The sequence below is a fragment of the Amblyraja radiata genome, chromosome 4 (genome assembly GCF_010909765.2).
Source record: "Amblyraja radiata isolate CabotCenter1 chromosome 4, sAmbRad1.1.pri, whole genome shotgun sequence".
Classification (NCBI taxonomy): Eukaryota; Metazoa; Chordata; class Chondrichthyes; order Rajiformes; family Rajidae; genus Amblyraja; species Amblyraja radiata.
The window spans coordinates 53,087,678-53,231,856 of record NC_045959.1 but is presented as its reverse complement, the minus strand read 5'-3'; the positions used below and the strand labels follow the sequence as shown (position 1 = coordinate 53,231,856).

Here is a 144,179-nt window from a genome sequence, read left to right as displayed (position 1 = left end):
CCACTAACCTATAACCAGCATGTCTTTGGGATGTGGGAGGAATCTGGAGGATTGGACGAAACCCAGAAGGTTAAAGTCACGGATTAACCAGTGTTTTGTACAGATTCGTGTAACTAACCTGCTTTTGTATCACATTAGGAACCTCAATATCCGATATGCTTTACCATTCCCTTAACTGGGAATTATACACCTCTCCCACACACACACCATACACTTACTGTACACAAACACACTCACACAAACACACTCACACACACACACCATACACCTCCTACTCACAAACACAAACCTGTGGCACGAAAGACACTTTTGGAAGCACATGGATATGCAGGGAATAGAGGGATATGTTGCACACACAGACAGAGGAAATTAATTAATCTTGGCATCATGGGCGAACGATCACCCCGTACACGAGTTCTATCCTACACACTCGGGACAATTTACAGAAGCCAATTAACCAACAAACCTGCATGTCTTTGGAGTGCGGGAGGAAACCGGAGCAGCCGGAGAAAATCCATGCGGTCACAGGGAGAACGTACAAACTCTGTACAGACAGTACCTGTAGTCAGAATCAAACCCGGGTCTCTGGCGCTGTAAGGCAGCAACTCTACCGCTGTGCCACCGTGCCTCCCTTTATTAGATTTGGTTTAATTTCCGGGATTTATTGAATGAACAACATTTAATTTAAAACCTACACCCTGAGTCTAGGTCACTGGATAAACAGCCAGTGATTTAAACAGCACTCTGTCGCACTGATCTGTTTAGTCATGAAGACCCTTGAAAGGCTTGTGCCGACCAAGCTGAAAAATATCACGAACCCCCTACTGGACACTCTGCAGTTTGCATATTGGGCCAATAGATCTGTGGATGATGCAGTCAACCTGGGCCTGTACTTCAACCTCCAGCACCTCGATCGCCAGGGGACCAATGCGAGGATTTTGTTTGTTGATTTTAGCTCTGCATTCAACACCATTGTGCCAGAGCTATTACACTCCAAACTCTCCAAGTTGACTGTGCCTGAACCCCTCTGTTGGTGGATCACCAGCTTCCTGACAGACAGGAAGCAACATGTGAGGCTGGGAAAGCACATCTCGGACCCGCAGACTCTCAGCATAGGAGCACTGTAAGGCTGCGTACTCTCCCCTCTCCTCTACCTTCTCTACACCAACGACTGCACCTCCACTGACTCCTCTGTCAAGCTTCTCAAGTCTGCGGACGACACAACCTTGATTGGACTGATCCAGGATGGGGAGGAATCTGCCTATAGACAGGAAGTATCACAGCTGGCGTCCTGGTGCCTTCGTAACAACCTGGAGCTCGATGCTCTTAAGACAGTGGAATTGATTGTAGACTTTAGGAGAGCTCCCCCTCCCCTCACCTCACTCACCAGTCACATCTGTGGAGTATTTTAAGTTCCTGCGAACCATCATCTCCAAGGACCTTAAATGGGGGGCTACCATCGACTACACAGTCAAAAAGGCACAACAGAGGATGTACTTCCTGCGGCAGCTGAGGAAACACAATCTGCCACAGGCTATGATGGTCCAATTCTATACGGCGATCGTAGAGTCTGTTCTCACCTTCTCCATTGTGGTCTGGTTTGGCTCAGCCACCAAGCACGACATCCAGAGGCTGCAGCGAATCGTCCGATCAGCTGAGAAGGTTATTGGCTGCAACTCTCCCTCCATTGACAAACTGTACACTACAAGGGCCAGGAAGCGAGTGGGAAAGATCACCTCTGACCCCTCTCATCCTGACCACAAACTCTTTGAATTAATTCTCTCTGGAAGGCGACTCCGGAATGTCAAAGCTGCCACAGCCAAACATAAAAACAGTTTTTTTCCACGAGTAGTACCTCTACTCAATAGCCAAACATCTGTAGCCTCCTTTTGTTCTGGTATTTTATTTAATTCACATGTTTAATCAATAATGTTTTATTATTAATGTTTAATTTTTATGTGTCATTCCTAACTGTCACTGTATGTCATGTTGTCACTTGTGGGGGGAGCACCAAGGCAAATTCCTTGTATGTGAATACTTGCCCAATTAACATATTCATAAACTTATTCATAATTCATAAAACTTCATTCATAATAGCTAAACATCTACAGGGGGTTGCGAAAGGTTCTGCTTGAAAGCAGACCAAATAGTCTACATTGAGATTTGTCACCCATTGGAGGCTTAGTCCCACAGTTCCTTCCATCCCATCCATTTCTTCATGGAGTCTCAGAGTTTATAGTCTGAATGAAAGTATCTGGACTGGAGCCATCTCCTTGTACAGAATATCTTTGTACAAGACTTTGTGCTTGCAGCATTTTTAAACCACTGCCCTTTCACTTGATTAAGCGCCAAACAGAAGAAAAATAGATTTGAAAGAGCCTTCTATGTCTGAAGAGCAGTGAGATGTATTAATGCGGAATAAGAGAGTGCTAGATCCATTCAGTGACCATTGTAAGTTCTCTGAATAAATGAAATTCCTCCTGCCTTGTTTTCCCTATTTCAGTGTGAAACAATACCATGGTTTTCAGGAGGTTAAATGGGAAGAGAGATTAACATTTTCCATTACACATTCTTCATTTCTTCTGACAAGACTTTTTTTAAATTCGGTAAGGATTTAAAATCCAATATACTCACATTTGATGGAAATTAAATTTAATGTTGTTAAAGCCTTGGCGTGTATATTGCTGTCTTATGCACAGATCAATGTACAAATTGGTGATTTCAATGCCTACATTTAATCTGTCTGGTCCTGGGAATTATGCATGGATTTCAAGAGTCAGGGAACTGTGGCGTAATTATATTTGCGCTATGCATGGGTGAGATTCTACAGGGGCTTATGAGATGGATCGAGCGCTGACACCGAGCTGAAAGCATCATCAGGAGAGGCTGGGAGGCTTTTTGTCTGGAAATCAGTGGTCTATATCCATGCCCGAAGAGCCTAGGCTTCTAGCTTAGCTTTCCGCTGTCAATCCTCGCAGTAGTTGAGCATTTAATGTGAGTTTGAAGATCAGGAACTGAACTGCGGACTGAAGCTGCCGACTTCTTGTTTGGATGACCTTGTCGCCGAAGACTAATAGCCTCCGATGCCTTGCGTTCAGTGGGGGCACAGTAGCGCAGATGGTGGAGCTGCTGACTCGTGGCACCAGGGAACCGAGTTCGATCCTGACATCGGCTGCTGGATCTGACCCCTTGCACCTCACAATGTGACTGCGAGGGTGCTCCGGTTTCCTCCCACATCCCAGAGAGGTGCGGATCTGCAGGTTAATTGCCCCTCTGGAAAATTGCACCCAGTGGATGCAATAATGGGATAACATAGAATGAGTATGAACAGTTCTGAAGGGCCTCTTTCCTTACTATATCTTTCAATCAATCAATGGACAGGTTAATGGATGGGAATATTTTGGAGGGATATGGGCAAAATATGGGCAGGTGGGGCTAGTGTAGATGGGGAATTTTTGTTGCCGTGGGCAACTTGGGCCGAAGAGCCCGTTTCCATGCTGTCCATTGCAATCAATTTCTGCCAATCAACTGATCACAATTGAAGGTGTCTTGTTTTTTTATCCAACTTTTACTATAACGTGTCCGCAAAATCATTGACTTAATGAACTACTGTCTAGTCCCTTAGTTCCCACTCCACTTGTAGTCATTAAGTCACACAAGGGAAACAGGCCCTTCGACTCAGATTGCCCACGCCAGTCAACATGTCCCATCTACACTAGTCTCGGCTGCCTGCATTTGGCCCATATCCCTCCAAACCTACCTTATCCATGTATCTGTCCAGATGTTTTTTGTGATAGTGCCTGTCTCAACTACCTCCTCCTGCAGCTCGTTCCATATACCTATCAGCCTTTCTGTAAAAAATTTGCCCCTCAGGGTCCTATTAAATCTTTCCCCCTCACCTTAAACTTATGTTCTATAGTTCTTGATTCCTGTGGTCACGGTCCAATTACCCTATCCATTTCTCTCATAATCTTATACACCTCCATGAGATCACCCTTCATCCTCCTGTGCTCCTCAGTATAAAATCCTAGCTTGCTCAACCCCACCCTATATCTCAGGCCATTGAGTCCTGGCACCATCCTCAAAATCTTATTTGTATTCTTTCCAGCTTAACAGCTTCTGGGTGACTAAAACTGAACACAATATGCCAAATGTTGCCTCACCAATGTCTTGTAGAACTGAAACATAACCTCCCAACTTTAAACTTTAGAGATACTAAGTGGAAACTGGCCCCATCTGCCCACCGAGTCCATGCTGACCAGCGTTCACCCTGTACACTCACCCTATCCTACACACAATTTCACCAAGCCAATTAACCTACAAACCTGTCATCTTTGGAGTGTGGGAGGAAACTGGAGCACCCGGAGAAATCTGATGTGGTCAGAGGTAGAATGTACAAACTCCGTACAGTCAGCACCAGCAGTCAGAATCGAACCTGGGTCTCTGGCGTTGTAAGGCAGCAACTCTATCACTGCGCCATCATGCTGCAATATTTCTATACTCAACTTGAAGTTGCTCTTTTTAAGACCATGTGGCAGTGGGGTGGAAAGGGGAGGGCTGGGAAACTTGCTTTTGAGTTCATTATCTCTAAACAACATCGTCATTAGGGAAAGTTTCCATCTACTTGAAAAGGCTGGATTGTCTTGCTGGTTTATACAGCTGGATCTGGTCACCCAGAGAACATGACATCTGGCTTATTGTGCTGCAAAACCTGACATTAAACAAGTTCCAACCACCCAGTTCTGCCAGAAGAGAAATGGCCGAATAAAGTTCCCATTGTATGCTGACATTTTAGCTTCAGTAATGATGCCAGGAGGCTGAGCTGAGACCGGAACTAGAATGAAGAAGGCATCTTGCAACTATTAGAATGCTTTGCCTAAAAATCACTCACTCTCAACAGGGACTGGAAAGGTTTTGCAGAGATAATGGCAGACATTGCCTTTTGGACTGTGCTTTTAACACAGCAAATTCCCACCCAAGGCAACACAAGATAGACACAAAATGCAGGAGTAACTCAGAGGCATTTAGATAAACACATGGAAGTGCAGGGAATAGAGGGATAGGGATCATGTACAAACAGATGAGATCAGTTTAACTTGGCATCTTGTTCCGCACAAACATTGTGGGCCGAAGGGCTCAATCGTGTACTGTACTGGTTCATGTGAATGGCCTGGATAGAGGGGATGTGGAGAGGATGTTTCCACTAGTGGGAGAGTCCAAGATCAGAGGCCATAGCTTCAGAATAAAAGGGGGTACCTATAGAAAGGAGGTGAGCAGGAATGTCTTTAGTTAGAGGGTGATGAATCTGTGGAATTCATTGCCACAGATGCTGTGGAGGTCAAGTCAATGGATATGTTTAAGATGGAGATTGACAATACAATATACAATACAATACAATACCTTTTATTTGTCATTTGAACCTCACATGAGGTTCAAACGAAATTTGGTTTCTGCAGCCATGCAAAAAAAGAACCAAGACACACACCAACACAATTCAATTCACATAAACATCCATCACAGTGAGTCCTCCTCACTGTGATGGAAGGCAAAACTTAAACATATCTCTCCCCTGCACTCCCCTCTCCCCCCCATGTCAGAGTCAAAGACAGAGTCAAAGACAGAGTCAAAGCCCCCGGCGCGCGATGTTAAATGTCCCGTAGCCATTAAAGCCACGCCGGGTGATGCAAGGCCACGCACCGGGTCTTGGTGTTGGAGCCCCGGTGGGCGCTCACAAAGTCCCGCGGCCATTCCAAGCCGCGCGGGGCGGTGATGTGGGCCCCGCTCCAGGTGCTCTTCAACCCCGCAACTCGGGCGGGAGAAGTCGCCGTTGCGGAAGCCCCGAAAAGCGGTCTCCCACCAGGGACCCGCAGGCTCCCGGTATTACTGTCCACAGACCTGCGGTAGGAGCTTCCGAATCTCCGGGTGTCGGGTCACAGCAGCGCTCCACCACAGCTAGACCCGCTCCGGACTCGGCCAGCTCCGTGATGGTGAGTAAATCCGCAGCTCCGCGACTGGGGACCCAGGTCATTCCTGTCGGAGGCCGCTCCACGTTGCAGCCCCAACGACAACGGAGACCCGACAAAGAAAAGGTCGGGTCTCCCGTGCAGGGGAAAGACCTTAAAGTTCCCCCACCCCACCCCACCCCCACACACATACCCCGACAAAAAAAACCAATAAAAACTACATAGAAACAAGACAGAAAACAATAAAAAGACAGACGGACTGCAGAGGCTGCTGCTGACAAGAGTCGCGCCGCCCACACTTGATTAGTAAAGGTGTTATGGGTTATGGGGAGAAAGCAGGGGAATGGGGTTAGGAGGGAGAGATAGATCAGCCATGATTGAATGGCAGAGAAGACCTGATAGGTTGAATGGCCTAATCCTGCTCCTATCACTTATGACATGAACATGTTCTATGTTCTAAATTAGACGTGCCGAAGAAAAGTATCTTCTTCTCCCTCATCGCATCTCCCGGGTTTCGACAATACTGACGTCAACTTTGTAAGCACCATGTGCGACTATTGCATACCTCGGCAAGATATGCAAGCAAATAATTTCACTGTGACTTGTCACATATGACAATAAAGTTTACATTCATTCATTCATTCATTTCACCCATTAACAATAAACGCCCTTCTGGAACATGCAAAAAAACAGTTCCCAAACCCAAAAGAAGCAAAGATAACAGATTCATGTGGAGAAATAAAGTGGTCCGATTATAAGAGCGTACTCCAAGGGATCCAACTGTGTTGGATATTTTGCTCTGCGATCCTATTTTGTGTGAGACCATTTTAAAAACACACCACTTCAGGCAGAAGTGAATATCACCCAGCCTGCACCAAGACACCAATTTAAATGCATGAGACCCATTCCCATCAGAGACATTTTGGAGATTGCGAAGCTTGCCAAAGTCAACAAGGTGTATCATCTATTCTATTCTTATTTTTCCAATTGTCATGACAGCCCTTCTCTGCCTGTGAAGTCTGCCGTGTTTCCAATGATTTGGCTTATATTCAAACAATTTCAGTGGAGCAATTGGTTCCCAGCCAGAATGGGTCGTGGAGGCAGGTACTTTCAAACCGTTTACTGATCTGATCAAGCACATTTTTAGTCTAGTTTAGTTTAGAGATACAGCACGGAAACACACCCTTCGGCCCATCAAATCCACGCTGTCCTGCGATCCTCATGCACTAATACTATCCTATGCACACTAGGGACAATTTGCAATTTTACCGAGCCAATTAGCCTACAAAACTCTACGTGTTTGGACTGTGGGAAGAAACCAGATCACCTGGAGAAAACCTACGCAGGTCACAGAGAATGTACAAACACCGTATAGACAGCACCCGTAGTCAGGATTGAACCCAGGTCTCTGGTGCTCTAAGGCAGCAACTCAACCGCTGTGCCACCGTGACACTCATGAATCACATGAATCATCAAAATTACGAGAGGCATGGATAGGGTAGACAGTCAGAACCTTTTTCCCAGGATGAAAATATCACGTAAAGATTTAAAAGGAACCTGAGGGGCAACATTTCACTGAGAGGATGATGGTTATATGGAACGAGCTGTCAGAGGAGGTAAATGAGGTAGGTACCATAAGAGCAATTATGAGATATATGAATAGATATAGGAATAGGAGATATTTGAAGAGATATTAGGTTCAAATATTAGGGTGAGCCTCTAGGGGTGTGACGGAGGCAGATGCAATAGTGGCATTTTAGAGACTTTTGAATAGGCATAGGGATATGCAGAGGATGAAGGGATATAGATCATGTGCATGGAAATACTAGTTGGTCTTGGCTTGATATTCGGCACAGACATTGTGGGCTGAAAGGCCTGTTCCTGTGCTTACTGGTCTATGTTCTACATAAAACATTGAATATGGAACATAGAACATTGAACATAGATTAATATAGCACAGGAACGTGCACTTCGGCCCATGATGTTTGTCCTTACATGATGTCAAGTCAAACTGAACTCAGCAGCCTGTACATGATCCATATCCCTCTATTCCATGAACTTCCATGTGCCTATCTAAAAGCTTCTTAAACACCACTATACATGTAAATCTTTACCCTCTCACCTTAAACCCATGAGCCAAACCTTGATTCCCCAACTCTGGGTAAAATAGTATTTATTCCAATCTATTCCTGTAATGATCTTATACATCTGTATAAGATCACTCTTCAGCCTCCTGCTTGCCAAGGAATAAAGTCCTATCCTGCCAACATCTCCCTATATTTCAGGCCCTCAAGACACTCAAGCCCTGGCAACATTCACGTAAGTTTTCTCTGTACACTATTCCAAATGTGGTCTCACCTACAACCTGTACATCTGCAATCCTCCTGTGCTTCTACTCAGCGGCTGTGGAAAGCATCTTGTCCGGAAATATCACAATCTGGTTTGGGAATTGCTCTGCCCAGGACAAGAAGGCTCTGCAGAGAGTAGTCCGTTCGGCCGAACGCACTATGCGAACTTCACTCGCCCCTCTGCAGGAACTATATATCAGGCGGTGCAACTCCAGAGCTAATAAGATCATGGGAGACCCCTTCCACCCCTGCAATGGACTATTCCAGCTGCTACGGTCAGGCAAACGCCTCCGTGACCATGCTGTGAGAATGGAGAGGTTGAGAAGGAGTTTCTTCCCAGAGGCCATTAGGACTGTAAACTCCTATCTCACCAGGGACTAAGTTTACTGTACCACTCTACTGTTTTTTTTTTAATTGCTGTTTTTTTTTCCCTTTTTCCTTCTGCCCACAATATTTAAAAGAATATGTGATTCTGTTCCATTCTGTTTGTAGTTTGTTTGTTTGTTTGTTTGTTTTTTGCACAAAGTCCACGAGCATTGCCACTTTTCATTTCACTGCACATCTCGTATGTGTATGTGACGAATAAACTTGACTTGACTTGACTTGACTTGGTAGAAGGGATCTTGGGCAATCTCAAGGGTGAATACTTCTTCGCTGAGCTGTTCAACAGGTAAAGCTCCCATTCACACTCAAAGTCTGATGCTGATGAACAGGGCGAGTGAGAATGTCCAATAATGCTAATGGCAAGGGAGTCTGCAATCTCCAGTCATACAAGAGAGATTCAATAAAGGTTATTTATTTTTCTCCAGGAACATCGCAATCAACAATTCAACATAGCAATAGATTAACTACACTTATTCATCCGGCACAACCCAATACACACAAACTCATAGAATCATAGAGTCATACATACAGTGTCCCGGCAAGCCGTGCAGGCCCGATCCACTGCCGAACAACCGCGCCGCTGACCGAAACGCACCCCGGTCAGCCCGACTCACTCTACATGCCTCCCAGAGGACTGTGGAGAAGCCGGCGAGACGTGGCTTGTCTGGGCCGAAGGAGCCTCAGCAGCGGCGGCGATGGGAGCCTCAGTAGCAGCAGCAGGAGCCTCAGCGGCAGCGTGAGCCTCGGCAGCAGTGTGAACCTCAGCGATGGTGGGGCCTCGACGGCAACGGGAGGCTCGATAGCAGTGGGGCCTCGCGATCGACCCGCGATCAGTGGTCGATTACGATGACGGGGGGAAGGGAAGACAATGGGGACCCGGCATAGGGGGAACGCTGTGAGGGATGGTGGGAGAACAAAGGGAGACCCGGTGTGGTAGAGGAGGGGAAGCACTCTTGTTTTAGAGACTCTGCCCAGGGGATAAGTCTGTGTTTGTTTGTTTGTTGATTTGTTCCAGTGAAGGCGCTGTGTGCACGGCAGCCAGACAGTGTTGTCCTTTTCTTTTTTTTCACTTTTAATTGAATTTTAATTTCAAGTTTTCATGTGTCCTGTTGCGTGTTGTGACTGTTGGCAGACCAATTTCTTTCCTGGGATGAATAAAGTTCTATTGTATCCAACAGGGGGCGCTGACCTGTGCGCGGCTGCCCAGCCTGCAGCTGTCTGTCTTTTCATCTTTTTTTTATTTTTAGTTAGTTAAAGTGTTTTTGTTTCTGGAGTTCTAGAGTTTTTTATGTGGGGGGTGGGGGGGGGAAGGGGGAAACTACCTTTCAGGGTCCCTACCTGGTCGGAGAGGCAGCTTTTCTCCGGGCTGCAGCTTCGACCCGTCCTCGCGGCCTACCAGCGGGCCTGGAGCGGCGTTTCCTGTCGGGCACTGCCCAGAACCACGGCTTCGGCAGCGGCACAGCGCTGGAGCGCTATCGTGGAGCGGGCGATGCCTTGCCTGGATCGCCGCGCTGGAGCTCCGGTGAGCTGAAGACCGCCGAGTAAAACATCGCGGAGCTGCGGGTTTGAGGAGCGGCCAGCTGCGGGCGGCGGCGCCGAACTGTACACCGAGAGCCTGGGATCTCTAGATGAGATCGCCAGTTGTGGAGCTCCAACCGGCGCGGCCTTGTTGGCTTCGGAAGCCGCGGCCTCCAGTACGGAAGCGGCCGTTCCAGGGTTCCCAGGCCGCTGCAAGGATTCTCCCGACGCCGGAGCAACATCACCCGGCGAGAACGGCCAGGAACATCGGGCCTCCGTAGAGGCAACTGTGGAGGCCTCAATGGGCCCGACTATGGGTGAACTGGGGTTGGGGACTGGACATTATGCCTTCCCTCATGGTGGGAGCCATTGTGGGGGGATGTTCTTTATGTTTAAAACTCTTATTAATGTTATGTCTGTATTCCTTCTTTATGTGCTGCATTGGCAAGAAGCATTTCACTACACCTAGGTGTATGTGACTAATAAATAACCTTTGAACTTTGAGCTTTGAACTATCATATTGCATCGTAGTGTGGATACAGGCCCTTGGAACCAATTTGCCCACACCAACCAACATACTAGTTTGCCCACCCCATCTATACTAGTCCCACCTACCTGAACCAGGAGATATTGGTTTAAGGTGAGGGGGGAAAGATTTAATATGAACCTGGGGTAGAAAGCTTTATCACAGAGAGGGCAGTGGGTGTATGGAACGAGCTGCCAGAGGAGGTAGTTGAGGCAGGCATTATAACAAAATTTAAAAGACATTTGAACAGGTACACAGATAGAAACGGTTTAGATGGAACTGGAACAAACGCGGATATTTGCGATGAGCTTAGATGGGGCATCTTAATCGGCAAAATTTCCCCTGACGCTAAGTCTGAAGAAAGGTCTCGACCCAAAACATCACCTATTCCTTCTCTCCAGAGATGCTGCCTGACCCGCTGAGTTACTTCAGCTTTTTGTGTCCATCTTCAGTTTAAACCAGCATCTGCATTTCCTTCCACTATAACTTCTGCTGAGTTGGATACAAACCTTTAATTTGAGTAAATCACAGTCCTCTGCTGGGTTGATCCCAAGCTGTCAGAGTCAGTAACAAGTTATCATCTCCAAGGTATAGATTATCAGGGAGTAATGCCCACAACACCGTGTGAAGGCAGATTTCAATCAAATGATTTTCCTGGTTATTCTCCTGTGTTTTTTCTTTGCTAACTGTTGTTGCATAACATCTAATTAAATTTGATACACCTAGTGATTTATCTATTTGGGCTAACATGTTCTTCAATTAATAATCTGAAGTTCTTTTGGCATTGTCGGGTAATGCTGGCCTCCCTGCTTAATTCTGACAACACCGACGTACATATTATTGTTGAAAGGTGTTCTAAGGGGTGTTATTAAACAAAATTTGACAGCGTTATATACGGATTTTGTTAGGACAGATGAACAAAGCACTAGTTCGATCCCGACTGTGGGCGTAGTCTGAATAAATGAAGCTTGCATGTTCTCCCTGTGACTGTGAGGGGTTCCTGCAGTTTGTTCTAGTTCCCTGTTATATTGCATTGGCTACTGTAAATTATGGCTGGCGTGGGCAAATGGCAAACAGCACCAGTGCAGAGTTGATTCTTGGTGTGTGTGTGTGAGAAAATAAGTTGCAGGGCTGTAGATTGGTAAAGAGAGGTGGGACAGGACTGATTGGATGATGTTGAAGGGAGTGTTGTAGAGCAGATGGATCTCGAAGTGCAGGTACATAGTTCCTTGAAGGTGGATTCACAGGTAGGTAGGGTGGTCATAAAGGATTTTGCCACCTTGGCCTTCATCAATCAGAGTAATGAGTATAGAAGTTGACCATGTTGCAGTTATATAAGATGTTGGTGAGGCCGCATTGTGTTCAGTTCTGGTGCACTGGGGAAAGATTTCAATGGGACAAGGAGAATTTTTTTTCACGTGGAAGGTAGTGGATATTTTGATGAGCTACAAGATGAAGCTGTAGAAGCAAGTTACATTACAATGTTGAAAGATATTTGGATATCCCTCGAATCCCTTCGATATCCCTCGAAACAATTTCGATCCATGTACCTGTCCAATTATCTTTCAACATTGTATTATATATATTTGACTTATATATATATATATATATATATATATATATATATATATATATATATATATATTCGACTGGTATGTATATATATTCGACTGCATAATTCGACTGTCTATATATATATATATATATATATATATATGAATGTGTGTGTGTGTGTGTGTGTGTGTGTGTGTGTGTGTGTGTATCTATATATAAACAGGCGGAAATTCAAGGAACAATTACATTTCACTCCAAAGTATACATACTTGCTCCTAAGTTCTATGCTGTTTACTGCATTTGTTACCATTACTATTACTTACTGTTGCTGTTATTACTTACCTTCATAGACATGGGAATTGAGTATTGATGGTTACAATTATTTATTGTATCTACACACACGCACACACACACACACACACACACACACACACACACACACACACACACACACACACACACACACACACACACACACACACACATATATTTAGTTTATAAGAATGTAGTTAACATATAAACATAGAAATTAGGTGCAGGAGTAGGCCATTCGGCCCTTCGAGCCTGCACCGCCATTCAATATGATCATGGCTGATCATCCAACTCAGTATCCTGTACCTGCCTTCTCTCCATACCCCCTGATCCCTTTAGCCACAAGGGCCACATCTAACTCCCTCTTAAATATAGCCAATGAACTGGCCTCAACTACCTTCTGCGGGAGAGAATTCCACAGATTCACCACTCTCTGTGTGAAAAAGGTTTTCCTCATCTCGGTCCTAAAAGATTTCCCCTTTATCCTTAAACTGTGACCCCTTGTTCTGGACTTCCCCAACATCGGGAACAATCTTCCTGCATCTAGCCTGTCCAACCCCTTAAGAATTGTGTACGTTTCTATAAGATCCCCCCTCAATCTTCTAAATTCTAGCGAGTACAAACCGAGTCTATCCAGTCTTTCTTCATATGAAAGTCCTGACATCCCAGGAATCAGTCTGGTGAACCTTCTCTGTACTCCCTCTATGGCAAGAATGTCTTTCCTCAGATTAGGAGACCAAAACTGTATGCAATACTCCAGGTGTGGTCTCACCAAGACCCTGTACAACTGCAGTAGAACCTCCCTGCTCCTATACTCAAATCCTTTTGCTATGAATGCTAACATACCATTCGCCTTCTTCACTGCCTGCTGCACCTGCATGCCTACTTTTAATGACTGGTGTACCATGACACCCAGGTCTCGTTGCATCTCCCCCTTTCCTAATCGGCCACCATTCAGATAATAATCTACTTTCCTGTTTTTGCCACCAAAGTGGATAACCTCACATTTATCCACATTATACTGCATCTGCCATGCATTTGTCCACTCACCCAGCCTATCCAAGTCACCTTGCAGCCTCCTAGCATCCTCCTCACAGCTAACACTGCCCCCCAGCTTCGTGTCATCCGCAAACTTGGAGATGTTGCATTCAATTCCCTCGTCCAAATCATTAATATATATTGTAAATAGCTGGGGTCCCAGAACTGAGCCTTGTGGCACCCCACTAGTCACTGCCTGCCATTGTGAAAAGGACCCGTTTACTCCTACTCTTTGCTTCCTGTCTGCCAGCCAGTTCTCTATCCACATCAATACTGAACCCCCAATACCGTATGCTTTAAGTTTGTATAGTAATCTCTTATGTGGGACCTTGTCGAAAGCCTTCTGAAAGTCCAGAGATAGATAGATAGATAGATAGATAGATAGATAGATAGATAGATAGATAGATAGATAGATAGATAGATAGATAGATAGATAGATAGATAGATAGATAGATAGATAGATAGATAGATAGATAGATAGATAGATAGATAGATAGATAGATAGATAGATATAATTTATTGCCACACAACCAGGGTTGGTGGAAATTTGGGTTGTCAGCAGCAGTACAATAATAAAGAACACACAATAAAACTGTAACACAAACATCCACCACAGCATTCATCACTGTGGTGGAAGGCACAAAAATTTGGCCAGTCCTCCTCCATTTCCCCCCCGTGTACAGGACAAGAGTCCAGTCAGTCCAGGATCGGCTCTTCCTCACCGGAGACCGCGGCTTTAGATTGTTGTAGGCCGCAGGCCGGCGGTCGAGATTTAAAGTCCCCGCCGCAGCCAGAAGCACCGTAGACTGCAGGGCCGGCGGTCGAAGCTCCCCTCCAGGGGTGATGGTAAGTCCATGCCGGCCCCGCGGTAGAAGTTGGCCGCGGGCCGGCAGTGATGGCTTCTTCTTCCCCCGGGTCCCCCACGAGGGATGCCGGGCTGTAGACGCCGCACCAGCTGGAGCTCTGCAGACCGCGGCTTCAGGCTGCCGGCAGCCCCGGGCCAGCGAAACGGAGCGCTCCCCTCCAGCGAGCCCCAGCGAGGGCTCGCCCGCTCCACGCCGAGAGTCCACGCTGCGCCCGCCGCTGAAGCCCCAGGCGTGTCTCCGGGAAAGGCCGCGTCGATCCTTGATGTTAGGCCACGGGGGAGGCGACCTGCAAAAAGTCGCCTCTCCATGGAGGAGGCGACCGAAGCGGTTTCCCCCTTACCCCCCCACACCACCAGAGATAACACATCCACTGGTTCTCCCTTATCCACTCTACTAGTTACATCCTCGAAAAATTCTATAAGATTCGTCAGACATGATTTACCCTTCATAAATCCATGCTGACTTTGTCCAATGATTTCACCACTTTCCAAATGTGCTGCTATCCCATCTTTAATAACTGATTCTAGCAGTTTCCCCACTACCGATGTTAGACTATCTGGTCTGTAATTCCCCGTTTTCTCTCTCCCTCCCTTTTTAAAAAGTGGTGTTACATTAGCTACCCTCCAATCCTCAGGAACTACTCCAGAATATAAAGAGTTTTGAAAAATTATCACTAATGCATCCACTATTTCTGGGGCTACTTCCTTAAGTACTCTAGGATGCAGCCTATCTGGCCCTGGGGATTTATCGGCCTTTAATCCATTCAATTTACCCAACACTACTTCCCGGCTAACCTGGATTTCACTCAGTTCCTCCATCTCATTTGACCCCCGGTCCCCTGCTATTTCCGGCAGATTATTTATGTCTTCCTTAGTGAAGACAGAACCAAAGTAGTTATTCAATTGGTCTGCCATGTCCTTGTTCCCCATGATCAATTCACCCGTTTCTGACTGCAAGGGACCTACATTTGTTTTAACTAATTTTTTTCTCTTCACATATCTATAAAAGCTTTTGCAGTCAGTTTTTATGTTCCCTGCCAGTTTTCTTTCATAATCTATTTTCCCTTTCCTAATTAGAAACATAGACATAGAAATTAGGTGCAGGAGTAGGCCATTCGGCCCTTCGAGCCTGCACCGCCATTCAATATGATCATGGCTGATCATCCAACTCAGTATCCCGTACCTGCCTTCTCTCCATGCCCTCTGATCCCCTTAGCCACAAGGGCCACATCTAACTCCCTCTTAAATATAGCCAATGAACTGGCCTCGACTACCCTCTGTGGCAGAGAGTTCCAGAGATTCACCACTCTCTGTGTGAAAAAAAGTTCTTCTCATCTCGGTTTTAAAGGATTTCCCCCTTATCCTTAAGCTGTGACCCCTTGTCCTGGACTTCCCCAACATCGGGAGCAATCTTCCTGCATCTAGCCTGTCCAACCCCTTAAGAATTTTGTAAGTTTCTATAAGATCCCCTCTCAATCTCTTAAATTCTAGAGAGTATAAACCAAGTCTATCCAGTCTTTCTTCATAAGACAGTCCTGACATCCCAGGAATCAGTCTGGTGAACCTTCTCTGCACTCCCTCTATGGCAATAATGTCCTTCCTCAGATTTGGAGACCAAAACTGCACGCAATACTCCAGGTGTGGTCTCACCAAGACCCTGTACAACTGCAGTAGAACCTCCCTGCTCCTATACTCAAATCCTTTTGCTATGAAAGCTAACATAGCATTCGCTTTCTTCACTGCCTGCTGCACATGCATGCCTACTTTTAATGACTGGTGTACCATGACACCCAGGTCTCGCTGCATCTCCCCTTTTCCTAGTCGGCCACCATTTAGATAAAAGTGCCACCTTAGTGTCGAACCCCTCGGCACAGGAGTGGTTCAGTCCGGAGGCGGCCCTTAGCCGGAGTCTTCAAAGGCAGGGGTTTGGGTGCCATCTTCCTCTCGTTTGGTCTTCCCTACAACCGGGAGGAGCTGAATAAAAAGTGTCTCTCAAAACACGACTTCGTGCTTAATTCCGAGACCCACGCACTACAATAGTCTGCTTTCCTGTTTTTGCCACCAAAATGGATAACCTCACATTTATCCACATTATACTGCACCTGCCAAACATTTGCCCACTCACCCAGCCTATCCAAGTCACCTTGCAGTCTCCTAGCATCCTCCTCACAGCTAACACTGCCCCCCAGCTTAGTGTCATCCGCAAACTTGGAGATATTGCCTTCAATTCCCTCATCCAGATCATTAATATATATTGTAAATAGCTGGGGTCCCAGCACTGAGCCTTGCGGTACCCCACTAGTCACTGCCTGCCATTGTGAAAATAACCCATTTACTCCTACTCTTTGCTTCCTGTTTGCCAGCCAGTTCTCTATCCACATCAATACTGAACCCCCAATGCCGTGTGCTTTAAGTTTGTATACTAATCTCTTATGTGGGACCTTGTCGAAAGCCTTCTGGAAGTCCAGATACACCACATCCATTGGTTCTCCCCTATCCACGCTACTAGTTACATCCTCGAAAAATCCTATAAGATTCGTCAGACATGATTTACCTTTTGTAAATCCATGCTGACTTTGTCCAATGATTTCACCACTTTCCAAATGTGCTGCTATCCCATCTTTAATAACTGACTCTAGCAGTTTCCCCACTACCGATGTTAGACTATCTGGTCTGTAATTCCCCGTTTTCTCTCTCCCTCCCTTCTTAAAAAGTGGGGTTACGTTTGCTACCCGCCAATCCTCAGGAACTACTCCAGAATCTAAAGAGTTTTGAAAGATTATTACTAATGCATCCACTATTTCTGGAGCTACTTCCTTAAGTACTCTGGGATGCAGCCTATCTGGCCCTGGGGATTTATCGGCCTTTAATCCATTCAATTTACCCAACACCACTTCCCGGCTAACCTGGATTTCACTCAATTCCTCCAACTCCTTTGACCCGCGGTCCCCTGCTATTTCCGGCAGATTATTTATGTCTTCCTTAGTGAAGACGGAACCAAAGTAGTTATTCAATTGGTCCGCCATATCCTTGTTCCCCATGATCAACTCACCTGTTTCTGACTGCAAGGGACCTGCATTTGTTTTAACTAATCTCTTTCTTTTCACATATCTATAAAAACTTTTGCAGTCAGTTTTTATGTTCCCTGCCAGTTTTCTTTCATAATCTATTTTTCCTTTCCTAATTAAGCCCTTTGTCCTCCTCTGCTGTTCTCTGAATTTCTCCCAGTCCTCCGGTATGCTGCTTTTTCTGGCTAATTTGTACGCATCATCCTTCGCTTTGATACTATCCCTGATTTCTATCCCTGAATTAACAATGTCACTCTCCATCCTAATTAAGCCCTTTGTCCTCCTCTGCTGGTCTCTGAATTTCTCCCAGTCCTCTGGTAGGCTGCTTTTTCTGGCTAATTTGTACGCTTCATCTTTTGTTTTGATACTATCCCTGATTTCCCTTGTTATCCACGGACGCACTACCTTCCCTGATTTATTTTTTTGCCAAACTGGGATGAACAATTGTTGTAGTTCATCCATGCAGTCTTTAAATGCCTTCCATTGCATATCCACCGTCAACCCATTAAGAATCAATCGCCAGTCTATCTTGGCCAATTCACGTCTCATACCCTCAAAGTTACCTTTCTTTAAGTTCAGGACCCTTGTTTCTGAATTAACGATGTCACTCTTCATCCTAATGAAGAACTCAACCATATTATGGTCACTCTTGCCCAAGGGGCCACGCACAACAAGACTGCTAACTAACCCTTCCTCATTACTCAATATCCAGTCTAGAATAGCCTGCTCTCTCGTTGGTTCCTCTACATGTTGGTTTAGAAAACTATCCTGCATACATTCCAAGAAATCCTCTTCCTCAGCACCCTTGCCAATTTGATTCACCCAATCTATATGTAGATTGAAGTCACCCATTATAACTGTTTTACCTTTGTTGCACGCATTTCTAATTTCCTGTTTGATGCCATCCCCAACTCCACTACTACTGTTAGGTGGCCTGTACACAACTCCCACTAGCGTTTTCTGCCCCTTAGTGTTTCGCAGCTCTAGCCATATCGATTCCACATCCTCAAAGCTAATGTCCTTCCTTTCTATTGCGTTAATCTGCTCTCTAACCAGCAACGCTACCCCACCTCCTTTCCCTTTCAGCCTATCCCTCCTGAATATTGAATATCCCTGGATGTTGAGCTCCCAGCCTTGGTCACCCTGGAGCCATGTCTCCGTGATCCTAACTATATCATAGTCGTTAATAGCTATCTGCACATTCAACTCATCCACCTTATTATGAATGCTCCTTGCATTGAGACACAAAGCCTTTAGGCTTGTTTTTACAACACTCTTACCCCTTATACTATTATGCTGAATAGTGGCCCTTTTTGATTTTGCCCTGGATTTGCCGGCCTGCCACTTTTACTTTTCACCTTGCTACCTATTGCTACCTACCCTCATTTTACACCCCTCTGTCTCTACGCTCACACATTTAAGAAACCCTTTCCCTTTAACTCCATCCTCCACTATCCCATTCGACACCCCACCCCCCAGTTGTTCTGTTTCAGGACATATGATAATAAAACACACTTGAATATTGACACATGAAATGGCAAGATGTGTGAATAGGGTAGTGAAAAAAGGCGTTTAACTTGCTTACCTTCATAGATAGGGGTGTTGAGTATAAACATAGAAACATAGAAACATAGAAATTAGGTGCAGGAGTAGGCCATTCGGCCCTTCGAGCCTGCACCGCCATTCAATATGATCATGGCTGATCATCCCACTCAGTATCCTGTACCTGCCTTCTCTCCATACCCCCTGATCCCTTTAGCCACAAGGGCCACATCTAACTCCCTCTTAAATATAGCCAATGAACTGGCCTCAACTACCTTCTGCGGGAGAGAATTCCAGAGATTCACCACTCTCTGTGTGAAAAAAGTTTTCCTCATCTCGGTCCTAAAAGCTTTCCCCCTTATCCTTAAACTGTGACCCCTTGTTCTGGACTTCCCCAACATCGGGAACAATCTTCCTGCATCTAGCCTGTCCAACCCCTTAAGAATTTTGTAAGTTTAAGGTAAGAATTTTGTAAGTTTGTAAGATAAGAGTTGGGACGTCACATTGCAGCTATACAACGCTGAAGAAGGGTCCCGACCTGAAGCATTACCTATCTGTGTTCTCCTGAGATACTTTTATGACCTGCTAGGTTAGTCCAGCACTTTGTGTCCATTTGCAGATGTACAAATCATTGGTTTGGCCACACTGGAAATATTGTGTACAGTTCTGGCAACACATTATAAGAAAGATGTGATAGCACTTGAAAGAGTGTACATGAGATTGACCAGAATCTTTCCAGGAATCTTGCCTGTGTTCCAGGGCGTAAGGTCCCAACCATCCAGCCCCTCTTTACAACTCAATCCATTTAATTGTGATTAGATAGGCTGTGATTGTTCTCATTAGAGTGCAGCAGGCTGAGGGGTGATATTAAAGAGGTTTATGAAGAGTTTATGTAATATTGGGTGTATGCTCCATTAATAATCGTGCCTTGTGGCCAGCTGTCTTCTCTGGGCATGTTGTACGAATGTACAAGCTGAAACATTGTGTTTGTGAAGGTTCTCGTGGTTAACCAAACCTCCGGAAGAAATGCTGCTTTGCATAAAGTACGTTTTCTAAAGTCCCATTATTAGTTTGACTTACTGATCTTCCACTTGAACAAGAGGCATAACAAGTGGTCAGATGCTTGGATGAGGGTAACATAGAGTCATTCAGTGTGGAAACAGGTCCTTCGGCCCAACTTGCCGACACCAGTCACAATGTCCCATTTTACACCAGTCCCACCTGCCTGTGTTTAGCCCATATCCCTATAAACCTGTCCTATCCATGTACCTGTCTCAATGTTTCTTAATCATTGCAATAGTACCTGCCTCAACTACCTCCTCTGATAACTCATTCCATATGCCTGTGTGAAAATGTTGCCCCTCAGGTTCCTATTAAATCTTTCCGCTCTCACCTTAAACCTATGTCCTCTGGTTTTTGATTCCCTTCTCTGGATAAAAGAATGAACATCTACCCTGTCAATTCCCCTCATGATTTTGTACACCCCTATAAAATCACCCCTCATCCTCCTGAGCTCGAAGAAATAAAGCCTTGTCCTGCCCAACTTCTCCCTCTAGCTCAGGCAATTAAGTCCTGGCAAAATCTTCATCAATCTTCTCCGTAATCCATCTTAACAACTTTTCGAGCCAGGTAAGTGGAATGGAGCATTGACTTTGGTTCTTGAATACAGGTAATATAGTTATGTAATATAATTTTGTAATACAGTTGGGGTTGCACAGTGGTAGAGTGGTAGCGGTAGAGTTGCCTTGCAGCGCCAGAGACTCGGGTTCAATCCTGACTATGGATGCTGTGTGTTCGGAGTTTGCACGTTCTCCCTGTGACCACATGGGTTTACCCCGAATGCTCCAGTTCCCTCCCACATTCCAAAGACGTACAGGATTGTAAGTAAATTGGCTTCTGTAAATCGTAAATTGTCCCTCGTGTGTAGGATAGTGTTCGTGTACGTGATGATCGCTGGTCGACATGGTGGGTCAACGTCTAAATCTGTCTATAGTCTAAAGTAAACACTAAAGCTAGCAGTGATGATTCTCACAGATATTTTGTTAGAAATACGGCAAGGAAACAAGCCCTTGGGCCCACTGAACCTAGTAAACTACCACTATCCTACAATTTACAATTGTGCCAAAGCCAAATAACTTACAATCCGAAGAAAGACACAAAATGCTGGAGTAACTCAGTGGGTCAGGCAGCATCTCGGGCGAAAAGGAATAGATGACGTTTAGGGTCAGGGGAGAGGGAAACTAGATGTACGTTTTTGGAGTGTGGGGGGAAACCGTGGAAAACCCACGTGCTCACATGGAAGATGTACAAACGCTGTACAGACAGCGCCCATAAGCAGGATCGAACCCGTACCTCTGGCGCTGTAACGCAGCAACTCTTTTGTTTCAAAGAAATTATATTATATTTCTATATTTTGTGAAGGTTTGTTTTGTTACTTAACCAGAGAAAATACTCATGGGATCCCAAAAGTCTCGTTAACTTCGCTCAGCCTTGTCTGGTGAAAAGATAACGGAAAAAATAATGGCATCTTCCTGGAATTCACAGCCGGGGCAGCTGAAGAGTAACTTGGATGTCTTGCTGCTATTTATTGCTGTGCATTTTTACACAGTTTGATTACTTTAACAGCAAGAATGGGAGCTCCTGCGAAATGAATTACCAGCTTAGATATATTTCCCCTTAAGGGCCTGTCTCACTTAGGCGACTTTTTAGGCTAGTGCAGAAGACTGCACTCGCCTCATGATTGCCACATGCTCGCTGGTGGTCGCTGGTGAGTCTACTTCATGGTCACGAGGAGTTCCCGCATTCTGGGAACTATTCGTGGCCTCAGTAACGTTGAAAATTTTTCTGTGACCAAAATTTGGTCGCAATGGAGAAAATCAATACTTTTATAGTCGTAGGTGCAGTGGTAGTGGGATCGCCATGTAGTTGTAGGTAGTCGAGGTAGCCGTAGGTAGTTTTAGTTCATCTCCTTTCTTACCGGGCATTTTGCCTGAAACTGAAACCGGCCAACATCCGCTTTTTCGGATATGGACGACAGCCCATTCCCATGAAAGGCAAATGCACTGTCGCCGTTTCCTGTAATGGTATGACACAGATGTTGCCGCTGATCGTCGTTGGTAAAGAAGGTACATCCCTGTGCACCATCGACTGGATCGATGCTATCAAGATTGACATGAATGCCTTGATCTACGATGGATCAACTGTGGCATTGTCATCGACCACGGATTTCAACATGGTCAGCAAGAGCATGAACAACCTGCGAAAACAAGACGTCAAATGGCACTGGTCCAAAGAGTGTGACCAGGCATTCACCAGGTTGAAGGAGATGCTCGCCCAGAAGATGCATTTGGTCCACTATGACCCATCGAAGCCGATCTCGCAGGCTGTCGATGCATCGCCGTTTGGTTTTGGAGCAGTAATTTCACAAACGGCGCCGAACGGCAAGGAAGAAACAATCGCGTTCGCATCCAAAACGCTGATGACCGCAGAGAAAAACTATAGTCAAGTGGAAAAAGAACAGCATACAGATAAAGCAAATACTGATATCTCTTCAAAAGAGAACACTGAGGAAAACTCTGTTGATTCTGAGTCTTTAACAAGAGTAGTGAAACGCAAAACAGGCTGGAAAAAAAGAGCGAAGTGAAGTTCAGCTAAATGGAGATGTTCAAACTGGAAAGGGGGAATGTGATGTTTGGTGGACCATGTGGGGTGGGAGGACCCGTTGCTCCTCCTATGCAGCAGGTGGCGCTGCACAGGACAAAGGGAGATGTTTTGTATATAGTTTATCCTGTCTGTGGACAGTGTGTGTGCAGCCATTTTGAGTTGTCTTGCTGCCAGCATTGAGTAATGCATTAAAGACTTCTGTTGTAAATTGAAGACTCTCAAGTTTTGTGCAGACCTAGAAAACGAACACGAAAGTTTGGGTTGGGACCCTTCTTCAGACGACAGTAAACGGGTGATCGATGGAGGGCCATTGGGTCTTTTTTCAGGCTGCGACTCTAAGCTGTAACCTAAAAAAACATCAACAGGAATCTCCAAATGTAATTGAGGTCAATGTAACTACATTATGGGTGCACAAGGAACTGCAGTTGATATAATATTAAGCAAAATGCAAAAAAGTGCTGGAGTAACTCAATGGGTCTGGCAGCATCTTTGGAGGGAATAGCAGATGCAGGGCGGAATTAACATCGCGGAGCGGGGTGATTCCTTGCTGGGGATCACCAGTGTTGGAGCTCCGGAGTGTTGGGCCTGCTGACTTTAATACCGTGGCGCTGTGGTCTTCGGAGCTTCTAGCCGCGGGCATGGCGCTGACTTTAACATCGCATAGTGGAGTGATCCCTTGCCGAGGATCGCCAGTGTTGGAGATCCATCCAACGGGGCCTGTGGTCTTGGAAGCCGCGGTCTTCGGTAAGAAGTGGCCGATTAGGAAATTCCAAGCCGCAAAGTGTGTTCCGATCCGTTCCGACGCCAGATTTTTGATCATCCCGGTGAGAGGGCCTGTACATAGTGGCGACTGCAGAGGGTTCAAAGACCCCCACCACAGGTGAACAAAGAGGAAGATGACTGAACTTTATTGCCTTCCATCACAGTGAGAAACGTTGATTCCACTGTGGTGGATATTTATGATAAACTCTATCGTGTATTGTGTTCTTTTTATTCATATGGCTGTATGGTAATTCAAATTTCACTGTACCAATTGGTGCATGTGACAATAAATGTGAACTTGAACTTGAGGTGACGTTTTGACTCAGGACCCTTCTTCAGTCCTGTCCACCTTTGAATGGAGATAGAATTAGTAGTAGTTAGACACCCTGGGCAGTCTTTTTCCCAGGGAGGAAACTAGAGGTCAGAGTGTTATGGTGAGAAGGGGAAAATTTAAAGGAGGTTTAAAGGATGTTTCCACAAATGGGAGAGTCTAGGATCAGAGGCCATAGCCTCAGAATAAAAAGAGATGAGGAGGAATTTCTTTAGTCAGAGGGTGGTGAATATGTGGAAATCATCACCGCAGAAGGCTGTGGAGGCCGCCATTGGATATTTTTCAGACAGAGACTGGTAGATTCTTGATTAGTATGAGGGTCAAGGATTATGGGAGACGGCAGGAGTATGGGGTTGAGGGAAAGATAGATCAGCCAGGATTGAATGGCGGATTAGATAATGGGCCAAATGGCCTAATTCTGCTGCTTGCTAGAATTGATGAACTTGAGAAACTCTGCTCCAGTAAATTGCTTGTAGAAACAAGGAACTGCAGATGCTGGTTTACAAATGAAGACACAAAGTGTGGAGTAACTCAGGGGGTCAAACAGCATCTGTGGAGAACATGGACAGGTGACATTTTGGGTAGGAAAATCTTATTCGCACTGTTCCAAAGTCCAAGACGCCAGAGATGATACCTGACCCGCCCACCCTCACCCTGTACCTTGGGGCCTCGAGTGCTGGCAAACCTTCCTTGCACTGTTTCCAACAATGGCAACTTTCCTATAGTGTGGTGAACAAAACAGAACATAACACCCCAAATGCCACCTCACCTGTTATAGTACAGAAAGAGGCCATTCAGTCCATCATGTCTGCAGCAGCAGAAACCATTTTTCAGTGCCAGGAGGGTTAGAGTCTATGGGACGCTGCCTTGGGATAATTGGATAAAGTACCAGAAAGAAGATAAAGAGGGGCTTGTGTTGCTTTCTAATGTTGTGGTCTGGATTACACTGGTCAAGACTGAAGGGAATAGGTTTAATAACTGAATGAAAGACGCAGCATAGAATCAGGCCCTTCGGCCCACCACACTCACGCCGACCATCGATCACCCGTTCATACTGGTTCCATGTTACTTCACTTTTGTATTCACCCTGTATACTAACACTATCCTACACACTAGGGACAATTTTACAATTTACAGAAGCCAATTAACTTACAAACCTGTACGTCTTTGGAGTGTGGGAGGAAACCGGAGTGCCCGGAGAAAACTCATGAAGGTGTCGGAGAGAACGTCATTCAACACTCCGTACAAACCGCACCCAATGTCAGGATCAAACCCCAGTCTCTGGTGCCATCGCTGCACCACTGTGCTGCCCCTGTCATTCCATTGATGAAAGCAAAAACCATTCAACCAGCAAATCCTAGCCTTAAACATAATGCAGGAAAGAACACAAACATTTATTTGATCCCGTTCAATCACAGAATTCATAGTTGCCGCTGTCCTCAACCAGACGGACATACCTACTAACCACGTGCGTTTACATTCCAAGTGTGGCCATGAATTTAAATACTGAAACTAGTGTGCTGCTTCTAAAAAGACCCGTGTAAGTGGAGGCTGTATGAAAACAAGCCAGTTCATGGTCAGGCATTCATGGGGCTATGAAGAGGGATTGACGATTATGTGACGGAGGGAAATAATGGTGTGAGTGTTGGAGGAGGAGAGGCAAGGTTTACTGCCGTTTGCTTTTGAAGGCTATACACCCGGTCTCTAAAGTGGTTGCTTGCCTCCCTGACTAATCAGCAAATGAAAGGCACATTCCTGGCACTTGCAAATGCTTCAACACAAAGATGAATTGCCTCCTTGCAGGACCAGCTTGCTTTTTTTTCTCTCCCGATGAGCTCTAGGTTTTTCTCAGAGAGCCCCATTTGCACTGGACTTGGCTTGAGTTGCCTGCATTACAATCAACAGTGGCTGACTCATGCGAGACAAAAGTTCTTCATTGACTGCCAAGTACTTCTCACAGGGCGCAAGAGCTGCTGATCAGAAGAAAAAATAAATTCCACCAGGAATAATTTTGAGATAGGTGTTCAGTCCGGACGTTTTTTGGGAGATCTGGGACTTTTCAGTTGAGTGACTTTCGAAAGCGGAAAGTTCTATACAAAAAATAATTCACAGAGAAGGTTCAAACCAATTCTGCCTGTACGAGTTTCATGTATGGACAGGGACAGAGTGCTGCACTTCCTATTGAAGGTAAACTACTCTTCAGACTTCTTTTTAAACACTTGCTGCAATATTACAATATTACTATTCATAATGTGGAATTGTTGAGATCTCATTAACATGCTGTGTATTGTTTTGTTAAGACCAGTTAACTTTCAAAGAGACACAAAATTAAGCTCTCCAAACACAAGTGGGCGATAGATGATTTAAGTTGAAATATTTGACTGCTTTTCCATGAATTTATGCAGGAATTACAACCAATAAATGTTAATATAATTAGGACAAAGATTCTATTTTGGCAGATATATTGCAGAGATTTGATTTATATTTGATTAGTACCTTCATTGCTAACATGTGGTGTGTGGAAACAGCACTGAAATCTCAGCTTGTCCACTAAATGTACATTTAACAACACATAAAATGAACACCTGATGTGCTATTAACTAATGTGTGAAAATGAGTCAGAGGTACAATACTTCTCCGAGTGTAATCAGAAAATGATATCCAAATTTTTCTTGAAATTGCTTTGGTTAGATCGCTTTAAAAGTTTGAGTGTAACACACGGTGGCGCAGTGGTAGAGTTGCTGCCTTACAGCGCCAGAAACCCGGGTTGCATCCTGATGATGGCTACTGTCTGCACGGAGTTTGTACGTTCTCCTCATAACAATGTGGGTTTTTCTCCGGGTGCTCCGTTTTTCTCCAACACTCCAAAGACATGCAGATTTGTAGGTTAAAAAAGTGTGTAGGACAGTGCTGGTGTAGCAATGGTCGGCGCGGACTCGATGGGTCGAAGGGTACAGTATCTCTAAACAAAACAAAACTAGTCTGAAAAATCGAGTCTGAAGAAGGGTCCCGACCTAAAACATCCGAAGTGTGTCTGAAATTGTCTCTAATGTGTGTAGGATAGTGCTAGTGTGCGGGGCGATCACTGGTCGGCACAGACTCGGTGGGCTGAAAGGCCCGTTTTCCACACTGTACCTATAATGTCTAAAATAAATAAACAATGTAAAATCATTGGCCAAATCAGCAAGTCGAATAATATAAAACTATTAAGTAAAAGGTCTTCCTTGATGTGCTTAAGAGCGGGGACTTGGTGCAGTTTTATTCATCTAACTGAAAATAAGCTTCTCAGAAATCCCACACACTATCTGTCCAGGTGCTCCAACACAGGTGCATTGAAGACAGGCACAAAGTGCTGAAGTAACTCAGCGGGACAGGCAGCATCCCTGGAGAGAAGGAATGGGTGACGTTTTGGGTCGAGACCCTTCTTCAGACTGAGAGTCAGCAGAGAGGGAGACATAGCTATAAAGTCATAGAGATACAGAACTAAACGGCGTGGGAACAGGACCTTCGGCCCAACTTTTCCATGCTAACCAAATTGCCAAGTCAAGCTTTTCCACTTACCAGCACCTCGTCCATATCCCTACAAACCTAAGATAGACACAAAATGCCGGAGCACCTCAGCTGGTCAGACAGAAATTCTGGAGAAAAAGAATAGGTGACATTTCAGGTCGAGACCCTTCTTTGAACTGGATTTCTCAGACATGTTCTCCTCCTCTCTCTGGTGAGAGTTCTGCAGAGTCTGAAGAAGGATCTCAACCCGAAATGTTGCCTTTTCCTGAGATGCTGCCTGACCCACTGAGTTACTCAGCATTTAGTGTCTTCCTTTGGTGTAAACCAGCATCTGCAGTTCCTTCCTACCATTTCCTCTGGCAGCTCATTTCATATATCCACCACCCTATTTGCAAAAATGTTGTCCCTCAGTTCCATTTAAAAAATGTTCTTCTCACCTTAAACCTATACCCACTTTTTTGTAATATAGACTCCTCCACCCTATGGGAAAGGCTGTGGCTATTCATCTTATCTATGCCCCCACATGATTTTATATACTCCAATCAGGTCATTTCTCAGCCTCCAACACAACAGAGAAACAAATCTTCGCCTGACCAAATCTTGGCCTGGCCTCTCCTTTGCACTCAAACATCCAACCCCAATTAGAGCCGGTAAATCTGTTTAACATCCTTTCCAGTTGCAAAAGACTGTCCCCAACCACTGCAATTTATTGACCCTAAATGTAAGCGGGCATTGTGACCCAGTGTCAGAGACGGCAGAAAGCACAAGGACCCAAGACTTTCAGTATGAACTTCTAAACATTTAAAATTGTAGGACTTTATTTCTTGGAGCACAAGAGGCTCAGGGATGAGTAGTTTAGTTTAGTTTATTGTCACATTAACTGAGGCACATTGCAAAGCTTTTCATAAGGTCTTGGAGCAGAATTGGGCCATTTGGTCCATCAAGTCTACTCCAATACAATACAATACAATACAATACCATTTATTGTCCTATTTCCATAGCCATACAAACAAAGACAATTTCCTACAGACATACACACAATTTAATTCACACAAACATCCATCACAGTGAACCCACTGTGATGGAAGGCAAAATCTTTTCTCTCCCCTGTTCTCCATTTCTCTCCCGATGTCCAAGCCCCAGGCGGGCGATGCTAAGTCCCACAGCCATTTTAGGCCGTGCCGGGCCGTGCCGGGCGATTTACGGCATACAATCATTGCCGATCTATCTTTCCCTCTCAACCCAGTTCTCCTGCATTCTCCCCATAAGCCCTGACACCCCTAACTACTTAAGAATCAGTCAATCTGGCGCCTTAAAAATATCCATTGACTTGGCCTCCGCAGCACTCCGTGGCATTTGGTGTATGCTAACCAGTCAGCGGAAAGACTATGCATGATTACAATTGAGCCGTTCACAGTGTTCAGATACAGGATAAATATATACATACTCAACAAACTTCTTATGTATATACAATATATATAAACATACAAACAATAAGAGTGCAAAGACAAGAATAATGTCCCCAAGTCTATATAGTTCAGAGCTTCTTTGGAGGATGTATTGTTTAATAGCCTGATGGCTGAAGGGAAGAAACTGTTCTGGACGTTAGTTTTCAGACTCCTCTATCTTCTTCCTGACAGTGATCCATGCTGATCATGATGCCGTTAAACTAATCTCCTCTTCCTTTCATTGATTCATTACAAGTATAGTATGGTGCACCACAACTTAGGAATTAAACCGATTTACGGACAGGGTGATGGGTGTGGTGAGAAATGAAGCAGGTATATCAACACGTAATGGTCCCTTTTTTTCTTTTCCTTTATTATTTTTTTGTTTTTGTCTTCTTATTCTTCTATGGGCTTTTACTTATTCACTCCTGGACTGTACTATTGGTAGTCTAGGGGTTTACACATTCACTATTTCTTTCACTTTCTCTCTTTCTCGCTCTTTCTCTCTTGTTCTTAATTTTTGTCACATTTAAAATGGAAGATGTACATTAAATGTATTTTGTCAAATGCCGCGGTTTATGCTACTATACACTGCTTCTAATAAAAATATTAATTAAAAAAACAAACTAATCTCCTCTGCCTGAGCGAGATCCATATCCTTCCATTCCCTACATATCCATGTGCCCCACTAATTGTCCCTTGAATGTCACTACTGTATTTGGCTCCACTACCTTCTCAATGCTTCTTATGCAGGCTTTGAAAGGGAAAACAATGACACACCTGCACAAGCCCAACACAGCCCCTGTCGACCCTGTAATCGTAGTCTCTTCGGCCGACGTCAGAGCACCCTGTAAGAATCCATGCGAAACACCCAACCCAGACAGTGTTCCTGGTTAGTGTCAAAGACCCTTGCAGAACAACTGGATGGAGTATTCAAGGATATCTTAACCTAAAGGGCACAAAGTGCTGGAGTAACTCAGCAGGGCAGGCAGCATCTCTGGAGAACATAGATAGGTGACATTTCGACCCTTCTTCAATCCCATCCAGAAACGTCCCGTCCATGCTCTCCAGAGATGCTGCCTGATCCATTGGGTTGGTCTAGTATTTTGTGTCCTTTTTGTAAATCAGCATTTGCATTTCCTTGTTTCTACATATCTTTAATCTCTTATTTTTGCAATCTGAAATTCCCATCTGCTTCAAAAGACCATCCTGTCTGAGGTTCTGATCCGAAAACTGCCTGAAACGCTCAGTTACTTTCCAGCACTTTGTGTCTATCTCCCATCTACCTCATTGAAGACACTCGGGCTATCTTTAATCGGACTTTATTCGCTTTATCATGCACTAAATGTTATTTCCTTTCTCCTGTATCTGTACACGATAGACAGCCTGATTGTAATCATGTTTAGTCTTTTCACTGACTGGATAGCACGCAACTGGATAGCACACTTTCCACTGTACCTCCTCAATGACTTCTGTTTTCCAGGCCCCCATTCCCTCATCTTTACCATGAATGTCAAGTCACTCCACACCTCCATCCCCCACCAGGAAGGTTTTAAAGCCCTCCGTTTCTTCCACGACTGCAGAAGCAGCCAATTTCCGTCTACTAATGCTCTCCTCCACCTAGCAGAGCTGGTCCATACTCTCAACAATTTCTCCTTCGATTCCTCCCACTTCCTCCAAATCCAAGGCGTAGCTGTGGACACTCGCTTGGGCCCCAGCTATGCCTGCCTCTTTGTAGGGTACATCGAACAATCACTGTTCTAGGTGTACACTGGCCCTATCCCCGAACTCTGTCTCCGCCACATTGATGACTGCATCGGTGCTACCTCCTGCACCCATGCAGAACTCACTGACTTCATCAACTTCACAACTAATTTCCATCCTAAACTCAGATTCACTTGGACCATCTCCGACATCTCCCTACCGTTTCTCGATCTCGCCGTCTCCATCACAGGAGACAAACTATTGACCGACATCTACTACAAACCTTCTGACTCCCATTTCTATCTAGACTGCACTTCATCCCACTCTATCCCCTACTCCCAATTCCTCCGTCTACATCGCATCTGAGCCCAGGATGAGGTTTTCCATACTCGATCATCGGAGACGTTCTCATTCTTTAATAAACGGGGGTTCCCCTTTTCCATTATAGATGAGGCTCTCACTAGGGTCTCCTCAATATCCCGCAGCTCCGCTCTTGCTCCCCCTCCCCCCATTCGCAAGAAGGACAGTCCCCCTTATCCTCACCTTCCACCCCATTTGCAGTCGCATACAGCATATAATCCTCCAACACTTTCGCCACCTCCAATGGGATCCCACTACTGGCCACATCTTCCCATCTCCACCCCTTTCTGCTTTTCGCGGAGACCGTTCCCTCCGCAACTTCCTGCTGAACTCGTCCCTTCCCACCCAAACCACCCCCTCCCGAGGTCCTTTCCCCTGCAACCACAGGAGATGCAACACCTGTCCCTTTACCCCCCCCCCCCCCCCCCCCCCTCCTCGACTCCATCCAAGGACCCCAATAGTCTTTTCAGGTGAGGCAGAGGTTCACTTGCACCTCCTCCAACCTCATCTACTGTATCCGCTGTTCCAGGTGTCAACTTTACATCGGCAAGACCAAGCGCAGGCTCGGCCATCATTTCGTTGAACACCTCCGCTCAGTCTGCCTTAACCTACCTGATCTCCCGGTTGCTACGCACTTTAACTTCCCCTCCCATTCCCAATCTGACCTTTCTGTGCTAGGCCTCCTCCATTGTCAGAGTGAGGCCCAGCACAAATTGGAGGAGCAGCACCTCATATTTTGCTTGGGTAGTTTACACCCCAGCGGTATGAACATTGGCTTCTCTAACTTCAATTACCCTTTGCTTTCCCTCTCTCTCCATCCCCTCCCCCTTCCCAGTTCTCCCACCAGTCTTACTGTCTCCGACTACATTCTATCTTTGTCCCGCCCACTCCCCTGACAGGGTCTCGACCCGAAACGTCACCCATTCCTTCCCTCCAGAGATGTTGCCTGTCCCGCTGGATTACTCGAGCATTTTGTGTCTACCTTCGATTTAAACCAGCATCTGCAGTTCTTTTCTACACATTTTGACTCTACCTCGGCAGACGTGACAATAATAAACTAAACTCAAAAGTAATCTATAATACCGTCTGCTTAAGAAGATCATGATGACTTGCCTGAATCACTATATCATCCCACTTACATCCACTGTAATTAAGTGTTTTGTGAAGTTGGTTATGGCGTGAATGATCTCCTGCTTCAGAAATAACCTGGATCTGCTCCAGTTCACCGAACGGCACAACAGGTCAACAGTAGATGCTATTTTGCTGGTTCCCCACTCAGCTCTGCACTATCTAGATAACAGGAACACATACGTCAGGTTGCTGTTCATCAACTACAGCTCGCTATTCAACATAATCACCCCCTCCAATCTTATAAACAAGCTCTAAGACCTGGGCAACTGACCTCAGTCGGAAGAAAGATCCTGGCCCGACACGTCACCTCACCTATCCATATTCTCCAAAGATGCTGCCTGACCTGCTGAGTTTCTGCAGCATATTGTGTCTTTTTGTTTGCCTGGCTTTGCAACTGTATCAATAGACAATAGACAATAGGTGCAGGAGTAGCCATTCAGCCCCTCGAGCCAGCACTGCCATTCAATGTGTTTATGGCTGATCATCTACAATCAGTACCCCGTTCCTGCCTTCTCCCCATATCCCTTGACTCCACAATCTTTAAGAGCTCTGTCTAGCTCTCTCTTGAAAGCATCCAGAGAACCAGCCTCCACCGCCCTCTGAGGCAGAAAATTCCACAGACTCACAACTTTCTGTGTGAAAAGGTTTTTCCTCATCTCTGTTCCCTTATTGTTAAACTGTGGCCCCTGGTTCTGGAATCCCCCAACTTCGGGAACATGTTTCCTGCCTCTAGCGTGTCCAAACCCTTAATAATCTTATATGTTTCAATAAGATTTCCTCTCATCCTTCTAAATTCCAGAGTATTCAAGCCCAGCTGCTCCATTCGATCAATATATGACAGTCCCGCCATCCCGAGAATTAACCTGGTGAACCTAGCTGCACTCCCGCAATAGCAAGGACGTCCTTCCACAAATTGGGAGACCAAAACTACACACAATACTGCAGGTGTAGTCTCACTAGGGCCCTGTACAACTGCAGAAGGACCTCTTTGCTCCTATACTCAACTCCTCTTGTTATGAAGGCCAACATGCCATTTGCTTTCTTCACTGCCTGCTGTACCTGCATGCTTATTTTCATTGACTGATGAACAATGACCCCCAGATCCCATTGTACTTCCCCTTTTTCCAACTTGACTCCATTTAGATAATAATCTGCCTTCCTGTTATTGCCACCAACGTGGATAGCCTCACATTTATCCACATTAAACTGTATCTGCCATGCATCTGCCCACTCACCCAACTTGTCCAAGTCACCCTTTATCCTCATAGCATCCTCTTCACAGTTCACACTGCCACCCAGCTTTGTGTCATCTGTAAATTTGCTAATGTTGTAATCCCTTCATCTAAATCATTAATTTATATTGTAAATAGCTGCGGTCCCAGCACAGAGCCTTGCGGTACCCCACTAGTCACTGCCTGCCATTCTGAAAGGGACCCGTTAACCCCTACTCTTTGTTTCCTGTCTGCCAACCTACTTTTCTATCCATGTCAGCACCCAACCCCCAATACCATGTGCTCTAATTTTGCCCATTAATCTCCTATGTGGGACCTTATTAAATGCTTTCTGAAAGTCCAGGTGCACTACATCTACTGGCTCCCCTTGTCCATTTTCCTAGTTACATCCTTGACGTCCTCATCAGTTTTAGTTTATTGTCACGTGCACCAAGGTACGGTGAAAAGCTTTTGTTGCTTGCTAAACAGTCAGCGGAAAGACAATACATGGTCACAATCGAGCCTTCCACAGTGTACAGTTACATGATAAAGGGAATAATGTTTAGTGCAAGATAAACCAGATAAACATCAGCAGACTACAATCGGTGCAGATTAGTAACAAGGGTAAGGGTTTTTTGTTTTTTTTTAATTGGCCAGATAGCCATGGGAGTCAGTGGGTTTATAGTGGATGTCGGTCAGAAGTCTATCACCTGCGATGGAGATAGTGAGGTCAAGGAATGGTAGGGAAGTGTCGGAAAACATTGCCTATTTCCTTCGCTCCATAGATGCTGCTGCACCCGCTGAGTTTCTCCAGCTTTTTTGTGTACCTCAGATTGGTAACAACATCTTCTCACTCACCATCAACACAGGTTCAGATCCAGGCTGCATGCTTGGAGCCCAGTTTTCGTTACTCTTTTTATATTAATGTCCATGTGCTTAAGCACCACTCTAATGCCATCCAAGCATTCATCCGCAACACCACTCTTGTCAACTGGACCATGGGTGGTGATCAGTCAGAGTATGGAGGAGAGATAGATCTCCTGGTTGAATAATGCTGCAACATAAAGAGTCAGTTTTGTTTAGTTTATTAGTTACGAGTCCTGGATGAGAAGTGAATAGGAAGGACCAATTTTCCTTATCAAGGGAGTCAATAGCCAGGATCATGGATTTCAAGTGATTAGATGAAAGATCAGAAGGGGGATGAGGGAAGTACAAGTTCTCCAAAGAGGGTGGTTAGGGTCGGGATCTCACTGGAGAGGACGATACCTTCACCACATTTAAACCATGGGTCAATTTAGTTTAGTTTAATTTAGTTTAGTTTATTGTTATCACATATACAGAGGTACAGTGAAAAGCTTTTTTGTTGTGTGCTATCCAGTCAGCGAAAAGACTGTACATGATTACAATCAAACCGTCCACAGTGTACAGATACAGGATAAAGGGGATAAAGTTTAATGCAAGATAAAGTCCAGTAAAGTCTGATTAAAGATAGTCCAAGGGTGTCCAGTGATGCAGATGGGAGGTCAGGACCGTTCTCTAATTGGTGATTGGATGGTTTGGTTGCATGATGCCAACTGACCCTGAATCTGGAGGCGGGTGATTTCACACTTCTGTACCTCTTGCCTGATGGGAGAGGGGAGAAGAGGGAGTGGCCGGGGTGAGACTGATCCTTGATTATGCTGGTGGTCTTGCAGAGGCAGCGTGGTGTAGATGGAGTCAGTGAAATTTGCGTGATGGTCTGGGCTACATTCGGCCCATCGAGCCTGCTCCTCCATTCGATCATGGCTGACCTATACTTGAAGATGCATGATCTGCATAGGTACAGACCTGGTGCTGGGATCTAGGGAAGTTTTGGGTAGTTCTTTATTGTGTTTGAACTGCACATCAACAAATAGATGATTGAACTCTTTCCGTGTTGGGAATTCTCTGTGTTTCCATGCTCTAGTTCTGATTCTGCTGTCTTGCGGTGAGATGTTTGGGAGAGGAGCAGTGTTTTGGAGGGGAGAGTGGGATAGTGGGCGGCACAGCAGTGTAGCGTAGAGCTGCTGCCTCACAGCGCCGGAGACCCGGACACGATCCTGACTATGGGTGCTGTCTGTACAGAGTTTGTACGTTCTCTCTGTGACCGCATGAGCTTTTTCTGGGTGCTCTGGTTTGCTCCCACACTCCAAAGACGTATTGATTTGCTTCAATTAAATTGTAAATTGCCCCTGGTGTTCAGGATAGTGCTAGTGTACTTGGTGATCACTGCTCGGTATGGACTCGGTATGGGCCGAAAGGTCTGTTTCCACGCTGTATCTCTAAACTAAACTAAACTGAACTGAACTGAACTAAAGGAACTGTAACAATGCTAGGACTGTGTGGTTGCGCTGGTAACAATAATAACTAAAGCACAGCAGAAGCTGAGAACAAGTGTCAGCACATTATTATTAATTTACAGGAACTGCAGAACATGTTGTACGAACACCATTTATGTACAAGATGAATTCAGAGCATGTTTTGGGAACAGCTCCATGCAAGACCGCAAGAGATTGCAGAGAATTATGGACATAGCCCAGATCATCAAACAAACCTGCCTCCCTTCCTCTCACCAGGGTCTCTTCAATACCCCACAACACTGCTCTCTCTCCCCATCCCCCCACTCGCCACTGGCAGGGAACATAAAAACTGACTTCAAAAGTTTATATAGATATGTGAAGAGGAAAAGATTAGTTAAAACAAATGTAGGTCCCTTGCAGTCAGAAACAGGCGAATTGATATTGGGGAACAAGGACATGGCAGACCAATTGAATAACTACTTTGGTTCTGTCTTCACTAAGGAAGACATAAATAATCTGCCGGAAATAGCAAGGGACCGGGGGTTAAATGAGATGGAGGAACTGAGTGAAACCCAGGTTAGCCGGGAAGTGGTGTTAGGTAAATTAAATGGATTAAAGGCCGATAAATCCTCAAAGCCAGATAGGTTGCATCCCAGAGTACTTAAGGAAGTAGCCGCAGAAATAGTGGATGCATTAGTGATAATTTTTCAAAACTCTTTAAATTCTGGAGTAGTTCCTGAGGACTGGAGGGTAGCTAATGTAACCCCACTTTTTAAAAAGGGAGGGAGAGAGAAAACGGGGAATTACAGACCAGTTAGTCTAACATCGGTGGTGGGGAAAATTCTGGAGTCAGTTATTAAAGATGGGATAGCAGCACGTTTGGAAAGTGGTGAATTAATTGGACAAAGTCAGCATGGATATATGAAAGGTAAATCATGTCTGACGAATCTTATAGAATTTTTCGAGGATGTAACTAGTAGAGTGGATAAGGGAGAACCAGTGGATGTGTTATATCTGGACTTTCAGAAGGCTTTCGACAAGGTCCCACATAAGAGATTAGTATACAAACTTAAAGCACATGGTATTGGGGGTTCAGTATTGATGTGGATAGAGAATGGCTGGCAGACAGGAAGCAAAGAATAGGAGTAAACGGGTCCTTTTCAGAATGGCAGGCAGTGACTAGTGGGGTACCGCAAGGCTCAGTGCTGGGACCCCAGTTATTTACAATATATATTAATGATCTGGATGAGGGAATTGAATGCAACATCTCCAAGTTTGCGGATGACACGAAGCTGGGGGGCAGTGTTAGCTGTGAGGAGGATGCTAGGAGGCTGCAAGGTGACTTGGATAGGTTGGGTGAGTGGGCAAATGCATGGCAGATGCAGTATAATGTGGATAAATGTGAGGTTTTCCACTTTGGTGGCAAAAACAGGAAAGTAGACTATTATCTGAATGGTGGCCGATTAGGAAAAGGGGGAGATGCAACGAGACCTGGGTGTCATGGTACACCAGTCATTGAAAGTAGGAATGCAGGTGCAGCAGGCAGTGAAGAAAGCAAATGGTATGTTAGCATTCATAGCAAAAGGATTTGAGTATAGGAGCAGGGAGGTTCTACTGCAGTTGTACAGGGTCTTGGTGAGACCACACCTGGAGTATTGCGTACAGTTTTGGTCTCCTAATCTGAGGAAAGACATTCTTGCCATAGAGGGAGTACAGAGAAGGTTCACCAGACTAATTCCTGGGTTGGCAGGACTTTCATATGAAGAAAGACTGGATAGACTCGGCTTGTACACGCTGGAATTCAGAAGATTGAGGGGGTTGGACAGGCTAGATGCAGGAAGATTATTCCCCATGTTGGGGAAGTCCAGAACTAGGGGTCACAGTTTAAGGATAAGAGGGAAGTCTTTTAGGACCGAGATGAGAAAATCATTTTTTACACAGAGAGTGGTGAATCTGTGGAATTCTCTGCCACAGAAGGTAGTTGAGGCCAGTTCATTGGCTATATTTAAGAGGGAGTTAGATGTGGCCCTTGTGGCTAAAGAGATCAGAGGGTATGGAGAGAAGGCAGGGATGGGATACTGAGTTGGATGATCTGCCATGATCATATCGAATGGCGGTGCAGGCTCGAAGGGCCGAATGGCCTACTCCTGCACCTATTTTCTATGTTTCTATGTTTCTAACAAGGGCAGAGTCCCCCTAGTCCTCACCTTCCACCCCACTAGCCGTCACATACAACAAATAGTGCCCCGTCATTTTCACCACCTCCAACGTGACCCCACCACTCGCCACATCTTCCCATCTCCCCCCCCCCCCCCTGTCTGCTTTCCGCAAAGACCGCTCCCTTCGTAACTCCCTGGTCAATTCGTCCCTTCCCACCCGCACCACCCCCTCCCTGGGCACTTTCAGTTGCAACCACAAGAGATGCTACACGTGTTGCTTCACCTCCCCCCTCGACTCCATTCAAGGACCCAAGTAGTCATTCCAGGTGCGACAAAGGTTCACCTGCACCTCCTCCAACCTCATCTATTGCATCCGCTGCTCTAGATGCCAGCTAATCTACATCGGTGAGACCAAGCGTAGACTTGGCGAGCACTTCAACTCCCCCTCCCATTCCGAATCCGACTTTTCTGTCACATTCTGTCAATTTTCTGCCACAGAAGGTAGTTGAGGCCAGTTCATTGGCTATATTTAAGAGGGAGTTAGATGTGGCCCTTGTGGCTAAAGGAATCAGGGGGTATGGAGAGAAGGCAGGGATGGGATACTGAGTTGGATGATCAGCCATGATCATATCGAATGGTGGTGCAGGCTCGAAGGGCCGAATGGCCTACTCCTGCACCTATTTTCTATGTTTCTATGTTTCTATGTCCTGGGCCACCTCCATTGCCAGAGTGAGCACCACCGGAAATTGGAGTAGCACCTCGTATTCCGCTTGGGCAGTTTGCACCCCAGCGGCTTGAACATTGACTTCTCCAATTTCCGATAGCCCTTGCTGTCTCCTCCCCTTCTCAGCTTTCCCTCAGTCCTCTGGCTCCTCCTCTCCCTTTCTTCTTTACCCCCCCCCCCCCCCACCCTGCATCAGTCTGAAGAAGGGTTTCGGCCCGAAATGTTGCCTATTTCCTTCGCTCCATAGATGCTGCCTCACCCGCTGAGTTTCTCCAGCATTTTTGTCTCCCTTCCATTGATTTCATCTACACTTCACGCTGCCTCGGCAAGGCCACCAGCATAATCAAGGAAAAGTTTAACCCTTTCCACAGATGTTGATTGACCCGCTACGTTCCTCTGGGACTTTGTGATTTATTTACATATTGTACGTAGAAGATAGAACATAGAGCTATACAGGATAGGGCAGGCCCTTTGGCCCACAATAGCTGTGCTGAACATGATACCAGGACCAACTCTTATCTGCCTGCACATAATCCATATCCCTCCATTCCATGCATATCCAAGTTCCTTAAATGCCATTATCATATCTGCCTCAACCATGACCCCCAGCAACGTGTTCCAGGCACCCACCACCCTTTGCGTAAAAAACTTGCCCCGCACATCTCCGTTACCTTTGCCCTTCTCACCTTAAAGCTATGCATTCAGGTATTTGATGTTTCCATCCTGGAAAAATGTCAGACTACCCTATCTAGTCTGCTCAAAGTTTTAGAAAATCTGTCAGGTCTCCCCATAACCTTTAGTTTCATTTAGTTTAGAGATAGAGCATGGAAACAGGTTATTCAGCCCAATTAGTTCACGGCTGGTATATTCCGGATGGCAGAATGAATAACAACTTACACGCAGGTTGCCTGGATCATGAGAGAGAGGTTTATTACCCAACATTCCCTGCTTATATCGAACACCAACTCATTAACATATACATGAATATGCATAAATACATTACCCTGCTCTCCTTCTTTTAAGTATTAAATCTAAGTACTCAGTTATACTTTTGTTGTTGTGATACTTGATTTAAACCAGTATTTGTGAAATTTTAAATGATAAACATAATATTTATTTTACATATTTACATAATTTTGTTTTACTTATACAGTGAGTTACTTAATTTACAAACCTAATCTGACTACTGGTTTACGGATCCTGCCTGATGGTCTAACAGTAACAGGTGTAACAGGCTTAGGTGTTGACTCAACCTTAGGCTTGTTTGGCTCTGTTTTAATACCCTGATTTGACCAGAGGAATCTGTTTCTTTGGCTTTACTAACTGAACATTGTGTTTCAATCACAGTGGTCCCTTCCAACTCACATTCATAGACAAACTCAGGGATTAGGACTTCATGTTCAGTTTTTGGTTCATCTTTGCTGGAATCATTTGATCAACATGAACACTTTTGATCCTATCTCCAACTTTAACTAAGTATCTTTTTGTTCCACACACTTCCACTATTTTCCCAACATCCCATTTGTCTCGATTGGACTTGTTGGGAAGACTGAGAACACGAACCTGCTCATCTGGCTTGAAGTACCTCTCCTCTTTGTGGGAGTCAAAATGGCGTTTTTGACTTAACTGTTTTTGCTGAACTCTCAAGTCCAAATTGGGTTGAACTAGACTTAGGCATATTCTCACCCTTCTCTTCATCAACAGTTCTGCAGGTGAGTAGCCTATTGTTGTGTGTTGTGTGGTTCTGTACTTCAGCAAGAAACAAGCCAAACGATGTTTCATGCTGAACTTTGAACTACCCTGCAAAACCTGTTTCTTGAGACCATTTTTGACAATTCTAACCAGGGGAAGAAAACCCTGGGGGGCCAGAGGGGACACATCCCCCCCATGTTTTGAGAGGTGGGGGACATCCCCCCCAAGTTTTTGTGATCCCGATTTAAAAATCTCCGCTCTCCGCGAGGAGGTGGGGGTGGGACTGATGATCAAGGGCACGATGATTGGAGGAGGGAGGAGTGGGGGAGGGGGGGGTGGGACTGAGGATAGAGCACGGCGATTGGTGGAGGGAGATGTGGCACAGACCTGTGCCTCATCCGCAGGCAGGATCGATCCCGGCCGAGTCTTCGGCGCTGTCCCAAGCGCCCCTCCCCTCCCCCCCAGGTGGCCAGAGTGATCAGGAGTCAGACACGAGCTGCACCCCCAGGCCCACAGCCAACACAGAGAAACAGCACTAAACACAGCTCAACTCTCCCTGTCCCGCCAAGTGAACGTACAACCCTGGATGGACTTGCGGGAAATATGGCCAGCGTGGAGAAGCAGCGCCGGTATCCCATCAGTCCAGACAGGGCTGTAGTTAACCCAGTGAGACAGGCAGAGTTGAGCTGCATTTAGCGCTGGATTGAGCCTCCGAAGCCTCGCATGTGTGTGTGAGTGTGCGCATGCGCACGTGGCCGCCAGAAAATTGTGTCCCCCTTTCCCCTCCATGTTTTGATAGCGAGTTCCGCTCTTGATTCTAACAGACCTTTCCACCGCCCCCCTGGAGGTGGATGGTATGGGGGAACAAATGTGTGTTTTACACCATTCCGCTGCATTAACTCTTTGAACCGTTCTGAATAAAACTGAGGCCCGTTATCAGAAACAAGTTCTTCCGGTAAACAATGGCATGCAAAAATTGATCTCAACTCATCTATGGTACACTCAGTAGTTGTGCTTGACCCCATATGTTTAACCTCAATCCATTTGGAATGACTATCTACTAGTACCAGAAAGTGATCATTACCCTTTTCACAAAAATCTACATGAACTCTCTGAAAAGGTCTACTTGGCCATGACCAGGGTTGCAGTGGTGTTTTTGGTGGTTTACTCTGGCAATTTTGGCAGACGCTACATTCGCTCACCAGTGACTCGATGTCACTGTCAATACCAGGCCAATAGACAAAACCTCTAGCAATTGACTTCATGCTTGCTATGCCAGGATGTTCGGCATGAAGTTCGTTCATAATTTTGTTTCTCAAAGATTCTGGTACAACCACTCTGTAACCCCACTTAATGCATCCCTGCTCACATGATAATTCATGGCGTCGATTATGGAAAGGCTTCAGCTCTGAGTTCCGAACTGAGTTCAATCCACTATCGATTTCAGTCCAACCATTCAATGTCTGTTCATAGACCCACTTCAGCACATTGTCTTTCTGTTTCTGCTGCAATTTCTGTTGCAGTCACTGGAAAGTCTTCATCTACAACTTGAACTTAAGCGAGAAGCAGGATGGGGGGTTCACTTATGAGCCACAGGTAGCAGACTGCAAACCCCTTCAGTACAACACTAGCAGCATAGGCACACACAGGCAGGTCTCGAGAGTAGATCTTGAATGGGTAACATACTCACTTGGAGTTAAAAGCTCCACTCAGTCAGAAAGTGGTTGACACATTGCTACGGAAACATCTTGTCAGAAAGTTATCGTTTATTTAAGTGTTGAATTTAATCTGAGTTGTATAGGATTCACTTCGTATTAAAGTCTGAAGGATATATTTATCGTTTTATCTAAGTGGCTTTGTGAAACCTGTAAAATCGCACACTTGACGTTGAGTTGCAGATCGACGAACATCAAAATCTCAAAATGCAATTCACTTCACGGTGACTTTCATCCCATTTTGCCTGGATAGGCACTGCTCCATAAAACGTAAGATCTTGACAGAAGCCGGGACCAAGCAGGCTTGTTGATTGACGCCCCTATCATCACATCGAACATTCAATCCCTTTGCCACCAGAGCACTAGGAATGCAGCGTGCAACAGCTACAAATTACGCTGCAGTACACTGCAGTTACTCTGACAGCTTCACTTCCACCACCAAGAACAACACCGAGGCGGTCGGGAACATGGGAACAGCACCTGGCCAAAGATACAGAAGATCCTGACTTACAGGCATAGAGTCATACAGCGTGGAAACAGGCCCTTCAGCCCAGCTTGCCCACGCCGACCAACATGCCCCATTTACACTAGTCCCACCTGCCTGCATTTGGCCCATATCCCTCTAAACCAGCCCTATCCATGTACTTGTCTAAATGTTTCTAAAATGTTGTGATAGTATCTGCCACAACTACCTCCTCCGGCAACTCGTTCCATACACCCACCATTCTTTGTGTAAAAATACGTACTCTTTTGGTTCCTTTTAAATCTTTCGCACCTCACTGAGAGACCAATGAGGACTTGGCCGGGATGGGGGGGGGGGGGGTCCTGGGAGAACATAGAAGAACATGACGGGGGGGGGGGGGGGGGGGGGGGGGGGGCTGTGACTCTTTGCATATCTTGCATACTGTAGACAAAACAAAGAATACCAAGTACATGTGACAATAAAGTAACTGGCCATTCATTGCCATTCCTGTATTGTAGTTGTGGGTTCCGACCCAAGACATCACCCATCCATTTTCTTCAGAGATGCTGTCTGACCCGCTGAGTTACTTGATCTTTTTGTACCTATCTTTGCTATGAATTAGCATCAGCAGTTCTTTTTTATTCCATTCCCTAGGTTTAAGTTTAGGTTTAGATTTATTATTGTACCTTGATGTACAGTGAAAAGCCTTGTTTTGCATGCTATCTAATTAGTTTAGTTTAGTTTAGTTTAGTTTAGCTAGTGACGTTTCGGTTTATGACCCTTCTTCAGACTGCCTTAAAGTGCTGGAGTAAGTCAGGGAGACAGTGAAAGGCCTGGATAGAGGAGATGAGGAGAGGATGTTTCCATTAGTATTTCCACATGGACCAGAGGCCACAGCCTCGGAATGAAAGGATGTACCTTTAGAAAGGAGATGAGAAGGAATTTATTTTGTTAGATGGTGGTGAATTTGTGGAATTCATTGCCACAGACAGTTGTGGAGGTTAAGTCAATGGATATTTTAAGGCAGAGATTGACAGATACTTGATTAGTAAAAGATGTCAGGGGTTATGGGTCGAAGGCAGGAGAATGGATTTGAGAGGGAAAGATAGATCGTCCATGATTGAATGGCATAGACTTGATGGGCCAAATGGACTAATTCTGCTCCAAGAACCTATGAACTTATGACAGGCAGCATCTCTGGAGAACATGGATAGTTTAGTTGTTTAGTTTAGTTTAGAGATACAGCGTGGAAACAGGCCCTTCGGCCCACGGAGTCATGTACTAGTTCTATCCTACACACTAGGGACAATTTACAGAAGCCAATCAACCTTCACCCTGCATTCTCATCAACTCCCCTCAGTTTCAACCCCTCACCAATACATTAGGGACATTACCATGGCCAGTCAATCCGACAACATGCAATTCTTTGGAACCACAAGGAACTGCGGGTACTGGTTTACCAACAACACAAAATCCAAGTCTATCTATAGTTGCCGATACTACCACTTCTATCACAAGCTTAATAAAGCATTTGGACAGGCGCATGGATATAACAGGTTTAGAGGGATATGGGTAAATGAAGGCAGGTGGGGGACTAGCGTTGATGTGGCATGCTGGTCGGCGTGGGCATGTTGGGCTGAAGGGCCTGTTTCCACGCTACATGAGTCTGTAACTCTATGACTTTGTCCCATCTCTCGTTATACCTAATATCCTCCTGACAGGTTACCTTACAGGTAATTCATTACATTACTTAGGGTGGCACGGTGGCACAGCAGTAGAGTTGCTGCCTTACAGCGCCAGAGACCAGGGTTCGATCGTGACTACGGGTGTTGTCTGTGTGGAGTTTGTACGTTCTCCCCATGACCACGTGGGTTTTCCCAGGGGACACTGGTTTCTTCCCACACTCCAAAGACGTATATGTCTGTAAATTGTCCCTAGTGTGCAGGATAGTGTTAGTGTACAGGGATCACTGGTCAGCATGGACTTGGTGTGCCGAAGGGCCTGTTGAGCCAAAGGGCCTGTCCGTGCAGTATATTTAAACTAAACTAAACTACTGGTGACTGTGCCTTTTCAGCACATAAAATGGCGATTTCCCCTTTCCTTGCTCTTCGGAATAAAGTAGAATCGCTCACCATAAACTTCTCATATATTTAACCAAATTGGTTGCATTTACTGAAAGCAATAACTCCTATTCCTCTACATTCTGATGGGTGGATTGAAGCTTTTGTCATTTGCCGAAGATAAACACAAAAAGCTGGAGTAACTCAGTGGTCTCCACCGGTCCCCCTCCTCTTGGACTCCTCAGATTGGCCTAGGACCATCTCTAGACCTCACTGAGTTATTCCAGCTTTTTGTGTCTATCTTCGGTTTAAACCAACATCTGAAGTTCCTTCCTACACATTTTCTCATTTGCCTTTTCTGTCATGCCTGTGAATTGTATTCAACCAGCTGTATCCAACTTTAATATTTGTGTCATTCAAATTCCAAACATACCACTCTGGTTTATTACAGTATCAACTACAGTAAAACAGAGATACAGCCTTCATTATCTATCATTGATTAAAAAGATCATAACCACAACAGTTAAGTCATTCACTTACTCAAATTCCTCAATTCATCATCCATTTCCCATATCCGCCCCTTTCCGCTTTCCGCAGAGACCGTTCTCTCCGAAACTCCCTGGTTAACTCATCCCTGCCCACCCAAACCACTCCCTCCCCAGGTACCTTCTCCTGCAACCGCAGAAGATGCAACACCTGTCCCTATACTTCCTTCCTTAACTCTGTCCAGGGACCACGACAGTCCTTTCAGGTTAGGCAGAGGTTCACTTACATCTCCTCCAACCTCATCTCTTGTATCCGTTGTTCCAGGTGTGGACTCATATGTCGATGAAACCAAGCATTGACTGGTGATTGTTTCGCTGAACACTTTCGCTCAGTCTCCCTTGGCCTATGTGATCTCCCGGTTGCCAAACACTTTAGCTCCCCTTCCCATTTCCACACTGACTATTCTGTCCTGGGCCTCCTCCACTGCCAGGAGTGACGCCAAATGCAAATTGGAGGAACAGCTCCTCGTATTTTGTTTGGCCATTTACAACCTAGCGTTATGAATATTGATTTCTCTAACTTAAAGCAATCGATGCACCCCCCTTTCTCTGTTGTCCTGTTGAATTTCAATGTCTGTATAACTCATAATCACCTAGCCCACGGCCAATAAAGGATCCTTGTGGGCTCCACCTTTCCTTGCTCATTGTTACTTTTTAACTTTTTTGCATATATTTCATTCATTTGTTTTCTATCTCTCTATACCACCATCTATATCCCTTTCCCCTGACTCTCAGTCTGAAGAAGGGTCTCGACCTGAAAGGTCACCTATTCCTTTTCTCCAAAGATGCTGCTTGACCCGCTGAGTTACTCCAGCATTTTGTGTCTATCCTCTACCCATTGTTGGTCAAATTCAGGACATCGTTTATATTTGCCTCACTTCCCTCCCTGTCAGGAGACATGGAGGTTTAAAATAACAACAGAAAATGCTGGAAAACTCAGTCAGCCAGGCCGTATATGCGGCAAGATAATGATTCAGGTCAGAGTTGGGAAGAAGACAAAAGAAGCTCGAGACACAAGGAACTGCAGATGCTGGAAACTTGAGCAAAAACACAGAGTGGTGGAGGAACTCAATGGTTCCAGGAGGGAATTGAGAGGCAATGTTTTGGGTCGGGACCTTTCTTCAGACAAAAGAGGTTTGTTAAACTGCAGGGAGTGGGAGTCTCAGAGAATAAAGATTTTGTTTCGTTTGTGTTTAGTTTAGTTTAGTTTAATTTAGTTTAGTTCAGTTTAGTTTATTATTGTCACTAATACCAAGGTGAAAAGCTTTTTTGTTGCGTGCTATGCAGTCAGCGGAAAGACTATACATGTTTACAATCAAGCCATCCACAGTGTTCAGATACAGGATAAAGGGAATAACGTTTAGATAAAGTCCGGTAAAGCCTGATCAAAGATAGTTCGAGGGTCTCCAATGAGGTAAATGGTAGCTCAGGACCACTCTCTAGTTGGTGATAGGATGGTTGATGATAACAGCTGGGAAGAAACCGTCTCTCAATCTGGAGGTGTGCGTTTTCTGGGAGTCTGAGCTCGACGATCGTTTGCCTGCTTCTGCTGCTGTTGAAGGTGAGATGTTGCATCGCGCCAGGGTCTTGGGCCTGTCCCACCTTGGCCGCCAGTTCCGCGACAGGCCGTTGGCGCGCAAAGATTTCATTCGCTACAATAAATTTCGGAGCCCCACGCGATGTCGTGCACAACTACATACCCCTCCGCGCTTCTCAGTGGGACCGGCCACGTGTGGCCATACGATGCCCATGCACCTCAACGTGACGACGAGGTTGTGTAATTTTCCGTGCCAAGGACTCGTAAGTGGGACAGGCCCTTTAAAATTGTCCCTCCTGTGTAGGATAGAATAAACACACCGGTGATTCGGTGCTGACTCAGTGAACCAAAGAGCCTGTTTCCATGTAGTATCTCTAAAAATAAATATATGATAACATGGGAGGCTTAGACAAGGTGGGCAGAAGTGCCTGTTTCCATGCTGTATGGTCTACTTATTCTGTGGCAGAGCAGGCACTAGGGATTGAATGACCTATTCCTGCTTCTCATTCTGATGTTCTTATAATTGCTTATATATTCACTAAAGATGGAGAAACAAGGAAGTGCAGGTGCAGGTTTACAAAACAAAAATATAAAGTGCTGGAGTAACTCAGGCAGCATTTCCGGAGGACATGGATAAATGACGTTTTCGGTCAAGACCCTTCATAAATTCATAAGTTCGTAAGTTCTCGGAGCAGAATTAGGCGGTTTGGCACATAAAATCTTCTACGCCATTCAATCATGGCTGATCTTTCTTTACCTCTCAATCCCATTTTCCTGCCTTCTCCCCATAACCCTTAACACCCATACCAATCCCCACACTTCGTCAGATTGATTGTCATGGGGGGGGGGAGAAGGAAAGCTGAAAGAATGGAGGGGGCAGGGCAAGGATGCTGGTTTACAAAACAAAAACACAAAGTGATGGAGTAACTCAGCGGTCAAGTAGCATCTCTGGAGGACAAGGATAGGCGACCATTCGGACCGGGACCCTTCTTCCGACATTTCTTCTCAAGGTGCATGTTGGTAGGTAAGCAAAATAATGGTGTTAGAAGATTCTAGTGTGCAAATAATTAGTTGGGAAGATTCTTTCTCTCTGTGAAAATCTTGTTTCAAAGAGGTTCACCTTGATAAATGCCAAGCTAAAATCATATCAAATTTACTTGAAGGAAATAGAATGCTCACAAAAGGAAGATGATTACATTGAAAAGAAGTAGGAGCTGTGAATTGTGAACCCATTATGAACAAGCATAGAAAAATCAAAAACAATTTGATTCTGGGAAAGCAAGTAACTGGGTAATGTCAAACAGATTATTTTGTAATGGCTCCATCTAATACTTTAAAATTATGTTTAAGCATCCATGGGGTAACATCGTGAAGATCAACTAGTCTTAAATAAAAAGTCTTTCATAATGAAATGACAATGCTGGACAGAAGTAATTAGTGCCATTAACATAGCAAATCCATCAAATGCTACGTTCAAATAAACTTAGGACATAATTATTTTCATTAAAACTGTAATTGCAATTTTTTTGCACAGGCAACTCGAAGACTCTACCAGAATTAATAAAATCACATTTTTTGCTTCTGCAATTCTTTCTCTCTGCTGCAAACTGACACATAAAATTAATATATAAGCATGATTTTTTTTGTTTGTGACTTACTGGGTAAACACGTTAATGGTGCTTCTGAGAACACTATATTCCATCCTGTTTGGTCTGTTTGCTGATCTTTGCTGAAGTCATGAACATTCAAATTTACTATTTTCTCTCAAAGTTACTTTGTTCATACTGTAAGTTCATAAGTACTAGCAGAATTAGGTCACTTGGCCCATCAAGTCTATTCCACCATTCAATCATGGCTGATCTATCCTTCCCTCCCAACCCCATTCCTCTGTCTTCTCCACATAACCCCTGACACCCGTACTAATCAGGCACCATCTTGCCCACACATTTACCCTCTCAACATATTTTCAAAACCTTCCCCAACCATCCACACTGTGCCTCCTAACTGGGTGCCATCTGTAAACGTGGATGTATATTCCTCTGTCCTTTCAACAAAGCCACTGAAGTTGTCAAGAGCTGGAAAGGATGCAGAGAAGATTTACGAGGATGTTGCCAGGACTCGACCGTCTGAGCTATAAGGAGAGGTTGAGCAGGATAGAATTATATTCCTTGGAGTGCAGGAGGATGAGGGGTGATCTTATATACAAAATCATGAGAGGAATAGGTCGGGTAAATGCACAAAGTCTCCTGCCAGGAGTAGGGGAATCGAGAACATAGATTTAAGGTGAAGGGGGAAAGATTTAATAGGAATCTGAGGGGTAACCTTTTCACGCAAAGGGTGTTGGATCTATGGAACAAGGTAGTTTGAGGCAGGGACTATTGCAACATTCCAGAAATATTTAGACAGGTACATAGATAAGGCAGGTTTAGAGGGATATGGGCCAAATGCAGGCAGGTGGGACTAGTGTAGATGGGACATGTTGGTCGGTATGGGCAAGTTGGGCTGAAGGGCCTGTTTCCATGCTGTATCACTCTTTGACACTGATAAATGTCGCGGGTTAAAACTTCGAAAATTCCCTAAAGACACAGCAAGTCTCATCCTGACAGCTTGAGTAAATACCCATTATCCATACTCTTTGCTTCCTCGCTTCTAACCATTGCTTTCTGGAGGCATTTAAAAGAGTCTTCTCTCTTAGAATCAATAAAACCATTCTAAAATGGAAGACGCATTGCAACGAATCATTGCGGAAGCTAAAAATGGGATGCAGCGATTACTTTCATTATTCTGCATCAGGTTCTTTTAAAGAAAGCCTTAAATCTTTCCTGCAGGTTTGGGCCAGTGGGTCTATAAATCGAAACATTTTTGGTTTAAAAAAAGAACAAGACCAACTAATCATCAGAAAATTAGCAGCAGATCAGGAGATGAATCAGCAACTGAGGATTAGCGAAGGAAAAAAAAGCCTTTATCAGACTTTAGTTTAGTTTAGTTTGGAGATACAGCACAGAAACAGGCCCTTCGGCCCACTGTGTCCATGCCGACCAGCAGTCACCCTGGACACTAACACTGTCCATCATACTAGGGACAATTGCCAATTTTACAAAACCAATTAACATACAAACCTATACATCTCCGTGCCTTCACTTCCTTGCTCCCTCTCCCCCTTTTATCCCTTCTTTTCTCTTCTTTTACCTCTTTCAGGATCAGTTCGACTTTAACCCAGTCACTTCATTTACAGTGTGAATCTTTTTTTTGCATTGAAGGTTGGGGAGGAACGAAAGGATAATAATAAGGCATATTCTTCAGCGCTGCCTAATGCTGATGTTATTTGCAGTGAAGAAATTGGAATAAACATTTTTTTAGTGCAGATTTACACATGGGCCATTAAAGAGTGCTCTGAATTCTAACTGTTCCCCATCAGTGAGCCTACAGTTGTTACCGATCACCTTAAGTGCCTCTGTCAAGCCAAACCATTTGCATTCTGAAAAGGTTATTTCGAATCAGTTAGATTGGAGTTCGTGTCTGTTTACCTTGAGAGGGCTCCTATGTTCTCACGACTTTAGTCCATGAGGTGTTTGTTCCATCAATTTTGCTAATTAAAAGACTTTTCAATCTATCATTTAATGGCTACAATACCATTTCTCCCTCTTCCCATCCCTCCCTCCCTCCCTCCCTCCCTCCCTCCCTCCCTCCCTCCCTCCCTCCCTCCGGCTTTACATTTCACTGAAGATAGACACAAAAAAACTGGAGTAACTCAGCGGGTCAGGCATCATCTCTGGAGAAAAATAATAGGTGACGTTTCAGGTCAAGAAGGGTCTTTTCCTTTTCTCCGGTGATGCTGCCTATCAATCTCCGCCTTACAAATACCCGAAGGGAGACAAAAATGCTGGAGAAACTCAGCGGGTGAGGCAGCATCTATGGAGCGAAGGAAATAGGCAAAGTTTTGAGCCAAAACCCTTCTTCAGACTGATGTGAGGGTGGGGGGGGGGGGGGGGGGGTAAGAAGAAAGGAAGAGGCGGAGACAGTGGGCTGAGGGAGAGCTAAGAAGGGGAGGAGAAAGTAAGTACTACCTGAAATTAGAGAAGTCAATGTTCATACTACTGGGGTGCAAACTGCCCAAACGAAATATGAGGTGCTGCTCCTCCAATTTATGGTGATCCTCACTCTGGCCATGGAGGAGGCCGAGGACAGAAAGTTCGGATTTGGAATGGGAGGGGGAGTTGAAGTGCTGAGCCACCGGGAGATCAGGTTGGTTATTGCGAACCGAGCAGAGGTGTTCGGCGAAGCCATCACCAAGCCTACGCTTGGTCTCACTGATGTTGAGCAGCTGACATCTAGAGCAGCAGATGCAATAGATGAGGTTGGAGGAGGTGCAGGTGAACCTAGAAAGACTGCTTGGGTCCTTGAATGGAGTCAAGAGGGGAGGTAAAGCGACAAGTGTAGCATTTCTTGTGGTTGCAAGGGAAAGTGCCCGGAGAGGGGGTGTTTCGGGTGGGAAGGAATGAGTTGACCAGGGATACCCAATGTCTTCATCTCTACAGCCATCTGTGGCAAGAAATTCCAAAGTTTCACCACCCTCTGACTAAAGAAATTCGTCCTCAACTCCATTCTGAAGGTAAGCCCATGTGTTCAGAGTCTCTCTCTCTTATGCTATACAGCGTCCAAAAGCTGTTTTATATCGAAGTCACGTGAGTGACTATGTGAAGAAGCCCGCCAGCCCGCATGCGCGTCAATACACCTAATGCATGGCGCGCGTGCCGGAGCAGTTCGAACTGCTCCAGCAGGTAAGTCCATTTTATTTCCAGCGGGCCGCTCCGATAGCGGGCCCGAAGTAGTTTGTTCCCACTGATGGAGGCGGCCGGGGTTTGGGCCGCCTTGGAAGCTCCATAAGGAGCTAGAGTATAATTTTGTGGTTTCCGCCGTTCGAGCTCCGCACGCGAACAGGCGGCTGAATTTGGAGACCGCCGTGGCCATAGAAGCTGGGATTGCGGCGGCTGCCGCTCTAGCTCCGAATGGGAGCAGGCGGCCAAAATTGCAGGCCACTGTGGGGCTCCATAGGAGCTGCAATGACGGCTGCCAGCATCAGCTCCGATCGGGAGCAGGCAGCCAGATTTGCAGGCAGCTGTGGGGCTCTGTAAGGAGCCAGAATTTCATTATTTGCGGCAGGAGGTTTTAGGAGCTACCGCTCAGGTAAGCTCAGCTGCCGCAGCACCTAGCAATTTTAACATAGTTGCTGCTAACTGAGTGGTTCAGCTATGCTACAGTAGCATATAGTGTATGTTTATTTTGGGCAGCTATAAATAGAGTTGGCATCAATAGCGGTTGCCACTCGGTCTATTGTAGTCGATAGCATTCAAAGGTCATGTTTCATTCTTTGGCAGTATAAAGATATATCTTATCATGCCAATAAAGTTTATAGTAAATGATAATTACAAAGGACATTTTTTATCACATACACCAATGGTTTAGTGAAATTGGTCTTGCCATTGCAGTCCAGAGCTCCTGGCTTAGGAAGCCTTTTTTGAGCTGTGCCTATCAGAGAACTGTGGGAGCTACACCTGGTAGCGTCATGGTAATTTCTGCTCACTAGAGGGGACTGTTGTAGATTCTTTTATAAGAGATTCCAACTATCTGCATATCGATAAAGTAGTCGAATCTCTGATTTTATGGGGATATGCTTCTTTTAATCATATGAACGTAATTGCCTATGACAACACCCGGCAGGGTTGCAGTATTTATCCCACTCTGTCTAGCGGACTATCAGGAAGAGGTGACTCCGATTATAACGCCGGCTCATCCAATAGTCACATGGGGGCCAGAGGTGCTCCAGTCCTTCCCTGTAATACTCCTTTGGGGCTCCAGAAGGGAGTAAGGATTCGGATCACTAGCAGGTGCAACCTGTCTGGTAAGTATAAAGATGATACCAACAGAGCACTGATCTGCACAGCTAGTCCCGGTCGGCTGTTGAAGGGAGCAGCCTGACAACCCCGAGTCGGGGCAAAGTCAAAGCCAAGTCTGTGGGACAAGTCTTATCGGATGATTTGGGACATCTATGGCAGATATGATTGGGCATTTGTCTCAATTAGAACATCTGATGTATCAGATGGTGGCACAAGAAATGCTCCATGTTACGAAGGCATGTCAGGCAGCAGCTCCTAGCTCAGGGTTGTAATATTCCTCCCACTCGGATGTAAGGAGTGGCGGAGATGGTGCCAAAGTATATGCACATGTGCCTGAAGCAACTCCTGGCTCAGGGTTGCAATATTCCTCCCACTCGGAAGAACGGAGTGATGGAGATGGTGCTAAAGTATATGCACACATGCCAGAGGCAGCTCCTGGGTCAGGGTTGCATAAGTCCTCCCACTAGGATGAATGAAGTGATGGCACCCGAAAGACTATCAGAGATGGTGTCACAAAATATGCTCTGGGTTATGGAAGCATGCACAGGTAGTCCGAGGTATATGCTTGTGGCAACGCCTGGTTCGGGGTGCAATATTTTTCCCACTCTACGTGAGTGTCAGAGATCAGTATGGATCTGACTCCGAACATGACCCCGAAGGGGTTGGACAGGCTAGATGCAGGAAGATTATTCCCGATGTTGGGGAAGTCCAGAACTAGGGGTCACAGTTTAAGGATAAGAGGGAAGTCTTTTAGGACCGAGATGAGAAAATAATTTTTTACACAGAGAGTGGTGAATCTGTGGAATTCTCTGCCACAGAAGGTAGTTGAGGCCAGTTCATTGGCTATATTTAAGAGGGAGTTAGATGTGGCCCTTGTGGCTAAAGGGATCAGGGGGTATGGAGAGAAGGCAGGGATGGGATACTGAGTTGGATGATCAGCCATGATCATATCGAATGGCGATGCAGGCTCGAAGGGCCGAATGGCCTACTCCTGCACCTATTTTCTATGTTTCTATGTTTCTATGAACATGACCATGTGCCTGAATCCCATGCTTTAATGCATGATGTGCGAGAATCGCATCAGGAAGAGCTGCCTCCTCTTGCCTCTAAATTTGCTGTTCCCTCGGGGACAGACAAACCACAACAAGAGGAGTTGGCCAGCGACATCAGCTATCTAACAGATATGACAAGCATGACAGACAAGGTCTGCAAATGGAACCTCGCTGAAGTTCCAACGAGCAAATCAACCCGTGGTCAGAGACGATGGGAAGTAATGTCTCGTTATTAACCTCCGTAAACTCCGCAATGGAGCAGTCTGTCGGCCCAGGTTGGGTTTACTGGCAGCATGGGCTGCCTAGTGGTTTCAATATCTCTGGGATAGATTAGGTTGATGTAGAGACATTGGCAGAGTGACTTGCATAGTACCCTCTGTAAGTTTCAAGTAGGAACAGTTTGGTTACCCTGGTCAGGGTAGACCATCACTGAACTGGCTGGCCATAGGGGTCATAGTGACCAGGGAAGCACTGCCTCATCATTTGTGATTGAGGTTATCAGACTGCTCAGTAGAATGAAGTAGCTGTAGTCTTCCTCAACATATGGTTTATTTCTCCTCAGTTAGTAGAGTTGCTGGTTCTTTGGAATCATCATTACCATCCTTTCTGGGATAGGTAGTTACCAGCAGGAAGCTGGTCTGGCATATAATATATTTTTTATCTAACCTATAGGTTCATGTTGTGAGTCAACAATGTATTGATAATAATCCACAGGCTCTCATAGATACCAGTATTCCTGATTGAGTGGCGGATCGAAGAGATTGTGTTGTGCACTCTGGCGACTTGGACATGTGGTTTCAGTCAAAGGACTGCGAGGTAATTCCTGATTCAACCTTGCATTATACTAATTTCCACTCTGATGGAAAACGCTGAGTATTCGTGGTGATTTAGTCAAGAGTTGACAGGGAACTCATATTCCCATTTCAAAGGGAGACAGTGGTTTCAGCTCTAGTCGTTAGGTTCTGCTTATATGTTATCAGTGAAATGTATGAATAACTAGATAATGCATCTTCCGCGGTTAGAAAAGCCAAAGGATTTCCGTCCGTAGGATCAATAGAGGAACAGGGGTTCCGAGTGCAATCAGTGACAGCTCATCCGAGGACGAGTGGACTGGCCAAGGACTAGAAGGGTATATTTCTGATACTTCTCAAGATTACAGGAATATGGTACAGGCCGAATCGGGTTAGTATTTGGCTAATCGGATTATGGGTTTACTTACCCAGTTTTAGATGGATGACTGGGTTTCTGCAATTTAACTGATTCAGAGAATCGATCTTGTAGTTGCATACTCTGCCATATCTATACACATGAGGCACAGATTTGGATGTTTTGATAACAAAGCTAGCGGTGAAAGCCTATGCTGCCCTACTCAGATTAAAGGGCATTGTGTCATCGAGTTTTAGGTAATATGCAAATTTGCAGCTGATACAACTTACGGGTTATCGGTAGATACCTTTTTGCGATATTGCAAATGAGGCAACAGGAAATTTAACAGTGCCAATTTGCCTATTCATTCACGCCATGGTGGGCGGCTGAAGCAACTCTTATTTACTCAGTTACGAGTGATGGCTGGGGCAGCCTGTCTTCTCGGGCAGCTAGCTCTGCATGATTGTATAAGAAGCTTGTGAACAACATATGTGAGTTAATTTTAAACGTAAGTAACAGAGGTTTGTGTGGCCTCCAGTTTGAGCCTAGAGAAGCGTTTATGTGATAACACAATTGACATTGCTTGTGCTGCTTTGTCATTTTCTGTAGTACCATGTGGGACAATAAATGATTGGCTATTCACCCACTTTCACTAACGTTATGCAGGGTGTCCTTTATTTGACCACTCCAATAGCCTACACTCATTGTAATTTGCAATGTATATCAGTAAATTATTATGCAAATATTCTTCCATTTTTCTTCCTAATGGGACCAGTTATTTAAGATGATTATGCTTTCAGCAACTGATCTCAGCATAAAGAACACAGCCTTTACTCAATCTCTGGCTTGGTCTCTACGTCATAACTGACATTAGGGTAGCTTGTTATGGGAATGATCTCATAAGCAAATGAGCAGGATTGCGTACATTTGAAGTTGACAACATACCCACCAGGGAAGAGATTGGGGATGTCATTAGGTATACAAGTGCACTCAGTTTGCTAGTACCTATGAATTGGAAGATAGTTCTTTGGTTATTCAATAGTCTCAAGATTGCTAATGGCTCAATGGCAGCCAATAGAATGGTTTCCCTTTCATCATACAGCATGAGGTTTACATAGTGCAGGTTAATAAATTGTAAAATTTTGTTAAATATGTCTGGGTATTTGCAGATAGAATTCTGCACAGTGTTGCATGAGTTATTGTCTAAACTCTACAGTTATTGGGACTACGGTCTGGTTAAGAACAATGGCCATGTATGCAAGTTAAGCATCATGATATTAATAACTCATGTTTTGTCCTACCATTAATGGTTTATCTGTTTAAGTGTTCCCACACAGATTGGGTCACTGCATGAAACCACAGAGCTTTGAAGTCTTCATGTAGTCACTCACGTGACTTCGATATAAAATAGAAAGAAAACGAGAACTAACCGTTTGAAATTTGATCTTTATTTTATGAGAAGTTAAAGTGAGGGATTACGTGCCCTCCACTCCCAACCCTACTTCTCACAAAGATCATTCGGTAGTTCTAATCTCGTTAATCTTCCTATAGCTTAGGTCAGCAACTATTCTGTGGTTTCATACAGCTGCTTTGAAGATTGACACGCATGCGGGCTGGCAGGCTTCTTCACGTAATCCCTCACTTTAACTTCTCATAAAATAAAGATCAAACTTCAAACAATAAGCTTGTTTAATCTTTCTATTAAATGCATCCTGCTAACTAGAAAGGGTTGTGATGAGTGCTATAGACAGGTAATTAGTTGTCCCGTCGAGTTTATTGTCATGTGCACAAGTACAGAGAGATTCAGGTACAGTAGAAATCTTGCTTGTAGCAGCATCACAGGCATGGACAACACACAGACACAAACAACACACAGAAATATAAATTATACATAAATTACTCGTTAAATTCTGCATGACAGTGAAAAGAAAAAACAACTTTGTGCAAAATAAACAAGTCTTCAAAAGAACAGTCATGAGTTATTGTCAATAAAACACTTCCACATTCATGCCTCTCACTCATCATCACTCCAGGTGCACTCAAAACTTCCTGTCACCTATTCCAGATTCGTCCACGAGGCACTTCCATAGGAGTCTGTTAAATATTTCTTCTGGATACAAGATACAAGATACATTTATTTGTCACGTGTGCCAGTTGGCACAGTGAAATGTGATCACCATACAGCCATACAATAAAAATAAAGAACATAACATAGAGTTGATAGAGTTCAACATAAAACATCGCCACACAGCAGAATCAGTTTCCCACTGTGAGTGAAGGCACCAAAATCAGTCCTCTTCCTCTAATGTCCTCTTCAAAGTCAGTCCTCTTCCTCTTCCTCTCCGCAGTCCCGATGTTCAGGCCCGATCGCCGGGGTGATGTAAGTCCGATGTCGGGGCTGGGGGGACCTCCTCAGCAGCCTGGACATCCGAGTCGGCCACCGCCTACCGGAGTCTGCGGCTCCCAAAGTCCGCTAGCCGAGCTGGGTGGAGATGCAATGCTGGCGGCCCTTGGCAAAGGGCCCCAGGACTCCACGATGACGGTCAGTGCAGCCCGCATTGGAAGCTCTCCCAAACCGCAGCTCCACGATGTTGGAGCAACGGCCCAACGCTCCGTAGCTTCAAACGGCGATCCAGGTAGGCCTCGCCCGCTCCGTGGTGAATTCAGCGCTGCGCCGCCACTGTTGTAGTTCTGGTCCGGTTCCGGGCCCCTGGCAGGAAAGGCCACTCCGATCCAGGTGGTAGGCCGCGAGGAGGGGGGCGAGGATGCGACTCGGAGAAATAGTCGCGTCCCCGCCAGGAAGCGACTGGGAAACAGTTTCCCCCTCACCCTGCTCCCCTCCCCCACATTTAAAAGTCAAAGATTCCCCCCAAAACAGGCTTTAAACTGACTAAATTTTTTTTTTAATTGATAAACAAACGGGCTGTAGGCAGAGGCTGACGTCAATGCAGCACCCCTAGTGACACTAGGGATAAATTAGGTCGAGTCATACAGCACAGAAACAGGCCCTTCGGCCTGACTTTCACATGCTGACCAAGGTGCCCCATCTACATTGGACTCACCTCCCTGCATTTGGCCCATATTCCTCCAAACCTTTAGAGCCGCTGCCTCACAGTGCCAAAGACTTGGGTTTGGTCTTGACCTCGGGTGCTGTCTGTGTGGAATTTGCATGTTCTCCCTCTGACTGTCTGGGATTCCTTTGGGTGCTCTGGTTTCCTCCCACATCCCAAAGTCATGTGGGTTTGAAGATTAATTGGCCCTCTGTAAATTGCACTGAGTGTGTAGGGAGTGGATGAGAAATTAGGATAACATAAAACTAGCCTGAACAGGTGATTGATGGTTGGATCGAAGCACATGTTTCCATGCTGTATCTTTTAATCTTTTAATCAGTAAAACAATTGCTTCAAAGACATCTCTGACAACATTTGCAAATGAATATTTTGTTTATAGTCAGAGAGTCATACAGCTTGGAAACAGGCCTTTCAGCACAACCTGCCCATGCCGATCAACGTGCCCCATTGACACTATACTTAGAATCTGTTTGGTTCGGCCATAGCTGTGGTACCACACACAGTTCTGGTCAGCGCAATATTGGTAGGACATGATTAGGCTTGTGTAAGAAGGAACTGCAGATACAGTTCCACCAGGGATGCCAAACGATTGGCAGCCCCGCCAACAGTCTGTCTGTTTTCGTCTTTTTTAAATTTTTGATGTGTGTTACATGTCTGTGTAAATGTTCTCCAGTTTGTTTTATGTGGGTGAAGGGGGAGGGGGCAGGGGGAAACGTTTTTTCAGTTTCTTACCTTGCCGGACATGTGGTTATTTTCCTGGTCGCATCTCCGGCTGATTTGCGGCCTACCATTGATGGACCTGGAGGCCTCCTCGGACTGACTTCGGGTGTGGACTTAACATCAGAGCTGATCCCTTGCCTGGGATCACCAACTGTGGCCTGCAGATTTTACATCTGGAGCTTGCTGTCTTGGGAGAGACTAGTCGGCAGCTCCAATGACCCAGTGGGTCGACCAACCCCGACCCGGGGTCCGATCGCCGGCGCACAGAGCTGACATCCCCCTGATGCAGGAGCTGATCACCTCGATGTGGAGGGCCCGTCAATGGAGGGTTCGAGGCCCGCGACCGCGGAAGAGCAAAGAAGGGAAGAGATTTGAACTTTCTTTCGCCTTCCATCACAGTGAGGAATGTGGAGGAGTCACTGTGGTGGATGTTTATGTTAAAATGTATTTTGTTTGTTCCGTTGCTTTTTATTGTATGACTGACTTGGCAAATGAAATTCCTCGTATGTTGCAAAACATACTTCGCTAATAAGTATTATTGTGATTGTGATTGTGATAGTTTAAACTGAAGATAGACACAAAAAGATGGACTAACTCAGCGGGACAGGCAACATCTCTGGAGAGAAGGAATGGGTGATGTTTCGGGCCGAGACCCTTCCTCAGTCTGAAGAGATGCTGCCTGTCCTGCTGAGTTACTCCAGCTTTTTGTGTCTATCTGGATAGGGTTTGTTCATAAGTTTATGTTGTAAGAGCAGAATGAGGCCATTCAGCCCATTAAGTGTACATGCCATTCAATCATGGCTGATCTATCTTTCCCTCTCAACCCCATTCCCCTACCTTCCCCCATAACCTCAAAATGAAATTCCTCCTCATATTTCTAAAGTCACGTAATTTTATTCTGAGGCTATGTCCTCTGGTCCTAGACTCTCCCATGAGGAAAAACATCCTCCACATCCACTCTATGCAGGCCTATGGCCAGAGAAGGTGAATCTGTGGAATTCATTGCCACAGACGGCTGTGGAGACCAAATCAATGGATATTTTTAAGGCTGCAATTGACAGATTCCTAATTAGTACGGATGTCAGGGATTATGGGGAGAAGGTAGGAGAATAGGATTGAAAGATAGATCAGCCATGATTGGTGGAGTAGACTTGATTGGCCAAATGGCCTCATTCTGCTCCTATGATTTATGAATATGAATTTATTTACAACAGTTAGCATGAGCAAGGTGGCCCGAAGGAACTGTTTCTGAGCTGTATGACTCCAAGACCCTGGTGGGATAGGGGGAGGGGAGGGGGAAAGGGTAGGGGTGGGGGTGGGGGGACCAAGCCATGTAAAAGGGGCTGTGGTAAGTAGTGGGGTGCTGTGGAAGGGGTGTGGGACGGGGGCAATGGGAAGACCACGTTAAACAATGTCTAAGCTGCAAGGTACTGCAGATACTGGAATCTTGAAATAAATTGAAATAATTTGAAATAATTGAAATAATTTAATTGCCACACAACCAAGGTCGGTGGTATTTGGGTTGCCAGCAGCGATACAGTAATAAAGAACACAACCACAATAAAAATTTTACACAAACATCCACCACAGCATTCATCACTGTGGTGGAAGGCACAGAGCTTGGCCAGTCCTCCTCCATTTTCCCCCGTGGTCGGGACCACCACCCTCCACAGCCGTTGCTGCGGGCGTCCAGATGGTAAGGGACAAAGTCAAAGTCAAGGTGAGTCCAGGATCGGCTCTTCCCAACCAGAGACCGCGGCTTCAGGCTGGTGTAGGCCGCAGGCCGGCGGTCGAAGCTTTAAAGTACCTGCCGTGCCGCAGCCGGAAGCACCGCAGTCTGCAGGGCCGGCGGTCGAAGCTCCCCTCCAGGGAAGATGATAAGTCCATGCCGCACCCGCGGTAGAAGACGGCCGTGGGCCGGCGGTGGAAGCTTCTTCCCCGGGTCCCCAACGTGAGATCCCGGGCTGTAGACGCCGCACCAGCTGGAGTTCTGCAGACCGCGGCTTCAGGCTGCCGGCTGCCGCGGGCCAGCGTAACGGAGCGCTCCCCTCCAGCGAGGTCTCACCCGCTCCGCGCCGAGAGTCCACGCTGTGCCCGCCGCTGAGGCTCCGGGCGCGTCTCCGGGAAAGTCCGCGCCGATCCTTGCTGTTAGGCCACGGGGGAGGCGACCTGAAAAATCGCCTCTCCATGGAAGAGGCGGCCAAAACGGTTTCCCCCTTACCCCCCCACACCACCCCCCACACATAACACACAAAGAAACATTAAAAACAGACTTTTAAACATACTAAAAAAATAAAAAAGTTGAAAAAAGACGGACACGCTGCCGACAGGCTGCTGCCAGTGCAGCGCCCCCTACCGAAAATGAGTTATTGAGCAAAAACGTAAAGTGCTGGAGTAACTCAGCAGGTCAGTTAGCATCTGTGGTGGGAACAAAGTTGGATCCCGACCCAAAACGTCACCTTTCCATTCCTTCCGCAGAGGCTGCTTGACTCGTTGCGTTACCTCAGTACTTTGTGCTGTGTGTAGGTCGGAGCTAAACTGGTTTAAGTCAGATGGACAGCGTATTGATTGCATCAATAGAGAAGTCACTCACCACCAAAGATATTACGTTCAAATCCTCTAAAAAGCTCTGTTCACAACAGGACAGCTTGCACCATCAATTAAACTGACAGACAGAGGAGCAACTTCGCGGGATGTGTTTTTTCTCCCTGTCTATTATAAAAATCATTGACTAACGTCTGGCACAGAACGAGATGAGCCTGTTAATTCTGACTGACTCGAATGCAGCCAAGTACAGCTGGTGCGTAGCAAGGAACTGCAGATGCCGGGTTACACCGAAGATAACCACAAATGGTCGTACGGTGGCGCAGCGGTAGAGTTGCTGCCTTACAGCGCCAGGGACCCGGGTTCAATCCTGACCACGGGTGCTGTCTGTATGGAGTTTGCACGTTCTTCCCGTGACCTGCGTGGGTTTTCTCTGGGTGCAATGCTTATCTTCCACATTCTAAAGATGTGCAGGTTTACAGGTTAATTGGCTTTGGTAACATTGTAATTTGTCCCTGGTGTGTGTCGAATCGTAGAGGTGTGTGGGAATCACTGTTCGGTGGGCCGAAGGGCCTGTTTCCACATTGTATCGCTAAACTAAACTAATCAAAACTAAAATAAAATGCTGGAGTAACTCAGAAGGCCAGGCAGCATTTCTGGAGAAAAAGAATTGGTGACGTTTCAGGTCAGGTCGCAGGGAGTGCCCCCCGCCTTGTAATCCCGTGCTACCTGCTCCATGGTCAGATAGCCGGTGACTAAACCATCTCCCCCACCCAGTCTGCCAGGTGAGGAGGAGGCTGTGGACTCCCAGCAGGACCAAAAAACAAGACCTGTCAAAGGGCGGATGAGCTTCTAGCGAGCCAACGGGCATCCACACTTCAGTAGAAGTTGCGATCATTGTTGTACATAGCATTGTAAGGAATGATGATAAAGCAGACACACCAAAATCCTATACTTCCAGCGGCTTAAGTCCGCAGGAACTGGAGGACAGAGATGTGTGGTGCGTCCGTCACCGTTCCCGTTGGAAACCAGCACCATTGCGTCGCTAATGTTTTCAACAATGATGATGATGATGATGATGATGATTCATGTCAAGACACTTCTTCCGACCAAGAATCAGGGATAGTTACAAAGAACAAATGAATAACAGATATGCAAAGGACAAATCAAAGTCAGCCAGATGATAACGGAAAAGTGAGCTCATAATGATCCATTGATCGCTGTGGAGAAGCTGATAATGTATGCATAAAGACAGCGAACCTCAACAGGATGACAGTGAAATTAGTACAATGACTCGGTAGGGGAGGGAACGAGAGAAAGGGAATGCAAGGGTTACTTGAAGTTAGAGAAATCAAGATTCATTTTTCATCCCATCCTAGTCCAGCTGTTCCACAGGATTAATTTCTTTCACTGCCTTTACTTGCGCTCCTGATTTTTGAAGTCAGCCGTGCTGGGAATGCTCAGTAAATGGACGAGAAAATTGTGTTCAGTTTTGAGCACCATGTTATAGGAAAGATGTTGTCAAGCTGGAAAAGGTGCAGAGAAGATTTACCAGGATGTTGCAGGAATCGAGGGCCTGAGCTATAGTGAGTGGTTGAGCAGGCTAGAACTCTATTCCTTGGAGCACAGTAAAATGAGAGGGGTAATCTCATAGAGGTGTACAAGATCACGAGAGTAATAGATTGGGTAAAGCACAGTCTCTTGCTCAGATTAGGGGAATCGAGAACCAGAAGACATAGGTTTATTTAAGCTGAGGGGAAAAATATTTTTTTACACAAAGGGCATGGTGGTTGTATGGAACGAGATGCCGGAGGAGGTAGTTGAGGCACATACTATCGTAATGATTAAGAAACATGTAGACAGGTATATGGATAGGACTGGTTTAGAGGAAGATGGGCCAAACACAGGCAGGTGGGACGAGTGTAGATGGGACATGTAGGTTGGTGTGGGCAAGTTTGGATGAAGGGCCTGTTTCCACGCTGTACACCAACTGCAACTGCTCAGACAGGAAGGCTCTGCAGAGAGTAGTGAGGGGAGCAGAGAGGATCATTGGCGTCTCCCTACCCTCTGTACAAGAACTGTTCCAGAGCCACTGCCTGATAAAAAGCACTGAGCATAGCAAAGGACACACCGCACCCCCTGCACACACATCTGGATCTCCTGCCATCGGGCAAGAGATACCGCAGCATCAAAGTCTGGACAACCAGAATGCTAAACAGCTTCCTTCCACAGGCTGTGAGGCTGCTAAACAGTCACTCCACCTGATTCTGCTGCTTTTTTGCACTGACAATTTAATAACAACTCTGGCACTGGCCACTTAAATCAGCTGCCCTGGACAATTTATGAGTGTTTTTACTTGTATTTTAATGTTGCTGTTTTTTACCAGCACTTTTTAACTATTCGTACAGTTTTTATCAGGGACTGGATTGTTTTTATTGTTTTTATTTATGTGTGAAATGTTTACGTTTTATGTGCGATGCTCTGGTATTCCTGGGGAAACGTCTTCTCATTTTGCACTGTACAACTGTTGCTTTGCAAGATGACAATAAAGGTTGCTGCTGATGATGATGATATGTTCTGCACCTACTGAGATACAACAGGTCCAACTGGCAAGCCCCTCTTCCATGGATGCATCACATATTCAAACCACTGACCCGAGACCTGGATTCGATCCTGACTACGGGTGCTGTCTGTACAGAGTTTGTACGTTCTTCCTATGTCCTGCATGGGTTTTCTCTGGGTGCTCTGGGTTCCACCCATACTCCAAAAACGTACAGGTTTGTAGGTTAATTGGCTTGGTAGAATTGTAAATTGTCCCTAGGGTGTGTAGGATAGTGTTAATGTGCAGTAATCGTTGGTCGGGGCGGACTTGATGGGCCGAAGGGCATGTTTCCATCCTGCATCGCTAAATTAAACTAAAATGATGGTGGAGCTTGCTGTGATGGCCACGGAAGACATGAAACTGATGGACATTAGCGTCATTATGATTAATTTTGTGGAAGATGCCATTAAAAACATCCATTAACATTTAGTCTTGGCCTATCTATAGCAAAGTGACCACAAGACCATGACCCATTTCTATCCTATTTGAAATGTAAAACAAAACACAGCCTGTGGAGAAGCTAATGTAACCTTAATGTAAGTTTTGTATTCTGAATATCGATTGCATTCTGACTGCAAGATAATATTTAATCCCTGTGAAAAGATTTACAGCTGAGCTACTGCCTTGATCGGCTTTGCTTCTGGTATCTCATTGCTCCGTGTTATATTGAGGAGCACGAATTATAAGTGGGTGGAAGGAACCAGCCCTTGGAATAATCATGTTATTGCAGTCACAGAAACATGGTCGCTGAAAGGGGAGGACCGGCAGCTTAATTAGTTTAGTTGAGTTGAGTTTAGAGATACAGCATGAAAACAGGCCTTTCGGCCCTAAATCCTTGCCCACCGATGATCCCCGTACCCTGACACGATCCTACACACTGGGGACAATTTATCATTTTAACCAAAACCAATTGACCTACAAACCTGTACGTCTTTGGCGTGTGGAAGGAAACGTCCGGAGAAAACCCACGCGGGTCGCGGAGAGAATGCACAGACAGCACCTGTGGTCAGGATCAAACCCAGATCTCTGGCACTGTAAGGCAGCAACTCTACCGCTGCGCCACCGTGCCGCCCTGATTTTGTGCCTATCCTGACTGTGTAACTCCATGTGTACCGTTTAATACACCAGTACAAGCAATAATGAGATGAAAACCCGTGTGTGATCAATGGTCAGTGCAGGCTCGATGGGCCGAAGGACCTATTTATGCCCTGATGACTCAATGACTATGACTTCATCAATTAGCTTGTTCTTTGTTTCCAGAAATAAAAGGCGTCAAACTGACTTTCAGTCGGCGACAGAAGAAAAAGACCATCTGCGTTCTATCAGAGTTGTGCAGCTTGCTGTTTCGATATAGAGCGACTGGCCTTCACAGGTCTGCCCCAGCTGTTCCATACGTGCAAAGCATTCCTCCCTCGATGGGGATGTTAAACCACTGCAGCTGGTGGACCTGTCTAATGGGATGTGCTCTGGTGGATTGCTGGCTGATCACCCTTGTCTATTCAGAGCAACATCGAGCCGAGACTCAACATCCCCGAATCCATCGTGTGAAGCGCAACTGGGTGTGGAACCAGTTCTTTGTGGTTGAAGAGAACAACGAAGATGAACCACTCCGCATCGGGAAGGTAAGCCGTTAACTTTAGAGCCATTGTCATAGTTTACAGCAAGTAAACAGGCCCTCCCTCCATGTCGACCAAGATGCCTCATACTAACTAGTCAGATTAGATAGAAACTTCAGAAGATGTGTCTCGATCTGAGACATCACCCTCTCCTTCTCTCCAGAGATGGTGTCTGTCCTGCTGTTAATCTAGCATATTGTGTCTAACCTGTAATATGTTTACAGAGTTCGCTCAGTTTATATCTAATCTGACTAATCTAATCTGACTCAGTTTATATTTATTCTAACCTTTAGTTGAGGCATCCTGGTCGGCATGGACAAAGGGCCTGTTATAGGAAAGAGGTTGTCAAACTGGAAAGGTTTCATAGAGGATTTACGAGGATATCACCAGGGTTCAAGGGCCTCAAGTTCAAGTGAGTTTATTGCCATGTGCCATAGGACAATTAAATTCTTGCTTTGCTTCAGCACAATAGAACATAGTACGCATTGACTACAAAACAGATCAGTGTATCCATATACCATTAATAAACACATGAATAAATAAACTGATAAAGTGCAAATCACTGATAATAGGCTATTAATGTTCAGAGTTTTGTCCAAGCCAAGTTTATTAGCCTGATGGCTGTGGGGAAGTAGCTATACCTGTACCTGGTCATTGCAGTCTTCAGGCTCCTGTACCTTCTACCTGATGGTAGCAGGGAGATGAGTGTGTGGCCAGGATGGTGTGGGTCCTTGATGATATTGCCGGCCTTTTTGAGGCAGCAACTGCGATAGATCCCCTCGATGGAAGGAAGGTCAGAGCCGATGATGGACTGGGCAGTGTTTACTACTTTTTGTAGTCTTTTTCTCTCCAGGGCGCTCAAATTGCCGAACCAAGCCATGATGCAACCGGTCAGCATGCTCTCTACTGTGCACCTGTAGAAGTTAGAGAGAGTCCTCCTTGACAAACCGAATCCCCGTAATCCTCTCAAGAAGTAGAGGCGCTGATGTACTTTCTTAATAATTGCATCAGTGTTCTCGGACCAGGAAAGATCTTCAGAGATGTGCACGCCCAGGAATTTGAAGCTCTTGACCCTTTCAACCATCGACCCGTTGATATAAATGGGACTGTGGGTCCCCATCCTACTCCTTCCAAAGTCCACAATCAGTTCCTTGGTTTTACTGGTGTTGAGAGCCAGGTTATTATGCTGGCACCATTTGGTCAGTTGCTCGATCTCTCTTCTATACTCTGATATGTGATATGTCCCACAACAGTGGTGTCGTCAGCGAACTTGATGATGGAGTTTGCACTATGACCGGCTACGCAGTCATGAGTATAGAGTGAGTACAGCATGGCGCTGAGCACGCAGCCTTGAGGTGCTCCCATGCTGATTGTTATCGAGTCTGACACATTTCCACCAATACGAACAGAATGTGGTCTGAGAATGAGGAAGTCGAGGATCCAATTGCAGAGGGATGCGCAGAGACCTAGTTCTGCTAGTTTGGTAACCAGCTTGGAGGGGATGATTGTATTAAATGCCGAGCTGTAATCAATGAATAACAGCCTAACATATAAGATTTTAGTTGTCCAAGTAGTCCAGAGCGGAGTGGAGGGCCAGCGAGATCGCATCCACGGTTGATCTGTTGTGGTGGTAAGTGAACTGCAGTGGGTCCAGGTTTTTGTCGAGGTAGGAGTTGATTTGCACCATGACCAACCTCTCAAATCAACTTCATCACCACAGGCGTTAGTGCCACAGGTCGATAGTCAGTGAGGCATGTCACCTTACTCCCTGTAACCTGAGCTACAGGGAGAGGTTGAGCACACTAGGACACTAAACCTTGGAGCGCAAGAGGATGAGGGTTGATCTTAAAGAGGTTGGTCTGTCATCTGCTGGAGGACAAAAGCAAAGCAGAGATTGTAGGAAGGAACTGCAGATGCTGGTTTGCACCGAAGATAGACAGAAAATGCTGGTGTAATGCAGCAGGTCAGGCAGCATCTCTGGAGAAAAGGAATAGGTGCTGTTTTGGGTCGAGACCCTTCTTCAGGTTGAGACTCAGGGAAAAGGGAAACTAGAGATATGAAAAAATTCAGAATAAATCAGATGACCGATGACCAAGGAAAGTTGGAGCCCACAATGGTCCTAGTGTGTGGAATAGTGCTAGTGTATGGGGATCATTGGTCGGCGATGACTCGGTGGGCCAAAGGGCCTGTTTCCGTACTGCATCTCTAAACTAAACTAATCTCAATTTTAAAAGTCTATGCTCCAGTTCTTATGAGCGGTGCCTTTTCCAGGCAAGCTGGGTGGGATCACCCTGATGCCGCGATCCACCGGGTCAACCATGGGGGACCAGCTCGCTTACCATGGAAATGGCATTACATTAATCACATGGATCAATTAACACCCACAGATACACTCCGACTCGGATATGGGCAATGGGACGTTGAGGTACACGTTGAGCGGTGAGGGAGCTGGCACCATATTCACCATCAATGAGGATAAGGGAGACATCTACGTCATGAAGAAGCTAGACCGAGAGGAGAAGCCGTCCTACACACTCCGTGCACAAGTGGTGAACAGAGCTACCAAGCAGTACGCTGAGCCCGAGTCAGAGTTCAACATTAAGGTCCAAGACATCAACGACAATGAACCCATGTTTCTAGACGGGCCGTATGTCGCCACCGTCCCTGAGATGTCGCCTGATGGTAAGCGTGGAAAACAATATTAGAATAAAGAGAAAGAGTAAGCCAGTCATCTCTCTCCTGTTCGAAATGCTGGAGAAACTCAGCGGGTCAGGTAACATCTCCAGAGAAAAGGAATAGGTGACGTTTCGGGTCGAGATCCTTCTTCATACTGAGGGCCTGGGGAGACGGGAACTAGATCTCTGAAAAGGTACAAAAAACAAATGAATGAAAGGTATGAAAAGAACAAATCAAAGCCAGCATCAATGTTCTTTTCATATCTTTCATTCATCCTTTGTACATTTTTATATCTCTAATTTTCCTTTCTCCAAATTCTCAGTCTGAAGAAGGGTCTCCACCTGAAACGTCACCCATTCCTTTTCCCCAGAGATGCTGCCTGACCCACTGAGTTACTCCAGCATTTTGTGTCTATCTTTGATGTAAACCAGCATCTGCAGTTCCTTCCTACACATTCTCTCCTGCTTGATGCTGACCTACAAACCTGTACGCCTTTGGAGTGTGGGAGGAAAACGGAGCACCCGGGGAAATCCCACGCGGTCACGGGGAGAACATGCAAACTACATTCAGACAACACCCGTAGTCATGATGGAACATGGGTCTCTGGCGCTGTGAGGCAGAAACTCTACCACTGAGCCTCTGCATCGCCCATAAGAATGATGAAAGCAGAGCTTTCAATCCCTTTAATGCCTAACAAGATAGACTCCAGCTACTCAGGGAGAAGCAGATGAATCTCCCAAGACAAATTCAGAATTACAAAAATATACCACCCTCTGAATGAGAAAACCTCTCCTTGTCTGAGGGCCTGAGCTATAAGGAGAGGTTAGGACTCTACTCATTGCAGTGACAGAAATTGCTATCAAAATATGGAGGGGACCGGGGGACAGGGGTGACACAATTTCTTGGTGGCCGAACGGTAATTTCAGCTCAATCCAGCGCTAAATGCAGCTCAACTCTGCCTGTCTCACCGGATTAACCTATAGCCCTACCTGGACTGATGGAATACCAGTCTGGAGTCGTGGAGCTAGTGCTGCTTCTCCGCGTTGGCTGTTAACCTGGGCCATATTTCCCTTAAGTCCAGGCAGGGCTGCAGGTTAACCTGGCAGGACAGGCAGCGTTGAGTTTGGTTTAGCGCTGCTTCTCTGCGCTGGTTGTGGGCCTGGTGGCACCGTGCAATCGTCCAATCAGCGCCCTTGATCAGCAGTCCCACCCCCACTGGCTCGCGGAAAGCGGAGATTTCACCGGGTATTAAAATGCGGATTACAAAAAAAGGGGGGGGGGGTGGGATTGTCCCCCACCTCTCAAAACAGAGGGGGGACGTGTCCCCACTGGCCCCACCGGGATTTCCGCCACTGATTCCTTGGAGTGCAGGATGTTGAGCGGTTAGAGTTCAGTTTAGTTTAGTTTAATTTAGTTTAATTTAGCTTAGTTTAGAGATTCAGTGCAGAAACCGACCCTTCGGCCCACCAAGTCCGCACCGACCAGCAATCCTCAAACACTAGCACAAACCTACACACTCGAGACAATTTGCAATTTCTGTCTTTGTACCCAGAGAAATCTCACGTGGTCACAGGGAGAATGTACAAACTTCACACAGACAGCAGCCAGAGTCAGGATCAAAGTCTGACTTGAAAGAATGGGTCAACTGGGGTTGTATTCACTGGAATTTAAGAAGGATGCAAGGGGATCTTATAGAAACATTTTAAATTCTTAAAGGATTGGACAGGCTGGATGCAAGAAAAATGTTTCTGATGTTGGGAGGGTGTAGAACCACGGGTCACATTTTAAGAATAAGGGGAGGCCATTTAGGACCAAAATAAGGAAAAACATCTTCACCCAGAGAGTTGTGAATCTGTGGAATTCTCTGCCACAGAAGGCAGTGGAGGCCAATTCAGTGGATGTTTTCAAGAGAGAGTTGAATTTTGCACTTGGGGCTAAAGGAATCAAGGGATATGAGGAAAAAGCAGGAACAGGGTACTGATTTTAGATGATCAGCCATGATCATATTGAATGGTGGTGCTGGCTCGAAGGGCCAAATGGCCTATTCCTGCAACTATTTTTCTATGTTTCTATGTTTCTAAGCCGGGTCTCTGGTGCTGTAAGGCAACAATTCTACCGCTGTGCCACCGTGCCGCCCTTAAGTGGAGATCTTGTAAAGAAGACTGGAGGTTAGATTAGTTTAGTTTAGGCTTTCGTTACCTCAATAGTGATTGAGGTCTCTAAGATAGAGAGTTCCACAGATGTGATGTTTGACGTTGTATATTGGTTTTAACAGAAAAGAGTTTGAAGACAAAAGAGTGTGCAATAAATGTTTATTGAACATGTTCCCTGAACTCTGCGCAGGGACCTCCGTTACCCAAGTAACAGCTACAGATGCTGACGACCCCTCATATGGGAGCCATGCCAGGATTGTGTACCGCATCCTTCAAGGACAACCATACTTTCTGGTCGAACCAACTACAGGTGAGAGATCGAATACAAGAGACAGCAGATACAGAGACCACAATGGTTCAGTGGTTCGATGGGGCTTTTATTCTCACATGTTCATTCATTCATAAGCTCCAGGAGCAGAATTGCACCATTCGGCCCATCAAGTCTACTCCGCCATTCAATCATGGCTGATTTATCTTTTCCTCTCAACCCCATTCTCCTGCCTTCTCACCATAAGCCCTGACACCCTTACCAATCAAGAATCTTTCAATCTACGCCTTATAATATCCAATGACTTGGCCTCCTAAGCTGTCTGTGGCAATGAATTCCACAGATTCACCCGCCCTCTGACGAAAGGAATTCCTCCTCATCTCCTTTCTATAGGTACGTGACCATGCAAACACACAGTGAAATTATTTTCTTACAAACAATCCGGTAAAATGTTGCCATACAGCGCATCCCCGATTAGAAAAGTGTACAGAAATACTGAGCCCGTATGAAAGAACGGTCCTCTCATCAATAGACAATAGACAATAGGTGCAGGAGTAGGCCATTTGGCCCTTCGAGCCAGCACCGCCATTCAATGTGATCATGGCTAATCATCCCCAATCAGTACCCCGTTCCTGCCTTCTCCCCATATCCCCTGACTCCGCTATCTTTAAGAGCCCTATCTAGCTCTCTCTTGAAAGTATCCAGAGAACCTGCCTCCACCTCCCTCTGAGGCAGAGAATTCCACAGACTTACCACTCTCTGTGTGAAAAAGATTCCTCATCGTCGTTCTAAATGGCTTACTCCTTATTCTTAAACTGTGGCCCCTGGTTCTAGAGTCCCCCAACATTGGGAACATGTTTCCTGCCTCTAGCGTGTCCAAACCCTGAACAATCTTATATGTTTCAATAAGATTCCCTCTCATCCTTCTAAACTCCAGAGTATACAAAGCCCAGCCACTCTATTCTCTCAGCATAAGACAGTCCCGCCATCCCGGGAATTAACCTTGTAAACCTACACTGCACTCCCTCAATAGCAAACTAAAATTAACCAAATATGTCACTTTATGTGCTTTTATGTATTAACCAGCATCCACAGATCTTTGTTTCTACCTAGTTCAAATTAGATTGCATTAAGGATCTAACATTTGATTAAGGAAGAGAGGAATGAGTGTAAAAATAACTGTGGAAGGGTCCCGACCCGAAATGTCACCTGTCCATGTTCTCCAGAGATGCTGCCTGACCTGCTGAGTTACTCCAGCATTTTGTGTCTTTCTTTCGTGTAAGCCACCATCTGCAGTTCCCGATTAATGGATATTGTGTAAATTATTATTGGACGAGTTGGGCCTAAGGGCCATTTCTCTGCTGAATGACTCTATGACTCCATGGTCATGCTGTGCTTCGTAAGGTCTGTTGTACTCTTATATCAGGCTGGATTTGACTAATGGCAGGGCAAATCACTGGTCTCTATGTGCTACAAGTGCTTTATTTTCACATGTGCAAATGCACAGTGAAATTATTTTCGTACAAACAGTCCAGTAGAGTATTGCCAAACCGAAGCACAATCCCCAATTAGTAAAGTGTACAGAAAAAGTCCATTGAGACTTTGTATTGGCGCCATTTTCAAAATCCAGTCCATGGTCTAGGTCTTATGGAGCGGTGCCCAATCTAGGTGAGCCCCAGGCTGCTGCAGGGCCTCCAGCCTTCATCGTCCTTGGACGTCTGGATCGTCCAGCGAACTGACGTCCCTCTCCTTGCGCATTCACCTTTGTGGCACAGGGGCGTCTCCTGAGACGCCCCTGAGCCACAAGCTGGCTCAAGCTGAGCTTGAGAGCGCGGAAGGTAAGACCCCAGTTCACTCTCCTTGTTCCTCATGTTCATCATCACCGGCTCCCTCCTCTCCAGTCCCCCTGCCTTCAGGGAACGAGCAGGGACCATCTTGATGGCTTTCTCCCCTGCAGACCTTGCGGGGCTTTGTCATATTCAGGATCCCTTTCCAACCTTGTTTCCCTGATGCAGCGAATTAAATGAGCTGTTCCTCTTCATTTTGGAAGATATGGACATGTATAGCCATGCACATCCAAAGGATATGAGATATAGCCAGGCTTGAATCAGAAGAGTAAAAAATAAACTTGATTGGAATATATGAAATCCTGAAGTTGTTTGAAGGCTGATGTGGGGTGGACACTAGCTCTGGCAACAACAACAAAAGCTCGGGGATGAAGTCATAGAGTCATTCAACAGAAATGGCCCTTTGGCCGAACTCCAGCCCAACAGTAATTTACACTCTATGTATAATAACCAGGAGCTGCAGATGGTGGTTTATACCAAAGAAAGACACAAAGTACTGAGTAACTCAGCGGGTCAGGCAGCATCTCTGGAGAACACGGAGAGATGATGTTTCGGCTCTGGACCCTTCTTCAGGCATTTTTACACTAATTCCTCTCTTCCTTAATCAAAATGTGGGTTGTTGATGCAATATAACATGAACTAGGTAGATGCTGTATAAAAATAAGGAATCAAGCAACATTTCATTCCCTCAGAAGCTTGTCAGCCTATAGAACTCTATTCCTCAAAGGGCGGTAGAAGTAGTCTTTGAATATTTTTATGCCAGAGGTAGATAAATTCGATAAGCAGGGCAGGGCAGGGAAAGGTCAGCAGAGATAGATGAGGTTGCATGGTCCAGATTGCAATCAGTTCTTATTAGAAAGTGGAGCAGGTTCCACAAGACACCTGGTCTCTCTCTGCCTCTAACCCATCAGTTCATTGCATGCTGCCACAACATGGCCACCAGTTTAATCAAAGGCCAGTCTCACCCCGGACACTCCCTCTTCTCCCCTCTCCCATCAGGCAAGATTGTGAAAACGCACACCTCCAGATTCAAGGACGGTTTCTTCCCAACTGTTCTCAGGCAACTGAACCATCCTATCAACAACTAAAGAGCAGTCCTCATTGCTGCCTCATTGGAGACCATCAGATATCTTTGATCGGGCTTTACTGGATTTTTGTTGCACTAATGCTATTCACGTTATTCCCTTTATCATGTGTCCGTGCACTGTGGTTGGCTCGATTGTAATCATGTATAGTCTTTCCACTGACTCGTTAGCATGCAATAAAAAGCTTTTCACTGCACTAAACTAAACTCAAATTCAAACTCTCTATTTAAGAACATTTCCTCTCTAATCACCTTTACAGCTCCTTCCTCTCACCGAGAGTTTATGCCTTGTTTATGATACTCCTGGCATGGAAAAAGATTATGATTATCTACCCTATCTCTATACCTTATAATTTGATACCCCTCTATCAGGTCATACCTCAGTCTCCATCACTCCCGGTAACATAAGCCTGGCCTATCCAATCTCTCCTCACAGCCTCAGAATAAAAGGTTGTACTGTACCTTAAGAAAGGAGATGAGGATGAATTTCTTTAGTTTAGTTTAGTTTAGTTTAGTTTAGTTTAGTTTAGTTTAGTTTAGTTTAGTTTAGTTTAGTTTAGAGATACAGCATGGAAACAGGCCCTTCGGCCCACCGGGTCCGCGCCGACCATCGATCCCCGCAGATTAATACTATCCTACACCCACTAGGGACAATTTTTACATTTACAAAACCAAGTAACCTACAAACCTGTAAGTCTTTGAAATGTGGGAGGAAGCCGAAGGTCTCGGAGAAAACCCATGCAGATCGCATACAAACCCCGTACAGACAAGCACCCGTAGTCAGGATCGAACCCAGGTCTCCGGCGCTGCATTCGCTGTAAAGCAGCAACTCCACTGCTGTGCCACTGTGACTGCCCCCAGTCAGAGGGTCAGAGGGTGGTGAATTCTGTGGAATTCATTGCCAGAGATGGTTGTGGAGGCCATGTCATTGGGTATTTTTAAGGCAGAGATTGACAGATTCTTGATAGTACGGGTATCAGGGGTTATGTAGAGAAGGCAGGGGAATGGGGTTGAGAGGGAAAGATAGATCAGCCATGATTGAATGGCTGAATAGACTCGCTGGGCGGAATGGCCTAATTCTATTCCTATGATTTATGAATTTATGAGTTTATAATTTATACCCTCCAATCTAGTCAACATCCAGGTGAAATGCAGACACAAGGAAGTGCAGATGCTGTTTTAGCAACAAAAAAAGATACAAAGTGCTGGAGTAACTCAGTGGGTTAGGCAGCATAGTCATATAGCGTGGATACATGCTTTAGCCCAACTTGCCCACACCGACCAACATGTCCCATCTACATCAGTCCCACCCACTTACCTCCAAACCTGTCCTATTCGTGCTTAGAAACATAGAAACATAGAAAATAGGTGCCTGAGGAGGTCATTCGGTCTTTCGAGCCAGCACCACTATTCATTGTGATCATGGCTGATCGTCCCCAATCAATAACCCGCTTCTCTGGAAAACAGGGATAGGTGACCCTACTTCAGGTTGCGACCCTTCTTCAGACTGGTTGTGGTGGAGTGGGGTGGTGTGGGGTGGGTGGTGGGGGGGAAGAAAGCTGAGAGAGATGAAGGCCAGGACAATGCCTGGTGAGTGATAGGTGGTTACAGGTGAAGAGGGAAGAGTTGATAGGCAGATGATTGGACAAAGTTAGAGATGAAAAGATAAAAGGTATGAGATTAGGATAAAAGAGCAGAGAATTGTGAAGCCAGAGGAGGGAATGTAGGTGGAGGGGGAGGGGGTGGGAGAAGAGGAGAAAATGCTGCGAGTCCAGGTAGGGCATGACGACCTATGGTGTGGTGACGAGAACTGCACACAATAACCCAAGTGTGATCTAACCAGTGGAGTTAAAACTATTTGAAATAATAAAAAATACAAGTCTTTCTTTTCTCTGCAGCAATCCCTCAGGGAAAGGAAAAGTGGTTTTCTTTAAATAGTTTCTTACCATTTTCAAACTTGCAGTGGGAAGCACAGCAGGGGAATATGAATTGTTACAGTGTATTTCAAAGGAAGGTGCTGAATACAAATGACAGCAGCATCTGCACACATTCCAAAGACATGAATTTTTTCATCTAATTTAGAATGCTAATTTTACTTCAGAAGTCATAAACGCCATGGGTATTTCATTTATTGATTTAACCTGTAGTAATCCATCCCTGAGCAGCTTCCACTATAAGGTACCTTACAATTATCTTTTTGCTCCCCAATAGTTATAGTCATGGAGCGATGCAGCTTAAAAACAGGCCCTTCAGCCCAACTTGTCCATGCCGACCAAGAAGCCCCATCTACACTAGTTAAATTTTTCCACGTTTGGTCGATTTCCCTCTCAAACTTGAATTGCTCCGGTCTCCACGCGAACCGCAACTAACTCCAGAGATGTTGCCTGACACTCTAAGGCATTCCAGCATTTTGTGTCTATTACCAGAATGCTATCTGGATTAGAGGATTTCAGCTACAGGGAGATGTTGGATGGACTTGGATTGTTTTCTCTGGAACATCGGAGCTTGAGGGGAGACTTGATAGATGTATATACAATTATGAAAGGCAAAGATACGGCAGACAGTCAGAACCTTTTTCCCAGGGGGGAAATGTCCAACACTAGAGGGCGTAGTTATAAGGTGAGAGGCGGAAAGTTTAATGGAGTTGTGAAGGGCAGGTTTTTTGCACTGAGAGTGGTGGAAGTCTGGAACGAATGGACTGGGGTGGTGGTGGAGGCAGATATGATAGTGGTGTTTAAGAGGCTTTTAGATAGGCACATGGAAGTGCAGGAAGTAGATGGATGTGGATCATGTGCAGGCAGATGAGAGCAGTTTAACTTGGCATCATGTTGAGCAGAAACATCGTGGGCCAAAGGGGCTGTTCCCATGCTGTACTGTTCTATTTCCTATCTAGTTGCTTGTTTACCTAAACAAGGTTTGCTCCCTAAACCTGAGAAGGATTTGCTCTTGAACGTCACAAAAGGCTGCAGACGCTGGTGAAAGGTCATGATCCGAAACATAGACTGTCCAATTCCCTCCACAGATTCCCCCTGACCAACAGAGTTCCTCCAGTGTCTCATTTAATTTCTTTAACACAATGACGTGGCTTCGAGGGATATGGGCCAAACGCAGGCAGGTGGGACTGGTGTTAATGAGACATGTTGGTCGGTGTGGGCAAGTTGGGCTGAAGAGCCTGTTTCCACTCTGTGTGACTCTATGACTTTTCCTTTGCCCAAATGGTTGGGCATAGATAGGGTAGACAGTCAGAACCTTTTTTTTTTAGGGTGGAAATGTCCAACACTAGTGGAAATAGCTGCAAGGTGAGAGGGGGAAAGTTTAATGGAGATGTGCGGGGCAAGTGTTTTACACTGTGAGTGGTCGGGGCCTGGAACGCATTGCGAGGTGATGGAGGCAGAAACAATAGTGACATTTAAGAGGTTTTTAGATAGGCACATGGAAGTGCAGGGAATAGAGGGATATGGATCGCGTGCAGGCAGATGAGACCAGTTTGACTTTGTATCAAGTTCGGCACAAACATTGTGGGTGAAGGCCCCTTTCCTACTGTACTGTCCTATATTCTGTGTCCTATTCCCTGCCCTAACAACCGACAAACCAGGTGGAGATGTAAAGCATGATTGCGGCCAAAATAATTGGAGAAGGTTGCTTCACAGTGGCCTGTTCCCATTACTGTAACATGCCTGAATCTGTTGCCTTTTTCACATCCATCACCAACATCCCAGTCACTAACATCCCAGTCTCAGAACTGCCCTAAAGGTCCTCCCACTCTTTCTATTTCCCAGTAATGGATATACCTGCCGCAGATGGACTGCGGCAAAGGTTCACTAGATCACGAGGGGCATTGATACGGTAAATGCCAAAAGCCTTTTTTGCTCGAGGTATCAAAAACAATAGGGCATAGATTCAAGTTGTGAGGAAGTTTTAACAGGGATTTTATTTTAAAAACAGAGAGCATTTTACGTGCCCAAAACTCTATGACGTACCTTTAGAATGTTCATGTTCATAAATTACAGTAGATTTAAGCCAGTCAGCTCATCAAGTCTACTCTGCCGTTCAATCATGGCTGATCTATCTTTCAGCCCCATTCTCCTGCCTTCTCCTCATAATCCCTGACACCCATACTAATCAAGAATTGGACAATCTCTGCCTTAAAAAATATCCATTGATTTGGCCTCCACAGCCAACTGGAATGGAAAGTAGGAGGAACTTCTTTATTCAGAGGGAGGTGAATCTGTGGAATTCGTTGCCAATACAATACAATACAAAACAATTTATTTGTTGTCATTTGAACCTCATTGAGGTTTCTGCAGTCATACACACAAGGAAAAGATCCAAGACACAACACAATTTACACAAACATCCATCACAGTGCATCTCCTCCTCGCTGTGATGGAAGGCAAAGACTTATCTCTCCCCTGCACTCCCCCTTCTCCTCCCAATGTCAGTCAAAGCCCCCGGCGGGCGATGGTAAGTGTCCCGCGGTTATTAACGCCGCGCCGGGCGATGCAAGGCCACGCTCCGGGTCTTGGTGTTGGAGACCCCGGCGGGCGCTAGCAAGTCCCGCAGCCATTCAAAGCCATGCGGGGCGATGATGTAAGGCCCCGCTCCAGGTACTCTTCAACCCCGCAACTCGGGCGGGAGAACTCGGCCAGCTCCACGATGGTAAGTAGGTCCGCAGCTCCGTGACTGGAGCCCCAGGTCATTCCGGTTGGAGGCCGCTCCACGGTGTTCGGCCCCAACGACAACGGAGACCCGACAGAGAAAAGGTCGGGTTCTCCTTACAGGGAAAAGATTATAATAGTTTCCCCACCCCCCGCCCCCCACACACATACCCAGTTAAAAAAAAAAAAAAACTACATTGAAAGGAGAGAAAAAATAATAAAAAGACAGACGGACTGCAGAGGCCGCTGCGACGTGAGTCGCGCCGCCCACCCAAAGTTATTGGGTATTTTTAAAGCGGAAATTGACAGGTTCTTGATTAATAAGGGTGTCAAAGGTTATGGGGCGAAGGCAGGAGAATGGGGTTGAAAGGGAAAGAATGGCCAAATTATACTCTTAGGTCTTATGGTCTTTTGGTTCACACCCCTCAGGTTTGTAACGCTGCAGGGAAACTACGAGGCAAAGGTCTCAATCACTTCCACTGATGAGCCCAGTTCCATGAGCGACAGAGAGATGTTTGCCCAAGGAAGAAATTAGGGAATTCTAGTTTGATTACGGCACTCCGATTTCATGGATTTGACCCAACTCCAATAAGTCCCACAAGTGAAAATGGATAGGAAGGAACTGCAGATGCTGGTTTGCACTGAAGACAGACACAAAATGCTGGAGTAACTCATCGGGTCAGGCCGCATCTCGGGAGAAAAGGAATAGATGGCGTTTTAGGTCTAGACCTTCTTCAAACTGAAAGTCAGGGGAGAGGGAAACTAGAGATATGAAGAATATGGGCTGAAGGGTCTGTTTCCACGTTGTATCTCAAAACGAAACTAAACTAAAAATCTAAAAGAGGTACAAAGAGCAAATGAATGGTGTGCAATAGGTTGCTTTGATTTATCCCTTTTCATACCTTTCATTCATTTATTCTGTGTACCTCTTCATAGATCTAGATTCCTTCTCCCCTGACTCTCAGTCTGAGGAAAGGTCCTGACCCGAAACATCACCTTTACCTTTTCTCCAGGGATGCTGCCTGACACGCTGACTTACTCCAGCATTTTGTGTCTATCTCCGGTGCAAATGGATACAAGGCCCTCCCCAACCCTTCCACTCTGATATTAAAAAGACGGTGATAGTCAATCTGTTGGAGATGACACACATTTTTCCCACGCTTTAAGTGTCCCAGATAGAAACATTCAACAAAGTAGGTTTGCCCTGATTAAGCGAGCTGAAATGTCATTTTTTTGGAATTGAAAGAACCTTAAATTACTTACACCAACAGAAATTACCTTTCTGTGCCTCTCACATATTATCCCATGGGAAAATCCCTCAGAAATGCCTTACAGCAGATAATAGAACCAATTGCAAATTGTGCTACTGTATTTTTGGTTAAGAGATTCATCGAGTCATTCAGCATGGAAACAGGCCCTTCAGTTTAACTTATCCATGCGCCTGCATGTGTAATATATGCAAACAGAATTTCACTCTGGGGTAGCATTAGTGACAAATAAAGCACTATTGCCGACCTACATGCTCCGCATTAGCTAGTCCCATTTGCCTGTGTTTGTTCCATATTCATCTAAACCTATCCTATCCATGTGCCTGTCCAAGAGTCCTTTAAATACTGCAACAGTATCTGGCTCAACTAGCGTCTCGTTCCATATACCTACTGCCTTCTGAATTAAAATAGTGCCCCTCAGGTTCATTGGTTCATAGGTTATCGTAGTTACAAAAATTACAGTAGGTCATTTGACCCATCAAGTCTACTCTGCTGTTCAATCATGGCTGATCTATCTTTCCCTCTCAACCCCATTTTCCGCATAACCCCTGACACCTGTACTGTTCAAGAGTCTGTCAATCTCTGCCTTAAAAATACCGGTTGACGGCCTCCACAGCTGTCTGTAGCAATGAATTCCACAGATTCACCACCTTCTGGCTAAAGATATTCCATTTCATCTCGTTTCTAAAGGTACATCCTTTTATTCTGAGGCTATGCCCTCTGGTCCTTGCCTCTCTCACTAGTGGAAACATCCTCTCCACATCCACCCTATCCAGGCCTTTCACTATTCGGTAAGTATCAATTATGTCCCCCCCCCCCCCCCATCCTTCTAAACTCCAGCGAGTACAGGTCCAGTGCCGTCAAATCCTCATTATATGTTAACCCAATCATTCCAGGGATCATTCTCGTAAACCTCCTCTCGACCCCCACCAATGCTCTCCACATCCTTCCTCAGATATGGAGCCCAAAAATGCTCACAATACTCCAAATGCAGTGTCCAGCGAGTTCCTATCAAATATTGCCTTTCTCACCTTAAACCCATGTCCACTTTATTCTTTATTCTTTATTCTCCCTGGGTCGCTGATCCAATGTGTTGTACAAGAAGGTTTGTTTCCTTTTTAATCAACAGAGGAATATTTTCCACAGGAATTATTCGAGTAGCTATGCCGAATATGGACAGATTAGTCAAAGAGCATCACCTGGTTATTGTTGAAGCAAAGGACATGGCTGGACTGACAGGTGGTTTCTCAGGGACAACTACGGTGACCATCACCTTGTCTGACGTGAATGACAATGGGCCAAAGTTTCAACACAGTAAGTACACTCCAACGGTACACAAAATTGCTGGAGGAACTCAGCGGGTGCAGCAGCATCTATGGAGCGAAGGAAATAGGCGACGTTTCGGGCCGAAACCCTTCTTCAGACTGATGGGGGGTGGGGGCCACTCCAACCTCAGAAAAAACTTGAATTTAAATTCCCCAGTTGTGATAGTGGGATTTAAACTCTTGTCTTTGGATCAATGTTCCAAAAGCCAGGTTGTCAGTGCCTTAACGAGGTATTCTAGCAAAACTAATTGTCTGCTGTGTTGGAAACAATGAACATCAGATGCTGGATTGCAAAACAATGACGCAAAGTGCTGGAGTATCTCAGCAGGCCAGGCAACATCTCTGGAGAACATGGATGGGTGACAGTATTGTATTGGTATTGTTAGTATTATTGATCTTGTTATTGGTATTGGCATTGGTATTCGTATTGGTATTGATGTTGGTTTTGGTATTGGTATTGATATTGATATTGGTATTGGTATTGATATTGGTATTGGTATTGGTATTGGTATTTCCTATATAAACTTTTTCCAATCAAATCATACTACAGATACACAAGGAACACCAAATGCTGGAATCTTGAGCAAGAAATGTCCTACCCAAAACATCGTCATTTTAGTTTTGTTTGGTTGGACCTCTCCATATCATGAGGTATAAATGTTGAAGACGAGATAAGTTCATAAATTCATAGTACTGATTGGGGATGATCAGCCATGATCACATTGAATGGCGGTGCTGGCTTGAAGGGCCGAATGGCCTACTCCAACACTTATTGTCCATTGTCTATTGTTTCCACAATACATCTCTAAGCTAAACTAAACTAAGCTAAACCGCTGGGAAGAAACTGTCCCTGTATCTGGAGGTATGTATGCATTTTCAAACTCTTGCACCTCATACTGCCCAACCCACGGAGTTCCTCCACCAATTTGTGCTTTGCTAAATTATACCAGAGATTAATGTAATCAAGCCATACTCTGGCACCGGAGGTAGTGCAAAAATAAAAACACCAGAGTGCAGTAAACAGTGTTACAGTTATGTAGAAAGTAAGTCAGAAACATCCATTTTCTATTTGCATCCATATTGTATCTATCGTTGTACATACACCTACTGTAAATCTTTACTGTTTAGTTGATTAATCACCCAAACATTACCCATGATAAAACTCATGGAATATACACTGCATCCAGTTATTGATGAACACCACAATTAAAGCATTTTATTGCTAGTATTATTGCTATCTTGAACACAACTGTAAAAATGTATAACAAACATTTGCATCAAATTAGGTTTCTGTACGTGAAATTATTCATAGACCAGGAAGCCCCTGCATTTTAATTTATATTTTAACAAGTCCTTTATTCAGCTGATATTTTCTCCTTATTGCTTAATACACAGGGTCCAGATTAATTACTTGCTTTCCTTTCAATTCACTGGTACTGCTTTATCTGCTCACAATATGGTCTCCACACGTCAAGTGTAGGTGACCACTTTACGAAACACCTTTATTTAGTATAATTTAGAGATATAGCATGGAAACAGGCCCTTCGGCCCACCGTGTCAGCGCCGACTGGCGATCCCTGCATACTAACACAATCCTACACACTGGGGACAATTTTTAATTTTACCAAACCAATTAACCTACAAACCTGTGTGTCTGGGGCGTGGGAGGAAAGTGGAACTCCCGGAGAAAACCCACGCGGAGAACGTACAAACTCCATACAGAGAGCACCCATAGTCAGGATCGAACCTGGGTCTCTGGCGCTGTAAGGCAGCAACCCTACTGCTGCGCGACCATGCCACCTCTGTGAGCAGTAGATGTAGCCCAGTCCATAATACAAACCAGACTGCCCACCTTCGACTCCATCTACAATTAGTGCTGACTTGGGAAAGCAGTCGACATAATCAAGGATCATTTTCACCCACATCATTACCTCTTCTCCCCTCTCCTGTTGGGCAGAAGGTACAAAAGCTTAAAAGCATGTAACACCAGATTAAGGAACAGTGACGCAGTGGTAAAGCTGCAGCCATACAGCTCCGGAAAACTGGGTTTGATCCTGGGTTTGGTGCTCGTCTGTATGGAGTTTGTACGGACTCGCTGTAACCACGTGGGTTTTCTCAGGCCATCCAGTTTCCTCCCACAATCCAAAAAGGTGCAGGTTTGTACGCTACTTGGCTTCTGTAAATTGTCCCTAGTGTATAGAATAGTGTTAGTGTTTGGCTGGTCGATGTCGCTGGTCGATGTTGACTCGGTGGGCCGATGGGCCTGTTTCCAGAAGTCTAAAGTAAAGTTTGACATTTCTTTCCCCTCTGTTATCAGATTTCTGAAGGTTCTTACATCAGCTAGGATGTTGTCCCAATCCTCCAACCTACCTCATTACCTCTTTTTACTACCTGCTGTACTTGAGTTTGACTTGAATGTACGCTTGCGTAGTATTATCTGATTTAATTGGAGGGCATTCAAACAAAAACTGTTCACGGTCTCCAGATGCTGCCTGACCTGTTGGGTTTGTGTTTTTTTTGCTCGATATTCCAGCATCTACAGTCCCATGTGTCGGCAAAATATTATTGATTGATTTTATGTTTAAGAAAGAACTACAGATGCTGGAAAAATCAAAGGTAGACAAAAAGCTGGAGAAACTCAGCGAGTGAGGCAGCATCTATGGAGTGAAGGAATGGGTGACGTTCCAGGTCGAGACCCTTCTTCAGTATGATTGATGTCAGATTTCCAGCAGCTGCAGCATTTTGCCTTAATTCAACCCCAGCTGTCATGAATGGACTTATTCTATTATAGTTTAGTTTACTTTAGTTTAGATTAGTTTAGTTTAGTTTACTTTACCAAGGTACAGTGAAAAGCTTTTTGTTGAGTGCTTCCAGTCAGCGGAAAGACTATACATGATTACAATCGAGATATCGACAGTACACAGATACAAGATAAAGGGAATAACATTTAGTGCAAGATAAAGTCCAGTAAAGTCTGATTAAAGATGACCTGAGGGTCTCCAATAAGGTAGATGGGAGGTCAGGATTGCTCTCTAGATGGGGATAGGATGGTTCAGTTACCTGATAACAGCTGGGAAGAAACTGTCCCTGAATCTTGAGGTGTGCATTTTCAAACTTCTGTACCTTTTGCCTGATGGGAGTGGGGGAGCTGAGGGAGTGACCAGGATGAGATTTGTCTTTGATTATGCTGCTGGCCTTGCCGAGGTAGCGTGAAGTGTAGATGGAGTCAGTGGAAGGGAGGTTTGTTTGTGTGATGGGTCTGGACTGTGTCCACAATCCTCTGTAATTTCATGCAGTCTTAGCTGGAACTGTTGCCACACCATGTTGAGATGCATATAGATAAATGTGCAGTGTACATCTGTGTCCTCAACGGTAGTTGCCTCGCAATTAGCTCGACAAATTATGCTGATTACAAAAAAGATTATTTGGTCATTTTCTCATCCCCGTCTTTGGGAGGTTTTTGTGTGTGAATTGGCTGCTAATATCTTTCCAATCAATTGTGATGACACTTCAGAAACCTTTAATTACCTCCAAAACACACTCTAATAACCAAAAAGTCACTATTTAAATGCAGATCTCTTTAATCAAATACGCATGCAATTAGGAACATTAAATTATGAGGACACAAAGTGCTGGAGTAACTCAGCAGGTCGGGCAGCTTCTCTGGAGATAAAGGCTCGGTGACAATTTGGGTCGGGATCTTCCTTCAGACTGATTGGAGTGGGGAGGGGTGGGGGGGAGCACAGTGGCAAAACGGCTGAGTTTAACGCTATTAACACTATCCTACATACACTGGAGACCATTTACAATTATACCAAAGCCAATTAACCGATGAACCTGTACGTCTTTGGAATGAGGAAACCGGAAATCCCGGGGAAAACACATGCAGGTCACAGGGAGAATGTACCCACTCCGTCCAGACAAGCACCCATCGTCAGAATCGAACCCGGGTCTCTGAGGCTGTAAGGCAGCAACTCGACCGCAGCATCACCATGCCGCACTTACTCCCGGCACAAGTTAGCTAATTAGAGTCACGGTCTAAAAATGCCTGCCCTGAGGATCAGTCCACTTGCAATACAATGCACCCGGCTTGCTTTCATCCGGCCAGTGACAGCTTGTTATCACCGTCTGAACTCACTGTTATATTTTCCCTTGAGTTTGCAGCAGATGGCACTCCACAGCAAGTGAAAATATAATGTCAAGTGAATACCATGATGGATTGAGAGAAGCAGTGATGATCCACAAGGAACACTAGAAACCCATCGCTTAAAGAGAATGTAAACATGTATTCATCGGTGAAGTGTTCAGGGCATTGCACATCCAAATACCTAATCACCCAATTGATCGTGAAGGCACTTTTCCACATCAATATACACATATCCACTTATTACTGAGAGGATGTTATGCCTTGCACTCTCAGAGGTTAACAGTCCTGGAGCCAAAAAAGGACACAAAGTGCTGGATTAACTCAGTGGGTCAGGCAGAATCTGGAGAACATGGATAGGTGACTTTTCGGGTCAGGATTCTTCATCAGACTGATTTTAAGGGGGGGTGGGGGGGGGGGGGGGGGGGAAGGGTGAGAGATGGCGATAAGAAATTTCGAAGAGAGGAGGCGCAAGACAAAGCAGGAAAAAGCGTGGCAGGTAATGGGTGAACACAGGTGAGGAGGTGGGTGTTTGATAGGCAGATAGATGGAGAAAGGCCAGAGATGGAAAAAACAGAAGGTGTGAGACAAAACGATTAGAGTGTTGCAAATTATGAAGCCAGAGGAAGGGGGGTGGGGGTGGGGGTGGGGGTTTGGTTTGTCTATGTGGGGAACCAGGGAGGGTGGATTCATTCTTTCTTTTCTTTCTTTGATCGTTAAAAGCTGAGAGTGGACTTCTGACCCTATTGTTGCTTTTCTCTCGCCTTTCCAGAGTTGTACCACTTTACGTTGCTGGAATCCACCGACATAGGGACCACAGTGGGGAGAGTGCTGGCCACAGATGCCGACACTGGACAAAATGCAGAAATGGCCTTCAGTGTAGAAGGCAGTGATGGCTCAGATTCATTCAACATAGTTGCAGATGGCCAGACCCAGGAAGGTGTCATCATTCTGAAGAAGGTTTGGCTTGCATGCTTATTTTCTGAATTTTTGTTTTCAATTCATTCACAGATGTGGATATTGTTAATAGTTATTGTCCATAAGACCATAAGATATTGTGCTGCATGGTGGCACGGCAATAGATTTGCAGCCTCACAGCGCCAGAGACCAGGGTTCGATCCTGACTACGGGTGTTTGGTCTGTACGGAGTTTGTACATTCTCACCCTGACCTACGTGAATTTTCTCCGGCATCTCCAGTTCCCTCCTGCACTCTAAAGACATACAGGTTTGTAGGTTAATTGGCTTGGTAAAAATATTCCCTAGTTTGTGTGTGCTGGGATCGCTTCCAGGCGCGGACTCGGTGGGCTGAAGGGCCAGTTTCCGCGGCGTATCTCTAAACTAAACTAAACTAAACTAAACACAGGAGAAAAATCAGGCCATTCGGCCCATCGTGTCCACTTCGCCATTCATGATGGCTGATCTGTCTTTTCATCACAACTTTCTCCCTGTAACCTTTGATGCCCTGACTAATCTAGAATCTATCAATCTCTGCTTTAAAATTACCATCATCAACTGTGACAATGAATTCCACAGATTCTCCACCCTCTGGTTTATATAAATTCCACGTAATTTCCTTTCTAAAGGTACGTCAATTTATTCTGAGGCTGCGCCCTCTGGTCCTGGACTCTCCCGCTAGTGGAAACATCCTCTCCACATCCACTTTATCTTCACCTATCATTGTTCAATAGGTTTCGATTAGATCCCCCTTCATCATTCTTAAATGCCCCAAACAGAAAGCAGTTGAGTCAACCATAATTGGTAGGTTTGGGGCTACATATAGACCAGATTAGGAGTGTTATGGTCCTTGTTTGGACATCTGGCTGCTTGGCATATATTGTGTTCAATTTTGGTCACCCCGAAGCAGGTAACTTCTCGGACAGGAGGCCTGTGACTAGTGGTGTGCCTCAGGGTTTGCTGTTGGGCCCACTACTGTTTGTTATCAATGATTTGGATGAGAATGTACATGGCAAGATTTGCAAGTTTGCAGATGATACAAAAGTGGGTGGTATTGCAGATAACCATATAACCATATAACAATTACAGCACGGAAACAGGCCAACTCGGCCCTTCTAGTCTGTGCCGAACACTTATTCTCCCCTAGTCCCATCTACCTACACTCAGACCATAACCCTCCATTCCTTTCCCGTCTATATACCTATCCAATTTATTTTTAAATGATAAAATCGAACCTGCCTCCACCACTTCCACTGGAAGCTCATTCCACACAGCTACCACTCTCTGAGTAAAGAAGTTCCCCCTCATGTTACCCCTAAACTTCTGTCCCTTAATTCTCAAGTCATGTCCCCTTGTTTGAATCTTCCCTACTCTCAGTGGGAAAAGCTTATCCATGTCAACTCTGTCTATCCCTCTCATCATTTTAAAGACCTATATCAAGTCCCCCCTTAAACTTCTGCGCTCCAAAGAATAAAGCCCTAACTTGTTCAACCTTTCTCTGTAACTTAGTTGCTGAAACCCAGGCAACATTCTAGTAAATCTCCTCTGTACTCTCTCTATTTTGTTGACATCCTTCCTATAATTAGGCGACCAAAATTGTACACCATACTCCAGAATTGGCCTCACCAATGCCTTGTACAATTTTAACATTACATCCCAACTTCTATACTCAATGCTCTGATTTATAAAGGCCAGCACAACAAAAGCTTTCTTTACCACCCTATCTACATGAGATTCCACCTTCAGAGAACTGTGCACAGTTATTCCTAGATCCCTCTGTTCAACTGCATTCCTCAATTCACTACCATTTACCATGTACGTCCTATTTTGATAGTGAAGATGGTTATCAAAAATTGCAGCAGGATCATAATCGGTTGGCCAGGAGGGCTGAGGAAAAGGATTAGTGTAGATGAGATGTTGGTCGGTGTGGACAAGTTGGGCAGAAGGACCTGTTTCCATGCTGTTTGACTCTATGACTCTATGTGGGAAAGATGCCCGTGTGCCTGAAAGGAGACAGATGAACCTACCAGAAGGAGTCTCCCAAACCGTAACCACCTATCCATGTTCTCCAGAGGTGCTCCCTGACCCGCTGAGTTACTCCAGCAACTTGTGTCTTTTTGTGTAAACCAGTGTCTGTAGTTCCTTGTCTCTACTTCCAGTTTAGCGCCATGTGCTCAATGGTTAACTGTTCCAGAGGGGCTCCATCGTCTATCCATTCCCTTCCCTGGTGCTACCTAGTCACAAAGATATACAACGTGGAAACAGGCCTTCGGCCCAACTTGCCCATAATGACAAGCCTGTCCCATCTACACTAGTCCCACCTGCTTGCATTTGGCCCATATCCCAATACACCTGTCCTATCCATATACATTCTAAATGTTTCTTAAACGTTTTGATTGTCTCTGCCTCATCTACCTCCTCCGGCAGCTCGTTCCATACAACCATCACTCTTTGCGTAAATAGGTTACCTCTCAGGTTCTTATTAAATCTTTGCCCCCTCACCTTAAACCTGTATCTTCTAGTTCTCGATTCTATTCTGGTCAAGAGACTCCGTGCTTCTACCCGATCTATTCTTCCCATGATTTTGTATACCTCTATAAGATCACCCCTCAGCTCTCAAAGGAATAGAGTCTCAGCCTGCTCAACCTCTCCCTATAGCTCAGGCCCTCGAGTCTTGGCAACGTAAATCTTTTTCTGCGCCCTTTTCAGCTTGAAACCTGACCTGTTGAATTGCTCCAGCACCTTGTATTATGCTTATGGTTAAAGTAGTTGGTTCCTAACTGCTTCCACCATTCAAAATCAATTAAGGTATGACAGTAAATGTGACCCTTGCCAGTAACAGTCTTTCAAATCAGTAAAATAAATATTCCTGCTTCAAGATTGATACTGCCATATTTATTTAATCCACTGAATTGACTTCCATTGTTGCTGTAGTGGGAATTGAACTCATATCTCCCGATCAATAGCTCAAACTTCCAAAAACCAGTGCAGCAATTTTACTTATTGATGGAATTTCCTAATAGCACAATTGAAATGAAGCATTGCACAGACTGCAACTGTTAAACGATTGGCCATAGACTTTTGCCTCTCATTGGAAATGGTTCAACTACAGAATGGCATGGTGGCGCAGCGGTAGAGTTAAATTAAATTAAATGTCTTTATTTATATAGCACATTTTTAGTCAACTTGCATTGACCCCAAAGTGCTTCACATAATTACATTCACACACACAGGCAAAGGTGGGGGAAGTGTCTTGCCCAAGGACACAACGACAGTATGCACTCCAAGCGGGATTCGAACCAGCTACCTTCCGGTTGCCAGCCGAACACTTAGCCCATTGTGCCATCTGTCGTCCACAGACCCGGGTTGCGCCAGAGACCCGGGTTCAATCCCGACTCCGGGTACTGTCTGTATGGATTGTGTACGTTCTCCCCTGTGACCGCGTGAGTTTTCTCTGGGTGACCATATTGGAGCAGAATTAGGCCATTCAGTTTACTCCGCCATTCAATCATGGCTGATCTATATTTCCTTCTCAGCCCCATTTTCCTGCCTCCTCCCCTTTACCTTTGACACCTTTACTAATCAAGAATCTATCAATTGCTGCTTCGGTTTCCTCCCAGACTCTGACGACATGGAGGTTTGCTGCTTAATTTGCTTCTGTGCTGCCGGATAGAATGCTGGAGAGAGCAGAGAGAAGATTTACGAGGATGTTGACTTGATTCGAGGTCCTGAGTTTTACGGAGAGGTTGGGCTGGTTGGGCCTTTGTTCTTTAGAGTGCAGGAGGCTGATGAGTAATCTTACAGATATGTGTCAATTGCCGGTTCTGTTAGTGTGTCCCTCATCCTGCAAAATGAAAAAAAAGATAAGGAAAAGATATTTATCAATTATGACCTGGAGTCTGTGAGACCTTTAGACTTATCGACTTAGAGATGCAGCATTGATAACAGGCCTCTCGACCCCGGAGTCCAAGCCAACCAGCGATCACCGTTCACCATCGCTATTCTACACACGAGGGACAATTTACAATTTTACAGAAGCCAGATAACCGATAAACCTGTACGAATTTGGAAAGTGGGAGGAAACCGGAGCACCCAGTGAAAACTCATGTGGTCACAGGGAGAATTTACAAACTCTGTAAAGACAGCAGCCATGGTCAGGATCAAACATGTGCCTCTGGGTCTGTAAGGCAGCAACTCTACCGCTGCGCCACCATGTTGCCCTTACCTGTCAAGTTAAGGCTTAACTTCCTGTTAACTCCCTGTTGATGATCCTTTCCTATCACCCTTCTCTGAGATATGAAGCCCTGCACTTATTTATGAGGATGTTACCGGGACTCAAGGGCCTGAGCTATAGAGAGAGGTCGGGCAGGCTTGTACTCTATTCCTTGGAGCGCAAGAGGCTGTGGGGTGATCTTATAGAGTTGTATAAAGTCATGAGGGGAATAGATAGGGTGAATAGCCTTCTTACGCAGAAATAGGAGAATCAAGAACCAGAACCGGAGGACATGGGTTTAAGATGAGTGGGGAAAGATTTAGGGGAAAGACCTGAGGGCCAACCTTTTTACACAGATGATGGTAGGTATATGGAACAAGCTGCCAGAGCAGGTAGTTGAGGCAGATGAGGCAATATATAGATACAGAACTTTCTTTGTTGTTTATTATGGGTTATACGGAGTATGTTTACATATCTGTTGTGCTGCTACAAGTAAGAATTTCATTGTTCTGTTTTGGGACATAAGATGATAAAACACTCTTCAGTCTTAACTCTTGACTACTATAACAACATTTAAAAGACATTTGGACAGGTACAAGGATAGGAAAGGTTTAGAGGGATGAGGACCAAAAGCAGGCAGTTGGGACTAACGTAGAAGGAGCGTGTTGGCCGGTGTGGGCAAGTTAGGCTGAAGGGCCTGTTCCTGTGCTGTATGGCTCTATGACTCAGGTGATTAACTGCTAACCAACCTCACCAATCACTGAGTTATTCCAGCAGCTGTGTAGGACAGAATGGCAGATGCTGTTTTACACTGAAGATAGACACAAAATGCTGGAGTAACTCAGCACGACAGGCAGCAACTCTGAGGAGAAGGAATGGGTGACCTTTCAGGTCGAGACCCTTCTTCAGACTGCTGAAGAAGTCTCAACACGAAACATCACCCATTCCTCCTCTCCAGAGATGCCGCCTGTCCCGCTGAGTTACTCCAGCATGTTGTGCCAATTCCAGGAGCTGGTTGACTAATGAGACTGATGCCCAGGGCCTCAGTGTTAATTAAACCAGTGAAAAGACACTACTTAAAGGAACAAACATGGGATTAATCAGATACTGTGCGTGATCCATCTCAGAGCTTGCGTACGATCAATATCCTGACGTTTCTGGAATCGGTAATGATCAGTGGCTGATCGAACCCTGTCTGTATTTCCCTCAGGCTCTGGACTACGAGAGCAAAAGGTGGTTTAGCCTCAGGGTGCAGGCAATCAACAAACACATCGATCCGAGGTTTCTGCAGCTGGGGCCGTTTAAAGATGGGACCAACGTGAAGATCAGTGTGCTGGATGTGGACGAGCCACCGCTATTTCTCTCTCCCACCTACACCTTCAGGATTCAGGAGAATCGAGAGCCCGGAGCCCCTGTGGGAAAGGTCTCTGCCAGGGACCCTGATGCAGCAAGCAATTCAATCAGGTCGGTGATGCTTGAAACTGTGCATCTGATTGCCAATTCCATCAAGCAGTGCGGAAACTCCCCTATCAGTACTGATTACAAGAGTTTCTGCTGTCTCTCTGACAACAGAGAGGAAATTGCACACTTAAACCTTGCTATCTCCTTTCTTATAAAAAGTCAACACAATGTAAATGGTAGGACAGAATAGATGAGGAGCTAAGCCAACGACTATTATTAGTTTCCATTATCCTTTCACTTAATTCTTAACAGAATTCAAAAGTTTACACTGGAAGTGTTTTGACTTGCAAAGTGTAGAAACAAGGAACTGCAGATGCTGGTTAACAGCATGTTAACAAAGTGCTGGAGTAACTCGGTGGTTCAGGCAGCTTCCCCGTACCACTGTGCTGCCCTTACTAAAAAGATTAAACGAGAACTTACCGTTTGAAGTTTGATCTTTATTTTATGAGAAGCTGCAGGTACAATCAGCATCATACTGCTGGCAGATCAAACAGCCTCTATCGGGGAAGCACATTGTCAACAAATTCCATACAGACAGCACCCATAGTCACAATCGAACACGGGTCTCAGGCACTGTAATGCAGCAACTCTACCGCTGCACCACCCTGCCACCCTAAACTAAGTTGTAGCCTTCATCCAAACGAAGAGGTTTGCTGAGCTTGTATGCTCAGCAAATTACTTTTGGAGAGTTTGTGTATTCATTTGTAGGTGAATTCACACTGCAAAGTTCAAACGGTTTCAGATGATGTAGTTTGCTTCTTTATAAATTGTGCAGGTATTCCATCGATCGTGGGACAGGCATGGACAGTACTTTCCTCATTGATACCTTCAATGGCACCATCACAACCTCCCAATCCCTGGACCGAGAGGAGGTCGCCTGGTACAATTTATCCATCTTGGCTGCAGAAGTAGGTAAGTCCATACAAAACAACACCAGACACTTGCTGGGGAAAGTCAGCAGGTCAGGTACATTAGTACTTTACAGATACGGAGAACAATCTCCAAACATCTGATACAATTGTGCAGCATGGTGGCGCAGCAGTAGAGTTGCTGCCTTACAGAGCCAGAGACCCGGGTTCAATCCTGAACTACGGGTGCTGTCTTTGTGGAGTTTGTACGTTCTCCCTGTGTCACATGGGTTTTCTCCGGTAAGCTAGAGGTGTCCTCCCACATTCCAAACATGTAGAGGTTTGTGGGTTAATTCACTTCAGTAAAATTGTAAATTGTCCCGAGTGAGGATAGTGTGAAGTCATTTACGCGACAGGCCGTTAGTGACTGACGCGCGACAGTCGTGCGCGTCATCACCCGTCATCATGCGCCTTCAAATATTTTATCTGCTCTGCAAGTAGAATTAGTCAGTGTATTAACATCATTTGTTAAGTGAAACATTGATAAAATTATTGTTTGCTGGGAAAATTCATTTACTTTTAAACTTTCTGAAATACTCCCAACAAACACAAAATTGTATTCCATTATAGCAGTTTGAGGGTTTGAACCCAGCTTAAGAATTAGTTTGCAATTTTTTTTTAAATGGTGTAAGTAAAATTGTTGGTGGTTATTTAAAAAAAAACTAATTTGGTTACTAGTGTTCTTTTAGGATATAAAATCTGCAATCCTGACCTGGATATTAACTTTTGAAACATCCTTAACTAAGGATTTTTCAAAAATACTTATTAAGGTGTTACTCTGAAGGCATTACTCTGAGAGCATTGATGATTACGGCGTAATTATTTTCTCATTGCGGCCGACTGCATATGGGCGGCGCACGACGGCGCATGGTCACGCACGGTGACGTAATCATGTGTCACCATGCACTACACGTGCGAGGTCAGGACGTCAGCGTGCAACCGCAGTACGTCCGCGTGCGTAAGCGAAACGCCACGCCGGTGGTGCACGAAGATTTCGTGCAGCACAAAATCCTGGAGCATCGCGCGATACCACGCTCAACTCCGTACTCCTCCACGCCTCTCCATGCGCCTGCCCCACGCTACCCACACGCTACCCATGCGTCACAACGTGCCAACCACATTTTTGGAAGTCGCGTAAATGGCATGCAAATGACGGCCAAGTTGGACAGGCCCTTTAGTGTGCGTGTATCGCTGGTCGGCACTAAACAAAATTGCCCGACTTAAAAAAATTAGGGCGATTGTATCTGATGATAGAGATCCTTTTTTTTATACCTTTAAACTTTAGAGTGGAAACAGGCCCTTTGACTTACAGAGTACATGCCAACCAGTGATCCCCGCCCACCAACACTATCCTACACACACCAAGGACAATTTACAATTCTACCAAGCCAATTAACCTACAAATCTGTATGTTCTTGAAATGTGTGAGGAAGCCGGAGCTCCCGGTGAAAACTCATGCAAATCACAGGTAAAATGTACAGACTCTGTACAGACAACACCTGCAGTGAGGATTGAACCCGGGTCTCTGGTGCTGTAAGGCAGCAACTCTACCTCTGTGCCACCGTGCCTCCCTAAAAGCTTTTCTACAAAAGTTCTACAAATAGCTTTTTCAAATGATCATAATCGTAATTTATTAGCCAATTATGTTTTGCAATATACGAGGAATTTGGTTTGCCAAACAGTCATGCTTAAAAAGCAACAAGCCACACAACGACATAAAAATTAGACATAAACATCCACCACAGCGGCTCCTCCACGTCCCCCACTGTGATAGAAGGCAATAAAGTCTTATCTTCTTTCCTCCTCTCCTCCCGGGGTCGGGGGAGTCGAACCATCAGCAACCAGCGATCAAGCTCCCACATCGGGGCAGTCTAAACTCCCGCATCGGGGCGGTCAAAACTCCTGCGGCTTGGAGTTTCCGAAGTCGGCCGCTAACCAGAGACCGCGAGTTTCACGATGTTAAGGTTCACAGGTCCCGCAGGTTGGAGCACCAAAGGCCGACCCCTGGCAAAGGGATCGCCCACTCCAAAATGTTTAAGTCTGCATGCTCCGCGGTTTTGGAGCACTGGAAGCCCCAAACAAGAGGCCGCCAGCTCCACGATGTTAGGTCGCAGTGCGGACGGAGATGCGACAGGGAAAAAGTCGCATCTCTGTCAAGGTAAGAGATAAGAAAAGTTTCCCCCACCACCCCCCACAAATACAAAACTAAAGGTAAACTAAAATATACATTTTACAACAAACTAAACTCACAAAGAAGGAAAAGACAAAGGCAGATCATTGGCGAGGCAGCCATTGTGCGGCGCCCCCTGATGGTATGAATTTGAATAAGTTTATTGGCCAAGTATTCACATACAATGAATTTGCCTTGGTGCTCCGCCCGCAAGTGACAACATGACATACGGTGACTGTTAAGAATGATACATAAAACATTACACATTAGTATCATTTAGCAATTGCTTCTTTAATAAACGTCAGCAAATGGCAGACTGGGTAATATAGTCAAATTGAATGGTTATACTTTGACAAAGATACACAGGTATTAGTAAACACCTTCTACATTATCTGTTGTTTTATTTTATTTATTTATTTATTTATTTTTATTTATCAAGGTGATTCAGAGAAGGTTACATCCGTCTTGGTGCAAATCGGCGTCCTGGATAAGAATGATCACCCTCCCGTGTTTCCCATTCCCTACGAAACGTTTGTATGTGAAAATGCAAAGTACGGACAGGTAGGCGGTGCCAAGAATTGTGAGGCTGTACCTGTTGCAATGAAGTTGATGCAAGCGTCAGATTGTGAGGTTTTTTGTACTTGGTCATGATATAAGTTCATGTCAAAGGAACAGAATTAGGCCATTCAGCCATCGAGTTTAGTCCGCCATTCGATCATGGCTGATCTATCTTTCCATCTCAACCCCATACTGCTGCCTTCTCCCCATAACCCTTGTCACCCTTACTAATCAAGAATCTGTCAATATCTGCCTTTAAAATACCCATTGACTTGGTCTCCGCAGCCGTCTGAGGCAATGAATTCCACAGGTTTACAACGCTCCGGCTAAAGAATTTCCTCCTCATCTCCTTTCTAAAGGTACGTGCTCTCTGGTCGTAGACACTCCCACTAGTGGAAACATGCTCTCTGCATTCACTCTATCCAGACCTTTCACTATTTGGTAAGTTTCAATGAGATTTCCCCCTCATCCTTCTAAACTCCAGCAAATAGAGGCCCGGTGCCGTCAAATGATCATCGTGCATTAACCCAATCATCCCCTGGACATCAGTGCCCATCATTAATTGTTCCATGGCCGGTGAAATCGGTTTGGCCTTTGTGTATTTTGGGCATAGAGTCACACTAAACTAAGAGATACAGCATAGAAACAGGCCATTCAGCCCACGACAACCATCAATCATCCCTTCCCATCAGTTCTATGCTATCCCACTTTCGCATCCACTCCCTACTCACTAGTTTAGTTTAGTTTATTATTGTCACATGTATCGAGGTGCAGTGAAAAGCTTTTTGTAGCATGCTCTCCAGTCAACACAACAACTACACATTATTACAAACGAGCCGTCCACAGTGTACAGTTACAGGATAAAAAGAATAACATTCAGTGCAAGAAGACGTCCAATAAAATCCAATTAAAGATAATCCAAGGGTCTCCAATGAGGTAGATAGTTACTCAGGGCTGCTCTCTAGTCGGTGATAGGATTGTTCAGTTGCCTGGTAGCAAGAAGTAAGAGGTATAGAAGTGTGAAAAGCTCACCTCCAGATTCAGTTTCTTCCAAGCTGTTATCAGGCAACTGAACCATCCAACCAACAACTAGAGAGCAGTCCTGAGCTACTATCTATCGCATTGGAGACCCTCGGACTACCTTTGATTGGACTTCACTGGACTTTACCTTGCACTAAACACTATTCACGTTATTCCCTCTATCATGTATATGTACACTGTGGATGGCTCGACTGTCTTTCGGCTGACTAGTTAGCACACAACTAAAGCTGTTCACTGTACCTCGGTACACATGACAATAAACTAAACTAAACTTTCCACTTATCACCATTGGCTTCTGTTCCTCACCACTTCACCATCTGCCCTTTCCCCTCTTGCCCTCTGCTCCTTCCAATCACACCACAGACCACCACGCTCCCCCTGACCAAAGGGATCGATCGTCTGTTTGAACATTTTGCAAGCCGTGCATTTTATTCTTAAAGCAAATGGAAGAAAATTCTAACATTTTCCAAGGTTAATGTTTTAATACAGGCAAGCAGATTTATCGTTTTTTTAAAAATACTTGTCCAGTTCGGTCCCCTGAGCCGTTTTTCTTGATCACTTTTTATTGGTTAAAGCTGAAAAATTTCATCACGAGTTATCACGTATCATTTGTTGAAAAGAATCCTATAAATGATCTAGGGCAATAAAATAAGCCCAGAAACTGCAGCGTTTTGTGTCTATCTTCCGTGTAAATCAGCATCTGCCGTTCCTTCCTACACTAAAAGGGAGCAACAGGAATGAAGTGAGGCTCCACTGTGATTAGTTTGTGTTGAGTTTATTGTCACGTGTACCGAGGAATGATAAAGGGAATAATGTTTAGTGCAATAAGCAAGGTAAAGTGCAAGTCCAGTAAAGGCTGATTACAGACTGTCTGAGGGTCTCCAGTGAGGTAGATAGTAGCTCAGGTAGTGAGTTCCACCCCTCATGGAGCGACATAATTTTGTGATTTGAAATGAAGAACCAGAGGACATGGGTTTAAGGTGAGAGGAGAAACATTTAATACGTACCTGAGGAGAACGTTTTTCACACAAAGGGTGGTGTGTTTATGAAACGAGCTGCCAGAGGAGATAGTTGATGCAGATACTATAACCAACATTCAAAAGACATTTGGACAGGTACATGGGTAGGACAGGGTTAGAGGGATATGAGCCAAATGCAGGCACATGCGACAAGTGTAGATAGGGCATGTTTGTCAGCGTGGGCAAATTGGGCCTATTTCCAATATTTCCAGATTATGACTATGACTATAAGATATAGGCAGCTACTACAAGGAGTGTAGGAAGGAACTGCACAGAAGATGGACACAAAGTGCTGAAGTAGCTCAGCGGGTCAGGCAGCATCTCTGGAGACAAGGGGTAGGTGATGTTTCGAGTTGGAACCCTTCATCAGATGCATGGTTACGTGTAAGAGGTGTAGGTGTACACTTAAGAGAGTAATAAGGATGGAATAAAGACAAGATGAGGTAGTTTTGGTAGATTAGGTAAAGGAAAGTTGGGCCGAAAGGCCTGTTTTCAAGCAATATGACTCCTTGACTATTTTCCTCCTCCCACCTCCTCCGCCAACCCTTCTACCCTCTTCTCATGGGAATCTGTTCTTGTTGTTGACCTTGTTTCAGGCCGCTGACCTTATTGTCCTTGATCCCAGCCACTCATGACTTTACACGACGAGAATAAACCTCCCCCCCTCCCACCCACCCCCGTCTCCACAGACTGCGCTTTTTTTCCTCTTTTTTTCTTCCATCCTTCGGGGCACAAAACAGTAACATCTGCCGATCTGCAAACATCTGCCAATCTCCCCAAACCTTTTCAGTTTAATTTAGTTTAGAGATACAGCGTGCAAACAGTCCCTTCAGTCCACCAAGTCCGCACCGGCAAACAATCACCCCTACAGTAGTTCTATCCTACACTTTAGATTTTAGAGTTGCTGTGTTTAGAGTTTGGCCCACCGAGTCCATGCTGACCAGCAATCACCCCGTACACTAGCATTATCCAGAACACTAGGGAAAATTTACAACCTTTATTGAAGACAATTAATCGATGGAGTGTGGGAGGAAACCAGAGCACCCAAAGAAAACCCACGTGGTCACAGGGAGATCATACAAACTCCATATAGACAGCACCTGAGGTCAGGATCGAACCCGGGTCTCTGGTGCTGTGAGGCAGCAATTCTACTGCTGCGCCACTGTGCTGCCCCTAAATTTGAATTCTGGTAACTGGAACGATCTACCAGAGAAAGCTATATAAGCCGATACGACTTTTAAAAGACATATGGGAGGGCAGTTATATGGACAGGAGGTATTTAAACAACTATAGGGAAAATGCAGGCAAATGGGACTAGCCCAGAATGCCAACTTTGCCAGCATGAACAAAGTGGGCTGAAGGCCCTGTTCCCGTGTTTAACAGCTTCATGACTCGATGTTCCAGGCTACTTCCTCATGGCATGTAAAGAGCAAAAAGAAGACCCAAGGAATTGCAGATGCAAGGTGCTGGAGTAACTCAACAGGTTAGGAAGCCTCTCTGGGGAACATGGATAGGCGGTTTCAAGTCGGGACCATTCTTTGGGATGCCCCATTACAGGAAAGATGTGGAGGCTTTGGAAGAGTGCAGGGGAGGCGTAACAAAATGCTGCCTGGTTTGGGGGAAATTGTCTATTGTCTATTGTTTCAGCTACAGGGAGATGGATAGACTTCAAAGGTTCAAAGGTCAGTTTGTCACGTGTACCAATTAAGGTACAGTGAAATTCGACGGTTTGTTTTCTCTGAAACGTCGGAGGTTGAGGGCAGACCTGATAGAAGTACTTAAATGAGTATGTGAGGCATAGATAGGGTAGACAGTCGTAAACCTTTTTCTCAGGGTGGAAATGACTAATATGAGAGGGCATCGTTATAAGGTGAGAGGGAGAACATTTAATGGAGATATGTGGGATATGTTTTTTACACAGAAAGCAGTGGGTCCTGGAACGCATTGCCAAGGGTGGTGGTGGCTACAATAGTGCCGTTTAAGAGGCTTTTAGACAGGCACATAGAAATGGAGGCATATGGAGCATGTATAGGCAGATTTGTTTTGATCTTGTCTTCTCTATCTTTCAGTCTGAAGAAGTGTTCCGACACGAAACATCACCTGTTCCTTTTCTCCAGAGATGCTGCCTGAGCCGCTGAGTTACTCCAGCATTTTTTGGCTAGCTAGGCATCATGTTCGGCACAAACATTGTGGGCCGAAGGGCCTGTTTCTGTGCTGTACTGTTCTGTTCAGACCCTTGTTCTCCAGAGGAGTCTGAAGAAGGCTCCTAACCTGAAACGTCACCTATCCATGTCCTCCAGAGATGGTACCTGACCTGTTGAGTTACTCCTGCACTTTGTGTTCTAGAGGGGAAGGATGAGCGTACCGAATAGTGAAAGGCCTGGGTAGAATGGATGTGGAGAGGATGTTTCCACTAATGGGAAGATGTAGCACCTGAGGCCACAGCCTCAGAATAAAAGAACATACTTTTAGAAAGATGATGAGTAATTTCTTCAGAGTGTGGTGAATTTGTGGAATTCATTGCCACAGATGGCTGTGGAGGCCAAGTAAATTAATATTTTTTATGCCAGAGATTGTAAATTCTTGATTAGCATGGATGTCAGGGGTTATGGGGAGAAGGCAGGAAAATGGGGTTGAGAGGAAAAGATAGACCAGTTATGATTGAATGGAGTAGACTCGATGGGCTGAATGGCTTAATTCTGCTCCAAGAATTTATAAACATGAACTTGTGAGGCCTCTTGATTTTGATTCTCAGCTGATCCTGAATCTTTCTCACTTCAGCTCATTCAGACCATCAGTGCGGTGGACAAAGATGACCCACTGGAGGGACAATATTTCCACTTCACACTGGCGGCAGATGTAGGCAGTAATCCCAATTTCACCATTAGCGATAATCAAGGTAGGATCTTGCAACGTTCAATGGTTCAATGGCTTCTTTTGATCATGTGTACCAAGGGACAGTGAAATACTTTTTTGCATAAAGATCAGCAAGACTATCATCATGTATAAGAACAATCCCCCAGTTTGAACGGAATGTATAGAACAGCCCACTGTGGCATTTGAGACAATCGGACTACGTTTAGAGACCCTCAGATATCTTGGATCAGATTTTACTGGACATTATCTTGCACGAAACGTTACTCACATTATTCCCTTCATCACGTGTCTGTACACTGTGAATGGCTCGATTGTAATCATGTACTGTCTTTCTGCTGACTGGTTAGCACGTAACACAAGCTTTTCACTGTACAGGTGACAATAAACTATATTCGAACTAAACTCAAACTGAGTTTTTATGCAAGATATGCAAAGAGGTAGAAGGAGAAGTGCAATAAGCGTTTATTTTAAATCTAAAAGGGCGGCATGGTGGTGTAATGGTACAGTCACTGCCTTACAAACCTGGGTTTGACCCTGACTACGGGTGCTGTCTGTACGGAATTTGTACGTTCTCCCTGTGACCACGTGGGTTTTCTCCAGATGCTCCGGTTTCCTCCCACACTCCAAAGATGTGCAGGCTTGTAGTTAATTGGTTTCTGGAAATTGTAAAGTGTCCCTCATGTGTAGGATAGCTAGTGTCTGAGGTGAACGCTGGCCGGCATGGACTCGGTGGGCCATAGGGGCTGTTTCCACACTGTACATCTAAAGTCTAAAGTCTACAGGTGCCAATTTGGTGCATTTTCACAGTCCCAGCTGCAGCCGGCTGTGAGGGCCCGTTGCAGCCGTCGCCTCCATTCCGGTTGTCCCCTGAACGTTCGTCCCTCTTCTTGCACGGCCCGGCATTGCAACGTGATCAGGTTTGCTTACGTCGCAGGTTTTCCGTGCAACTCCCCACCATTAGTGCGAAATTGCACTTTGAATGCTGCTGCATACTAGTGACCTGTATTCCACCATGTGATGGAGAATAATTGTGACATGTGTACCCACCATGACGTTCAGCTGCTGGCGATGCCAAACAATTCAGAAGCTGCAACCTCAGTGGGCCGGAAGTGTATGTATTCCATGTGTACATGGCGTGTGTGAGGTTGCAGCCTCTGTTCAAGTATTTGAAGTAGCTGCTCCTTGCTATCTGGCTATACTTTAGTCCCACCATCTTCATCTTTGGGCACCCAGTATGTAGGGGAATGGGTAGATCAGACGATGCCCTGGTTGGTTTGCTCCTGGGCCCGGCCAAGCTGGCCATTCGTGGGTCATAGCGCCAGGGTGATAAGGAAGGGATGCCAGGATGCCAACAATGGAGGGAGGAGTTGGCGATGGTCCAAGAGGATTTGAGTGGAGGATGGAAATTTGTAGTGAAGTTAATTAAGTCCATAAGTTCTGCAAGGGTGCAGGAGGTTTCACTGTCTGTATAACGGATCATCACCTACCCTACAGCCAACAATGGACCATTGTGGGCTCCACCTTTCCTTGATCATCATTGCTTTTTGCATTTCTTTCATTCATTTGTTCTATGTACCTTCTATATCTCTCATTTCCCTTTCCCATGACTCTCAGTTGCTGCCTTACAACGCCAGAAACCCGGGTTTGATCCTGACTATGGGTGCTGCCTGTACTGAGTTTTTATGTTCTCCCCATGAGCGCGTGGGTTTTCTCTGGGTGCTCCGGCTTCCTCCACACATTCCAAAGACACAGGTTTGTGGGTTAATTGGCTTCTGTAAATTGTCCCTGGCATGTAGTATAGAACTAGTGGTACAGGTGATAGGAAGGAACTGCAGATGCTAGTTTACACTGAAGATAGACTCAAATGCTGGAGTAACTCAGCAGGTCAAACAGCATCTCTGGAGAAAAGGAATAGGTGACATTTCAGGTCGGGATCCCTCTTCAGACTGCTCTGGGTAGTGTACGGGTGATTGTTAGTTGATTCGGACTCGATGGACCAAGGGGCCTGTTTCCGAGCTGTGTCTGTAAAGTGTAAAGTCTTCTCTAATTAATAAATAATTTGTTTTTGTCTTAGATAACAGCGCCTCTATCCTGACACGGACTGTTGGATTTAATCGTCGAGAGCAGGCGGTTCACTTGCTGCCCATCGTGATAGAGGACAGTGGGGATCCATCCCTCAGCAGCACCAACACGCTGACTGTCCTCGTGTGTAAATGCAGCAACAATGGGGTTGGGCAACTGTGCAACACCGATGCATTCCTGCTGCCCGCTGGCCTCAGCACGGGGGCCCTCATCGCGGTGGTCGTCTGCATTCTGATGATACTAGGTGAGCGATCCCACTGCCTCCCCGTGAAACCAAGGACGTGTCGGGGCAGCACAGTGGTGGAGCAGTAGAGTTGCTACCTCACTGTGCCAGAGACCCAGGTTCAATCCTGACTACGAGTGCTGTCTGTACAAAGTTTGTACGTTCTCCCTGTGTCTGCATGGGTTTCCTCCAGATGCTCCATCAGGTTCCTTCCCACAGTCCAAAGATGTACAGGTTTGCAGGTTAATTGGCTTCTGTAAATGTCCCTTGGGTGTAGGATAGAACTAGTGTACGGGGTGATTACTGGTCGGCACAGATTCAGTAGGCTGAAGGACGGGTTTCTTCGCTGTATCTCTAAAGTGTAAAGTATAAAATTGAAAGCAGTAGGTAATGCTCTTGAAGCTGGTAGGAATGGATAAACAATTTATCTCTCAGTGAATTAACCAAAAGACACAGCAGTAACAAAGAAATGCAGATGCTCATTTACCAATGAAAGACACATTCATAGCAAAAGGATTTGAGTATAGGAGCAGGGAGGTTCTACTGCAGTTGTACAGGGTCTTGGTGAGACCACACCTGGAGTATTGCGTACAGTTTTGGTCTCCTAATCTGAGGAAAGACATTCTTGCCAAAGTACAGAGAAGGTTCACCAGACTGATTCCTGGGATGTCAGGATTTTCATATGAAGAAAGACTGGATAGACTCGGTTTGTACTCGCTAGAATTTAGAAGATTGAGGGGGGATCTTATAGAAACTTACAAAATTCTTAAGGGGTTGGACAGGCTAGATGCAGGAAGATTGTTCCCGATGTTGGGGAAGTCCAGAACAAGGGGTCACAGTTTAAGGATAAGGGGGAAATCTTTTAGGACCGAGATGAGGAAAACTTTTTTCACACAGAGAGTGGTGAATCTCTGGAATTCTCTCCTGCAGAAGGTAGTTGAGGCCAGTTCATTGGCTATATTTAAGAGGGAGTTAGATGTGGCCCTTGTGGCTAAAGGGATCAGGGGGTATGGAGAGAAGGCAGGTACAGGATACTGAGTTGGATGATCAGCCATGATCATATTGAATGGCGGTGCAGGCTCGAAGGGCCGAATGGCCTACTCCTGCACCTATTTTCTATGTTTCTATGTTTCTATGTTTCTATGACACAAAATGCTGGTGTAACTCAGACACAAAATGTCACCTATTGCTTTTTTCCAGAGATGCTGCCTGACCCACTGGGTTTCTCCAGCGTTTTGTGTCTATCTTTCCTCTCCATGTACAGTACCTGTGCAACATTCTTTGAAACGTTGCTGTATGTAAAGTCCGTGAAATGTTGCTATATAGTAAAGTGAGTGCACACTGTTGTTTCCTGGATCTTGCACCAAGTTATTATCAGACTGAGTCTCTTCTCTTGGTTTCCTCCCTCCCTCCCTCCCCTCACAGCCATTGTCCTCCTCCTTCTCATCCTGCGACAGCACAGGAAGGAGCCCGACTGCACGGATGATGTGGATGACGTGCGTGAGAACATCGTCAGGTATGACGACGAAGGGGGCGGCGAGGAGGACACCCGGGCCTTCAACATGGCTGCCCTGAGGGGGCCTGACGCCAGGGGCGGGCCCAAGGTACGCGTGGATGTCGCGGCGGGAGTCCGGTCGGCATACAGGCGGTCGCTCGGGACGGGCCCGGACGCGGCCATCTTCCGAGAGTTCATCAGGGACAGGTTGCGGGAAACCGACACAGATCCCTCCGCCCTCCCCTTCGACTCCCTGCAGACCTACGCCTTTGAGGGCAGCGGCTCCGTGGCAAGCTCCCTGAGCTCCATGTCCTCTCTAGCCTCCATTTCACACCTATCTTACGATCATCTCAGAGACTGGGGACCACACTTCTACAAGCTGGCAGAACTGTACGGGAATTGTGAGCCAGTTTCATGAGTGGGGCGACAAGTATTAAATATCTCGGTGAAAGTCCTCCTGATACCCTGGTGCCTCTGAAATCATCACGTCCACCTACAAAGCCCCTAGGAATCCTCAGCCAATCCCCACATTCTCCAAGGACAAAACACAATTCTGCTCCATTCTATAATCAGAAGATTACTCCATCTTAAAACATTTTGAACCTGTAATACTTGGTGTAATCCAGAAGGCAAAGGAAAAATCATCGCGACCACCAACTAGGCTAATGTGCCCTGCAGTTGGATCTACATAGAACATAGAACAGTACAGCACAGGAGCAGGCCCACAATGTCCGTGCTGAACACGATGCCAAGATCGCACCCAAGAACTAATCTCATCTGCCTGTAAGCAATCCATATCCCTCCATTACCTGCATATCCACAGGACCCATGGAGAATGTGGATCTGGTGACTCATGCTCTCACCTGACAAAGACTTGGGACATTGCAAACTAAAGACAGAATGAAGCGATTCATTTCACATTCTGTTCCATTATTGAATTTGTTGGCATAAAGTCTTGACCATCAATATGATTTGAATCACAAACTTCCTCAAAGGCATTCCATTCCATTAAGCTCAAGAGTTAGAAGTCGCCATGGCTGGCTGGAGACACATCTATCTTTTGTCAGAAGGCTGTGGGTTCCAGTAGCCTCCTGTGTTATGTATACATGAACTACCTTGACACACTCGGTGAGGATATTGTTAGATACAATATTCAACAGAAGCATTGTCCATTCACTCACTGGAACAAACATCACCAATGGGCGTTACACCATCATTGAAAACATCACTGTGTGTGATGTTCATGAATGACTGTAAGGAAGACACATTGAGGAGATTTCGAGTTGCGTGGAGAGATATTCATTCTTTAATTTAGCAAAGGCAGACACAAAGTTCTGGAGTAACTCAGAGAGTCAGGCATCATCTCTGGGGAATATGGAGGGGTGATGCTTCGGATCGGGACCCTTCTTCAGACTGATTGTAGTTGGTTAACCAATTCCACAGTTCACAAAGATGTATCCCTCTTGGCATCACACCATCCTTAGCCAATAATTGGCCAAACGGAACCACCTTGCTTGAGGTATCTGTTGCCGGCCTTGATTAGTCCTGGCATTTTCTTGCTGCCAGCATCCCCTACAATCAGTCTGAAGAAGGGTCCAGACCCGAAACGTCACCTATCAATGTTCTCCAGAGATGCGGCCTGACCTGTTGAGTTACTCCAGCATTCTGTGTATCAATCAATCAATCAATCAATCAATCAAGCACTTTATTCATCCCCGAGGGGCAATTTAAAGGGCGCATTACAGTAGCTTTTAAAAAAAAGAAAGGGACACAATCAAGAAGAGACAAACATTCAAAGCTACTCTCTGCACCAACCGGTCGACCGCACGAGCAGTGACCCGGCAAGGATTGGGTTGTCAGCAGCGATACAATAATAAAGAACACATAAATGTAACACAAACATCCACCACAGCATTCATCACTGTGGTGGAAGGCACAAAAATTTGGCCAGTCCTCCTCCATTTCCCCCCCGTGGACAGGACCAGAGTCCAGAGTCAGTCCAGGATCGGCTCTTCCTCACCAGAGACCGCGGCTTTAAGTTGTTGTAGGCCGCAGGCCGGCGATCAAGATTTAAAGTACCTGCCGCAGCCAGAAGCACCGTAGACTGCAGGGCCGGCGGTCGAAGCTCCCCTCCAGGGGTGATGGTAAGTCCATGCCGGACCCGCGGTAGAAGTTGGCCGCGGGCCGGCAGTGATGGCTTCTTCTTCCCCCGGGTCCCCCACGAGGGATTCCGGGCTGTAGACGCCGCACCAGCTGGAGCTCTGCAGACCGCGGCTTCAGGCTGCGACTTCAGGCTGCCGGCTGCCCCGGGCCAGCGAAACGGAGCGCTCCCCTCCAGCGAGCCCCAGCGAGGGTTCACCCGCTCCACACCGAGAGTCCACGCTGCGCCCGCCGCTGAAGCCCCGGACGCGTCTCCGGGAAAGGCCGCGCCGATCCTTGATGTTAGGCCACGGGGGAGGCGACCTGGAAAAAGTCGCCTCTCCATGGAGGAGGCGACCGAAGCGGTTTCCCCCTCACCCCCCCACACCACCCCCCATACAAAACACATGAAGGAACATTAAATACATACTTTAAAACAAACTAAAAAATAAAAAAGGTTGAAAAAACTGACTATTCTTACTAAATTAAATTAATCTCTTCTGCCTGCATGTGATCCGTATCTCTCCATTCCTTGCATAAACAATAAGCTCATAGGAGCAGAATTAGAGCATTTGGCCCATCAAGTCTACTCCGCCATTCAATCATGGCTGATCAATCTTACCCTCTCAACCCCATTCTCTTGCCTTCTCCCTGTAACCTTTGACACCCTTACTAATCATGAATTTGTCAATCTGTGCTTTAAAAATACTCAATGACAGCCTCCTCAGCAGTCTTTGGCAATGATTTCCACAGATTCACTACCCTCGAGCTCAATAAATTCCACCTCATTGTCGCTCTAAAGGTATGTCCTGTTATTCTTATGCTGTGCCCTCTGATCCTAGACTCTCCCACTAGTGGAAACATATCCATGTCCATGTACCCAACTAAAAGTATCTTAAACGGCACTGTAGCATCTGCCTCCACCACCACCCTTTGTAGCGTGTTACAGGCACCCATCACACACCGTGTTAAAAACAAACCTGCCCTGCACATCTCATTTAAACACTTTCAAGCTATGACCTCTAGTCTTTGAAATTTCTACCCTGGGAGAACAGGTTCAGTCTGAATACCCTATGTATGCCTCTCATCATTTTATGCTCCGATCAGTTCTCCCCTCAAAATAACAGAGTGAGTAACAGACCCATATGACCCTGTCCCACTTAGAAAACCTGAACGGAAACCTCTGGAGACTTTGTTCCCCACCCAAGGTTTCTGTGCAGTTCCTGGAGGTTCCCGGAGGTTTTTGTCAGTCTCCCTACCTGCTTCCACTACCTGCAACCTCCAGCAACCACCTGCAACCTCCGGGAACTGCACGGAAACCTTGGGTGGGGTGCAAAGTCTACAGAGGTTTCTGTTCAGGTTTCCTAAGTGGGACTGGGGCATTACAATTTCTAAAACGACCTACACTCTTCTGGCATTGTTCACTACATCAGAACAAGTACATTCAGGACTACATCAGAATGTCCTGAAGCACTTTACAGTCTTTTAGTTTAGTTTTGAGATACAGCGCGGAAACAGGCCCTTCAACCCAACGAGACCACACCGACCAGCGATCCCTTTACACCAGCAGTATCCTACACAATGGGTATAATTTACAATCTTTAGCAAAGCCAATTAACCTACAAAGCCATAAGTCTTTGGAGTCAGGGGTGAACATAAACTTCCGGACTAACAGAACCCGCGATCCAGATCGAACCTGTGTCTCTGGCGCTGTAAGGCAGCGACTCTGCTGCTGTGCCACTGTGCCGTCCCTATAGTCAGCGAGATATTTTTGTATAAAGGGCTATAAAGTGCTGGAATAACTCAGCAGGTCAGGCGGTTTCTCTGGAGAACATGTATAGGTGACCCTTCTTCAGATTTATTTTTGTGCCGTAAGCCACTGTTGTAATGTAGGAACTGCAAAGGCCAACTTGCACACATAGGGGAAACATCTGGAAACAACAAGGTGAAAACAACCAGGTATGATTGCAGCTGTGGGATAGATATTAACCAACAGACATTGCTGAACTGCCCTTTTCTGCTTTAGAGTAGTACCATGAGATATTTTAGATCCATCTGAGAGAGAAGTCTGGCTTTGTGTTAGCCATTCTTCTGAAAAGCAACAGCTCCAACAAGGCCAGCATATTGGCACAGCGGCAGAGTTGTTGCCTTAGAGTGCCAGAGGCCCGGATTCGATCCTGACCAAGGGTGCTGTCCGAATGTGCTCCACACTTCCTGAGGTCATCTGTTGCCAGCCCTGATTTGTTCTGGCCTTTTTTCACCTCTACTCCTTTGCCAACATCTTCTCTCAGCCTGAGCAAGGGTTCCAACCCGAAATGTCATCTATTCTTTTCCCCCAGAGATGCTGCCTGACCCGCTGAGATACTGTAGATGTCCCATCTACATTAGTCCCCCTGCCTGCGTTTGGCCCATATCCCACTAAACCTGTCCTATCCATGTACCTGTCTAAATGTTTCTTAACCGTTGCGATAGTACCTGCCTAATTACCTCCTCCGGCAGCTCGTTCCATACACCCACAGTCCTTTGCATAAAACAGTTACCCTTCAGATTCTTATTAAATCTTTTCTCCCCTCACCTTAAATCTTTGTCCTCTTGTTCTCCATTCCCCTCCTTTGGGCAAGAGATTCTGTGCATTTACCCAATCTATTCCTCTCATAATTTTGCAAAACTCTATAAGATCACCGTTCATCCTCCTGCGCTCGAGGGAATAGAGTCCTAGCTTGTCCATTCTCTCCCTCTAGCTGAGGCCCTCGAGTCCTGGTAACATCCTCGTAAATCTTCTTTGCACCCTTTTCAGCTTGACAACATCTTTCCTATAACATGATGAACAGGACTGAATACTCTAAATGTGGCCTCGCCAATGTATTATACAACTGTAACATGACCTCCCAGCTTATACACTCAATACTCTTGCTGATGAAGGCCAGTGTGCCAAAAGCCTTTTTGGTCACCTTACGGCACCCTTGGTGAGAGTTTTGTTAATAGAAAACTCAACAGAAGCATTATCCATTCTCTCACTGGAACAAAAGGCAACCAATTATTTTCCTCCAGAGATGCTGCCTGACCTGCTGAGTTACTCCAGCAGTCTGTGTCTATTAACCAGCATCTGCAGTTCCTTCCTACACAATTTTGCTGTACCTGTAAACCCTGGCATGAGAATCAAATCCTTAACCGACTGATTAGCGAGGCAAGGGTCTTACCAGCTTAGCCGCAGAGTTTCTCAATCACCCTGCCTTTTGTTGTGTTTGCTTTGTTGCTTTTGCGCAGAGGTTTTGTGCATGTTCAGCAGAACTGGAGGCTTTGCATTTCAAGCACGAAGCACCTGTCTCATGCATTGCTGGGCCTCGCCTCGCGTAGACTGCAGCAGAACCTGCTCAGCACCAAACCAATCTCCGAACGCCACTCCTGACTGCACCGTTGTGACAGTGTCAATTTAGTAGTGATTAGAACCCTATTAGAGATGCTTATGACTTATCAATGTCCGAGCCAGGAAATAACACTGATATTGAACAAACTCACGTTGTAAGCAGCCCTCACAGTTAACAAGAAAAGACTGTTCATCTCACAGCTCTTCTGATCAAAATCTTTTACTGCTCTCTTGTTGCTGTCCATCCAACCAATGGTAACACGCTCTCGCCGTTTATTAAAGAAAACTTGGCGATAAGCAGTAGGGTGGCATGGCAGCGCAGTGGTAGAGTCGCTGCCTTACAGCCCCAGAGACACGGGTTCGATGCTGACTATGGGTGTGGTCTGTATGGAGTCTGGATCTTCTCCCCGTAACCTGCATCGATTTCTCCAAGATCTCCTCCTCCAGGATTTCCTCCCACACTCCAAAGATGTACAGATTTGTAGGGAAATTGGCTCGGTAAAATTGTAAATTGCCCCTATTGTGTGTAGGACAGTGTAAGCATGCGGGGATCGTTGCTCAGCGCGGACTCGATGGGTAAAAAGGGCCTGTTTGTCCAATGTTTCTCTATACTAAACTAAATTCTTGGCATAAGCAGGGTAGCACGTTAGTGCAGCCGGGTAAAGTTGCTGCCTCAGTGCTAGAGGCCAGAGTTCGATCCAAACCGGATGCTATCTGTGTCGAGTTTGCACAAATCACCCACGTGGGCTTCCTCAGCAGTTGAGAACTACCTAAGATTAAGCAAAGTACCATATTTGAGGAAGGATGTGCTGGCATTGGAGAAGGTCCAGAGGATGTTTACGAGGATGATCCCAGGAATGATTGGGTTAACATACAATGAGCGTTTGAAGGCACTGGGCCTGTACTCGCTGGAGTTTAGAAGGATGAGGGGAAATCTGATTGAAACTTACCGAAGTGAAATGCCTGGATAGAATGAATATGGAGAGGATGTTACCACTTGTGGGAGAGCCTAGGACCAGGGGCCTCAGAATAAAAGGATGCACCTTTAGAAAGGTGATGTCAGAAGGTGGTGAATCTGTGGAATTCATTGTCACAGACGGCTGTGGAGACCAAGTCAATGGATATTTTTAAAGTGGAGATTGACAGATTCTTGATTAGTATGGGTGTCAGGGGTTATGGGGAAAAGGCAGGAGTATAGGGCTGAGAGGGAAAGATCAATCAGCCATAATTGAATGGCGGAGTAGACTTGATGAGCCGAATGGCCTAATTCTGCTTCTAGAACTTATGAACACTTATAAAGTGTTGAATCTGCTTTACACGTTCCATTTGAGATGAAGGTTTTATTAAGTTGTCGTTTTAACGGAGTTATATTCATTGAGAAAGCCACTGGGCAAAAATCCATAAACTGACATTTATAAGTACTGCCAGTGGAAATATTTCCAACAATCATTTCAATATCTGCAGAAATTGAACTAATGGATGAATAGAAAGAAAATTGTGCAACCATTGCTGTTATTGCACAGTTCCAGGCAGGCACTTTGCATACAATCAGACTTCACTATGTGAAATGTTTAAGGATATGCTATGAAAGGACTTCAGTCAGTTTGTACACAGCTTATCCAATTCTAACAATATTAGGCCGCCACAGAGGCGCAACAGCAGAGTTGTTGCCTTACAGCACCAGAGACCCCGGTTCAATCCTGATTATGGATGCTGTCTGTACGGAGTTTGTACGTCCTCCCCGTGAACTGTGTGGGTTTTCTCCGTGTGCTCCGGTTTCCTCCCACTTTCCAAAATCGTACAGGTTTGTAGATTGATTAACTTTGGTAAAAATTGTAAATTGTCCCAAGTGTGTTGCATAGTGCTAATGTACGTGATGATTGCTGATCGGCATGGATAAGTTCAAATGGTTTATAATTAAGAGGTGATTGTGTGTTTATTTAGAATATACAGACAGAGCAATGAAATCTGATGCTCTCACGTCACCCAGCATAATTCTGCAGGGTTGCCAACTGCACTGAGGTGAACCCTCTTCAATTTAGTTTTTACTCAAGTTGGTTTTTAATTCAAGTTATAATCTAAAATACAAACCAAAAATTTGTGGTATGAAGTTTGGATCCTTGGTGTGGAAAGGGGGACATTAATATCCCAACTCATCAGTTTAAATTTAATTAAAAGTGGATCATTGCAAATAGTTTCCAGAATAATGTGCAATACACAAATTATCATTACCAGAGTGATTTAAAGAGTTTAGATCTGAAACGTCACCCACCCGTCCAAGTTTTCCAGAGATGCTGCCTGATCTGCTGAGTTACTCCAACACTGTGGTCAGTCTGAAGTAGGGTCCTGACCCAAAATGTCACCTGTCCATGTTCTCTAGAAATGCTGCCTGACCCGCTGAGTTACTTCAGCACTCTGTGTCTTTTTTTGGTAAGCCAGCATCTTCAATTCTTTGTTACTGGCTTGGCTTATCTTTTGGTTAGTTCTCAGGGAAAGAAATAGTTCTTCCATTAACAGCGGCTTCAAGAGCGTTACCTACTGCTTGAACTCATCTCTTGTCCAGGATATCATCCATGTGGTCTATCATCAGCGATCAAAGATAAATACTCCAGCACTGTGTCGGTATGAATTTGGGTCCCGACCAGAATCATCACATCCATGTTCTCTAGAAATGGTGCCTGACTCGCAGAGTTACTCCAACACTTTGTGTCTTTTTTTTGTAAACCAGCATCTGCAGTTCCTGTGTGTCTATTAAAAACATATTCACTATTTAACACATTATTATATGGTTTAGAACATCTATGTTTATATTTTAGATTTTGTTAGCTTCTGATTATCAATGATAACATATATGGTTACATATGAAATACTTGTTGCCTTTAAATCTGAAAAGTTTATAACTTTTTTATTTATATATCTATTTATATATGTGTACAAAATAAAATAGTTTATCTCCAATAACTGGGAATTATCTACTTGCTAAATGATCTGGTGGCAATGTAATAATGGGAAATAATCAATTTCACAACAGGACACTCATTTGCTCACTGTGCCTAAACCTACGTGATCTACCGTTTCCAAACACTTTTATTCTCCCTCCCATTCCCACACTGAACTTTCTGTCCTGGGCCTCCTCCACTGTCAGAGTGAAGCCCAGTACAAATTGGAGGAGTGTAAAGCAGCTTCAAGTTATTCCCCCCAACCTTCCCTCCTCCACCTCTATCTTTCAGTCTGAAGAAGGGTTCCAACCCAAAACGTCACCTATTCCTTTTTTCAAGAGATGCTGCTGGACACGCTGAGTTACTCCAGCATTTTGTGTCTGTCTTCAGTATAAATCTGTATCTGCAGTTCCATCCTACACATCTAGGTCCCTTCTGGTGATCTATTTTGCATAGTCGTCTCTCCACAGGCAGTAAGGAACCATGGTTGTTCTAGAGAATCATCGAGTCGCACAGCATAGAAACAGGCCCCTCGACCTAACTTACCCATGCCGACCAAAGTGAGGTGGGAAAGATTTAATAGGAACCTGAGGGATAACTTTTTCACACAAAGTGTGGTGTGTGTATGGAAGGAACTTCTAGAGGAGGTAGTTGAGTCAGGGACTATTGCAACATTTAAGAAATATTTAGACAGGCACATGGATTCATAGAAACATAGAAATATAGAAAAAAGGTGCAGGAGGAGACCATTTGGCCCTTCGAGCCAGTACCACCATTCATTGTGATCATGGCTGATCGCCCCCTATCAATAACCCATGCCTGCCTTCTCCCCATATCCCTTGACTCCACTAGCCCCTAGAGCTCTATCTAACTCTCTCTTAAATCCATCCAGTGACTTGGCCTCCACTGCCCTCTGTGGCAGAGAATCCCATAAATTCAATTTAACTCTCTGGGTGAAAAAGTTTTTTCTCACCTCAGTCTTAAATGACCTCCCCTTTATTCTAAGACTGTGGCCCCCTAGTTCTGGACTCGCCCAACATTGGGAACATTTTTCCTGCATCTAGTTTGTCCAGTCCTTTTATAATTTTATATGTTTCTATAAGATACCCCATCATCCTTCTGAAGTCCAGTGAATACAAGTCTAGTCTTTTGAATCTTTCGTCATATGACAGTCCCGCCATCCCAGGGATCAATCTTGTGAACCTACGCTGAACTGCCTCAATCACAAGGATGTCCTTCCTCAAATTAGGAGACCAAAACTGTACACAATACTCCAGATGTGGTCTCACCAGAGCCCTATACAACTGCAGAAGAACCTCTTTACTCCTATACTGAAATCCTCTTGTTATGAAGGCCAACATTCCATTAGCTTTCTTCACTGCCTGCTGTACCTGCACGCCAACTTTCAGTGACCGATGTACAAGGACGCCCAGGTCTCGCTGCACCTCCCCCTTACCTAACCTAACCCCCATTGAGACAATAATCTGCCCCCTTGTTTTTGCCGCCAAAGTGGATAACCTCACATTTATCTATATTATACTGCATCTGCCACGCATCTGCCCACTCACTCAACCTGTCCAGGTCACCTTGCAACCTCCTAACATCCTCTTCACCGTTCACACTGCCACCCAGCTTTGTGTCATCCGCAAACCTGCTAGTGTTGCTCCTAATTCCCTCTTCCAAATCATTAATATATATGGTAAACCATTGCGGCCCCAACACCTAGCCTTGCGGCACTCCACTCGCCACTGCCTGCCATTCTGAAAAGGACCCGTTCACTCCTACACTTTGCTTCCGGTCTGCCAACCAGTTTTCTATCCCATGTCAACACCCTACCCCCAATGCCATGTGCTCTAATTTTAGTCACCAGTCTCCCGTGCGGGACCTTATCAATGGCTTTTTGAAAGTCTAGATACACTACGTCCACTGGCACCCCTTCATCCATTTTACTTGTCACATCCTCAAAAAATTCCAGAAGATTAGTCAAGCATGATTTCCCTTTCATAAATCCATGTTGACTTGGACTAATCCTTTTACTGCTCTCCAAATGTCCCATTATTACCTCTTTAATAATTGACTCCAGCATCTTTCCCACCACCGAAGTCAGGCTAACTGGTCTGTAATTCCCCGTTTTCCCTCTCGCTCGTTTCTTGAAAAGTGGGATAACATTAGCTATCCTCCAATCCACAGGAACTGATCCTGAATCTAATGAACATTGGAAAATGATCACCAATGCGTCCACTATTTCTAAAGCCACCTCCCTGAGGACCCTGGGATGTGTTCGATAGGTTAGGTGGGATATGGGCCAAATGCAGGCAGGTGGGACCAGTGTTGAAGGGACATGTTGGTCTGTGTGGGCAAGTTGTGCTGAATGACCTGTTTCCACACTATATGACTCTCAGACTCTATGACTCTAAGACATTAGTACAAAACACAATTAGAAAACAAGTCCATGGTAGTGCAAGAGGTGGTCCATAGTATTTCCTTGCTGAGGTAGGATAGGTTGGTTCAAGAAGCTGATGGTTGTAGGAAAGTCGCCGTTACTGAACTTGGTGGTGTGGGAGTTTAGGCTTCTGTACCTCCTGCCCGATGATAGCAGCGAGAAGAGGCATGGTCCGGATGGTGGGGTTGCTTAATGATAGATGCTGCCTTCTCGAAGATCCTCATGTGGATGCTTTCAATTGAGGGGCGGGCTATGCCCGTGATGGAACAGGCTGAGTTCAATGGTTCTTTATTTGTCACATGCTCTTCTGCACAGGTAACATCATTTTTGCATATTAACACATGCAGGCGCCATTATTTTAGGCGCCATTTCCAAAGTCCGGTCCCCCATTCACTCGGTCTACTGGAGCAGTTCCCGATCCATGTAAGCCCCTTCTTCCATCACTTTCGACCGGATCAGCCCACGAACAGACGACCCTCTGCTCGCCCGACCAACTTTATGCCCCGGGGTTGACTCCTGCAGCCAACCTTGAAGGCGTTGGAGACATGAACCTGGTTCACCCTCCTACCAGCCCTTGCTCATCACGTATGTTGTCTCCAGCGGCATCCTCCTGGTACTGTGGGGAAACATCCCAGAGGATTTTTAACTGCGCTCTCGTCATTTTGTCCAGAATAAAGGAGGTGCCGGACCACCAGTTGCCAGAAAATCGGCGGCGGACCCGCACCTTCAAATGTCATCCAAGAGTGTGGACATTGAGCCCAGAATACAAAGCCACTCGTGACCCGGACCTGCACATTGATAATTCAGCTTGAATTTTTCAACAAAAAATTAAACCACCGGCCTGGAGTCAGAACCAAGAATGTTACTCGCAGAACATGACTGATGAATATAATCCCCATTTATGATTGGAGATTTACAAAGAGGCTTCTTTGACCCTCTCCATTTCTTCCTTGTTGTACATTTTCTAAGCCGCTCTGCTGCGTATGCACTTAATTGGAATCTCTGCTCTTTAATACTTTAATACCTTCCTTACCCCATGCAAATTTCAGCTGCTAAGGAGGCTCTTTGGTGACATGAAAAAATACCCAAAGGATTATCTCGGCAGATGTGCTATCATTGGTTAAGCTTCTCCTTCCTATTCCCTTGAACAAATTGCATTCTTTGGTCACAAGTTTAAAGCTGTCTGTGACTGAGAAATCGTTAATAAGCCATAAAAGTTGATGAAAACAGTTGTTCTTCTCAAATGATCTGGAGACCTGCATTTAAGCCGTGGTGCCATAATATTGGCTGAATTCTAAAGGTGGCTGCAAAGAGTCATCGCTCAGGAGCATAATCCCATTTATATTTAAAGCAATTAAAATGGGATTAACCATCATATCCTTTCTTCCCTTTATTCTAATGATTTGTTGGAGCTGTTAGGAGAGTTCGTGATCTGATCATTCTTGCGTTAACCTTTGGAATTGAAGCAAAAAACATTCTGTAACTCAGTGCCATCCCCTCATTCGATTAGATTTTAATTCAGTGTCACATGTAACTTCCTCCAGAAAAACCATGCTGATCGCAGTTGTTGATTGACCTCCAGATAACCACAAACCTTTGGAGACAAAAGAGACTCCAGAGACAAAAGAGCCATGGAGTTATACAGCATGGAAACAGGCCCTTCAGCCTAACTTGCTTACACTGGCCAACATGCCCCATCTATGCCCCATCTATGCTAATCCTGTCTGCCTGCGTTTGGCCCATATCCCTCAAAACCTGTCCTAGAATAGAATAGAATGCCTTTTATTGTCATTCAAACAGCTTGGTTTGAACAAAATTGCATTTTCTACAGTTTTTACATTACAAAACCCCCAAGACCCACACTTAACACAGTTTACATAAACATCCATCACAGTGGATCTCCAACACCTCCTCACTGTGATGGAAGGCAAAAGTCTTATCTCTTCCCTTTGTTCTTCTCCTGCGGTCCAGCAGTCCAACTGCAGCGTTGAGGCGAACTGGGACTCCCGATGTTAAAGCCCCCGGCGGATGATAGTAAGTCCTGTGACGGTCAAAATGTTTCTTAAATGTTTCAATTGTCCCTGTGTCAACTACCTCCTCTGGCAACTACCTCCTCGATCCATACACCCACCAGTTTTTGTTTTAGTTTAGAGATACAGCGCGGAAACAGGCCCCTTGGCACATTGAGTCCTCACTGACCAGCGTTCCCTATACTCTAGCACTATCCTGCACACTAGGGATAATTTACAATTTACAGAAGCCAATTAACCTACAACTCTGCACGTCTTTGCGGTGAGAGAGGAAACCAGAGCAGGGAGAAGGTACGGACTCTGTGCAGACAGCACCCATAATCAGGATTAAACCTGGGTTTCTGGTGCCATAAGGCAGCAACTCTACCGCTGCACCACTGTGTCACCCTTGCTGTGACTGGTCCCCTCTGCAAACTATTGATACCAAAGGGCTGCACAGTGGTGCAGAGGTAGAGTTACTGCCTCCCTTTCCCAGAGACCTCGGTTCAATCCTGACCTCGTGTATTGTCTGTGTGTGGAGTTTACACGTTCTCCATGACCATGTGGGTTTCCTCTGAGTGCTCCGGTTTGCTCCCATATCCTGAACTCGGGTGGGTTTGTTACCTAATTGGCTTCTGTAAAATTGGTTGGGAGAGGTTGCAAAAGTGGAATAACATAGAACCAGTGTGAATGGGTGATCGATGGGTGGTGTGGACTCAGTGGCCCAAAGGGCCTGGTTCAATGTGTAGGAAAGAACTGCAGATACAGGCTTAAATCGACAAAAGTCACAAAATGCTGGAGTAACTCAGCAGGACAGGCAGCATATCTGGAGAGAAGGAATCATATAGAAAACTTAAATGGATGGGTAAAAATAATATGGTTCATCTGAATGCTGTAGTTCAGAAGTCATTGGAGCAGATTTGCTCCACAGGCTTTTGGTGACTTGGCCCTTCCAGACCTCCCATTTCGAACTCAACCCGAATTCCACGTACCAAGAGTCAAACCACCGCTTTTCACTGTCCTAATCCCTTCGTTTTTGCCTCTTCCACAGCCAACAATGGACCATTGTGGGCTCCACCTTTCCTTGGTCATAGGTGCCAGCTCTGATTTGTTCTGAACCTTTTCATACCTCTAGTTTCCCTCCCCCTGACTCTCAACCTGAAGAAGGGTCTCGTGCCGAAACATCTATTTATTTTCTCCAGAGTTTCTCTAGCAGTTTTGTGTCCATCGAAACATGGATGCAGATAGTTTTGGTTTAGTATTTTAAGAAAAAAAAACAATTGTGTGGCCTCCCAGTCATTCAAAGGAGAATCATTTGCCATGGGCATGTTTCAGTCCACGATGAATACATTTTCCTTCAGAAGATAAATGTTTCAGATAACATCGACCTAAAATTAATGGTGATATTACTGGAGTAACACTACCTTCTTTTTACTGAATATAATTAAAAACTTTGATTCTATATTACAATAAAATAAAATAAAATAGTAACCTACTCTGTGTAGAAAGGAACTGCAGATCCTGGTTTACACCGAAGATAGACACAAAAAAGTGTCCTGAGCCTCCACTGTCAGTGAGACCACATGGAAACTGGAGGAGCAGCACCTCATATTCCTCTTGGGAAGCTGGGCCTTAGCTACTGGGAGAGATTGAGCAAGCTAGGACTTTATTTCTTGGAGCCGGAGGCTGAGAGATGATCTTATAGAGATAAGATCATGAGCAGAATAAATAGGGTAAATGCACAAGGACTTTTTCCCAAGGTACAGGAATCAAGAACCAGAGGGTTTCACAAACATGGTAATGGCTCCATGGATTAAGCAGCCAGAGGGTTGGCAAATGTACAATAACAGCATTTAAATTATGTTTGGACAAGTATGTGAATGGGAAAGGTTGAGAAAGTTATGGGACAGGAAGGGAAAATGGAAAGATTCAAAATGCTGGAGTAACTCAGTGTTCCAGGCAGCATCCCTGGAGACAAAAGACAGGTGACATTTTGGGTCAGGACCCTTCTTCAGACCCAAAACGTCACCTGTCCATGTTCTCCGGGAATGCTGTTTGACCTGTTGAGTTACTCCAGCATTTTGTGCCTTTTCTTGGTAAACCAGCATCTGCAGTTCCTAGTTTCTACAGGGAAATGGGACTACCTTTGATGGGCATCTTGGTCGGCATGGACAAGTTCAGTTTAATTTAGAGGTACAGCGTGGTAACATAGAAACATAGAAACATAGAAATTAGGTGCAGGAGTAGGCCATTCGGCCCTTCGAGCCTGCACCGCCATTCAATATGATCATGGCTGATCATCCAACTCAGTATCCCGTACCTGCCTTCTCTCCATACCCTCTGATCCCCTTAGCCACAAGGGCCACATCTAACTCCCTCTTAAATATAGCCAATGAACTGGCCTCGACTACCCTCTGTGGCAGAGAGTTCCAGAGATTCACCACTCTCTGTGTGAAAAAAGTTCTTCTCATCTCGGTTTTAAAGGATTTCCCCCTTATCCTTAAGCTGTGACCCCTTGTCCTGGACTTCCCCAACATCGGGAGCAATCTTCCTGCATCTAGCCTGTCCAACCCCTTAAGAATTTTGTAAGTTTCTATAAGATCCCCTCTCAATCTCCTAAATTCTAGAGAGTATAAACCAAGTCTATCCAGTCTTTCTTCATAAGACAGTCCTGACATCCCAGGAATCAGTCTGGTGAACCTTCTCTGCACTCCCTCTATGGCAATAATGTCCTTCCTCAGATTTGGAGACCAAAACTGTACGCAATACTCCAGGTGTGGTCTCACCAAGACCCTGTGCAACTGCAGTAGAACCTCCCTGCTCCTATACTCAAATCCTTTTGCTATGAAAGCTAACATACCATTCGCTTTCTTCACTGCCTGCTGCACCTGCATGCCTACTTTCAATGACTGGTGTACCATGACACCCAGGTCTCGCTGCATCTCCCCTTTTCCTAGTCGGCCACCATTTAGATAATAGTCTGCTTTCCTGTTTTTGCCACCAAAATGGATAACCTCACATTTATCCACATTATACTGCATCTGCCAAACATTTGGCCACTCACCCAGCCTATCCAAGTCACCTTGCAGTTTCCTAGCATCCTCCTCACAGCTAACACTGCCCCCCAGCTTAGTGTCATCCGCAAACTTGGAGATATTGCCTTCAATTCCCTCATCCAGATCATTAACATATATTGTAAATAGCTGGGGTCCCAGCACTGAGCCTTGCGGTACCCCAGTAGTCACTGCCTGCCATTGTGAAAAGGACCCGTTTACTCCTACTCTTTGCTTCCTGTTTGCCAGCCAGTTCTCTATCCACATCAATACTGAACCCTCAATGCCGTGTGCTTTAAGTTTGTATACTAATCTCTTATGTGGGACCTTGTCGAAAGCCTTCTGGAAGTCCAGATACACCACATCCACTGGTTCTCCCCTATCCACGCTACTAGTTACATCCTCGAAAAATTCTATAAGATTCGTCAGACATGATTTACCTTTTGTAAATCCATGCTGACTTTGTCCAATGATTTCACCACTTTCCAAATGTGCTGACTCTAGCAGTTTCCCCACTACCGATGTTAGACTAACTGGTCTGTAATTCCCCGTTTTCTCTCTCCCTCCCTTCTTAAAAAGTGGGGTTACATTTGCTACCCGCCAATCCTCAGGAACTACTCCAGAATCTAAAGAGTTTTGAAAGATTATTACTAATGCATCCACTATTTCTGGAGCTACTTCCTTAAGTACTCTGGGATGCAGCCTATCTGGCCCTGGGGATTTATCGGCCTTTAATCCATTCAATTTACCCAACACCACTTCCCGGCTAACCTGGATTTCACTCAATTCCTCCAACTCCTTTGACCCGCGGTCCCCTGCTATTTCCAGCAGATTATTTATATCTTCCTTAGTGAAGACGGAACCAAAGTAGTTATTCAATTGGTCCGCCATATCCTTGTTCCCCATGATCAACTCACCTGTTTCTGAATGCAAGGGACCTACATTTGTTTTAACTAATCTCTTTCTTTTCACAAATCTATAAAAACTTTTGCAGTCAGTTTTTATGTTCCCTGCCAGTTTTCTTTCATAATCTATTTTTCCTTTCCTAATTAAGCCCTTTGTCCTCCTCTGCTGGTCTCTGAATTTCTCCCAGTCCTCCGGTATGCTGCTTTTTCTGGCTAATTTGTATGCATCTTCCTTCGCTTTGATACTATCCCTGATTTCCCTTGTTATCCACGGATGCACTACCTTCCCCGATTTATTCTTTTGCCAAACTGGGATGAACAATTTTTGTAGTTCATCCATGCAGTCTTTAAATGTTTTCCATTGCATATCCACCGTCAACCCTTTAAGAATTAATTGCCAGTCAATCTTGGCCAATTCACATCTCATACCCTCAAAGTTACCTTTCTTTATGTTCAGAACCATTGTTTCTGAATTAACAATGTCACTCTCCATCCTAATGAAGAACTCAACCATATTATGGTCACTCTTGCCCAAGGGGGCACGTACAACTAACCCTTCCTCATTACTCAATACCCAGTCTAAAATAGCCTGCTCTCTCGTTGGTTCCTCTACATGTTGATTTAGATAACTATCCCACATACATTCCAAGAAATCCTCTTCCTCAGCACCCCTGCCAATTTGATTCACCCAATCTATATGTAGATTGAAGTCACCCATTATAACTGTTTTGCCTTTGTCGCACGCATTTCTAATTTCCTGTTTGATACCATCTCCAACTTCACTACTACTGTTAGGTGGCCTGTACACAACACCCACCAGCGTTTTCTGCCCCTTAGTGTTTCGCAGCTCTACCCATACCGATTCCACATCCTCCAAGCTAATGTCCTTCCTTTCCATTGCGTTAATCTCCTCTCTAATCAGCAACGCTACCCCACCTCCTTTTCCTTTCTCTCTATTCCTCCTGAATATTGAATATCCCTGGATGTTCAGCTTCCAGCCTTGGTCACCCTGGAGCCATGTCTCCGTGATCCCAACTATATCATAGTCATTAATAGCTATCTGCACATTCAACTCATCCACCTTATTACGAATGCTCCTTGCATTGAGTCACAAAGCCTTCAGGCTTGTTTTTACAACACTCTTACCCCTTATACAATTATGTTGAAAAGTGGCCCTTTTTGATTTTTGCCCTGGTTTTGTCTGCCTGCCACTTTTACATTTCACCTTGCTACCTATTGCTTCTACCCTCATTTTACACCCCTCTGTCTCTACGCTCACACATTTAAGAAACCCTTTCCCTTTAACTCCATCCTCCACTATCCCATTCGACACCCCACCCCCCTTATTCAGTTTAAAACCACCCGTGTAGCAGTGGCAAACTTGCCTGCCAGAATGCTGGTCCCACACCTGTTAAGATGCAATCCGTCCCTTTTGTACAGTTCCCCCTTACCCCAAAACAGATCCCAGTGATCTAAGAATCTAAATCCCTGCCCCGTGCACCAGTTCCTCAGCCACACGTTCAGTTCCCGTATCTCCCTGTTCCTGCTCTCGCCAGCACGAGGAACTGGAAGCAAACCGGAGATAAAAACCCTGGAGGTCCTGCTTTTCAGCATTTTTCCGTGCTCTCTAAAGTCACGCTGCAGAATATTCATCCCCTTCTTTCCGACATCGTTTGTGCTGACATGCACTACCACTTCCGGATGTTCACCTTCGCCTTTGAGGATTTTCTGCACTCTGTCCGTGACATCCTGGATCCTGGCACCAGGAAGGCAGCACACCATCCTCGCAGCTCCTGCTGCTGTTGCTCCCAAAACTACAGCAGTTCTGAGTAAAGTCTGCCTGTCCTTGGCCTCTACTTTTCAACTTTTTTCACCCCTATGACTCACTTCTCTCCTCTCACGGGCTAGAGCCAATCAGTCGTATCTCTTGCTAAACTCCTGCTGCTGATGCTCCCAAAACTACAGCAGTTCTGAGTAAAGTCTGCCTGTCCTTGGCCTCTACTTTTCAACTCTGCTGTCCTTGGCCTCTACTAACAGGTCCTTTGGCCCACCGGGTCAGCACCAACCAGCAATCCACGCATATTAACACTATCCTACACACACTAGGGCCAATTCATACATTTACCAAGCCAATTTACCTACACACCTGTACGTCTTTGGAGTGTGGGAGAAAACCGAAGATCTCGGGGAAAACCCACGCGGTCATGGGGAGAACGTACAGACAGCACCCGTAGTCGGGATCGAACCCAGGTCTCCAGCGCTTCAAGCGCTGTAAGGCAGCAACTCTACCGCTGCACCACCGTGATTGCCCTACGAATTGGGGCTGAGGACCTGTTTCCATGCTGCATGTAAGGGCGGCACAGTGGTGCAGCAGTAGAGCTGCTGCCTTACAGCGCCAGATACCCGGGTTCGATCCTGTCTACGGGTGCTGTCTGTACGGAGTTTGTTCGTGACTGCATGGGTTTTCTCCGGGTGCTCCGTTTCCTCCCACACTCCAAATATATACAGGTTTGTAGGTTAATTGGCTTTGGTAAAATTGTAAATTTTTCCTAGTGTGTAGGATAATGTTAGTGTACGGGTTGATCGCTGGTCAGCGTGGACTCGGTGAGCCGATGGGCCTATTTCCGCATTGCATCTCTAAAGTTTAAAGTCTAAAGTCCAAAGATGCCATGAAGCAATAACAATGAGTCACAACATGACATACAACATGAAAACAGGCCCTTTGGCCTAACTCGTCTACGCCAAAAGTGGTTGAGGATTTGATGTTCAATTCGGTTAGTAATGTTCATGTCATATGGCCTCCTAGTTCCCTTTAAGGGAAATAATCAGTCTTATACATGACTCTATCCAGTTAACGTCATCCAATTCCAAACCAAGACCTATAAATCTTAATCTTTTAATGATCACATTGGTAAAAAATGAAATATTCTTTCCCTTCATAATTTTATCTCCAGGTTAAGTGCAAATTCTAATTAAACTGCTCCAAACTGGTTACACAAGCAAGTCATGAATATTTTGATGAGTTCAAGGTGTATTTAATGACTGTAAATTAAGGCTGAGCAATTGCTGTGGTCGACTTTAAAAGTCTCAGTTGATTTTCATGGCGATAATGATAAACTGTGAGAAAGGATCAAAATGCAAGTGACAGAATAAGGAGTGCTGGAAGCAACTAAATTACGTTATCTCTCAGTAACATCACAATAGGTGAGGCACAGCTACATTAACACCTTAATTATAAAGCAGATGCAGCCCAGACTGTGTTAATAGGTTTGATTAAAGATCAAGAGGTTTCTTCATTCTTAGAGTCATGCAGTTTGGAAACAGGCCCTTCAGCCCAACTTGCCCACACCGGCCAACATGTCCCATCTACACTAGTCCCAACTGCCACCATTTTGCCCGTATCCCTCTAAACCTGTCCTATCCATGTACCTGTCTAATTGTTTCTTACGTCGTGCAATAGTCCATGCCTTAAGATTCTGCAATGGGTTTCTCCATTTGTTATGCCGGCACATCCTTTCAAGAGTGCAGACACAAGAGACTGCATTTGGGGTCATTTGGAGCAAAAAGCAAACTGCTGGAGGAAGTCAATGGGACAGGCAGCATCTGTGGAGGCAGAGGGATGGTCACCATTTCAGGTCGAGATCCTGCAGCATCAGGACTGAGATGGCAGAGGGGAAGTGGACGTGATAGAGAGGAGGGAGTGAGGGTTGAGACAGGAGCTGGCAGGTGATAGGTGGAACCAATTGATGAGGAGGGTAGACACAAAATGTTGGAGTAACTCAGCGGGTCAGGCAGCATTTCTGGAGGAACGGAATATGTGGTGTTTCAGGACGATACCTTTTGTCAGACTGAGAGTCAGGGGAGAGGGAAACTAGAGGTCTGAAAAGGTTCAGAACAAATGGAAGGGATGATGGCCTTATGGAGCTGGAGGGAGGTGGGAGGTGGATTTGGGAGACATATGGGTGATAGGTAGAGACAGAAAAGCAGAAGAAAAAAAGGGGCAACTGAGCCAAGTTAGGTGGAAAGAGAGAGCAGCTTATGGTGTGTGGAGCTTACCCTTGGGCTGTGGACTACCCAGTCAGAATATGAGGTGCTGTTCTGCCCTGTTGCAACAGTTCAGTTTTTAGTTTACAGATACAGCATGGAAACAAGCTGTTCGGCTCAATCATGCTAGTTTTATGTTATCCCATCCTACGCACTAGGGGCAATTTACAGAAGCCAATTAACCTACAACCTGTATGTCTTTGCAACATGGGAGGAAACAGGAGCACCCGAGGAAAACCCATGAGGTCATAAAAAGAACGTACAAACTCTGTACTGACAGCACCCGTAGTCAGGATAGAACCTGGGTCTCTGGCACTGGAAGGCAGCAGCTCTGTGGCTGCACTGTTGTGCCATCCTTGTGAAAGAACCCCATAAGTGAGGAATAATGGGCAGATGGAACAGGGAACAGGAGGGACAGGGAATAACGCATTGAGGAAAATTGCCATTGCTAAGCAGGGGGTTTGGACCAGGTGCTCCTGCTCCTGCTCCAGCTCCAGTTTCCTCCCACATCCTAAAGACGAGCGAGTTTGTATTTAAATGGCCTCTGTAAAATTGCCAATCATTTGTAGGGAATTGTTGAGAAAGTGGGATAACATAGAACTAGAGAGAGAATTTGTGATCAATGGTTGGCGTGGGCTTGGTGGGCCGAAGTGCCTGTTTCCATGCTGTTAATCTAAACTAAGCTGAACTGAGTATCTCAAGGGATTGTCCTTTCCACCATCACCACCAACAAATCCTGCAAAACTAAATTAAAAAAAATATCAGGTGTGTTTCCACTTTTGAGCCCAATACCTCAAAGATCATTTCAGCTTTGTCTCATTTTTGGAGACACAGGAAACCACAAATGACAGATCCCAACCTGAAACGCTGGCAATCCATTCCTTCCCCAGATGTTTAGTGTGGTTTAATTTAGTTTAGTTTTGTTTAGTTTAGTTTATTGCCACATGTACCGAGCTACAATGAAAAGTTTGTTTTGTGCTATCTATTCAGTGGAAAGTGTACATATGATTATAATCAAGCCACTCACAGTGTACAGATACATGATAAAGTGAATAATGTTTAGTGCAAAATAAAATCCAGAAAGTCCAATTAAAGATAGTATGAGGGCCTTCATTGAGGTAGATAATAATGCAGGACTGGGCGGAAAACCCGGGGGCAGAGGGGACACGTCCCCCCCATGTTTTGAGATGTGGGGGACATCCCCCCCAAGTTTTTGTCATCCGGATATTAAAATCTCCACTTTCCGCGAGACAGTGGAGGTGGGACTGCTGATCAAGGGCGCCGATTGGATGAGAGAGACGTCGTTCAGCAGGTAATGGGGGCGGGACATGATGATTCAGCGTGATGATTGGAGGAGGGAGGAGTGGGGGGGGGGACTGAGGATAGAGTGCGGTGATTGGAGGAGGCAGACGTGGCACAGACCTTCGCCTCATCCGCAGCCAGGATCGATCCCGGCCGGCTCTCCGGCGCTGTCCTGTCCCCACCCGAGGGTGGCCAGAGAGGTCGGGAGTCAGACGCGAGCTGTACCCCCAGGTCCACAGCCAGCGCAGAGAAGCAGCGCAAAACCCAGCTCAACTCTGCCTGTCCCGCCAGGTTAACCTGCCTGGGCTTGCGGGAAATATGGCCAGCGAGGAGAAGCAGCGCTGGTATCCCGTCAGTCCAGTCAGGGCTTGTAGGTTAACCCGGCAAGACAGGCAGAGTTGATCTGCATTTAACGCTGTATTGAGCCTCCGAAGCCTCGCGAATGTGTGTGTGAGCGTGCGCATGCGCGCGCGGCCACCAAAAAATTGTGTCCCCCCCTGTCCCCCGGTCCCCTCCATAATTTGATAGCGAATTCTGTGACTGCCTGAATCTAGAGGTGTGCGTTTTCACACTTCTGTACCTCTTGGCTGATGGGAGAGGGGAGAAGAGGGAGTCACCGGGGTGCGACTCGTCCTTGATTATGCTGGTGGCCTTGCCGAGGCAGCGAGAAGTGTAGATGGAGTCAATGGATACTGCCTGACCCTCTGAATTCCTACAGCACTTTGTGTTTTGCTTTTGTCATGGAGTCATAAATAGAAACATAGAAACATAGAACATAGAAATCACATATACCGGCCCTTCAGTCTATGCTGACAAAGATGCCCCATCTAAGCAAGCCTTATTTGCCCGCATTTGGTCCATATCCCTCTGAACCTTTCCAATTACTCCTTGATTTTACTTCGGAGTCACGTGAGTGACTACGTGAAGAACCCCGCCAGGACGCATGCGTGACATATCGCTACACGCATTGCAACGAGTCACAGCAGGGGGAACGACGTTCCCTTAGCAGCAGAATTTGAAAGCCGGGAACAGCAGGTAAGGAGACTCTGCGTTCCTTCCACTTACCTTACAGGTGGAGACATGGACCAGATCCACGAAGGCTGCGAAAAAGCAGGCGGGGGAGAACCGTAAACAGCGGGCAGCCAGCAGCAGCAGCCAACGGCACGCCAATCTCCCGTAATGGGAACAGCTGTGCCCGACTTCGCTCCCGCACCGGCCACGGCCGGGCGGTAAAGTGAAGCAAAAAACTAACAGAGTCGTTGACTCCGATGAGTCCGACTCTGAATAGCCGCGAGCGGCCAGTGCCCATGAGCATTGGAACTGGTTGGAGCGGCTGGGAGCGGGGAACAAGAGCAGCTGCGAGAGCGGCCAGTGCCTGTGAGCATTGGAAAGCCGTTTGGAGCGGCCCTGCAGGAACTGGAGCAGGATCGGCTTCATGAGCAGCCGGCGACGGCCATGCCCGTGAGCATTGGGAGCCGGTTGGAGCGGCTGCAGGAACTGGAGCAGGGAGCGCTTCAGGAGCCAGCGCCGACGGCCAGTGCCCGTGAGCATTGGAGCCGGTTGGAGCGGCTGCAGGAACTGGAGCAGCCGTGAGTGGCCAGTGCCCGAGAGCATTGGAGCCAGTTGGAGCGGCTGTTGGAGCAAATACTCCAAAGTGACAGGCTCCGGGAGATGGAGACTAGTCACAGTGGGCAGCTAGTAAAGTCCTACAGCAGTACCTCTTGTAGGGCTGCACAGTGGTTTCCCTCATCAGAGGGGAGTACAGGGGGCAATTCTGGGCTGACCCTGAAGAGGGGTGCAGAACATACCCCTATGTGCACATGGGGTGCAAGAAAATCCTATTGGATATGGTGTCCCAGTTTATTCAACCCGACCAAACTGGCCTAAACCTGGAACCTAAAATAGCTGCAAGTATCAACTACTTGTCATTCAACCAGCTATAAGAGCAGGCATTATTGGACACCACAGCAAGACACTTACCACCAGGGAACTGCAAATCACTGAATGTTCCCAGTGTCAACCAGTGTATTTGAAAACATGTCGGAGCATCAATCAGAGCCAGGGACTTGAAACTACAGAAAGTTCTGAAAGTCCTAACAGCGGGAATTACGGTTTTCGCCCGCACAATAAACGAAAAAGACATGACATAAGATCACCAGGATGCACTGGCTTTATTTTGCAACTACCAATACGAGTAAACAGCATTAGGAAGAGTGCCATCCAACCGGCTTTAGACCCTAATTTGCAGGCCTATGCAAACCTGGAACCTCCAAACCACCAATATTACTATTTGGAGGCAACTTATCAAAACAGATAAAAGAACTTGACGAAGAGGGTAAAACCCTGGGGCTCATTAAAGCAACGTCTAAAAACTACTTCGGCCAGAAAAAGCACCCCTACGCACCACCAGTCGGCCAAGACAAACTGGTGAGAGCTCAAAGGCCAGGAACACTCAACATCGGTCTTTTTTAGGCCATGGCCCAGACCGGCCTTCCTGGGGAATGCGCTAACCCTCAACACCGACCCAACTACAGATCCAGACACCGGCGCTTCAACGTCCACGGAGGATGCCGAAAAAGTAACAAACCTACCAATAGTAACCATGGAGGTAGGTGGGTCTGGTTCCTTACGAGGTTGGTGGGAGATTACAATTCTACCTGGATGCATGGAATAAATTAACTACCGACACTTATATTTTCAGAAGTATAGGGTTATACCATAGAATTTATACAAAAACATAATCCTCCAGTTCAGCATGTACCGAACCGAATGTTCGTGCTTACAGGCAAAGAAAAATCAAAAGCGCATGCTGAACTACAGTGGCCATATTAAAAAGGAGTAATGGAGGAAACCCAACACGAATCACAGGAATTCGTGTCCAAAATCTTTATCGTAAACAAGATGGTGGTTGCCGCATCATCATAGATTTGACTAATTTAATGTACTCTTTAAAAATGCCATCTCCTTCTTACCACCTCTAAACCCATGTTCTGCTGATGATCTTGTAGATAACTTTAACTCCAAAATTGTGAAAGTTATAGATGTCATTGCACCTGTTACGGTTAAAACGATTTCTGGTAAGCAAAAGGCACCCTGGAGAAAAGCTGCTTTTGTAACAGCCCAGAAAAGAGAATGCCGGAAAGCTGAGCGCATCTGGCGGAAAACAAAACTTCATACTCACCATGACATCTATAAAGAGAGCCTCCGTGCCGGGAGGAGGCGGAGCAACAAGCTGGAGTAGTCGCACTTTTTCCAAGCTCCCAATCTGTTAACCTTCAACTGTTATTACAGCTCAGCCTAAGTTTTAAAACTACCATAAATATTTAACACCATCGACAGCACTCCTCCACATCGTAAAGATGGCAGGCAGAAGAAAGAAAGAGGAGCAAAATATTGAAGACTCGTCGACCAGCACCATCATGGCTACGCTAGCAGCCTTGTTAACAGAGCACAAGGCATCGCTACTGGCAGAATTTAACGCAGCGTTCACCAAGCTGGAAACAAAGCTGGACAATATCCAGACCACTATTCTAGATCAACAACAGCGTCTTTCGTCATTAGAGACATTTGCCGATACCACCAGCCAAGACATGCTAGCTATGGAGACAATGCTAACTACGGTCATCGAAGAGAACGCCAAGTTTAAGTCTAAGCTTATCGACCTGGAAGGCAGGAGTCGCCGAAATAACGTAAGGATAGTCGGCCTCCCCAAGAACATCGAAGGCCCCCAAACAACAGCTTTTTTCTCTCAACTCCTGCTCGAGACACTTGGCGAACACATACTGGAATCAGCCCCGGAGCTAGACCGAGCCCATCGCACGCTAGCAGCCAAACCAAGCCCTGGTGGGAAACCCAGAGCAGTTGTGGTTTGCTTCCATAGATTCCAGACCCGTGAGTTGGTGGTGCGTGAGGCTCGGAGGCAGAGGGGTAAGCTGAAGTACAAAGATATCCCGATTCACATTTTTGAAGATTACTGTCCCGAGATAGTTGAACAACGTTCTGCATATCGAGACGTCATGAAGGAGCTGTACAACCTGGGTCTCAAACCCTCCCTTCATTATCCGGCCAAGCTGTTCATCATGGCCGGGGAGGGCAAGAGGCGACGGTTAACATCTCCCGAGGATGCTCAGGCTTTCATTTCATCTTACCGTTGATGCAGACCGGGACCCACAGATGACTGACTCTGCTCGGTACGTTTACATCCGAGTGGCACAGGGATCCAGTTAATCTACGGTTACATTATGGGTTACATTATGGGCTAACTTTAGCTTGACTGCCCTTAGCAATTAGCCACTGCTAGCGCTCGGCCTTGCTGTTATATCAATGACTATGTCTTACCAACTTTTCCTTTTAATGTTTATGTGTAATCATACTTGAAAGGCTCTTCCCCTGTACATGCTATAAAATAGGGCTAAAGGGACCCACATTGTGGTTCGTGATTTGATCTCTGCCTTCTTGCTTTTAGCAGCTGGCCAGCATTTGAATGGTTTGTTTACACTAGTCTTAATAGCGGACTGTCTGGGGCTGATAAGAACTCATTATAGTCAAGGCTGCGTTACACCAATTAGCTCTTACAGCGTTTTTGTTTAACAAAACTTAATTGATGTTCTTCTGCCCTGCGCCTTAATCCAAGAATCCAGTTTGCCACTTGTTAATCTCTCTAATGCTAACTCTTTCTTTATACCTTACCAACTTTAAGTTATACTATGTTATACGAAAGGAAGCTATTCCTGTTTCACTTATACGTTGGCTTACTTATTTAGTATCACTATTTTGTTAATTTTGTTAATTTGTCTTGTTGTATTATTACTATCATCACTACTATTATTACCATTAGTGTTAGCAATGTCATTGGTAGTACAACTACCAAGGCTATTATTTTAACTTTGTATCTATTCATTTAGGTTTACTTCACTTTATTTCTATTTCTATTTCTATTTTCTATTGTCCATTTCTCAAATTATTATTATCATTGTTATCATTATTATAGTTATATTCATTTTATGTTACTTTACTGATATTGAGCGACTTTGCTGCTTTGGGATGTGGAAATATTGGGAGTTAAGATCGGACTACTCCATGCGGATGCGAGGACGACGTACCTTGGTGCAATGGGCACTCAAGGTTCGGTTGGGACATTGGGGACCTCAGGTCCGGGGACTCAGGTTTGAAAGATGGTTAAGTGATATGTGTCATGACCGTTTGTTGTGTGTATACGTATGTATGTATTTTTTTTTGTTTTGTTTTTTTTCTTTTCCCCTTTTACCACCCACACCCCCACTCTCAGCAGCTGGCTTCGATGCGCTTTTCCATTTCAATCTGCAGTATTACAGCGCTCTGCCCACTCGTTTGGATATAGCTAAATATGGCCAACACAAACGGCACTCTTAGATTTGTCTCGTGGAACGTGAGGGGAGTCCTACTAAGACTGATAAGATCTTGGCCCACTTGCAATACCTTAAGGGCGATATATTTTTTATTCAAGAGACACACCTTTGCAACAGAGAGGTAACACGGCTTAAGAGAGGCTGGATTAGCCACTTATTTCATTCAAAATTTAATTATAGGGCTAGGAGTACTGCTATCCTGATTCGTAAAAACGTTATGTTCGAACCACAGAAAACGGTGGAAGACCCTGCTGGCCGCTTTGTCATGGTCTCTGGCAAACTGCAAGACACACCTGTCATATTGGCCAGTATTTACGGTCCCAACTGGGATGACAGCTCATTTGTAACCAAATTTTTTACATCTCTCCCAAACATTGAAAATTACCACATCATTGTGGGTGGAGATTTTAATCTGGTCCAAGACCCTATACTGGACAGATCTTCGAACAAAGCCTCCACTTTAACTAAATCAGGTAGGACTTTGCATGCTTTTACCAAACAACTTGGGCTCACTGACCCATGGAGACATACATTTCCCACGACTAAATTATTTTCATTTTTTTCCCACGTGCACCGTACCTATACCCATATAGACTTCTTCCTCTTAGATAACAGACTGCTCTCCAAAATCAAATCCAGCGAGTATCATAGTATCGTGATATCAGATCACGCTGCGACTTCTCTCGATCTTCACTTTCGTAAACGAACTAACCCCTTTAAACAGTGAAGGTTCAACTCCTCATTACTAGCAGAGGCTCACTACAAGCAATTCCTGCACTCCCAAATCACCTAATATTTTGAGCTGAATGACTCGCCGGACATAGCAAGAGGTATACTCTGGGAAGCTTCAAAAGCTTATATTAGGGGCCAACTTATCTCTTTTGTCTCCAACCTGAAAAGAGCCGAGACGTCCCAAATGGCAGACCTGTTACGAAAAATAAAGGACATTGATGATAAATACGCATCTGACCCAGACCCTAATTTTTATAAAGAACGCTTTAGGTTACAAATAGACTTTGACCTCATGTCTACCAATAAAGCCGAGTTACGACTGCTTAAATCTAGGCAACACTTTTTTGAATCTGGGGATAAAGCTGGGAAGCTTTTGGCCCATCAGGCCAGAACCGAGGCGACTTCACGGCTAATTCCAGCCATTAGATCCAGCTTAGGGGAGATTCATACCGATCCTCTTATAATTAATGAAGCATTTGCTAAATTTTACGCTGAGCTATACGCTTCCGATTGTCCTCCCACTGCAGATGACATGTTCCGTAGTATGACGTTTCCCCGAATTGACGATGAAGCCACGAAAGTCTTGGGTGGTCCCATAACTGTCACTGAGGTCCAAGCAGCCATCACATCGCTGCAAAGCGGAAAGTCGCCCGGCCCTGACGGCTTCACTGTAGAATATTACAAAGCTTTCTCTGCTCTCCTCGCACCAGTCCTGAGAGATATGTACAATGAGGCGTTTTTACATCGTCGCCTACCGCCCACCTTGTCGTTGGCTACTATCTCCCTAATTCTTAAAAAGGAGAAAGATCCTCTGCTTTGTAGTAGCTATAGACCAATTTCACTCTTGAATGTGGACCTCAAAATCCTCTCTAAAGTTCTTGCGCTCCGTCTTCAACAAGTGATGCCCTTTATTATCTCATTAGATCAAACAGGGTTTATGCCAGGCCGACAGTCCTCCCACAATACTAGGCGTCTCCTTAACATCATCGATTCACCAAGTAGTGAGACCCCGGAGATAGTGATCTCCCTCGATGCCGAAAAAGCTTTCGACAGGGTCGAGTGGAAGTACCTATACGAGGCGATGGACAGGTTTGGCCTCGGCAATAGTTTCATTCATTGGGTCAGTCTATTATACTCGTCCCCGGTGGCCTCAGTACAAACAAACGACACACTGTCGCCCCACTTCCCCCTTCGGAGAGGTACCAGACAGGGTTGCCCATTATCACCACTTCTGTTTGCTGTCGCGATAGAACCCTTGGCGGTCTGGTTACGCTCAGAGAAGGGCTTTAAAGGTATTACACGGTTGACACAATTCATAAAGTCTCATTGTATGCGGATGACGTGCTCCTGTACATCTCGAATCCAGTCAGCTCTCTCCCTGTGATTATGAATATTTTAGAACGGTTTGGGGTGTACTCTGGTTATAAACTTAACTACCAAAAAAGTGAATTATTACCGATTAACTCATTGGCTAAGCAGCTCCCTCGCTCTTTAACCTCATTCAAATGGGCGGAGGACGGATTTCGCTACCTCGGCGTTTTTATCACAATACCTATATTTGATATGTTCCGCACAAACTTCCTGCCTCTGGTTGAGAAAGCTGAAAGAGACTTTGACCGCTGGTCAGTCTTACCGTTATCCCTCGCGGCCCGGATAAATCTGGTCAAGATGGTCGTCCTACCCAAATTCCTGTACCTTTTCCAGCATGTTCCTATATTTATCACTAAATCTTTTTTTGATAAATTAGAAAGGAGAATATCTAAATTTTTATGGGGTAGCAAACCGGCCAGAATTCGAAAGACGCTACTACAGTCTCCTAAGAGTGACGGCGGTTTGGCACTTCCTGACTTTAGGCGATACTACTGGGCTGCTAACTTGCAAAAAATCCTGTACTGGATGAATGATGATTGCGACCACCTACCGACCTGGGTACACATGGAAAAGGCGAGTTCACATCTCCCGTTGCGGTCTGTCCTATGCTCTCAACTCCCCCTTTCTATAACATCTGCGGGTGCAGGCCCAATTGCGTCCCTCTCGCTCAAGATATGGAGTCAATTTAGGAAAAACTTTGGTTTACAAGGCCCTTCCATCTTGACCCCACTGCTTAAAAATCACATCTTTAATCCTTCAAGTACAGACTCCGCATTCAAAACGTAGGCATAGTAATGGCATCAGTAGTATCAAAAACCTATACAAGGATGGTATTTTTTCGTCTTTTGCGGAGCTTTCGTACAACTATAGCCTCCCAAACTCCCACCTTTTTCGTTTTTTCCAGATTAGGAATTTTGTGAAGAAGATATTCCCCCATTTCCCAAATCGTCCCCCTGAAACCCTGACCGATTCCATCCTAGCTCTAGATCCCAACCGGAAGAAATGCATCTCTTTTTTGTACAACTTATTAGGGTCGGTTATATTGAAACCTCATACCTCATTAAAAGCTGCGTGGGAGGGCGAGCTGAATATGAAACTAACAGACCAGCAATGGGACTCTGCCTTGGATTTGATCCATTCTTCCTCCATATGTGCCCGTCATGGCCTAATCCAATGCAAAGTCCTTCACAAAGTCCACTACACAAACGCAAGATTATCTAGAATATACCCCGCTGTTAAAGACACCTGCAACAGATGCAATCAATCCCCTGCCAACCATAGTCATATGTTTTGGTCTTGCCCTAAGCTAGCAACCTTTTGGAGGAGTGCTTTCGACGTGCTAAGCAGAGCCTATGGCCAGACTATTCCTCCAAACCCACTGGCAGCTATTTTTGGTATTCCCCCCAACACCAACCTCTCTGTTGCGTTGAAGCGGGTCCTGGCTTTTACAACCCTGTTAGCCCGGAGACTGATTTTGCTTAACTGGAGACTTACCTGTCCCCCGACACACGCCCGCTGGATCAAGGAGGTGCTCTACAACTTAAAGCTTGAAAAACTTAGGTTCTCTCTCAAAGGCTCTACCAAGACATTCCTAGATACATGGAACCCTTTCCTGGAACTTGTTAACTCTCTTAACTTGATTCCGGACTCGGAAGAGGACTGAGTGTCCTCTATCACAGCTCTGTCTTATTGCAGCTGCTATCCCCTCAACTCCTCCCCCCCCCCCCTCCCTCCCCACAATTTATTTATTTATTTTTTATTTTTATCTATTTTTTATTTTATTTATTTATTTATTTATTTTAATTTTTTAAAATTTTTTTTTAATTTACATTTTTTTTTTTTTTATCGTATTTGTGTGGATGTGTACGTATGTGAGTGTTGTTTGTTCCCGGGTGGCGAGGGTGGGTAAGGGTAAGGGTAAGGGTAAGGGTTTTGAGGGTCGTTTACATACTGTTGTACAATTATGTCCTGATTATCACTGTCTGTTATTAGATTAGATTAGATTAGATTAGATTTGTTTTATTGTCATTCAGACCTTTCGGTCTGAACGAAATTTTGTTTCCCTGCAGTCATACATATAATTTTTAAAAATGGCAAAAACACACAATCAACACAAATTTAACATCCACCACAGTGAGTTCACCAAACACCTCCTCACTGTGGTGGAAGGCAAAATCTTAAAGTCTCTGTCTCTTCCCCCTTTGTTCTCCCTCTGCGCCGAGGCGACGGTTCAAACTCCGCGGGTGGTTGCTGCCTCCGCCGCAACTCCAGGGCCGAGTCGGGTCTCCGCCGCTGCTGCTGCTGCTGCCGCCACCGCAGCTTCTGTGCCGAGCCGGGTCTCCGCTGCTGCTGCTGCCGCCGCTAGAGCTTCGGGGCCGAGTCAGGTCTCCGCTGCTGCTGCTGCCGCCGCCGCAGCTTCTGTGCCGAGCCGGGTCTCCGCTGCTGCTGCTGCCGCCGCCACAGCCTCGGGGCCGAGTCAGGTCTCCGCTGCCGCTGCTGTTGCTGCTACAGCTCCAGGGCCGAGCCGGGTCTCCGCTGCCGCTGCTGTTGCTGCTACAGCCCCAGGGCCGAGCCGGGTCTCCGCTGCCGCTGCTGCCGCCGCCACAGCTTCGGTGACGAGTCCGGTCTCCGCTGCCGCTGCTGCCGCCGCCACAGTTTCGGGGCCGAGTCAGGTCTCCGCTGCCGCTGCTGCCGCTGCTACAGCTTCGGGGCCGAGTCCGGTCTCCGCTGCTGCCGCCGCCGCCGCCACAGTTTCGGGGCCGAGTCAGGTCTCCGCTGCCGCCGCTGCTGCTGCTACAGCTCCGATGTCGCCAGCTCCGCCATTAGGCCTCGGCGCAGACGGAGACGGGGAATACGACCGAAGAAAAAGTCGCATCCCCCGAAGGAAGAGACCAAAACATGTTTCTCCCACCCCACCCACACACATACACAACTTAATGAAACAAAATTAACTAAAACATGACAATGAACAAAACGAAAGAAAAAAAATTGTCATTGTATGTATGCAAATTGCTGTTAAATTCAAAATTCAAATAAAAAGATTTAAACTAAGAAAGCCTCCGTGCCTACAATTTAGACTTAAAAAGTGCTAGAGAAACATTTTTCTCCAATATCATTAACAACAACACTAATAAGGCAAAAACCCTATTTGCAACTGTTGACAGACTGACCAACCCCCCAACACAATTACCACCTGAACTCCATTCCACGCAGAAATGCAATGAGTTTGCATTATTTTATACAGATAAAATTGAAGGCATCAGACGTGCCATCAATATCACCGCTTCAAACAAAAATGTTGGATCACCACCCTGTTTAGGCAAAGGTAACGTGGCAATGATGACATGCTTTAATGTCATAGACTCTAAAACTCTTGTGGAAACGGTGACACAACTAAGGCCATCCACCTGCTGCCTTGATGCTTTACCTACCAACTTTTTTAAGAATGTTTTTGACTGCCTAGCAATAGATATACTGCAAATAGTTAACAGCTCTCTTCAATCAGGCAATTTCCCAAAAGCCTTGAAAACTGCAGTTATTAAACCTCTTTTAAAAAAGCGGAGCCTAGATGCCTCTATTATTAACAACTATAGACCAATATCAAACCTATCTTTCATAAGTAAAATCATTGAGAAAGTTGTCCTCCAGCAACTTAATCACTTCCTGGCTTCAACTGGCTGCTACGACAACTTCCAGTCAGGATTTCGACCTCTTCATAGCACCGAGACCGCCCTTATTAAAGTTGTAAACGACATCCGTCTTAACACAGACTCTGGCAAAGTTTCAATATTAATGCTATTAGACCTCAGTGCTGCATTCGACACTGTTGATCACTCAATACTTTTGGACAGGTTGGAAAAATGGGTGGGGCTCTCAGGCACAGTCTTAAGTTGGTTCAGGTCATATTTACAAGATAGGAACTATTTTGTTTCCATTGGCGACTTTGTATCAGAACCAACCAACGTGACGTGTGGAGTCCCGCAAGGTTCGATCTTAGGGCCCTCTTTATTCAACATCTACATGCTCCCACTAGGGCAAATCATGCGAAATAATAATATTGACCACCACTGCTATGCCGATGACACTCAAATCTATGTAGCGCTATCACCAAATGACTATCGCCCCATAGAAACATAGAAACATAGAAACATAGAAATTAGGTGCAGAAGTAGGCCATTCGGCCCTTCGATAGATCTGTTGTGCCAGTGCATTGAGCAAGTCAAAGACTGGATGTGCCAAAATTTTCTCCAACTAAATAAGGACAAAACGGAGATAATTGTTTTTGGTGCTAAAAAAGAAAGGCTTAAAGTAACCCAACACCTTCACTCTCTGTCCCTGAAAACTTCAAACAAAGGCAGAAATCTTGGGGTCATTATGGATTCAGATTTAAATTTCGACAGTCACATCAAATCAGTAACAAAATCGGCCTACTATCACCTCAAAAACATAGCAAGATTAAGAGGACTCATGTCAGCTCAAGACTTAGAAAAACTTGTACATGCCTTTATTAATAGTAGGCTAGATTATTGTAACGGTCTCCTTGCAGGTCTTCCAAAAAAAACTGTCAGGCAGCTACAGCTTGTTCAGAACGCTGTTGCTAGAGTTCTAACAAAGACCAAAAAATTTGAGCATATTACACCAATTCTTAAATCCTTACATTGGCTCCCTGTATGTCAGAGAATTGATTTTAAAATCCTGCTGCTCACCTATAAATCACTACATGGTTTAGGGCCAAAGTATATCACTGACATGCTTCCACTATATAAGCCTTCTAGACCGCTAAGATCTTCTGAAACCAATCTGCTAGTGATTCCCAGAGTAAACACAAAACATGGGAAAGCAGGATTTAGTTACTATGCATCAAATAGCTGGAATAAACTTCCTGAAGATTTAAGACTTGCCTCAACTTTGACCACTTTTAAAACAAGACTGAAAACTTTTATGTTTACTTTAGCTTTCAGCTAAATCTTAACTACATTGCACTTTTAACTTTTGCACTTTTTATAGTGCATTTTTAATTTTGCTTTTCTTTTCTTTTAGTTCTTCTATTTTATTTCATTTTATTATTTCATTTATTGTATATGTTTTTATGTGAAGCACTTTGAGTCTCGTGTATGAAATGTGCTATATAAATAAAGTTGCCTTGCCTTGCCTAATTTGAATACTTTCGTACTATATATTCATTACTAGATGGAAACCTTTTTTACTGCTAAGCAATTGATTTCCTAGGTTACTACATGGCAAGCATCGTTTTAAAAGATGCTTACTATACAGTACCCATTAGAGGTGACCACAGATGTTATTTAACACAATGGATTATCTGGGGTTCACCGTTAACTCAGTTCACATGTCAGTGACTTTGCCGAAAGAAAAAGTTACAGCCTTAATGGAGGCTTGCAGCAAAATCATTGACATCACAAAACCATCCATCAGACTGGTAGCAAGAATAATTGGCATAATAGTGGCTGCGTTTCCAGCCACACAAATCGGACCTTTACATTATCAAAAATTACAGAGGGCTAAAATACGAGCACTCAAAAATTATGGTGGTCATTTTGACAGACCTATGAAGCTACCAACAGAGGCCATAATGGAACTAAAATGGTGGAAAGATAACATTAGGCATTGTTCCTATCCAAACATTATCAGCTACCCGTCTATGGAACTACAAACTGATGCCAGTGCACTTGGATGGGGTGCTACCAATTCCATCTCCAGCTGTGGGGGAGATGGAATGCACAGGAGGCATCATTATTACAAACACTGGGCATAAATTACCTGGGAATGTTAAGTGCATTCCATGGCCTTAAGTCATATTGTTCTGGGTTATATCACCAGCATGTTAGACTACAAATTGACAACACCACCGTGGTAGCATATATCAACCATATGGGTGGAAACAAATCGACATTATGTGACAATCTGGCCAACACAATTTGGCAATAGTGTATCCAGAGAGAGATATTTGGATATCAGCAACCTACTTACCAGGTAAACTAAATTTAGTGGCAGACAACAGGTCACGCAAATTCAATGAAAACACTGAATGGATGTTGGATAAAAATGTATTTGCTGAAATTACAGCATGGTATGGAACACCAGATATCGACTTATTCGCATCCAGGCTCACACCAGCTATCGAATTATGTTCATGGGAACCAGAACCTGGGGCAGTGGCAACAGATGCATTTTCGCTGCATTGAGGGATTGTTTATTTATGCATTCCCTCCTTTCTGCCTCATCAGTCGGGTATTTAGGAATATACAGCAAGACTCCGCGTCTGGTATTTTGATAGTACCCGATTGGCCTACTCAACCATGGGTCCCGGTGATACTCAACATGGTATTAGAACCATGCATCACCATCCATCATAGACCTAATTTACTAGTTCATCCGCAACAAGGGGAAGTTACCCATGTCATAATTATATATAAACCTATTAATTTGTAGAGTTTGAAAGCACCTCTACTACACCTGGGACTGACGGACCGAACAGTGGATATTATTTCAGCGGCCCACAGACAGTCCACCAAAAAACAGTACTTGGTGTCATCAAGAAATGGGAAGTACTGTCACAACAATAAACATCACCCACAGATCTATGAACATCCCGTCTGTTCTGGAATTCCTGGCAAGCATCCATTACGATGAGAGGCTCAGTCATAGTGCCATCAACTGTGCCAGAAGTGCTCCGTCAACATACCTGTGGCAAGGAACAGAGCGGAATTCTGTTGGGACACACCCCCTGGTAACCAAGCTCATGAGGGGCATTTTAATGTTAATCCCCCAAGAACCAGGTACTCCCAAATATGGGATGTGAGCATTGTACTGACCATGTTAAGAAACTGGTCTCCAGCTACAGCTCTGTCCCTACAGAAACTGACTATGAAAACAGTCATGCTGATGGCCTTGGTCACAGCACAAAGGGTCCAGTCACTACAGAAACTAAGGCTGGACAACATGACTATTTCATCTGGAAATTTAACTTTTCACATCAATGAATTAGTCAAACAGAACAGACAGGGGTTAGCAGGCCTAAAAACAGAATTCAGGGCCTACCCGACCGGTGATCGTCTCTGTATTGTAACACACTTACTATTATATATGGAGTATACTAAGATCATCAGAGGGAAAGAAATGTCACTTTTAATCAGCTACAAACAGCCACTCAAACCAGTGACAGTCCAGACCATCTATAGATGGCTAAAACAGGTCCTAATAAAGGCTGGAGTAGACACTGGCATTTTGAATCTCACTCCACCAGGGCTGCAGCTACATCGGCAACTATGAAGTTGGATGTTCCTATGGACCAAATCCTCAAGACAGCAGGATGGTCAATGGAGAAAACTTTCCAACGATTTTATAACAAACCAGTCATTGAACCTGGAACATTTGCAGAAACAATTTTAAGTTCTGTAATATAATTTACCCCATAAATAGGGGCTATAATTTGGTGTTAATATATTTATCGTTGGGTTTTCAATATCGTATTGATGTCTAATGATGTTAACACTATTCTCCCCATAATCAAGGCAGATGTGATGCATGGACACGTTTCCACGGCATGAAATCACAGAGCTTTAAAATCTTCACGTAGTCACTCATGTGACTCCGAAGTAAAATAGTAAGATTAAACGAGAACTTACCAGTTTGAAGTTTGATCGTTATTTTATGAGGAGTAACGTTGAGGGATTACGTGCCCTCCGCTCCCACCCTTGATCATATACTCAACTGGTATCTTCTTCTCTAATCTTACTATGTTTAGTCATTACAGTTATCTGTGATTTCACACCGCTGCTTTGAAGAATGACACGCATGCGTCCTGGCGGGGTTCTTCACGTAATCCCTCAATGTTACTCCTCATAAAATAACGATCAAACTTCAAACTGGTAAGTTCTCGTTTAATCTTACTATTTCTGTCATTGGAGTCTTCGAACGGGGCATCTCATTGTGCCCAGCTCTCGAGTAACAGCAATTAGGCCAAGCTTTATTACACAAGGGAAATTGATCCATTTTGAGCCAAATCATTCAACAACAATTTTACTCAATAGGGTTGCTGCCAAGGTAATTAATGTTAATGGCTGAAATGAATAAATATGATGAAAATCATAATCACCAATCTGTTTCCCAAAACCATCCAAACTAGCACAACACAAACTGTTCAAAGACAAGAGCCAGAAGGTGAATACATGGATTGGTAGATGTATTTTAATCAATATTTAAACAGTTTTTCAAATATTAAAATGTCACTTTCCTTCACAAGAGATATGATAGGGTGCATTTGGATATATTTATCCGATGGAAGGATAATGCTTCAATGGTTCAATAGTACTTTATTCCCAAATGTACTTACAGTAAATACAGTTACATTTCTATTTGCATACAGTTCAGTAACAACTTACTGTATTTAGGCACAATCATACTGATGTACAAGAGGGTAAGAATAGTAGATTACATTGAGGCAGTACAAAGGTCATGAGTTCATATGTTTTAGGAGCAGAATTAGGCCATTCAGCCCATCAATTCTACTCTGCAATTCAATCATGGCTGATCTATCTTTCCCTCTCAACCGCATTCTCCTGCCTTCTTCCCATAACCCCAGATATCATGTATCTTGTATCTTGGACGGGGCATCTCATTGTGCCCAGCTCTCGAGTAACTGCAATTAGGCCAAGCTTTATTACACGAGGGAAATTGATCCATTTTGAGCCAAATCATTCAACAACAATTTTACTCAATAGGGTTGCTGCCAAGGTAATTATTGTTAATGGCTGAAATGAATAATTACGCTGCCCGTAGCTGCAACTGCGGAGGGCACGGAGAGACCCTGACCACGAGGAACAATGGAGGAAGAGACTGACTTTGGTGCCTTCCCACACAATGGGAAACTTTGATTCTGCTGTGTGGGGAAGTTTTATGTCAAACCCTATAGTGTGTTGTGTCCCTTATTTTTATTGTATGGCTGTATGGGAATTTCATTTCACTGTGCCATCTGGCACATGTGATGAATAAATCTATCTTGTATCTTATAATCAAGAATCTGTCAATCTCCACTTTAAAAATATCCATTGATGGCCTCCACAGCCATCTGTGGCAAAGAATTCCGCAGATTCACCACCCTCTGACTAAAGAAATTCCTCCTCATCTTTCTAAAGATACGTTCTTTTATTCTGAGGCTGTGCCCTCTGGTCCTAGACTTTCCCACTAGTGGAAACATTCTCCCCACATTCACTTTACCTAGGCCATTCACTATTCGGTAAGTTTCAATGAGGTTCCCCCTCTTCCTTCTAAACTGTAGAGAGTACAGGCCCAGTGTGGTCAAACACTCATCATATGTTAACCCAATGATTCCTGGGATCATTCTCGTAAACCACCTCTGGACCCTCTCCAATGCCAGCTCGTCTTCAGCACCATCTTGTACCCTTCAAGTTCAAAGATATTAAAATTGTTGAATCTTAACTTGGCCATGTTTCCTGGTGGCAGCACTGGGTTGCCCTGGTCAGTCTTTGTCCTCCACTGCTGCTCCGTTGCATATTAGACTGAACTTTGTTACGCTTTGTTTCAAGGATACAATAGTGTTACCTCCCCATTTCTTAACACCAAGAGTCTTTAACCTTCTGCGTATTTAGAGTCATTGAGTCATACAGCATGGCAACTAGCTTTCGGCCCAACTTGCCAGTGCCGACCAACATGTTCCATCTACATTAGTCCCACCTGCCTACATTTGGCTCATATCCCTCTAAACATGTCCTATTCATGTACGTGTCCAGATGTCTTCGAAATTATTTTTATAGTACCTCCGGCAGCTTGTTCCATACACCCACCCGCATTTGTGTAAAAGGGTTACCCCTCAGGTTCCCTCAGGTTGTCTTTACCTGTACCTCCTGTTTTAGATTTCACAAATTCTGCGTCTTCGAATGAGGGACTGTTAGTGCCGTGAAGAAAACCAACATCGCAAATCCCTCAGGCCAAGTGCCTCTCAGTTTTCAGAGTAAAACTTCATAAATGTTAATTGGCAATAACATTACACTGTCCCAAGACTCCCACGGAACTAAAGCTAGATAGGTTTGCCAATTTAATAACTGTCCGTGTTTTATTAACACAGCCCTTCTTTAACTGGTGAGTTTTGCCGACTGCGAAATGGGTGAATACATCTAAACTTATCCAAAGTTACACATTATTCCCATCAATTGAGGTTCCATAACATATTGTAGCTTGCACTACAGTGGTCACGTTTACATAGATTCATGGATAATTCATTGTATGTTTACTTGTTGTGTTGTTGTCTTTAATGTGCCTGCAAAGCTGCATCAAATAAGAATTTTATCATGCCAGCCGCAATACATAGAATAGTATAGCACAGGAACAGGCCCTTAGGCCCATAATGTCCGTGCAGATTATAATGCCATTAACCTAACCTCCTTTGCCTGCACATCCATATTCCTGCATATCAGTGAGGAGTTTGCACGTTCACTCTGTGATTGCATGGATGCTCTTTGAATCAGTTTACCTTAGTTTAGTTTAGTTTAGTTTAGTTTAGAGATATAGCGGAGATAGAGGCCCTTTGGCCCATCCAGTTCACGCTGACAAGCAATCATCCCAGACACTAGTTCTATCCTACACACTAGGGATAATTTACAATCTCTACCAAAGCCAATGAACCTACAAACCGGCACGTCTTTGGAGTGTGAGAGGAAAACCGGAGCACCCGGAGAAAACCCGCACTGGTCACGGGGAGAACGTACAAACTCCGTACAAGCAGCACCCGTAGTCAGAATTGAACCTGGGTCTCTGACGCTGTGAGGCAGCAGTTCTACCGCTGTGCCATTGTTCAGTGTAGTTACAACATACCAGAAACTCCCTCAGGTACTTGGTAAATGTGATGGGAGCTTTTGCCTCCAGCACCCGTTCAGGCAGCAAATTCCAGACACTCATCTCTCTCTGGGGGCAAAAACAAATCCTCT

General features: G+C 45.3%; 1 protein-coding gene across 1 annotated transcript; it reads left to right on the top strand.

The window, feature by feature from the left end:
- Positions 1-25,491: 25,491 nt before the first annotated feature.
- On the top strand, positions 25,492-104,490 carry LOC116972104 (cadherin-7-like). Its single transcript, XM_033019450.1, has 12 exons — positions 25,492-26,061; positions 64,744-65,105; positions 67,487-67,781; positions 70,119-70,238; positions 80,200-80,367; positions 85,295-85,482; positions 90,901-91,154; positions 91,927-92,063; positions 94,669-94,790; positions 99,629-99,746; positions 101,799-102,050; positions 103,455-104,490. Exons 1-12 carry the CDS (start codon positions 26,022-26,024, stop codon positions 103,940-103,942), a joined length of 2,544 nt encoding a protein of 847 aa, XP_032875341.1. The 5' UTR covers positions 25,492-26,021; the 3' UTR covers positions 103,943-104,490.
- Positions 104,491-144,179: the final 39,689 nt, after the last annotated feature.

Bases quoted from the DNA above. Each gene is read 5' to 3' on its own strand.
- LOC116972104 (XM_033019450.1), top strand. From the start codon at position 26,022: ATGTATGGACAGGGACAGAGTGCTGCACTTCCTATTGAAG. The intron at 80,368-85,294 runs GTAAGTACACTC...TCGCCTTTCCAG, and splicing joins TGGGCCAAAGTTTCAACACA to AGTTGTACCACTTTACGTTG. The intron at 92,064-94,668 runs GTAAGTCCATAC...TTATTTATCAAG, and splicing joins CATCTTGGCTGCAGAAGTAG to GTGATTCAGAGAAGGTTACA.